At 38.3% G+C, this 119,781-nt stretch overlaps 1 protein-coding gene and 3 long non-coding RNA genes across 6 annotated transcripts in view; 3 read left to right on the plus strand and 1 right to left on the minus strand.

Moving 5' to 3' along the window:
* Positions 18,042–82,860, plus strand: METTL15 (methyltransferase like 15; the record flags this gene model as incomplete). The annotated part of the gene is made up of 6 exons (XM_021402005.1): positions 18,042–18,078; positions 18,219–18,259; positions 28,902–29,038; positions 70,482–70,673; positions 73,623–73,801; positions 81,859–82,860. Coding segments are annotated over 6 exons (1,032 nt in total), but the record flags the coding sequence as incomplete, so codon positions are not given.
* On the plus strand, positions 104,087–110,859 carry LOC110400892. The gene is made up of 4 exons (XR_002440139.1): positions 104,087–104,152; positions 106,006–106,083; positions 106,776–106,953; positions 110,513–110,859. It is a non-coding gene; the product is annotated as an uncharacterized LOC110400892 (long non-coding RNA).
* LOC110400882 overlaps positions 112,614–119,781 on the plus strand; it is a 233,778-nt gene continuing 226,610 nt past the window's right edge. For both annotated transcript variants that reach the window (XR_002440121.1, XR_002440122.1), the window contains exon 1: positions 112,614–112,803. This is a non-coding gene — a long non-coding RNA (uncharacterized LOC110400882). The remainder of the gene's footprint in view (positions 112,804–119,781) is intronic.
* Positions 116,653–119,739, minus strand: LOC110400893. Of its 2 annotated transcripts, none has more exons than XR_002440140.1 (3): positions 119,644–119,739; positions 119,103–119,171; positions 116,653–118,355 (listed from the first exon to the last, which is right to left on the minus strand). It is a non-coding gene; the product is annotated as an uncharacterized LOC110400893 (long non-coding RNA). The 2 variants fall into 2 exon arrangements; XR_002440141.1 differs by lacking the exon at positions 119,644–119,739 and adding an exon at positions 119,310–119,456.

Consider the following 119,781-nt stretch of genomic DNA (forward strand, 5'->3'; position numbering starts at 1 on the left):
ATGTACCTAAGTGTGATTTTTTTTTTTCCCCACAAATATGTTGAAATCTAACAAAAACAACTTTTTTGGAAAGTTTGGAAAGCAAAACTTTTTTTTGGAAACTATTTTGGAGGAAGTTGACTGGAGTATCATACGAGTATTACAAGAGACATATTAAACCAAGAGTGTGGGAAATGTCTGGCCTCAATATATATCATTTTTGTCCTCTGACTATATTATCTATATCAATCTGAGTATCAATATATTAGGAACTACAACTGTGCCGTTACGACTGACTTCATTACACAAAAAAACCTGTAGATCACTTGAGATGGATTAAATATACTTAAATGATTCTGTATCCATATGCGCGTGTAAAAGAATTTGAATAAATTGAATCAGGTTCAGTTGGGATACGTATAGAGAAAAGCAGCTCCTTGCATGAAGTTCATCCAGGTGATTACCTCCGTAAAAGCTGTCAGATAACCTGTGGAATAAATAGCTTCTCTAAGAGAGGTGATGCTTCATGCAATGTGCTTTGTCAAGAATTAGTATTGCAGTATTTTGCAATTCTAGGGTTTTTTTTTTTGTTACAGAGAATTACAGGCACGTTTTACATCTTGATTCTAAATGTGAGCGAAGTTTGAATCTGGGACTGAAGCTGTTGTTCGGTCTGAATCTGTTTTTCCCATCTGTAGGGTTTAAATAACACAGCAGAGGGTAACTAACTGTAACTAACTAATTCAATTTTTGTCACTCACAATTGTGGCATTGAGAGGTTTTCCAGGTTTCATCCGTTTTTTCTATATTCTTTGTAATCCTTATGTAAGGCACTCGAAGACCACAGATGCTGATGGTTGCTAGCTCTAAGTTTGTATAAAGCAAAATCACAGATTAAAAAACACCTGTTTTTAGCACAATTAGAAGGTTCACCTGCATTAGCAGTGTGGTTCTTTACTAAATTATCCACATTTGAGAAAATGCATTGGTTGTTCCTGCTTGGTTTGTTTGACATTAAGGGTACAAACCGGCTTTTTTTTCAGACTAAGCTAGAGGTTATGTTCTGGTGTTGCACCTTGCTCTCCAACTACTAACAAATACTCAGCCTAAAGAAGAAAAGTAGAACTGATCTGGAGTAGACTGCATTGGGATGTGTGTGTAGGATTTCAGACAAAAGAGTTGTTTGGCCCCTTAGGAATTTTCTGCTGGCCTGCTAAAGTAGGCATAGTCAGAGTACGCTGTGTGAATAAGCAGCTGTTTATTTCGTTTAGTTCTTGTACAAGGCCACAGGTCTTTATTTGATGTTCACTATTCAAACGCTGTTTTGAATGCCGAATTTTGTTTTGCATCATGAATCACGTCCTTACAGCATCTGAGTTACTCATGGATAGCTACTGCATTTATCTTCATTGATATGTTCATTCAAATTAATTACTGAGAATTTATCTTTACAGCTGACTTTAAGGTAACAGTATTACTACTGCTTTTTTTTAAAGGACTTAGTTACAGCTCCATCTGTATCAAAATTATGTACGAATCATTAGGTTCCCAAGCAGAAATGTCCTTTTTCCTTCTTTTTCCAAGAGCTAAAGAGGTTAACGTTTCAAATTCAGCATTTGGTTTATTGCTTTGGCGTGACATCCACTTAGAGTAGTGAGTGCATAGCATGTCTGGGAAGCAGATCTAGAGCTCGTGTGTTTGACAGCCAGGAGAAGAGTCAGTAATGGGACGTACCTGCATGGTATAGTGACTTCCTGAGCGGCATACAGGAACCGTGTGGCAGAGGTTCCAGTGCTCATCTGTAAACGGAGCGCATTTCTTACTTACGGTATCGGTATTGCCATTTTCAGTGTTGCTTAGCTTTTGAAAATGAAGCTCGGATTGAAGGAGTTGATTCCTACAGGGTTTCCTTGAAGAACCAGGCTGTCTAAGTTGTGACTGCACAAACAGGTGGGTTGCTGCTCCCCGTGCATCTTCATCTCCCGGCGTTCCTGACTGGCAAACCAGTTAAACAGTGGCGTGGCAGAAAGCATTGCAGCTTCTTCTTCTGTCTTACTTTCCTATGCTGTGCTGGTAAGTTAAATTGGCGTATGGATGTCAGCATTAATGCTGGGAGAAATGAACTAGAAACGGGGAGACCTGTGTATGAGAAATTAATGTAGAACTCCTTCCCCTTTCCTCCAAGGCTTAGAATCCTGTGAAACTATACCCTTAAAGCTCTTCAGTAGGTTGTTGTTCTGATTTAGCTTTTCTTCTTAATAGCAAGTATCTTGCTTGCTCTAAGCTGATACAGCTTGACAGGCTTCAGACTGCAGTGCGTTGCCTGATGGTGGCTGGTTGTACGTTCTGGCTTCCTTTCTTGCTCTTCAGGTTGTGCAGCCACGGAGCGAGCTGATACCAAAACTGCTGTTCTAATTGCAGTTGTTTTTCAGAGGAATGAGGAGCTGATACAACCTGTAACAATAGAGCCGATACAAAGATAGTGTCAAGAATGTACAGCTGCAGCTAAAGAGGATTGTGAACAGCCTGGTATTTTGGGAAACAGTGCTATGTTGGTCAGTCCAAGGCTTCTCAGCAAGTTGCATGTCTTGGTTCTGGACGCTTCTTATCCACTCTTCTCCAGCATGCACGAACTGATTGCTCCCTCTGTGTTGGCACTATCATAGTGTTATCTGAGAGAGGAAGAGAAGCTGCCTTTCCTGAGATTCTGTGCTTAGCTGCTCAGATGTCATAGCCCTAGTATTCAGAAAAAGCAACATCAGACAGGTCTTCTAAATCTAACTTAAGTTTCCGGAGGTTTACAAGAATAGGAATAGAATAGTCTTTCTCCCAGGATTATCTTTCCATTATTTTACCCTTTTTTTTATTCCAGAGCTGCAAAATATCAGTTCTGTTAAGTGCAATGGCAGAATTCCTGTCGGAGTTTTAAAATCTGAAGTAATCTGTATTTGTCTTCCCAGGGAAAGGGCTGAGAACTTCCTCTCACCTCCTCTCCCACCCCCCCACTGGTTTGAGAGCTTACTGCTGACATGGAAAAATTTCAGGCTCCATTTGTTAGAATTAGTTGGGACTTTCAGATGGCAGAAAACAGGATCTTTCAATGAAAAATGATGGATATTTTATTAATAATAATTAATGCTACCGGAGGAGCTTATAAAAAAGGCTAATTTAAAATCTTCTGCTTCAGCTTCCAACTATACAAAGCGTTACTTACATTGAGTGTTTTGAGCTGTTTATCCAAAATGGAATTATAACAATACTCCTGCAGTTCTTGCCTTGGCAAACCTATTGAACAGTTGTATCAGTATATACTTTGGCAATCTAAATTTAAAACAAGACTTTCTCTAAGAAGGTCAATGAAACTGCTTTTCTTTTGATCTTGCATCCTTGTGGATGCCTGGATAGTTCTTCTGTAAGAGAAGTTTTACTGGATGAGTCAGTGCACTGAGTCATAGGCAGCATGAAGCCTGTAGTGCTCTAGACTAACTAATTGGTAACGGTCTCAAATTTAATTAAAGCACAGTTGTCAGCTCTGTGTTACTGATTGACATCCTAGTGAAGTATTTTGTTTTTTGGCAACTTACATTAATATTTCTCTGTTGTTAAAATTTGTGTGGCTTAAGATCCTCTTAATGTTGAATAGATCTGCCGTTGCTGTTATCATCTCTGTGCTTCTTGAGTTTTATGGTGTTCACTTAGAATTTTTTCTCATTAGGTAACATTTTCAGTAATTATGCTCTTTATTGTGCTTGTGAATTTACACCTGTTTATAGAGTCTTCTGAGGATTTTTTCTTAAAGTTTTCTTCCTTAAGAACAGTCAAATTAGCACAGATAAATATTTTTTTCTCGCTGAAGTCTTCCTGAAATTTTGTTTTTGATGCAAAATTTAAAAAGTAATTTTGTGTTGATTTGTAGATTACATGTTCAGTTGTGATAGTTTTCACTTCTAATGTTCATCTTGTTATGCCTTGGTTTAATCTAACAGATGGCTTCTGTTTATCCTGGTGTGTGCTATCATCTCCAGGTGATGCTGGTGGTTTCCAGTGTCTTGGGGCACTGGGACAAAGGGAGTCTTTTTCCCTTCTTTCTTCAGTTTCTTTGTGTATGATTCTTTCTTTGTCTCCTCATGGAGCATCATGGGAAGAGCTGTGTTGGCAGGAAAGAGATGGTGTCTTGAAGCTGTATATGTTTCATTAAGGAAAAATGTTCAGGGTGTTAGGAGAAAAATCAGGACTTAATTGTATTTTTATTTTTTTATTCCATTCTTAATCACTTCCACTGTTTTTAAAAAAAAAGTCTGCTGGCTCTGTGCATGACTCCTGGTTTCCCCGGCTGAGAACTGAGGAAGGAAAACTGGAATGACTTGTAATGCTCTGTGCAACTGAATTTGTTACTTTTAAAGCCTTCGAGATAATGTTTCCATGTGCGATAAATACTGAAGCTCTGGATGATGAAGAAATTTATTTCCAGAGACCAAATGAGGAGGCAGAATATGTTCTGATTACTTACTAGTTCTTTTTATCTTGACCAATTTCTCCTCTGTTAATGTGTTTAGAGGAAAAGATGTATATAAACCAGAAGACTGTCAGAAACACATTGCTGATTCACATCAGAAGTACACCTGACCACCTGTGCAGTTGCTGCTGGTGCCCAACAGCAGGTGCCAATGGAAGTCTTACAGGAAAATGCGTTAGGAAATGCTTACTTGTCTACCCTGCACCTTTAAACTTCTGGTAGTAGCTTAAGGATGTCCTTGAGGGGGGGAAAAAGTAAGTAAAAGTTGAGGGTTGCATTCATCTTGCATGTATGCTTGACTGACATAGTCTTTTTTCCACGTTTGAGCTCTTAAAAAATGTGTTAAATTTTAGCCTTCTCTCTTAACGCGATACCCATAGTTCCAATATTTGCACGAAAAGCACTTTCTTTTATTTGTTCTAACTTGATGCCTGATAATATCATCAGGTTCCCTGAGCTCTTGTATTTTGAGATAAGTGAATCATACCATCTGCTCCAGCTGTATGAAAGCAATGTTAATAGCCCTTCACAGAAAATAGCTGGAAGCGTTGGTTGTTGTATTGGACCAGAGATGTGTGTCCTAAGGGACTCCTTTTCCTCATTTCCTGTCTTGTCCTCATCTAAGCACAGTTTCATGTGAAGCAGCAGTGACTGAAGGTTTTGTACTCTTTCCTGAAATGATCATAAAGCGAGCTCTGAAATTTGGTTTTTTTTTTGAGAGCGATTTTTGTTTCTATTTTATGAAATTCCCTCACATCATCTTTCTCTTAGGAATGTGAGGCTTACTCATAGAATCGTAGTTTCATCAGCTAGAATGCCCAAGTTCCTCTCCCGGTCTCTAGATGCATCTGGATTGCCCTCACCAAAGTGCAACCCCATTGTACTTGGCCTTGCTGAAGCTCATTCTTTTACATGGGCCCACTTTTCAAGTCCGTCCTTCCCCTGATGTCTCTTCCTCCTGTCGTATTGACTACACCACTCAGTGTAATCTGCAGACTTGTTGATGCTGCACTCAATCCTACTGTCTACATCATTGATAAAGATGTTTAAGAGCCCCTGTCCTAAGATGGACTCCAGGGGAACTATACTTGTCAGCAGCTTCCACCTGGACACAATCCTCTGGCTATGAACATTCAACCAATTCCTTATCCACTGAATAGCCCAGTCTTCAAATCCGTGTCTAATGGGAGTGATGTTTCCCCTTTTCCAGTCATCAGTGATTTTGCCTAACAGCCATGAGTTCTTGAATATTATGGGGGAGAGTGGCTTTTTGGCGAAGAATTACCTGCATCCGACTTCTTCCTTTTTTAAGAATTTCCTCTTGCGTTTGTTTGCTTTCTTTACCTTGATTTTTTTGTATCTAGTCCCATTCCTTCTGTAGCAATTCTTCTTGCTCCACTACTTGTACGCTTATTCTCTGTCCAAGTATCTACTGACTTGGTTTTGATTAAGTGTTAAAAACAAAGTATGTTTTTTTAATAGATTTATAAATGTATATTTTTATTCCACAAAGCTATTTGTTAAATTTGTCAGTTTGTGAAGATAGTCACATATTTTAAATATAGTCCAAATTGTTTATCCTAGAAACTCAGAGTAAAATTCATTGTCAGGCAAACTGCAGCATATTGGAAAACATCTTTTTGAATTTTTGAGAAACTCGGAAGATCTGAAGCAGAGCTTCTACCTCCTTATAGTCACTGAAGAGAATAAGCCTCTTCCGGAGGCACCCAATTTCTAAATGGAATTATATCGGGTAAGTCTTTCATTTAATCTAAACTTTTCTTGTTTCTTACAGAAGATTCGGGAGAAGTTTTCTGTTCTGAACTCTTGAAGCTTTGATTTTCAACTCAGTAATTTAGTAACTGTCATAACTAGTTTTGTACATTAATAGTGGCAGTAGCCTCTTCAGTGATGAAGTTGTGTGATGTTATGTTTGTAAATGGCTTCTTGAACATGTGCATTGCTGTTCATGCAACGTTGGCTGTATAGTTACAAGTGGCGATAGTATCCCATTCCTGTTTTCTACAAACAATTTTTTTCGTACAAATGTTCGTCTTTTTGTTTTTTAGTTCTTCAGACTTCTTTGGGCTAAGTTATTAGAATCATAGAAACATAGAATTAGCTAGGTTGGAAAAGACCTACAAGATCATCCAGTCCAACCATCCACCTACCACCACCAACCCCACTAAAACATGTCTCTCAACGCTGTATCTAAACGTTTCTTGAACACCTCCAGGGATGGTGACTCAACCACCTCCCTGGGCAGCCCATTCCGGCGCCTGACCGCTCTTTCAAAGAAGTAGTATTTCCTAATGTCCAGCCTAAATCTCCCCTGGCACAACTTGAGGCCATTCCCCTCATCCTGTCACTAGCTACAAGAGAGAAGAGGCCGACCAGCTCACTAGAACCTCCCTTCAGGTAGTTACAGAGGGCGATGAGGTCTCCCCTGCGCCTCCTCTTCTCCAGGCTGAACAACCCCAGCTCCCTCAGCCGCTCCTCATAAGGCCTGTGCTCCATTGCCCTCACTAGCTTCGTCGCCCTCCTCTGAACACGCTCCAGGGCCTCAATGTCTTTTTTGCAGTGAGGGGCCAAAAACTGGGCACAGGACTTGAGGTGGGGCCTCACCAGTGCTGAGCACAGAGGGAGAATGATTTCCCTACTCCTACTGGCAACAATGTTTCTGATACAAGCCAGGATGCCATTGGCATTCTTGGGCACCTGGGCTCCTCAGCCTGTCCAGATCTCTCTGTAGGGCCTCTCTACCCCCAGGCAGATTGACAATTCCTGCCAGCTTGGTGTCGCCTGCGAACTTACAGAGGGTGCTCTCAATGCCCTCATCCAGGTCATCAATAAAGACACTGAAGAGGACAGGTCCCAGCACTGACTCCCAGGGAACACCACTCGTGACGGATTGCCAGCTGGATTTCACTCCATTCACCACCACTCTCTGGGCCTGGCCCTCCGGGCACCCAGCACAGAGTGGACCTGTCCAAGCCACGGGCTGCCAGCTTCTCCAGGAGAATACTGTGGGAGACAGTGTCGAAGGCTTTGTGCAAGTCTAGGTAGACCACATCAACAGCCTTTCCCTCATCCACCAGGTGGGTCACTCGATCATAGAAGGAGATCAGGTTGGTCAAGCAGGACCTGCCCTTCACAAACCCATGCTGGCTGGGCCTGGTCCCCTGGTTGTCCTGCAAATGCTGCGTGGTCTCCCTCAGGACAATCTGCTCTGTAATCTTCCCTGGCACTGAGGTTAGGCTGACAGGCCTGTAGTTCCCCGGATCCTCCTTACGACCCTTCTTGTAGATTGCTGGTCAAAATCTGTCTATTCTAAACTGAAGAGGAAGGAATAAGATTTCTTACTTGTTAATGGGGTTTCTGCATCTCAGGACAAAAATCCAGAACATCGTAGCAGTAGTAGAAATTTCACTTTCTCTATGGAGAGGAATATAATTGAGAATATTTTCATATACTATTTGATAAATACATGCCTTTTTTTTAAGTGTGGAAGATGATGCTTCCTTCATAGCACAAGTAAATAATTAATGATGATAGTATCTATATTTTACCTTTATAATTTCATAAAGTATTTAAGTGAAGTATTTCTGGATTGTTTAATGCATGCATTGATGTATTCCACGTTAAAGCCAATGGCTTTGCCTTGCTATGGTTATCTTTTTCCTAAGTTGTACAAAAGTTCTTTCAGATTACGTAGTTCTTCTAGTCAGATTTAAAAAAAAAATAAATCATCAGATGACATCAGAAACACTAGTCTTGAAGTATTTGTTAATCTCTTGTCTGCTGGTAGAGAATAACTGGGGAATTAAGACGTAATTAAAGCAAATGTTATGCAAGAATTCTCTCTTGATGACCTGACCGTATTGAGTGGGCGCAAATAAGTGCTCAGAACGTGGTAGAGCTGGCATTTATAAAATCCAGAAGACGAAATTTAACACCTACTGAGGCATGAAACAAACAAGTAAGGTACCAATTTTTGAATAAATTCAGAGGCTGTAGTAATGTAACAAACAATTCAATAAGTAGACTTGGGAACACTCTCTTAGCCCAGTGATCTCTATGGCTTTTTAAAGAGCTCTCCTGACTGACTTTAAAATGTTGTTATTTTATTTCTCAGCGAGTCAGATTGTTTGCAGCAGGTAGTAATACTATATTAAATATTATAAGTGAAACAGTGGAATGCAAGGCACAAGCTATCAAAATCAACCATCCATTTATTCTAAAGGAGTATTAAGAACTTAGTAAAACAATGATTCTTATCCCAGTAAATGTATATCCACAATGTAATTTGAGAGGTTTGAGTTAAAAGTTACCATACCAAGCTATAATTTTTAATTGTTTATATGATACTTTTGATGAAATATCTTTTGGATAGAAGGATCGAAGTGATTGTAAGTGATGGTTTTGGTCAGACACGCTACATTGCTGTTCTATGAAGCTTCCAGGTTTAAACATCCAAACCGAGATGCCGGTCACCAGACACGTGTGAGAACACACCATCCCTGAATGTGTACGTATCTGTCATGCTTGAAAAATTATTTCCTCTCAAAATTGCTTCCATCCTGCAGCGAGGTTGTAGAATGAAAGAGAATGGTTGTGGATATGCTGAGTGGATTTAGCAAGTTGGAATACGTTAGTACACTGACTTTTTTTATAAGTAAATTCTCATTTGCTTAGCTTTTCTTGGCTCTGAGCAGCTGGGGACAGCTATAACCTTTATTTCTGAATGCAGAATGAGTTCTTGTGTGTGACTTCTAGGAAATAACTGATTGCCTCCAATCATGGGTTCGTGTTCTTCTGTTTGTGTCAATGAATGTGAAAACAGTGGGGTTGTTGTTGTTGTTTGTTTTTTCACTTCTGCAAGTATAGGAGTCTCCTCTGCAGTGCTAATGACATGTGACATTCGTGGAACATATTGTACTTATTCCTTGCTTTTAGAAGCAACCATCAAATCTTTCCTCAGAAAACGACTTCTTTTTGTCCGAGTTCAAATGTTAATGCTGGAAGAGCAGAAAGGCTAGAAATAACGTTCCTTTTCAAACAATTTTACTTGGTAAACGCCCTACAGTTTATTTATTGGTGATATTCCATAAATTCTTCAGCTGACAAGTTTTGATAGAAATGCTCGCCGATTCAATTCTGCGCTTTCAAAACCTGCATCTTACTCGTATTTTATTTTGGTGGTTGTTACCAGTTTTTTGTGGTTTTTTTCCTTTTTTCTTTGAGTTGTTAGTCACATCAACTCCTCCTCTCGTAACATGCTACTACAGGTAGTACTTGCCTCATAAACGGGGTCTTGTCAGGATGTGAGGTTCAGTATGCTGCCTCTTTTCTTTGTAGCTTTTGGCAAGAACTTGCGGTATTATCTGTTGAAATGTGATAGTATCTGTTGAAATGCAAGCAATTAGTTTAACAACTTTAATGTAGAATTCGGTTTGTTGCACTTAATGTGCGTTTATTCTTCTTGTAATTAACATCTGAAAGTCTTTGTTGAAAAAAGTAAAAGCAGTAACACAAAAACAGGTTTGCCTAGCTTAGTCATGACATTGCATGCTGTGATTTCTAGCATTGTGTGCTATCCTGAAGTACCTCAGTCATACAAGTGAGAATGCTTTTTGCATTACAAAGGAAGTGATGATTGTTCAGAACGCAAATTAAGGATGCACGTTATTTTTCAGTGACTGATGTCAACACTGCAAACACTTCAAGCATTTTCTGTGACGGTGGTTGCATGTTACCTGTTAAGTCTTTTATTCATCTTGAACTAGCTGCAGAGGTGCAGCAAGAGGTGGGAAGTTCCTGGTGTTTGATTATATGCTTTGAAGCATGCAGTAGGTGCCTTCTGTAATCAATGGATGATATGAAAACTATATTTATAGAAGGTTTTTAAGCTTGTTGTATTTGCCAATGGTGAATGGTAGGATTTTTCTCTGGGTCTCTATTGCGTTTTGATTGCTGTATTAATGAAGTAAAGAGTATTAAAGTAAATAATAAGTCATACTATTCTCACTAGGAATTTGAACTCATATTTGTGGTAGGAAATTAATCTGGTTTTAATTGCCCATGAGTCTGAAGTATGTTCCTTTTTGTAAAGCCGATCTCACATAAATATAAATCAGTAGCTGACTGTTCTTTAATTATGTATTACAGTATTGTACCTGCATACTAGATGAGAATGTGAGCATCTCAAGTTACGGTGTATTGAAGGTCATTAAATCTTCCCTGCTCTATGGAGTTTAGTAACACTACATTTCTAATTACTGAAAAATGCATGTTTGTGCTGCCTGTTTTAGAGCGGCTATGTTTAGCTTCAGAAAGACGCTCGCTCGCTTTGTAAGTAACTCCATAGGGATTTTGACAGTATGGAGATCAATTGTCGTAAAACAATTGCCAAAAAATTACGAAAGTATTTTTAGAAAACTGTCATTGCAAATAATTTTGAGACGTTCTAATGTAAAATCAAAAAGCGTACCATAATTACTCGAGAATATTTTTGGTATTTCAGGAATACATGGCTGAATTCTACCGTGATGCAAAAAATACCGTGCTAATATAATGAAGAAGATCACTGATATAACCTGCGTTCTCAGTGGCAGCCTGTTTTCTTCCCTCACCGCTTTCCACTTAACCTTTTGTTGCGGTTTAACCTGGTGGGTAGCTAAGCACCACACAGTCATTTGCTCACTCCCCCCCTTCCTAGTGGGATGGGGACAGAATAAAAAAAACAAAAACAAAATAGTACTCATGGGTTGAGATAGAACTATTCAGTAAGAGAGACAAAAACTATCATAGTTATGACTATATATATATGAATGTCTATAACAAGTGATGCACTAGGCTTATCGCTCTCCGACCGATGCCTAGCTAGCCCCCCAGCAAATGGAAGAGAGCCAGATGAAATCCTGCTCCCTTCAGAACACTCCTTCTGTATCACATTGTATGGTATGGAATATCCTTTTGGCTGGTTTAAGTCCACTGTTCCGCTTCCATTACCTCCCAGTTCCTTGTGCCCTTTGCTGAGAATGGCTTTGGCTCTGTCTAGCAATGTAGACATCTCTGTGTTATCAGCGTTGTTTTTCTCCTAGAACCGAAGTGTGGCATCATACCAAACACTCTGAAGAAAATAATTCCATCTCAGCTGAAACTAAGACACTTTTTCCCTCTTCAGCTAGGGGTTATTTATGCTAAAAATGCTGTAAAATTTGTAGAAAGGATGTTACGTTATGTTTGGGCCAAGAGACTTTCAGAACATATCTTTTATTTTCTTTAGGTTGTCAGTTGTAGTCTTAGGTGTACAAAACTTAATACTGTTTGGCAATGACTACAGTGGTAGATAGTACAGATAAACTACATCTGTGCTTTTGGTGCCATACTGCAAATAGTCCTATGATACAAAGTAGGAATTTGAGACAGCACAGTTTCTTTCTGAAATGCATCACAAGCAAGGCCAATGGTTCAGCTGATGGAATCTGCCTTCTGGTGATGTTTTAACTCTGCTCTCTACTCAGTATCTGTGACTTCTTCAAATCCAAGTAAATCTTCAAATAACTGAGACGTGGCGTGGTTGACCAACACATTAAAAAATGACATATGCAGAAGTAGTTCACTATCATGGCATACCAAAACCATAAAGTCATACCAGTGACCATGATACGGTCATACCAATGACCGTAAGTCACTCTATTAGCAGACATAATTAGTGTTCGGTGCAAAAATAGAGGGCATCAACTAATGTAGAGGGAGAGCAGAAATCGTTTGCTTATTAGGGCATGGTAGCCTACAGCACGCTTCTATTGCTAAAGACAGTCCATGGACAGTGCGTCCTCTACAGTGGTCTAGAACATCCCTTCTTATAGCCTTTAGTCTACCTCCTTCCAGTGCCTGAGGTGGACATTGTCAACTCAGTGTTCAGCAAATCTGTTATGGAAGCATAGTAGGTAGGTTCACATGAACTGGTTGCAATAAGGGTATGTATGTGTTGCACAGTTACTCAAAAACTGCTTCTAACGATGTGTTGGACTCATCAACCCAGCCATGTGCAAACATAAAGGCATCTCCGTGCTGTATTGTTCTGGTGTAGTACTGAACTGCAAGTATCACGTGCAGGAAGCAATAAGTCAGCAGCTATGGCCTATTCAGGCATGTTCCGATCCTAGCACTGGAGTAAAGATGCACGGGTTCCCTAACAACAAAAGGAAAGCGGGTGAAGCGTCGTGCTTGGTTGAACATGCCCCAGGCCCACAGTTCTTGAACACTGCTCATTTGAGAGAAAAGACGGGTAGCGCAGAGGAGCAGTGGACAGTGTTGTTGTTGTTAAGGTGCCTGTGGAGTAAGAAGTATGATGAATAGCTTGAGTTTGCTTGTCCAACTGTATAGTTTTTTTTACCAAAGGAAGAGAACTGGCTGTAGAGTACATAATGTTTCATTTGCAGGTCAGCTGAGCTTCACTATCCTGAGGACCAGAATTAATTGTGACTCATTGATTTCCTTCTCCCCAGTTCCACCGTGTGAGTATGTGTGCATTTTAAAAATTAAAAGCACCCTAAGGAATTTGGAATTTTGAGCAAATTAAATCTTTGGAAATTACAGAAAGAAAGGGTCGGGGTAACAGCACAAACCGTGTAGTCTTTCTGGAATGCCTGCCCTGACAAAGACTTGAATTTCATGACAACATTGTTCAGAGAGTTTCAATAGGCGTTGAATGTTTGCAGTTTAGCTGTTTACCTGACGCTGTAACATGCTGGATTTGCCTGTACAGGGAGTACATGGGATAAGGTGGTTCTGTTTTTTTTTTCTTATAAACTTGACAAATGCTGCGTAACTTTAGGTTTCTGCTTCTAGAAATTAAAGCCTTCACCTTTGGCTGTTGAGTTTTAGAAACCCATTTTGAATGTGCTCAGATACAACTTTGGAAGGATAAAATGAAATATTCGCTCAGAGAGGGAGAGAAGAGAATTTTAAGTTGATTCTTGCCAGAATTGTTCACAATGTTACTGCGTGAATAATGTTAAAAACCAATGGGAGATCATGCTGCTCGGATCGCCACTTTTTGACTTCCTCTTATAGAAAATATGTATTTGAAATGAGTTTGAAAAGGTAGAATTTGTTTTGAAATACCCTTTACTTAATCAGTGGGGAATGATATGTGAAATAATGCTTAATGACATAATGAAATAAGAGAAAATGTTCGCTGTCGTGCAGTTGCATCGGTAGGTGTGTGCAATTCATGGTTTCATATTTGAACTTCAACCAAAGGTGAATGAAGAAATGATTTATTTTTCAAGAGACCTTTATTTTCTTGAGAATACCATGGTGATATTTTGACATGAACTGAGGTATAGTACAACCAAATTGAGTATGTATTTATATTAAGCTATTTGAATATAATGGCAAAATCTAACAGAAGGTCTGTTACCAATAATTATTATTTATAGTGCTACGAAGCTACACAACTATTATCTAATGATAGGAGAACATCTGTGAGATTCCTACATGCTGCAAGTTTTCAAGCATGTTACTCCAAACAGAGTTGTAAATTGAGTCCAGCCATGAACTTGAGTTGACAGGAAAAAGACTCCATATGTCTTTCAGACGAAAAGTGATCTGCTTCCATTAGTCTCATTTAAATAGATTGTTTAGTTCAATAATAAGATGTTCTGAAGTCAGCACCAGCATTTTGGATTGTTTTGTGTAACTGAGCTGGTGTAAATGACTTTGCCCCCCACGCGTGACAGATAGACGTGCAGTGGCACTGCAAATAGTGTGTGTTTCTTTTTCTGTCTGTAAATTTAAATTTAAATAAGTTTTAAAAGACATATATGTCATTTTAATTTTTACCGAAATGTTTTCGCAAGAAGTTAAGAGAAGTAGTTGAATTAATTTGAGATTTTCTCTTATTTTTGTACATACTGATCATCATAACTTGTTCAGACATAATTGTAAGAATAAATTAAAATGCAAAACGATACCTGAAATAAACTCTGTAGGAAGAGATGTGAAGGAAGTTCTTTGTTGTCGCTGATAATCTTATACCTTAATAGTGCCTTTTAAATTATTCAAATTTGAAGTTTATCTTCTGGTATTTATTTCCTTTTTCTCGACTGCTGTTCACAACCTGTATTAAGAGAAGACAACCCTAAATTTCGTTTCTTTTGTATTATGTTAGTCATAGAAAAGATCTGTCAAAACCATTCTGACAGATGTTGACATCTTGCGTCAAAAGCAAAGGGTTGCGTGCACAGCAAAGGTTTTCCACATATACATCAAATAACATTTTTAAGGCTCTTGTTCGGTGTTCTTCTGTTTTTTACAGAAAATAATTTTAAAATTGTTTTAGAGAAAGGTCACAGCCCATACAGGAAAGAAGAGAATGTGATGATTGCCTGTTTAAGCATTAAGAAAGAAAACATTTACGAGATGTTTTTAGTGCTTTAAAGGTAGATGCTGTAAAAAGTGCATGTGTTGAGTACACGTATGATAAATGATTAGGGGAGATGTGTTTTCAGCAGTGTAGAAGAAAAAAAAATACGAAGGAGAATACAGAAATACTATGCCCGGCTTGCTTTTTGAATTAGAGCAGTCAGGATACCCAAGCAATGCTTTTAACATCGCTGTTTTTTGAAAACTGTCGTTGTGTGTAGTGCCATAATATGATTAGAAATCAGCAGTTTGTGGAAATACTTCCAGTAGACTTGAGCTGAATGTGCTTAGGCGGTGACCTGGAAAAAGAGGGTAGGAGAAATACACTGCGTATGTTCTCCCGGTAATGAACAGTTTCAGCAGCTACTAAGGTTCGGATCTGATACTGCTGTGAGGGGAGAAAAAACAACCAAACCATAAACTTTATCTTCTTCTAAAATGCCTTGTTCTACAGAACAGTGTTTTTCCCATTCCCGAATTTTCTTGTGAAAAGATGTGAATTTGAACATAATGTTGTCTCAGTATAGTTATATTTTCTGCTGGTTAAAAATCACATTCTGTAACAAGTATTTGGTTTTGGCAGTGGGGGAATGCTTCAGATTACATTGGTCCCAGAAATAGCGTAAGTGTTTTATGTGGAACTAACCTCTCGCCGTGTTAAAGGACTGGGGCCTGTTGATTTGTAGTGCTCCATGGTACGTGGTTGTTCAACTTCTGCTTGGTGAATTAATTCTTATTGTACTGTGTAGTATGTACGTACACATTGAAGTGTGTACGTCTTCATGAGAGAAGTATTAACTTCAGTTTTTGGACACGATGCAAATTAAGTAGGACAGAATAGATTATTTGTTTTTTATTGACTTAGATGGCTAGTTTTATCGTTACTGTAATAATTTTATGTAAAATTATTGAACTACATTTTTTCAGTTGTTTGTTGGTCTGTACGTAGCCATTTCTAGGAAGGGCAATCTGTGAAGGCTGTCTAACACTGATGTATATATTCTGTGCATAAAACTGAGCACTGACTGAGTGGGGAGGGAAAGTCATAGTATTTCTCTTTTCCTGTTATTATGCAATATGTTTCTGCGTGTTGCAACATGAGAAGTTTGTTTCAAATACGGTAGATTGTATGTATTTTCTGAAGGTGTTTTTGTTTGGGCAGTCGCCTTAGCTTTAAGGCACTTGGACGTACCCATAAATTCCTGGTTTTCTGAGGTGGGTGATAGTCACCTGCTGTAAAGCATCTGGATGACACAGAAATGAACTAGAATTCAAGGAAAACCTCTGCAGTTTACAGGTGCTTATTTTGCTATTGCATCTCAGTGAATGTATCAATAGGTGTTTAAAAAGGCCTGAATGAAGTACTTGTTCCATAATTCCAAAAGGTATTAGTTTTTAAAGCAAAAGAGCCTTTTCTCTCGTGTTCTGAAATATTGACCAGATACATTTTGGAATGGAAAACGTACGCCCATTCAGTGAAGCTTGGAACGATCTTCGTTTAGATTTCAGATGATTTGGAATGGGCTGAGCCATAAACATTTTTTTTTTCTCAACGGCTGTTACTTCTAGCTTGGAAGATCAGAATGGTTCTAAAATTATTATATTTGTTTCATTTAACAGTGCAGCTTTTTTTAAACAGTGCCTACTCCTGCTATTAGAAGTGTGTATACGTGTGTGTATTTATGCCTGAGCCTGCATTAGCTGTCCTGCTGCAGACAGGCCTCATGTTTTGACACCCAGAGATTCCCTTTTGCTCTCCGTGCATGCCAGGCTTGAGACTTGTGCTAATTCAGTTTAAGTAGAGGCTGGATGTTCAGTGAGCTGTCATTCAGGAAGTCCTCCTTCTAAAAGCAGTGTTAGCCACATCTTCTGCCAGAAGACCATCGAGGACCTTGCACCATCTCAGTCTGGAGTAGGACTTGCAGTGTATGATAGATCTCCATCCTTTTCCTCAGGATGATTAAGTTGCATTCTGTGCTGTGCTTCAGCAGAATCCTTACTTTCAGAGGCTTGTGAAGAAGTGCAGTCAAGTTTGGGTGTATTTTTTTCCTTCCTTCTAAGCATCATTTTTTAGATTTCTACTTCTGATTAATTTTCTTTCTATGTTTATTGCAACTGTAGGTTAAGTGAGATTGGTATCGACAAAGGTCGGGACTGAGAAGCAGTTTTCAATTTTGAGTTGAAATTTTTGAGGTGGATTTTGAGCTTTGTGGAAAGGAAGGGAAAAGAAGCTATTAAGGAACTGTCTTCCTTTTCCCACTGTGAACCTATGTGCCTTAACTATAGTCTCTGTGTTTTATATCCGCTCCAGCATTTACTCCAGAAATGTTTTTGTTAACATAGCTACATTAATTCATGGCTTTGCAGTAATTAGTTGTGAAAAATGTAACAAAAGCTTACAACTGATCAGCTATTACTGCTAGTGAAAGACACATCCTTGTAGAATGCCTTGTCGTCATTCTCCTCTTTAACTCAGTTTTCTACTTACATCTATATGAAGTAGTCCTTGTATCCTGAGAGTGTATTAAAGCTGTAAGCTGAGGTAAAATCAAGATGTCTGAACAAGAGGTCACATATATTTGTACTTCAATGTGCTTAGAGTTGATATCTGAAAAATAAAGCAGAGTGGAAAACGACTTGTGTTGTGACAATGAACAATTTCTATTGTGAATAACAAGGAAATTCAGACAACAAGAATTTTAGAGAGCATGACTCATCATAGAAACACTGGTAGAATGAAGAGGCAAAAATGTCTTGCAATGTGTTGATGGTATTGTTTATAATAATACTTTTCTTGGGATTTTTTTCCCCACGAAGTGGGTAGATACGAATAAAGAAGAGTAAGTGCTTACTTAGCTACCTACCAACAGAGCCTGGTAAGGCAATAATAAATCACATATTCACTGTCAGCAGTAACAAGCATCTCGGTTTAAAACGCGAGTTTGACCTTTTATGCGTTTACAAGAAAACGCTATCATTCATTTCAAATGTAGAAACTGTATTATTGTGGCAAATGCTGGCTTGTTATCCCACTCAGACAGATGGCCGAAGCCGAGCTGAGTGTTGTGACCCAGTGGTGAGTGGTTTGGAACACACTAGCCAACGGTGACCGCCTTATCGGACAGCTGTGTTGCTGTATTCTTCAGGTAACAGTTTCTTCTTGTGAACTTAGTTATTTTTCTCAGAATACTCAGTATCCAATATTTCAAGAAAAATTACTGTGATTTTGACATTTGATGTATCAACTGCCTGGAAGTCTGTCTTTATTTTGGTTTTCTTTCTTCAGCCAGTGAATGCCAGGCGTTTTCATTTCATCTGAGAAGTCAGGTGAGTAGCTAGGATGCTAGGTGGTTCTCTCTTTTCTTCATACTTCATTTCAAGTAAATCGGTCCTCTTGTATTTTTTTTTTGTGATATCTGCTTGTTTCAAGCCTGTAACAAGTGGAGAGGGTGTAATTTATTTTTGGAACAAATGAGTTAAGTGCTGAAAAGGTACTTAGTTGGTGATTGTTATTCTTCTGGAATATGGAGCGTGGCGAGTGATGGACTGTTTTGGCTAGGGCTGTGGTCCCAGCTGTGGCAGTAGGAATTGTCAATCTACTTCCCTTCTGTACCTCCCAAAGTAAACTTCTGTGATAGTAATTTATTGTCTGAAAAGCTCAGTTTTGAGTGGAAAGTCCTCCAGCAGACACATTTCACTGCTAAAATATTCATATGCAATATGGGCACAGTATTGGGAAAGTGTATATAGTTTCCAAGTTATTTTTTCTTTTGCTCGTACCTTGCTTTCGTTTTGTTTTCTGTTCTGAAAAGAATACCCTTGGCTTGGTTTTTTGCACATCAGGAATTGTATTCTTCCTGTTAAGTTAAAGAGTTGACTTAAGTAGGATTCTTTTCCCTTCTTTTGGATTACCATTAAGTAGCATTTTCCTTTTAGGACTGTCTCTGAACCATCCCTGGTGTGTGCCTTGCAAATGGCAAAGTGCAGTTGGTTCTGTGTTCCGTAGTGGTCATGCATTGTAATGCATGTGGTAGCAGCATGTCTTTCCATGCTTGGTTTGCTGTGCTGGATGACACGATAGCTTTCTTCATGCCTTCCAATCATGCTGTGTTTGACTTTTAAGAGCATTTAATTTGTGAAGAGGGCAGTACAGCAAACGTGCACTAAAGAGTACTGTGAAATGCTTAGCTCGGTACATTACCCTGCTGTATTTGAATGACTGCCACTTCAAGAAAAATTCCTTGAGACATCAAGGGAAAAATGCTAGTATGCTCCAAGAGTAGCATATACAAGAGAGGTGTAATAGTACAATTGCCACTTGTGCGAGTGTGTTGGTATTCAGAAAAAGCGCGAAACAGAGGGTTGAATGAAAGGCCTACATTTTCCTCAGAAGATTGATGTGAGATTGGTATTTTATTATCAGTGAACGTGATGTTAAGATGTTCAGGTGGAGGCAGAGAAGATGGTCCTAATCAGTAGAGGGTGGAAGAAAGGTGGATAAACAGGACTAGGGGTTAAAGGAAATAACCTTATGTGTGATCGTTCTTTTGGGAATAATGGGCTTCTTGCTTTTAGAAGAGATTTGCATTATCCGTTGGAAAACAATGGTGAAAAGACCTTATTTGTTCCAGCTAATGACAGCTGTTAGTATCATGCCTTGTCCATCAAGTGTGGGCAGGTTGAGACCAGGTTTGTCTGGGCTGAAAGGCGAATGATGGAAAGGAGAGAGGCCACTGATGGAGAACTCACACCCAGGATAGAAAGGTGCTTGGTGTAGTATTTCATGTACTATATTCCAAATTAATGTGTCTTGGATAATTTTGACTATTTGCTGAAGTCCTCTTTGAGATCGATGCAGGATTGCAAGAGGACAAAATGCTTTGTGAGAGATGAGCATCATCAAGAACTGCATGAAAGTATTGAGGTTAGTAGCAGGAAATAAAAATCGTAAGTTGAAAGGAACACGTGATTTTTTTAGAACACAGCAAAGCTCTTGCCTTTCAAAAACCAAGAAATCAGAAGTTACAAGCTTTCTCTGTAGTTCCAGTATTTTGCATATTTTTAAGCTAGTTCCAATTTATGACTGCCATATTTGAGTTTAAATTTCCTATTATTTTTCCAGTGTCATTTTGTTTTTGTCATACAGTTAAAGAAAAGTAATTGGTACCAGGTATAGTGGAGTAAATTTTCCTGGATGCAAGATGTAATCGTAAGCAGAATTGCAGATGACTTCAGTCATAGTGAAATGAAGTGCTTAGAAGACATTTATTAGGAGGTAACTTGTCAGTGCGAAGTGTTGCATTAAAAAAAATAATAAGGAAGATGAACTTTCTGTATTTGTGTAACTGCCTTAGAGCAAGCTAGTTGTAAAAATGAGGGCTGTGAAGTTTTTGTTTGGTGCTATCTCTATGTCATTGAAAAGCCGTATGGTTTCTAAAATGTACAGTCACAAACCGATTGTAAAATTCCCAAGGGGAACTCTGATGGGGCTATCATAACTTAACGTGGAATGGTGAGTCACTGCAGGAATTCATCTAAGAAATTTCCTGAATTTATATGACCACGAGGGTAAAATTGTAATTGATTAAAAACTACTAGACGACAGGGAGAGAGATGATGAAAAACGAAGCATCTTGCTTCTGTTTCTGGCATGAAAAATGAATGAAGAATACTTATTATACATTATCTCCTTCTATGATCGAGTGACCCACCTGGTGGATGAGGGAAAGGCTGTTGACGTGGTCTACCTAGACTTCAGCAAAGCCTTTGACACTGTCTCCCACAGTATTCTCGGAGGAGAAGCTGGCAGCCCGTGGCTTGGACAGGTCCACTCTTTGCAGGGTAAGGAGCTGGCTGGAGGGCCGGGCCCAGAGAGTGGTGGTGAATGGAGTTAAATCCAGCTGGCGACCGGTCACAAGTGGTGTTCCGCAGGGGTCAGTGCTGGGGCCTGTCCTCTTCAGTATCTTTACTGATGACCTGGATGAGGGCATTGAGAGCACCCTCTGTAAGTTTGCAGACGACACCAAGCTGGCAGGAAGTGTCGATCTGCCTGGGGGTGGCGAGGCCCTACAGAGAGATCTGGACAGGCTGGATCTCTGGGCCGAAGCCAACGGGATGAGGTTCAACAAGACCAAGTGCTGGGTCCTGCACTTTGGCCGCAGCAACTACAGGCTTGGGGCAGAGTGGCTGGAAGGTTGTGTGCAGGAAACAGACCTGGGGGTATTGGTTGATGCTCTGCTGAGCATGAGCCGGCAGTGTGCCCAGGAAGGCCAATGGCATCCTGGCTTGTATCAGAAACATTGTTGCCAGTAGGAGTAGGGAAATCATTCTCCATCTGTGCTCAGCACTGGTGAGGCCGCACCTCGAGTCCTGTGCCCAGTTTTGGGCCCCTCACTGCAAGAAAGACATTGAGGCCCTGGAGTGTGTTCAGAGGAGGGCGACGAAGCTGGTGAGGAGAATGGAGCACAGGCCTTATGAGGAGCGGCTGGGGGAGCTGGGATTGTTCAGCCTGGAGAAGAGGAGGCACAGGGGAGACCTTATCGCTCTCTATAACTACCTGAAGGGAGGTTGTAGTGAGCTGGTGGTCGGCCTCTTCTCTCTTGTAACTAGTGACAGGACGAGGGGAATGGCTTCAAGTTGCGCCAGGGGAGGTTTAGGCTGGACATTAGGAAATACTACTTCTTAGAAAGAGTGGTCAGACGCTGGAATGGGCTGTCCAGGGAGGTGGTTGAGTCACTGTCCCTGGAGGTGTTCAAGAAACATTTAGATCTAGCATTGAGAGACAATGGTTTAGTGGGGTTGTTAGTGGTAGGTGGACGGTTGGACTGGATGATTTTGTAGGTCTTCTCCAACCTAGCTAATTCTATGATTATACTGCTTTATGTATGTATCTAATATGAAATGGTGTGCTACAGAGAGTGACTTCAGATCTGGTCAGTGCTCCAAAGTAGTTGTGTTAGTAATAAAAACAATTCAATTGGCAATCTTGATGTGATTTCTTTTTTTAGGTTCTAGATGCAAAATGTTGCTAGATTATAAGGCATCTTTTTAGCTTCTAGCTTTCTAGTTTAGATGTATAAACCTCCCCTTTTCCAAGACAATCCGTAGAAGGTCTAGAAGGTCTTTTTTACCTTAACATTATGTCAAGATGTACTTAATTTAGCCGTAACCAGGTCAGCTCGGATGCCAAAAATGCTTTGTCCTAGTCCGTTAATGCTGGTGATGCATTGTTTAATCTAGTACTGTGTATTGAGTCCTGCAGTCACTTCCACTTGAATCAGAGCTGTATCCTCTTTTATGCTGTGGTCCCAGTTTAAAGATCATGTTACAGTTGTCAGCTGTTGCTTAAAGGTTCGGTTTTTTACTTCTCGTTTTTGTTTTTAAAGAAAGAGCAATATAATTTCTCCTGGCTAACAGGGAATGTCCTGATTGACTGGAGACTAGCAAATGTGATTCCCATCTTCAAGAAGGGCCGGGAAGATGCTCCTGGTAGCTACAGACTCACCAGTCTCACCTCGGTGCCAGGGAGGGTTATGGAACAGATAATCTCAGGATACATTGTGGATCAGTTAAAGGTCAACCAGGGGATCAGGCCCAGTCCACATGGGTTTGTGAATGGTAGATCCTGTTTGACAAACCTGATTTTGTTCTAAGACAAGGTGACCCGCTTAGCGGATGAAGGCAAGGCTGTTGATGTGATCTACCTGGACTTCAGTAAAACCTTTGACACTGTCCACAGCATCCTTGTGGAGAAGCTGGCTGCCCACGGTTTGGATGGGCATACGCCCTGCTGGGTGAAACACTGGCTGGATGGCCGGGCCCAGAGAGTTGTGGTCAGTGGAGTTAAATCCAGCTGGTGGCCAGTCACGAGCGGTGTCCCCCAGGGCTCGGTGCTGGGGCCTCTCCTATTCAACATCATGGTCCATGATCTTGATGAGGGGATTGGGTGCACCCTCAATAAGTCTGCAGATGACAGCAAGTTGGGAGGGAGTGTTGATCTGCCGGAGGGTAGAAAGGCACTACAGAAGGACCTGGACAGACTGCATCGATGGGCCGAGGTAAACTGTGTGAGTTTCAAGTGTCGGGTCCTGCACTTTGGTCACAACAACCCCAGGCAGCCCTGCAGGCTTGGGGAGGAGTGGCTGGAAAGCTGCCTGACAGAAAGGGACCTTGGTGTGCTGACAGTTGGCTGAATACGAGCCAGCAGCGTGCCCAGGTGGCCAAGAAGGCCAATGGCATCCTGGCTTGGTGCCTCAGTACAGAAAGGGCATGGAGGTGCTGGAGCAGGTCCAGCGAAGGGCAACAAGGCTTGTGAAGGGCTTGGAGAATATGCCCTACTAGGAGAGACTAAAGGAACTGGGGCTGTTTAATCTGGGGAAGAGGAGGATGAGGGGAGACCTCACTGCTCTCTTCAAATACCTGAAAGGTGATTGCAGTGAGAGCAGGGCTGGTCTCTTCTCAGTGGTGACAGGACAATGGGAAATGGCCTCAAGTTGTGCCAGGGCTGGTTTAGGTTGGAGATCATGGAAAAACTTCTTTCCAGAAAGGGTTGTTAAGCACTGGAACAGGCTCCCCAGGGAGGTGGTTGAGTCACCATCCCTGAATGTGTTTAAAAACCGTTTGGATGTGGTGATCGGGGACATGATTTAGTGGTGGGTTGTTAGAGCAGTATGGTTAGGCTGCGGTTGGACTTGATGATCTTGAAGGTCCTTTTCAACCTGAGCAATTCTATGATTCTATGATTCTAATCCTATGTTTATTCACAGTGAATCCTTGCATGTATTCTTAGCTGAAGCTTTTAAATGCTGTCACAATATTGAGAGCTTGTCACTTGCGTCATGGTACAGTGATTCTTATCTTCTCTCTTTTCTTCTCCTTTCCCCTGCCAGTAGTAATTTTTTGCTTCTGTATAAGATCTTCTCTATGGTTCATTAATATTCAACATGTATAAGGGGTTTACCAAGCTTCAAGTTAATCAAATTTTAACTAAGTGAAAGCAGAGCACATGTTTGTGAGGAAAGGGTGAGATTGTTAAGCAGAGAAACAGCTAAGTATTCTTAACTGACATGAGCTGCAAGATCTTCAAAAATTATTTTTAGAGGGGAAAAATAGCAGCATTAAAAGCAGCATTTGAATCTTGCATGAATAACTAAATTGTCTGGATATATACTTGCCAAAAAAACATATCTCTACCTTCATGTGCTCTGATATTCCAAGTTGATAAACAACAGATATAGTGAGACGTGTTAGGGAGAGAAAAGGCACAAAGGCTCAAATCTGTGCAATACATCCTAGAGTACACCAAAGAACAATTCAGTGTTTGGAAAAGGAAGAGGTAATAAGCAAGTTGATAAGCCCATCAGTGGAAAAAGGATGTGTTCTGGAACTTCACATTACTTGTAACTTTGTTCCAGACTTGTTACAGAATACCTGAATAGCTGCTTATTTCTAGTACTTCCGATGCCTTCCTTGACTCTTGGTAATATCAGAAGTCCCCTTCAGTAAAGGCAATGCTTAGGTTTTTAAAAACTCAAGTGGTAAATTTCTAGCTTATGATATCAAATAAGAGCATTTAGTTGTGGTTTTTTTGTTTATTGTTTAAAAAAAAACAACAACAACCAAAAAACAAGCCAGATGATATTACTCGTTGATTTTTCCAAGAGGAATTATGACATAAATTAGGTTGTTTTTAATGCACTCCAAAATGACACTGTAGACTGTTGTGACCACATATTTTAAGTTGCATAAACTCATGCAAGAGATTTGCATGCAGTACGCAAGGTGATTTTAATGGTTATAGTTTAGTACAGTGCAGAAAACCCACAACAAATGGACTCCTCCTTTGAGAAGGAGAGGCTCCCTGAAGCTGATGGATAGCGATTAAGAAATGTTTTTGGTAGTTTGACTTGGATGTGTGTAAATATTTTCAAAACGTAGCTGAATTCTTCTCTGTAGTTGTGTTGTTTTTAATCATAGAATCATAGAATTAGCTAGGTTGGAAAAGAGCTACAAGATCACCTAGTCCAACCATCCACTTACCACCAATAACCCCACTAAACCATGTCTCTCAACGCTAGATCTAAACATTTCTTGAGCGTTCTCTCAACGCTAGATCTAAACGTTTCTTAATCCCATGCATTTTTTCTTTTTCACTTCTGTGAATGCCTGGGGGTAAGGCATGGGGTAAGATGATGGGATCATTTATGTAGTAGGGGGATTACATCCCCGGTCCCTGCTGTTTTGCTCAAAAGGTGTGATGCTATTGCTCTTGCTTCACCAAGAGAGGCGTCTTGCATGCTGCTGGCATTTTTTAGTGCACAAAGACTTTGGAAAGTGAGCATACAATGGCAACTGTAATCCTTAGTCACAAATGAGGAGGCAGAATCAGGTTAAGGCTTCATTATGCTAAACCGGATCTTGCTTGATGAGGTTTCTTTTGACAGCTTCTTCGGGTGCTTCTGGAAGGGAAAAGGACTTGTTAGAGTTCAGAGTTTTTGTGTGAATCTCAAGTCTGGCCTCAACCGCCGGACTGTAAAGTCTGCGTAGTAAAGCTTTAAGGGCTATTTAGTTGTAGTCATTAGCTGCATTAATTCTGAGAAATCAAATCAAATGCCAGTATTTTACAATTGCCTTTTAAGAAGGCAAATATTTGCTCTCCTATCTTTGTGTTAACAGTCCCGAAGAAAACATGCAGTACTATACAGTATCGATGGGGAATAAAATAAGAAATTCAGGTGTTTTAGATTATTTTGTCTGAGTTCTTGTGATCTGATTTTTTTCCAAGTCCAGCTGACTAGAATAAGGTAGTAGTATTTCAATGGTCTGTAAACTTCTATTTTTTTCTGATAACTTTTTATCACAGCTGCTGATGCAATTTAATAGTGGTTGTTAGTTTCATAAATAGTCAGTTTTATTGTTATGAGATTTCTATAAAGATCAAGGGATTTCCTTAAAGCTTTTTATTCCAGAAGCAGTTCTTGGAAAACATAAATAAAAGTTTGTGCGTTTTTTCATACTGGTCTTCATTGCCTTTGAATTTCTCATTTTATTTTAAGGAACTTTGTGGTTGAATCTCCTTTTAAGAGGGTACAAAATTTCCCTTAAAAGGTACTTTGGAATGTGTGATTAAAAAAAAAAACATTGTGAAGATGAATTCTGTGTAATTTAATTTTCTTCATGAGTAGTTTTTAGAAAGTGTTTCATGTCCAAAAATAATTTGAGGTGAAAAAAAGGTCCGTAATTTATATTGGAGGAAATGGAGAACCTGTTGTAGTTTAGTTTAGCGTGCATGAAGTGTAATTCCTGCCCCAACCCTGGCAGCAGAGGTCAGTTAAGTCAACTGAGTGGAGAGAGTTGTGAGAATTCAGAGATGTAGAAATCGGGAAAGGTACTTTTTTTAGTCTCGTATCTGCATGGATTAAAATACGCTGGTATTAAACAATAACCTTCTTTGCCCCTAAACTTTGGTATGTTTTTCCTAGGCTATAGAACTATAGATACTTTCTTAGTTATTTGAAAAGCAATTGTATTCAAAATGGAAGCATAGTCGTGCAACCTCTGAAAGTGAAGAGGCAGCTATTTCTTGTCAACAAAGTAGCTCTTGACTTGTAAGCAGTTCAGTACTGCTGTTGTCAGCCTGAAGGAGTAAAGCCTGCGTGGGGCAGCTTCTGAAAACAGAACTGCTGCTTTATAGATCCAAAAGACAAAACACCGTTAAATTTTATCTCTCTTGCTTGTATTTCTCACTTTAGCAGGATTCATTGGCCCGGCTTGCCTTGCTCCAAGGTGGCTGACCATGTCCCAGCTTTCTGTTTCCTGGAAGAGCATCGGGAGCAAAGCTGCCTGGTCAGCCTGGTGGTCAAATGGACTCTACCTGCAGAAACCTCTCTGGAGCGGAGTCTGCAAAAGATGTAGAGCAGTCTTCCTTCTTTGCAAGCAGATGATTTTCCTCAGGTGTCCTCTTTGGTGAACGTGGCTGAGTTAGCCAGCCCTTTGAAGTTAGCTTATCTCTGCGTGAGGTTTGGTAGTAAGAGAGAGAAAGTCTTTTGTTGCTGGCTTTTTTTTTTTCTGGTGAAGTTTTGATGGTGGGAATATGAAATGTGCATTCCTGTCTGGGACCTTCGAGTTATGAGAGTCTTGTTCCAGGAATTGCATTGTTCAGTTTTCCTCAGTTTGTGCTGAATTTGTACCTGTGTCTGGTTTAGTCTGAGAGAATTCAGAGTTCCTTGAGTGTGCTTTCAAATTTAGTCCAGAAGTCTGTGTCTGGAATTACTGACAATTTTCTAGTTTTCATTTGTATACTGAAAACAAAATGAATGTGATATATGTGTGGGGTAGTAGATATTCCTCAGAAGCACAGAAATTGACATTGTTTATCAGAAGATGCAACTTAAGCCCTCAGAGTAAGTCACATCTGACAACTGAAAAGTGGTTGCAGTTAAGGCAGGTATCCCCTACTATTCTGTATTTAGCTAATGGATTACCTTGGTAACTGAAAAACGTACCCTTGTCCTCACAAACTGAGCCTGAAATCAGTGGTACTATCTTCAAAACTTAAATTTTCTGCAGTACTTAAGTTAGTCCCAGTCAGAATATATGTTCCTGTGCTGCCAACAAACCTTGATCTGTGGTGTAAAACTATGATATTGTCTTTTTTTAACACGATACATAAATCCATCAGCCTTCCTTTTATATAATCTTACAAAGCAGATGGTACTGATTGCTTCATATAGCCCTACGTCTTATATATCTTCGTATGGCTCGATATGAACAAGTTGAACGAAGCGGTGAAGCAAGTAGCTTTCCTCTACGTTCAGAATGAACCTGTGATTGACTGTACCAAACGATTGTTCTTGTATGGATAGGGGGTCCAAACCCACCCAAAAGTTTATTCTGAAGTGATTGCATATTTTGCGTGGAACTGCTAGTATCATAGAATCACCAAGGTTGGAGAAGACCTCCAATACCATCCAGTCCAACTCTCTACCAATCACCAATATTTCCCCATAAACCATGTCCCTAAGTACAACATCTAAATGTTTCTAGAACACCTCCAGGGATGGTGACTCAGTCACCTGCCTGGGCAGCCATTACCAGGTCTCCATTTTAGGCCCATTTCTCTTTAATGTTTTCATCAGTGACTTGGATTCAGGACTTGAAGGTATACTGAGTTTGCAGACTGCGCTAATCTGGGAGGAGCTGTTGATTCCTTCGGGGGAATCCCTTGCAGAGGGATTTCAGCAAATTGGGGGCTGAGCAATTGCCAACCATGGGGAGTTTAACGAGAGCAAGTGCCAGGTTCTGCACATGGGATGGGATAAACATTGGATACGTATGCAGACTGGAAGAAAAGAGGCCGGTGAGCAGCTCCACAGAAAGGGATCTCGTAGTTCTGACTGACAGCAAGTTGAATGTGAGCCAGCCAAAAGGGCCAACTGTATGGCCCCACCTTGAGCACTGGGTGCGGGTTTGGTGCCACAATAAAAGAAGGACGTAAAACTATGAGAGAGCACCCAGAGGAGGGCTACAAAGATGGTGAGGGGCCTGTAGGGCAAGACGTAGGAGGGATGGCTGAGGGCCCTACATCTGTTGCTCCCAGAGCGGAGGAGCTGAGGGGAGCCCTCATGGCGGCTGCAGCTCCTCACAGGGAGCGGAGGGCAGCGCTGAGCTCTGCTCTCTGGTGGCAGCAGCAGGACCTGAGGGAACGGCATGGAGCTGTGTCGGGGGATGGTCCTGTGGGGGTTAGGAAAAGGTTCTGCACCAGAGGGCAGTGTGGGCATGGCACTGATCTGCTGGAGTTCAAGGAGTGTTTAGACAGCGCTCTGACGTACGGTTTGGGCTTGGGTGCTCCTGTGTGGATGGAGCCAGGGGTTGGACTCGATGGTCTTCGTGGGTCCCTTTCAACTCAGGAAATTGTGTGTTTCTGTTACGGTTCTGTTATGAGGTAATGGTGTTCTCTTTTGTATTTCAGTGTTTCCTTGATATGACTTTTGGGGCCGGAGGTCATACTACAGCTCTTCTTGAGAAAGCCAGCGATATTACGATATATGCACTAGACAGGGACCCCGCAGCTCATAAAATAGCTCTGCAGCTTTCGGAATCTTACCCGTAAGTTGTCTTTTCCTGACTTAAATATGGTTGGTACTGTCGTACTGCCTACACAACTTTAAGTTTTCATAGTTTTTATATATAGTTCGTAATGCCTTTATGTAGGCATTACGTTGTGTACAGTATATACCTAATTAAGGAGGAGATCCAGTTCAATTCATTTGTGAATGTGTGCATGCAAGTCCTTCTGAGGTTTTTGGAGTAAACTGCATATTTTGTCCTCCGATAATTTTAATTTTGTTTCTAGTAGCCAGTTACAAAGTTTATATTTCAATAAGAATTCATGTGCTCTGCTTCCTTTGAGATGACCCTCATAGCAGAATCATGCTAAAGTAATTACTTCGTGATAAATATTTCACAAAAAAATGGGATCGTATACCTTGAAATAATGTAATTTAAGTACAGATCACTGAATATTTTTTTAATAAAATATATTGCAATTCAGTATTATGTCTGTCTTATCGACTTTCAGATACTACTGAACAATTGAATAAGCCGCTGTTTCCTTGTAAAGATTATTTAGCTCATGCTTCAATTTTCCTGTTAAGTAGTACTGAATTTGTGAAATGAAGAGAGGCTAAATGCTAACTTTTAAGGTTTTTTTTAATTAAACAAAGGTCTCGTTTCTTTATTTTATTCAAGAAACAGCTGAATGCATGGGTATATTCATGTACAAGTATGCAGTGTGTAGAGATGAATGTACTTTTCACAAAGTGCCATGTCTTGTTTACATTTCACCAATAAATGAAAATATGCGGATAGAAAACTAAATGATACAGAAAAATTGAAATGTAAGATTAGGGAAAGTAGTAAGGAGCGGACGTTTACTGTCATGCTGAAAATGTAACAGTATTTATTTCAAAAGAACTTGTCCATAAGGAAAAGGAAATCTTTCCAATATGAAGAGAAATGATAGAAGTGGGTAAAAAACTTGGTTGTTAATCATATCTGCCCATATAGAAAGGAGTTCTAAGCAATACTATTGAAGCAATGCAGCAGGTATTCCTCACCTTTTCTGAAAGAGGCTGGTTGGACTGTGCGTTCCTTTCTTCCTGTGTGTTTGTCAGAGGTCAGAGGAGGAATTCGAAGATGTGACAAGCATAGCTGGTTTTCTAGCAATCTTGCTTTATAAACTTCTAAATATATTTCCCCAAACATTCAATTGTTTGCGGGCTTAAATGATGTGCGGTGTGTACTTAAAAATTTCTGGAATTCTTCATTCAACTGTTACTTTTCTGTTATGGCAAAATGCTGGTTTTGACAGAATAGCGTGGAGATTACACGCAAGGAAGAGTCTTTTTTCTGTTAAACGAAGCCTGCAACTAATTTCTACCAGACATCATAGGAGTTGAAAAGCCTTCTCTAATCAGGCTCCTTTTTTGTTTTGTCACAGAAAAAAAAAAGTCTGGATTAAAGCTTATTTTCTGTCTAAGAGTTTTCAGAAACATCTACGCTACACAACATCATATAATATTAAACAGTCCTCTGACTCAGTATATTCTTATAAGTATCCTGTGCAGACTTGGTGAGAAGGAAGTTTATTTTACAGATTAAGATATTTTACAAGCGCTGGATATTGTTCTGCCGGTGATTGACATTGTTCACTCTCTATTTTCAAGATGAGCTCTGTTCAGTATATTGCTGCAGCTGACATAATTTGCTGTGGTATTATAATTAAGTAGTTGTTTGAGTTCCTGCTTGTTGTTTTGTAAACTCATATCAACCCGGTCGCTCGGACTCCAGGCATAAAGTTATCCACCTTCCAAAATGCGAGTTATCCTTAGAAGGAAGTGGACTCTAAAGTGAATGTTCAACTGTTGTTGAGGTCTTAATGACTGAAAGAAGACTCCATGACACTTGAATGTGTGATGAGACTGGGCTGTATTCTTACATGTTTTCCGTCACCTTTCGTCTTTCCCACTGGAGAGAACAGGTGGGTGGTATTTACAGAATGTAAATACATCTTTCTTATGGTAGTTAATGTTGACAAATAAATTAGCCCTCTTAAAATAAAGAAGGTTCCTATCTGGAATATGTTCTTTATATAAATTTGCTTTCCCTGGGACGTCAGCTGTGCAATGATTTAAAAGGGAATAGGAGGAGTAATAAGTATATTATAAACAAATAAAAGTTTGCCAGGGTCTGCCTACGGATAGGTTGGAAGCATGTTACAAGATTCAGCGCTTTGATAAATCAATTTTCTTTTGTTATACATTAAAAGAAGGTTGAATTTTTTTAAATTATTTATTTTCTATTCTATATTTTAAATTATGCATTTTATATATTTTATTGATAAAATTCTTTTAAGGGGATTAATTGAAATGTGTGTTGGTAGCGGTGACCAGAGAATTCATCCAGCTGAAATCTTTATCTGTTCAGGTTTACTGTCAATTAATATAGTTCCCTCGTTTGGTTCACCGGGCAGGCACAGAAATAGCTTTGCTATCAGAAAAATGGTAATAGCAGCATGCAGCTGCAAGCTGAGGGAAACGTAGGGCTGTCCCTTTTGTAAGCAGCGCAGGCATAGGTGTAACAGAAGACCTGCAATGCAGAAGTATAAACTTGTACATTGTTTATCTAATTTGGGGTTGTTTTTAAGCTCTGTTTAATGTCGCTGTTTTGGGAGAGGTTTTTTGACTTACTGAAGTGCTTCAATTTCTTGGGAGATGATAGCACAAGAGGAGAAAAAAAAGGCCGTTATGCAACTGTAACTGGTAAAATCAGATTTTCACGATGTCTGAAATGGAATGCATTGGACAAATCGAAAGTCATACATCAACTGAATTTTCTGTTGCCATTTTCTTTGTACTTAAACCGGAATATCATACTTGTTTCATCATTTAATTGAGGATGTTAGTATATTCCAGCATATTAACTACATGATGGGTCTTTAGTCTTGTAGCTTTTGCAATAATGCATCCTACCATAAAAAAAAAAATTAATTATAAATATTCCGAGTTAATTGCTGTTACTAACTCTGGCTAGGCAATGTCACAAATCTTAGTAAAATCACGTAGTTTCAACTGTTACTCTTTGCATTTCAGCTTTGTAAATATCCTGTATCTTCTGTCATTCAGTTACAAGATTATTAAACCTCAAACTGCAGAAATGCGCCCAAAGATACGGTTGGAAGACGTAACTATTGCTAAATTAGGGGATTTTTCTAATTCATAACTAATAAATGAAGTCCCCCTTGTACTTTGCTGAAAGGTAGCTGAAGTAAGTCACAGAATGAGAACACTGGAAAAATATATTTGATGTTTGTGTTTTAAATGCGTCTCAGCTTCTTGGTAGTGATTTTGTCAGAATTAGAATCCAAAGAGGGTAGATTTCCCACTGCAATAGTCGCATTCATTTACCTTCTCTGTTTATTATTTTCATTTTTTTTTAAGGCCTGTAGTGCTGCTTTAATAAGGAGAAAATGGGTCAGGGCCTGTTAGATATTCAGTGTGTGGGTGGGAATCCTTTGACGTTCTTTCTGGGGAAGCCTCTAACTTGGGATTTGCTGCCGAGAATCCAGGAGAACAAGATAAAATTTAGTTGGTAGCAATATATATTACAAGTAAACCCTTTCACAGCCACTGAAAGAGAGAAGATAGAGAGGTGGCTGGAATCTAGCAATTAACCCATATCGTTGCAAGCTTTGAAGTATGAGCAACGTACGCAGAGGAGACAATATGCCCCAAACGTGGAGACAAATCATATACAATTCCGTGTATAATTAAGCTATAATATATTTTACTGTAGTTCTGAAGTAATTTTGATGTGCTTGTGCTTCTGGGTTTTACTTTCATTGTTTCACTAAGTTTACAGATCAGGCACGATAGAATCATCAACTCTATTTTCTATGTTGTGGGCAAAACAGAATATGTTAAGTTCTCGGGGAAACAGAACTTTTATTTGCAATAAATTTAAGTACTCTCAACTTACAGCTGATTCTCTAATATACCCTTGCTCTTGTCATTACGCATTATTTTTATAGACTATTTCACTTTTGACCGTAGCGCCAGTTATGCAGGAAAGTACAATTAACAGTTTGTAAGCGAGGCATCTTTATTATAGTTATGCTATAACGATGTATAAGCAAAATAATTAGTTATCAGTAGCTTTAATTCTTTCTGAAGAATTGTCCATGTATGTCAACATCTGGCTGTCTCAAAGCAATAGAGATAAATCAGTTGTCTTAACTAAGAGATGGAAAATGCCACCGAGAGAGCTAGAAAACCCTTCATATTTGAATAGTGCTTTTCTGCCATTTAGCTTGTTCCCTAAAACGTTTGTTTGGATAACAAAACTATATACGTTTCCTTATAGAAGCGTAATGAACCAAAATTCAGTCTCTTACTGCTGAAGCTGCCCAGGTTTCAGAATGACTGGAAACCTCTATTTGCTTTCATGTCTATAATCTGATCGTTCAGTGCATTGTGTTCTTGGCTTACAATTGGGCCCAGTTCAAAGGTACCTTGCAGCGTGAATGTTTTGAAGCAGTCTAATTTTAGAAGTAGTTCTTTATTCTCTTTTTATTCTTTGAATTGTTTTATACCTTGTTTCTTTAGGGCTTTCTTAAAACCGTGTCAGTTTCAGTGTCAGTCGTCCAATTACAGGTATTTTTCTACCGGTGTCACATCACTGCAGGTAAATCTGCAGTGTGTCCACTCCTTAATTTTTCTTTCCTCCCAGACATCATGATTGTGTTTTAAATCATTGTATGGTCTGCAGAATCTTTACCAAGTACAAACAACGGTCTGATCATTCAGGTAGTCCGGAAAGTGTTCTATTGCATTAGTACTGTGGTGATAGATAAACTCCTTCTCTGAAGCGCTAGTGGAAAAATAATGTTACTGCAAATCTTGCACCCGGAACTGGACAGTGGTATTGTCTTGTACCATGGTAGAAATAAAACAAAACTAATATAAGGAGCCAGCTGAGCTAAAATAGAGGAATCCTGCTTTTTGAGAGAAAAAACAGTTTTCCCTCTTCCTGTGAATATTCTCTATAATTGAGCAAAGGAGGAAAACAGGTTGCCCGACTGAAAGGGAAATTTCTTGTCGTGAAGAGAGTTCTTTCTTTTTCCCCTCTTGGTGCTACTGATTAGTTAATGTGCCTGTTCTCCAATCTGTTCATTGTAAGCTTAACAAGGACAGTGTCGCTTTATTTTTGGGTGCACAATGCCCAGTAGTAAGTGATAATGAAAAAGAGAAGTGGGGAACTCTTTTCCTGGCAGCTTTGGCGTATAGAAATTCATCTTGGGGAGATTTTTTTATGACTGTTTCCATAAGAAGCACGTAGTCTAGATTTTAAATGTTCATTACTATTTATGTGTGTGTTTCTGGTTTCTGTGCTCAGCGCCAAGTTCTTATATAACTGACAGTGTTAACTCTAGCCATGGTAGACGCTACTGAATTGTTTTCTTAATTTACCCAACATTCCTATGGTAATTTTCTAAATTGTTATTGCAGTCATATACTCACGGTGAACAACAATATATCTCTGCCAAGCAATTGTGAAAGACAAGTTTATTGTCTTCATTAGGGATCTTAGATCAGGGAGCTGAAATGGAGTGACTAATGCAATGCAATGATAAGACCAATTCATTAATATGTTGTTGGTTATTTCCTGGCTAAATCAAGAGATAATGGGAACAAATGCCGATTCTTCTTCACCAAGGCTATGTTCTTAATCAGTCTCTCAGTAGAATAACTTTTTGTTTGCTGCGAGTATAAAGAGTTTGTAGAACTTGTAACTATTTATATCTGAAACTGTATATTAAAACAATAGCATGAATGTAAACGTACACCGAGCAACTTAAAGGGCTTGTGTGCCTGCACCACTGTCCCCAGTTACCATCACCTGTTGTTACGAGTACCTGCTGAGAAACACAAGCAAAAAGATGGGAAATCCAAATTATACTGTAAAAACATACCATAGAAAATATGTACAATATAAAACGTAGTATATTTACCTCGAGGGGAACAAAGGTGTGTTAAATGTGTTTTTGTAGAGCCGAAGTGCAGTGTAGAGCGCAGAAGGACTTCTTCTCACGCTGCAGCACAGACAGCTCAAAGAAGAGGCAGGGCTGGGGAATCCTCAGCCACGCTCAGCTTGTTTACACATTGTTGACTGGCTCAAGAAAAAAAAGCCAATTGGTTTGAGAGACTCATGTAAGTATGTGTAAGAAAGAATCTATCTGTTTATTTTGTGTAGTGACATTAAAAAAAAGATGAAAAACCTTTTTGTCTGTGCTGGTTTAGCAGGTAAGATGATGCCAACGTATGGCTTGCAAAGATGGAATGAGATGGATGCAAGCGTTTATCTAAATATCTTAATATCTTCACCCTGCAATTTCAGTAATGTCTTTATCTTGCTCACTTGGAAGTGTATTTATCCGTAGCCTTTAAGAAACAAAGATACTACTTTACTGTTTTTATGGAGGGCATAGAGATCCTAAGGGAAAACAAGTTTGTTTTAGACTAGGCAAATGCAGTTGAGGGAACTTCAGATGCTTGTTTTTCTGGAACGTGTTCTTGTCCAGCAGGCTGTATTAAGCATACTTTTTATTGTGACTCCTTGGCTAGATTCAGCTTCCAGCATGTTTATCTTTCTCCTCAGAAGAGGTACGTATGAACTGACATGTTGCAACTTAAGTGGTTGCACATGAGACAATGTGTGCTGCCGCTACATCCATATGGGAAAATCCAAATGAGATCCTAAACTATGTTGTTATAATTTTTATTTATTTATTCTACGTGCCCATGTTGTTGATGTGGGTCTTCAGACAGGGACTTAGTTGCAATAGAAGGAGTTGTTAACTATTTTATGTATGGGAAGCCGGAAAACAGCTCTTCCTTATGTAGTTAATGAGTCCAGGAAAGACTGCACTTAAAATTGACTGAAATGGGTTTACATGTATGTTTGGGAGGCTGGAACATAGCTTTTTATGCCCAAGGTGTAGGATGTTAAGGATTGATGAATGTACCAACATCTCGTATCTCTATCACAGAATTCTTTTAGCAGTGGATCATCCCAGAATTTTATTACTGAATGACAAGGAGAAGCTCTCTATCTCCTGCATTTAAACACTATACATTTATCAAAATTGCTTCAGAGCTCCAGTTTTTCTGCCTCAGTTGCAACCAAATACTGTCCTGATCTGACTCCCAGCTAACTTGCAAGATCTGTCTAGCTCCTGCATTGAGGTGGGATGGCTACAGGCCATTTCCAACATTAGTAGCTGAGTTTAAATTTCATACACTGGTTATATAAAAGGTAGGTCCTCATTCGCACTGTTTACATCTTAAAGGAATAAGGCATCTTAAAAAAAAAACAGCTATTCGCAAATGCTATATAAAATGGCACTAGTTTTGAGGCCTGTAGTTCTGTTGATGTTGCAGAATGTAAGCTCCAGTGGAAACAGAAATGTTTGGAGAACGCTTGGATAATGTTCAATCTATTGCAATTCATTCTATTTACTAGATTGTTTTAAGCTTTTTTCTTGTAAAATATGTTTATTTCTTTTAGGTGGGCAAAACTATCTGATGATTATATTATTATGATTCTCGTAGTCTTATAGTAAATTTGGAATTCTGTCTTTCATACATAATATCTGATGTGCCAGTGCTAGACATGGTGATTTCCAGTCACATAAGTGAGGACGGCCCCTTTATATCTTCCTGATTTAGGAAAAACAAGTTCATGCCACTATTTAATCTGAGTAGTCTTGGGAGAAACAGAATCTTTGTTTTAATTCGGTAGGAAGATCTTGGGAAAGATGTTGGGCAATTTGAAGCTCCAAAAAACGTTTCTAACTATCAAGTTTAAAAGAATGAACTGCTTTATTCAACTGCTTTACTCACATGTGTTTTTCTATTAGTGTTATCGAATCATTTTACATTTCAGTATTAAGCAGAAATTACAGTTCTGTGAATAACTGATATTTATCAATGTGGATTTCAGTTTTGATTTAGGCAATTTCTCCAACAATGTCACAATCATTTCCATTGGAAGATTTCTTAAGAAGTCATCTAATCCCACCTCCTTCTTCAAGTTAGCTATACGAAGAATTTTTAGACTGTAAATTGCAATCTAATATGGGTGGGTCTATTTCTCTCTACTTCTAAGGCATAATAGGATTTCAAAATACATTCACTTTCTGATCCCATTGTGCTATGGTATTGTAATAGTAAAATAAAAAATTTCTTACCAAAATTCTCAAGTAGGCAGTAGTAAGTATTTGAAAGAGATTGTATCCCATATGGCAGTGTTTTATCTTGATTTATGTTGTTTACAGAATTTAAATTAAAACTGAGAGTTGCTTCATACTGTCATCTCCCTCAGAGCTCTTGCTAATGGATTCACATCCGAAATGTACAGGAAGGGTTTGGGTTTCAGCGATTCATTCGTGATCTTTCTTTATCGCTTTTCATACTCTCTGTTCTTGATACTGCTAGGTCATGGCAGTCAACATGAACATCTGCAGATGAACATGATTCATGGTAAACATATTTAGACAGTGCAAGCATAGGCCAAGCAGCCTTTACTTCTCGCCTTAGGAACTACAGCTTTTTGACCGCAAATAGCAATCAAGAAACCAAGAAACATACTGCTGAATGTCAGTTTTCTTGCGTCGCGGTTTCTCTTTGGTGTTTCTAGGAATAATACGAAATTCTAACTGCTCCTTCAGAGGGCAAGGGTCTTTATTTCGTAAGTTAGGAGGGATAAGGCTCTTGTGGGGGGGAAAAAAAATACATAAAGAGAGGGAAGTATTAGTTAAGGACACAGAGCTGGGTGTGGGTGGTGTGAGTTTATTTCCACTACAAAAAATCCAGATGTTTATTTTTTAAAGATATTAAATGTATCAGATAGCTTGACTTCATATGAAGTACAATGCCACGTGTTAGTTTAGACAGCAATCGTTTCAGACATCCATTATATTGTTCCTCTTAATTCATTTATATCAGCGTGATTTAAAATTGCTCAGAACATTTTTAAAGTTTAATGCTACTGCTTTCACATACAGAGTGTTTCTGAGGACACTTCTGCACAGCTTAGTTTGAGTTGTAGTTTTTCCTGAAAGCAACAAATGTCTTTCCCTCCCCCCCTCCGACTTTTTTTAAATAAAGTAAATCATTATGATGCTGAAATATATTTTGAGCTTGCATGGTCCATAAAGAAGACACTGACTTTTCCATTAAAGCAGTTTTCCATCTTCTTGGTTTTGATCAGAAGGTTTCTTACTGATGTTAGAAGATATAGCATATTTTTATATTACTTTTGTAACGAGTGCATGTAAAACATTTTGTTTCTTTAACAAAATTCTAATTTTTAATTAGAAATTCTGATTTTCAATTTTGACATTTTATATAAAAAACATACTGAAAAGTATTTTAATAGACATTTAAAGCATTTTATTTAAACAATTCTGTATTAGTCATGCTTTCTTTAGAGTAGCAAGCCAGTTTGGTGCTTATTAAGATATTTTCTCACAAAGAAAACTGATGGGATAAGTATTCTGTTAGTTTTTAATTAAAGTAATTATTTTGATAGCAGCAAAAGAGAGAGAGGAAGGGAATTGAACATAGTGTCTGATCTGAAGTTTTGTGCACCTGGTAGCTAGTTGTCTACAGGTCTTTTTATCACATTGAGAGGATGATATCTTCATATTTATCAGCAGCAGTACGTTAGCTTGCTAATTGTCGAGAGCTGTATAATTTGTTTGGGTTTATTCCTATTTATAATAGGAAGACTTGAAGCACTCTCTACAAAACAAGAAAATGAACTGTATGGAAAAACACAAAACTATATGTCGTTGGTATACAGTTCATAATTTTTTTAGTGTAGAAGATAGCAGCATTTTCTTACGAAGCTGGAGATAATATGAATGTATGGACAAAATGGCACTTGCCACCTATTAATCGCTCTTGCCTTTCTCTTAGTATTTAAGCTAAACGTGTCACTTATTACATAACAACAGCAAAAAATCCGATAGTCTGAGATTCAGGATTTTATTTCTTCACATTTAAGAAAAAGGAAAACATAACTAAATGAAAATATTTAATATACTTTTGTATCAGTATTGAGCTTTGCAGTTAACAAAGTGTGAAGTATATGTGGGAAGTTATCAGGAGTTGGAATTATTTCTCCGATTGAGTCATTGTGCTTCAAAAACTATTATTCTTACTAGGATCATGTGTATATGTGACATGGACTGTAAAAATGAATTACTTCTGAGATTGACTACGTAATTCCATTTTTTTCTTGCCATAATAATAAACATCATTTGCATTTTAATTTGATTGTAGCCTTTGTGACTCAGCTGTACCAAGTGTTGTGCGGAATATTCAAGGGCCTGAAAGTAAAATCAGATATTTAATTGGTTGCTTTGTATTTGGTTGCCATAGAAGGTACAGCAACTTAGCTTGATCAAGCAGTAAAGATTTGGATGAAGAGATTTCAGAGAATTTCTGTTAAAAACCTTGGAGAAGCAAACATAAGATGAATGGAAGTTACCTGTGGCTTTGTCACTGCTGTACGTTGCAAGTGTTTGAGACCAATGTTGACTGGTAAATGGCCTTAACTCTTGGTGCACAGGGATTTCTCAAAAATACCAAAAATGTCATGTCTCAACAGCAAAGCAACTTGTCTTATTAGTATTGTTTACTACACAGTATTCCATTGACCGTGAGAAGTTGGAGGTTTCTGAAATGTAGATTTTTAAACTCGAGTTCAGGAAAAGAGAACTAAATTCTTTCTGATAATTAGCCATTCATCTTTAAGGGGATCACTGCTCTCCTGCTTCCACCTTCACTTGGTTTGAAGCAGCCTGGGGAGGGAAAGAAGAGAATAAGAAGCACTCCCTTTCCCTAAAACAGGAGAGAACGTTTTTTTGCCTTTGTCAAATGAAGTGGATCTTAGCACTTGAGATGCACAATATTAAGAAATGATCTTCTGTAGCTTTGAACAATGTTTAATCCAAAAACTAATAATATACAAAATTATACTAGTACCTTTAAACCTTCTGGGGAAAAAAAGTATTGCAACAGGTTGGGATGTGTAATCTGTTACTTTTTCAACTAGTAAGACCAAAAAGATGTGTTCTGTCAGTTTGTGAAACTTTGCGCTTCAGGAAAATGCAGTTCCGTTAGAGGGAATTGAGGAAGCATCAAGGATGCAGGCTCTGAGAGTATAAAGGGCAACTTCTTAAGACTGCATTTAGACAACCCTTTTAGATTTCCCTTTTCTAACCTATATCTGAACTAGATTCCCTTCTCACGTGGGTCAGGGCTTACCCATCTTAGTGGCCTTTGGGCTCTGTCCTATTTTTCTCTTTCATTTAGGAGCGTAGTACCATACTCTGTATTCCAGATGTGGCCTACATAAGTATTGAGTAGGGAGAGGGAAATAATTGTTTCCTGTAGCCTGCCTATACGGCCCAGTGTGAAGTTAGTTGTTAATTTTACAAGGATTCGCCTCTTATCCATGTTTATATTGCTGTCTACCAAAGCCCTTGGTCATCTTCTGAAGAGTTGCCACCTGAGCAGTCATTCTTCAAACCTGGAATGTATGGTACTAGTGCACGGGGTTTTTCCTTCCAAAGTGTGGGACTTCACATTTGTCTTTGACCAAGCTATTCCCCTGGTGGATCAGGCACGGCTTTCCCTCTAGCAGGAAGTTGTTTTTTCCAGACTTCTGCATGCAACTCGCATGTTGTTCTGTTCTACCAGTAGCCTTTGAATCCTGCTTTTTGTCTATATGTCCAGTTTGTGCTGTTCAGGTTTTCTTTAGGAAAAAGAATCAAATGTTTTATTAAAATCTGAGTAAATCTACTTCTTATCTGTTATTTGTTGGAGAGGAAAAGTGAAACTTAGAGCTAGCTATGGTACAATTACCTCAAAGGGTAATGTTCTTTGTCTATAAGATTAATGCTTTCATTACACTATTTTATTTTTTGTTTATTATGAGCTTTCCTTTTTTCAGTGTTTTAGTTGTATAGGTACCAATGAGAGGGCTAGAGCTCTTCTCCTGTGGTGAAAAGTCCATAGTTGAGATAGTTTAGCTTGGAGAAGAGAAGGCTCTGGGGAGACCTCATTGGAATCTTCCAGTGCTTGAAAGGAGCTAACAAGCCGGAGGGGGACCGGCTTTTTACGCTCGTAGATAGCGACAGGACAAGGAGGAATGGATTTAAGCTGGAAGAGGGGAGTTTTGGGTTAGATATTGGGACGAATTTCTTCACTCAGAGGGTGGTGAGATGCTGGCACGGGCTGCCCAGGGAGGCTGTGGATGCCCCATCTCTGAAGGCTTTCAAGGCCAGGCTGGATGGGTGATCTAGTGGCTGGCAACCCTCCATGTGGCACGGGAGTTGGAACTTGAATGATCTTTGAGGTCCCTTCCAGCCCAAGTCTTTATATGATTTTATGATTCAGTGATCTGTTATGCCTTAAAAAGCCTGATCAGGAGTGTTTTGCCTTCAATAAAGCTATGTTGGCTTCTCTTACAATGTTCCTCACACACCTGGAAATGGTTTCCGGGAGGACTTGCTGTATAATTTCCTCAGGGACGGGCCGCTCTGCAGTTCTCTGGACAATCCTTCGTGATTTTTTAATTATTTTTTCCAATCATCAGTGACCTGATCACCACAATCTCTTCAAGCTGATAGAGCAGCTTTGTCATATCCATCAGCCAGCTCTCAGTAGTTTCAAATATGTGTCATCTGATCCCTTATCCTTGCACATGTCCAGAGGCTCTCTGTATGACCATCTCGCTTGACCTTTCTGTTGCGCTGTGTTAGCACCTTTCCTTCCTAGTCCTTCGAACAGATTTTTCTGGTAAATACTTGCGAAGTTTTTTACTGCTTCAGCCTTTTCAGTGACATTTATTACTTGATCAACTCTGCCTTTTTCCAGACATCCTCTGCAACCTTCTAAGTTTCAACTTCAGCTAAACTTAGGCATTCCTAATTCCAGCTTAGTGCAATTCAGCTCACGATTCCTATGCTTATACTCCTTCTTGTAGCTTGTCTGACCGCCCCCCCCCCCCTCTTTGGCTAGACTAGCCTGCTCCTTTGGCTGAGGAGACCCTTCCAATGGACGCACTCTCCTGAATGTCATATCTTCAAAAGCTATTGCCGAGGGTAAACACTGTAACCTCCTTAGCATCAATTTCTAGAACGATTTATTAAGATTAATTTAAGCCAACTGTGTCTTTGCTTTAATACAACACTGAGTCTTATACTTTTTATAGTTGACGTTGGACTATGAAATCTTTTTCTTTTGGTAATTTTGTTTTTAAGTCCTGTGTGAAAGTGAAAATGTAATTGAATGACAGCTTGGTATTTTATTTCTTTACTACCTAATGTAAGATTCAGGGAGAAAGAATTATGGTTCGGTATTCGGTGCTTCTTGGTAAACGTTACTGTACTGGGAAGTAAAGCTCCTCACTCAAAGTAGCATGCGGTTTTGGAAAGCTTGCTGTAGAAGTAAGAGCGGACTGGATATTGAAGTATTACATGTAGGCTTATGTGATTTAAAGAAAAGTAAAGTAGCCCTTGATTGGTTTAGGTCATAACCTTAGTCAACAATATTCAGGGAGTGAGGGAGGCAGTTAAAGCTTGTTTCTTTTTTGGGTTGTAGATTTAAAAAAAACTGTAAGATATTTTGTTTGTTTTGTTGCAGTGCTCAAATCAGTCACAATGTGGATTAGATTTAACGTGTCTCTAAAAATGCTTTGGTCAAACTCTTAGAATACTTTAAGCTTGAATGACAGTTTCAATAGAGTTTTATATGAAAAAATGTGCACCCTTTAACTAGAACCAGAATGTTCTCAGCGTTTTTGTTTTCTGACGTCTTTCTATCTCGTAATCAACTTTAAGAGGTACTGCAGGTGGCTTGAAGGTAGAGTGAGTTAACGATTAATAAGGATTTACGCAGCTTTTTGCGTCACTTTTTATTTCCAAATCATTTGCTAACAAGTCACCTAAGGGCTTAAAATCGACCAGGACAATAAACAGCAGGAGCCTGTAGTGCAATTGATGCTGATGAACAAAGAAATAAATTATAGAAGTCAAAATAAGTATAATTTTATTGGTTGCACTTAATACAACAAAAATTTGTTTTATTCTAAGGGATACAAAGAACCACTCTGAATAATGATTTTTCAGTTGTAATTTTATGTAGATCCTAGCCTTTCCTCTTTATATTTAATGCAGTGATTACTCAATTTATCAAATGTTGCCGTATAGCTTTTTCGGAAGCCCATTCACTGAAGTGAATACCAGATATCATTTTTTTCCAGTTTTTTTTTCCTGTTACAAGTGTTTTTGGAGGTTGTCATTAGAGCAGGAAGGCAGCGTATCTTCAAATATTGCAAGAACTAGAAGTGCAACAATGCAGCCGTTTCCCTGGCCGTACTGAATGTTTCTCTCTGAAGAGAGTATAATTTCTTGTATTTTTCTTCATTCCTTTTAAACTGCAGGATCCATGTGAATAAGTTTAATTTCCATAAGCCTTTTAACTAGTGATACCTAAAGCTATCTGAACGGGCAAAATTTGCTGAACATAAACCAGTGGAATTTATTTTTGTTCTTTTTAATTCCCCCTCCTCCCGGACAATACTTTAGCTCTACGTAGGCAATTGTTTTTGACAAATCTTCTTTTACTGCGGTATTTTATAATGGTAATACTTATGTAATTTGATTATAAATCTTGATTTTTGCAGTTGGTGCTAAGTTTTCTCCCATGCTTCTCCAGCCTCTTACACTGCTTGAGTTTTTTCTGCTGGATGTTTAGATGTGGAGTAGGTGACTTGTAAGCCTCTCACCAGCCTCCTACGAGGGCATGATTTTGTGTGTGCTGAGCCTTCGTTAACAGATCTGCAAGGTATTTGGATTTCCTTTGCTTTGGGAAACGTACGTAATGATATGAATGTCTCAATAGCCTTGAGCTAAATGCTGGATAACCTGCAGGTCAAAATGATGACTGTTGTTATTCCTAAAAGAGGTTGAAGATGATGTGATTTGGTTGCACTTCTATCTGGACATGCGTATCCAGGTACTGATTGATCTTAACGATCCTTGAAGGCCGCGTGCTTACTGCAAGTCTGCGTGATTGAAATGCCCAACTGGTAGGAATTTTGGCTTTGTTTGCATTTAGGAGAAGAAAAGTAGTTGAAACCATAGTAGTTAGATGTCCTCTGATTGCAATCATTCTTTTAGTAAAATTGCTCTTGGGGCTTAAATGGCAGGTGCATAAATTGTTAATGTGATGCGTGTTGTGCAGTATACTAAACAAACTGGAAATGTATATTGAAGTTTGCATGCTACGTGTAGTATTGAAATGACTTTGTGAGCGCAGTTTGTTACGATTTCTTACCATCTTCCAAATATATCCTGATCATACATGATGTGATTCTCTATTAAAAATATATTTCAAATTTTCAATATGTTGAATGATTAGCTTTGCTGCTAGGTGAATGCATAGCAAAGTAAAGCTACGTTCTTCTGGCATCGTGCGCAAATGCTCAGTACAGTTGGGAGTATAAGGAGTTCTTGTTTCTTAGCTAGACTGGCTCACTCTCTTTCGGTGTAGAATCAGCATCAGCTTTAGTTACAAGGTTTGTTCTGTTCTTTTTTTATTCTGTGGCTCGTCACTGTAAAATGAATGTTTTCCACACTTCACCAGCTTTCATTGGTGAGATGTCTTTATTCCTCACAGATAAACTTGCGCAGTAGAGTATTTGTTGCGTTCCACATTTTATTGGAAATAGGAAAAGGTGAATATTGGGCTTACTAGTGTGCGTTTATGTGGATTCAGTATTCCTGGATGAATTCACACTAGAATCTGTCACTTCGGCAGGAGTGAAATTATACCTTTATTTGGTTATTGCGCAGAAGAACAGTAATGTTGTCAATCATGGGTTTTGTTCAAGAGTCTTATAGATTCAACAAATCAAGAGAATATTTCCTTACTTTTCCATTGCTCTTGAAGAGAAGAAACCATTCCTTTCACACACCCAGCATTCACATTAGCAGACTCAAATCATAATCATAAAGTCTACACTTGTACGGCAGGTCTGTTGATGGGAAAATAACTGCAAGACGCTTAAATTTGCCACTTAGAAATGCAACAGCTAGACGTCACCTCTCGTGGAAATTTTGATGTGTTACTTTATTGGATTCAGTGAAGCGACGCATTATTTTATCATGCTAAGATAAGAGGTATAACAGATTTCCAACAACACAAGATTACCATGCAGAAAAATGATTTTTATGTTAAATTCATTAATGAAGATCGTCCTTTATTGCCTGAGTACTTAATCTGTCTTATGAATCTAGCCACTTAATTTTTTCATCTGAATCTGACGCTAACGTTCCTCAGTTTTTTTTAAACTCAATTTCTTGTTCAGGTTGTCCATTCTATCTGGATAAGCTATGAAAGCAATGCTAGGGCAGAGTGCTAAATGTTTGTTTCTTTACCGAGTTCTGGTCCCTCCTCTCGTTTGCACTGTAAAGAATTGCTCATTGTTCTCGTTATGTTGGCATTTAGAATGATGAAGCAGAAAACCGTTCCTTATTTTGTTTTTCCTAGTATTCCTTAACTTTAAAATCCCTTTGCGTAGTCTACTTTCATTTCAGACTGTTCTGCAGACACAGTGGGAAAAGGTCATAAATTCTGTACTTGGAAAAATAATTACCGTGTAACAATTTAATTAAGACTGTAATGTTATTTTGGCTCTGAGGATCACCTAAAGACCTTCCTAAAAAATAATGACATGAAAACGTGGAATGTGTTGCCTTGGATAGATGTGAATTTAGAGTCTTTGTTAATACTAAAACAATCCTTTTGAACATCTCATATCGTGTTTTATTGCCCCTGTCTCAATAAATATGTTTCCAATGAGGAAGCAAGAGATCAGTCAGTTACCCTTCAGACTTCGTGCTGCCTTCCCTGTATCCTGCTTATAACCTATCAGACATCCTTTCCTTCTCTTTATACAATAGCTCCTGCTGCTATACAAACATGTGAGGAAATTTCTGTGATGCTGACATTAGAAGGGGAATAAAAAACTAAGGAAACTTAAGAAAGAGCATATTCACTTCTATGGGCTATTGATGGTCATCATCAAACCTCAATTATTACAGAAATGTGGGTTATACTTAATATCTTTACTTTTTTGGCATCTGGGAGTAGTGTATACAAATAAGGTTTTTCATAATTCACCCTGATAGTAGTGTCTCTAAAATATGTACAGTTTTTTTTCTAATAATGTATGCTCTGCATTCTGTTTGGCTTTAAAGACTAGAGATGAGAATACGTTTAAAATTAAATGTTTACATTGATAATTTTCTGACGTATTGAGAACTTGATCAGTATTTTCCTAAAGGATATTTTCTTTTACCACAGGGAAGTATTAGAAAATTCAGGGGAGTTCTTGATGCGGGGTGTGTTTTTCATAATGCAACCTTTGTCTTAAAGCTCGTGATATAAGGTAGTGAAATGTTCATGTCTTATTACTAAAAGGAGTGATAATTTGTTTCCTACTTAGGGAAAATTCTCTCAGATGTAATAATAAAAAACAGTAATAACATAATTCTGGAGTGTTGCAGGTTTTGAGAACAAAATAAAAACCAAGAACCCCCAGACACATAACTCTGAAAGCAACGAGAAGCGCTCAAAATAGATAGGTGACGTGTTTATTTCTTTTTGAAAGTTACATGACTGGCTCTCATGATGTTGACTTAAATTCTGGGTTACGCCAAGAATGAGAAAGGAAATGATGGGAGGAATACCACCCATCCGCAGGAACTGTAACTACTAATTATAGTTAGAAGTTTCATTGACCTGGGACAATACACTTCACTAAGTGAAAGAAGTACATCTGCGTTAGAATCACGTATAATGCAGAAAACCAGCAAAAGTCTGGAAATTGTCTGCGAAATCTTGTTACCTCCCACAGACAGCACTGAGAGGATTTTCTTATTTAAGATATTAGAAATAAACCTGTCTTATTTCTAGAAGTTTATATACTGAACAGAACGCAGGCTACTTGCGTAAGGTCTTTGCTTGAACTCAGACCGAAGCGGAGCAGCTTAGAGGGGGGCTGTCTCTTTGTTCGAGACGTTCGCATTCTGTCAACTTTTATATGTTTATTTCTGTTTATATTCTGATTTGTGAAGTCACTTCAAGTTTTAAGATGCGTTTTCATTTTCAGTCATAATATTAGTCTTACATGAATGAGTGAAGGAGTGTCCGTAGTTGTTAAACGCTTTCTTTGGCTCTTGTTAGAAAGCACCTGGGGAGTGCTGAAAGCATTGATAGAAATCGGCAACTCTTGAGCACTGCAAGTAATGCAAGCGTGACTTCCTTGCTTGGCTGTGTCAGGTGATGGCAATAGGGCATCACACAGTGGCATAAAAGATGCACACACACGGGCAGTGGAAGAATATGTACCATGCAGGGCTGCCACCCGCTCTTGCCTACTGGTGCCCGTGTGCTTGGCCAGAGCTCTCTTTCGTCCGCTGTCACTGCTGGTAGTTGTTTAATGGCTTTTAACCAGTTGATTTAGAAGTGTCATTCGTAGCGACAAGATCTTTGCCACTTCTGCCATATAAGAAAGGGATTTAAACTTGTATTTCCCTGGCGAAAAGACAAAAGGTAGAAATCTCAGTGTAGCAGAAGATTAAAGATACTGACAGAAATGGGGACGCGGCCAAGGCAGCAAAAGTGCATTACTTCACCATTGCCCCTGGCAAGCAATATCTTAGATGTCTGTGTCACCAGTCTGGCTGTTTGTTCTTCACAAAAGCCCGTGGCTGAAACACACTTGTACTCTCTTGGGATGAATTTTGTTTAGCCAGCTTAGACAGGTGCACCAGCTGACTTTATAGCAACAAACCAACAAAAAATAGTAGGACCTCAGTGTTTTTTACCTCATTTTGGTGTAAAAGAAAAAAAAAAAAACACAATTTTGGACAATAGTATAAATGTAATGGTTATTCTGCACTGTCAGGAAAGAATGTTAGAAATTAGCTTGCACTGAAATTTAGATTATAAAATAGTGACCTTTATTTGCAAGATTAACAGCTGCCCTATCTTTACAGTGGAAATGTAGTGTTTATAGTCCATTGTACTTGGAAAGGACACTTGTTGTTTTTCATTCATTTTCTCTTAAGCATTTAACGCTACTCACTGGAGGGGAAAAACTTTTATTGGAAAATTAGGGCTGTTTTGCATCTGAAAAAAGTGTTTGCTATATATAAACAGGGTATAATTTACTATTTAAAAGGCGCTTGCAGACAGTTTTTGCTCTCAGTAGCTTTCTTCCATTCGGGCTCAAGTACAGAAATTAGACAACATAGTGAAAACGTTCTAGTATACGTAGTAAGCTATTTTTTCCCACCCCTGGGGTGCTCATGAGAATATGTAGCGATTCCCTTTGGCAAGATTTTTACAGGTTACTTTTTTCCAGATTGGTTCTAACTGTCCTAGTGTTTTTCTTTTTGAAAAGAGCAGGAGTTAAATGCTAACACGGTTATAATTTTTTTTATTAACTGTCATCTAAATTCATGTTTAAATGATTGCATATGCCGAGTTTGAAGTTCAGTTTCTTAACCCCTACAAAAGATTGGTTGTCAAATATTTCTGAAGTCTAATAGGAGGAACAGCAGAAGTATTGAGTACCTGAAGTACCAAGTGGCATGGAAAGAGAAGTAGCATAGAATAGCTTTTCCTTTACATTATATGTTATTCGGGCACACGTGCGTGATGGACAGACTCAGGACAAAAAAGCAAACTTCACTGAGGCTACAAATGAACAGATTAATTTTGGCTGCTTCTTTTGGAGCAACGTCTTGAGAAATTTTTCTTTAACCGTGAACAAACACTTTCATGTACATTAGCAGACAAACAAAGCATGGCGCAAATATTTAAAATACTGGGCTCACATTCTGATCTCTGAAATGGCAGTAATGTGCGATCTCCCAGGAACGCTTAAAGGGTACTCAAGACAAATGATTTGAGATGAACAAACTTGTTCTTAAAATGAGGGAGACTTATTAGTAACTACATCAACTGTTTGTGTGTTCTGCCAGAAAGGAACTGGGGAGACGAGCACGTAAGTGGAATTTCTTCTTGATGACCATCTTGCCTGTTCATTTGAATGGGACTGTGGACTAACTCCCAACATCTGTGAGGATGAATGGCAGAAAAATCTTTTCCACTGTAAGTTTAGGTGCGACTGGGGAAGATCACACAATCTCCTACCTCCAGTTTAAGGCTTCTAGAAGCCACAACTGAACCACGTACACAAGAGGGACACCGTGGTCATCAGAGGTTTATAATACGACCAAATGAGGAAGACTCCATGCAGTGACCGTTAAAAAGACATCTCCAGAGACCGATTTCAGGATGATGCAAAGACCCCCTAGTAGTATTCCACATATCATGCGTATTCCAGTGGCAGGCAGGAGGTTTTAATTGCTGGACGGCTTTTACCTCCTCCCAGATATTCAGTGTAGTTGTATCTCACGCTGTTGCCACACATCTAGTCCTGGCTCCAGAGCTGTGTGCTGCTAGATGTGCACGATTAGATGATCCGAAAGTTTCTGGCAAAATGACAGATTATTTCTAACTTGATTTTTGAACACGATAAGACCTCTTTCGTGAAAGTCCCTCGGAGCATTTCAGCTATCCTGAAATGGATAGTGTTATCATTTATGGTTATATTTTGTCAGGATGGTATGATCAGTCTTAGATTTAGAAAGGAAAATACGAGTCAGGTTTAATACTGGGATCCCAGTAGAAGTCTGGGGAGCCCTCTCAGGTCGGTCTTTCTGTCTTTGGTCTTGTATGTTACCTTACAAGCGTGGTCCATTCCCTTCCGTGCGAACACAACCGTAGATTGCAAATTCAAACTTCTGTTTGTTCAATTCTTAAGCTCTAGGCATTCAGCGTAGTCTCGTCTGTGGTGGCTGCATGACTGAACCTATAAACCATTAGTTATATGAACATGGCCCATGTTTTTTATCTTTTGCAAAATTAAATGTGAAGAGGGTATTTTATTAAGTAGTTGTTCTATGGGAAGCAAGGCGAAGAAAAGCCACTTGCTACTTAATGTGGTTATTAGAGACGGAATACAAGGTTCTGTTGTAGTGGGAGTTTTTACAACTTGAGTTTTACTGGACCGTCTTTGGCTAAAGTACTTTAAGTGTTTAAAAAATGTCACTTTCACTTGAAATTGCTTGCTCTGGTTTTGGCCACACGTTTGAGGAATGCAAGAGAAATAATATCTGCCTTGTTTTGCCCTCTTATGTTGAAGTAAGAAGATATTATGAGACAGAAAATACTATTTTTATATTATCTATCACCTCTGTTAACATTTTATTAGACATAAATCATATAGTTTCGGGTTGCATAGTGACAATATGGTTCACCATGTATTCTATTTTTATAACTTTATTTAAAACTGACATGTAACTTGCAGTACCTGAAACCCCAAGTGAGCCAGTTATTGGAGTGTAACAAAGTTTTGACGTCAGAACTGCTATTTATTCCACTGGCAACCATTAGCAATGCATTACCCTTTGGCACTCGTGTTTTCAGAAACATGGTTAAATTTTTATGACTGGTTCTGGCCAATTAGGAGTCTTTCCTGATATAGAAATAAAGGAAGAGATCTTTTTTATATCTTACCAAATGTAGCTTTCTAAAAACAACAGCATAAAAATATGAATTGCTGCTTTCAGAGTTCACAAAACATACTATTGAGCCACACTTGAGATTGACTGCTTGCTGTATGCGTGTGTTTCACAGTCAGGGGTTAAGCTAGGCTGCCTTGTCAAATGCGTGAGCCTTTATTAGAATTTAATGCAATTACAGCTGAGTCATGCTTGCAGGTCCTTCTGGCAGCTTCAGCAGGATGTGAAAGTGGCCAAAGACTTAAGGAAGAGGGAATTAAGGAGATGCAGGGGGTATGGAATAAAATTGGGAGTGGGGGGCCAAAACGCACCTTGTTGAGAAATTGGGGTTTGTTGCTGGTTGTTTACCCAAAAATTCAAAGTTCAGCAACAGTAGACTTCAGGGTGCTTGCATGCACTGTATCCAGAGTGTCACGGCTCTCCTAGAAAATCATTATAGGATCTGATCCTATTCCTAGTTGGTTGTTAGCATCGCTCTCTGTGTTCAGGAAACGGGAAATGCCATTGTGTACAAACAGAACCGACGACAGACAATTTTACCTTCTGTGTCATTTTCGGACATCTCCTGGGGCTTGGCAATATGTGCTGTGTGTTCATGCGTGAAGCTGAAGTCACCTGTTATGAAACAGCTGTTTGTATGTGCCGCTTTACTGGCGGACTCCAAGTTTGTACATTTTGAAGGGAACACTCTTTATAGAAGAAATTCCAGTTGCGCTTCATTAATAATTTTCTATTCTTTAGATCAGTAGTGAAAATATTGTCAGCTTTTGTTGTAAGTTCCATGTAAAAAATACTTTCCTGAAGGCCAACTTAAAAGGCCAGTTTTAATATATTGTATAAATGCTCACGGTTGCAAACAAAAGTTCTGTAGCTTCAGCAGTCACACCCCAGTTTTCCAAGTGAGTAGAAGCTGCATGATCTTCAAGTGTCAGGCGTTTGCATTTTCTACCTGTAATATGTGTTATAATACCTGTAATATTGTTGTCTTCAGGCAACTTTGAGTGAACAGCCCCATTATGAGCACCTCTGTGGGGAAAAAAAAAAGAGAATTTTCTGTATTCTGCTTAGAGTTCCTACTTGGACCGCACGCAGAGCTGCTGAATGCAGTATCCGGATGGGTGTCTCGGGCAGTCTGAGTGCAGGCAGTGTGTCAGGGGCTCTGCTCTCTTGTATCAATCTGTTTTAGTGACCTTATTAAGTTAATGGAGACAAACCACATAGTGGCTGAGAAAATCACTGAAACATACGGGGTAGAAAAAAGCAGTTGCGAGGACTGAAAAGAAGTGTTTCTTTGCCCAAGGGACTGAGAGGAAAGGGTGCTTAAGAGGTGGAGGGATTTGGAGGCCATTAACACAGAAAGGAGAAAAGCTACGCTTGATTCTGCAAGAGAAGGCAAAGGCAAGCAGCAGGAGACGAGTCCAGTTACTTTGCAGAAGGCAAGCAGGCAATTACTGAGGTGGAATTTGTTGTTTTTTTCCCGAGCAACAGTATAAAACAGACATCGTCTGCCAGAAAATGAGCTGCTTAGTTGAGTACTCCTGTGTTTGCTTCTGTCTGATTGGTCCCTCTGAACTCTATCCACGCTTTGAATGGAAACCATGAAAGAACATGGTCAGTTTCCTGTATAATCCTCTCAGGTTTTTTTCTTGGATGAAACTTTGTGGTGGCCAGGTCACTTGTTTGTGCATGTATGCTTCACGAGAGAGGTTGTTAAGGCTGTCTTCGTTGGAAGACGCTCGTTTTGAAGCCTTTTGATAGTTTGTTACTTCTGTACAGATAGCTAACAATAAGTGCAAGCACAGAGCTTTTTAAGAGATTTTCAGCATTAGTCTGCTCTAAAAAGAAAAGGAAAAAAGAGTCCACGAGGATAAACAGAACTACTAATGGCAATCCCAGCGTTGCTATGTAGCAAGTTTTACTTCAGTTATCTTTTTTTACAAGGTAGAAAACGGCTTTAAATCTCCAACTTAAGAATTAAACTGTAATGTTAATGCAGGTTTAAAATTACAACTAAATGCCCTTTTCTGAGTGCTAGTAATTAAAAATGTGAAAATGATTTTTGGAACTGTCACTTTTGGAAATCTATGTAGCGATCGCAGAATTTCTCTTGATACTTCGTGTAGATTCAGAGACAAGATTGTCTGTTTGAAAACTGCCGGTGAATCAGGAAATTAGAGCAACGTTTTCAAAGGTCTTGATGTAATATTGACTAACGTTCAAAAAGAATTCATGTTTAGACTGTTACAACCTCCTAAATTGAGAGATCTGCCAGGTGGATATCCCTGAAAAAAGCTTCTCTATGCAGAAATTGCCCTTAGGTTTGGCGTGTACTTGTGTAAAGCCTAAAACAAGTATGTTGCTTGCTCAGATTCTGTTATTGTACAGGTAGCAGTTGCACGGTTTCTCTACACTTTTAATTTCTTTCTTTTCTCAGCATTCCATTCCCAGGAGACATCAGGTACGTGTGTCACAGTTGCTAGACTTCTTGGATGAATCTGCTAGGGAATATTCATGATTTTCAGTATGCCACGTTAAATGAACACCTCTAATTTAGTCACAATATATTCCTTGTATCGTCACAGAAATGAACAAAGTATGTAACAAGAATAGTCAGGGTCCACAAGTGAATTTCAGATATGTTTTTTGTTAACATGCAGTTTCATCATGTACTGGGTTGACTACAGGATCTAGGTACACAAGTGATTATTTGAAGTCTCATTAATGAGACATTGTAGTGGAAGCTTCCTGTGAAGAACTGAGTCGTATCTGCAGTTCAGTGTTTCAGGCCTCAAACTTCAATTGCAGTTTGGGAAAACTGTGGTAGAAGAGCAATTAGCTTCAGCTGTTGGTCTTCGTTTGTGCAGAATTGCGAAACTGTGATTTCATGTCACTTAAATAGAACATGTGTGTACTGAATAGAATGATGTTTAATTTGGTCTCTGCTGAAGTAACGGAAAAGAAGTATGGCACATAGCTATTTGATTTATACCTCGGTAAATAAGAAATAAAATCAAGAAAAGTGTCCTCAAAAAGTACTACTTTCCCCTAGAAAATAGGGAAGGCTTTTAAAATAAGCTTTCCTGTGATGAGCGCCCATCCAAAGTTAGGGAACGTGGCATTTAAGTGGATTGCTCTGAAAGTAATGCCTTATATTTATTTCCATGGAAACTGCAACAGATACAAAGAACACAACAACACTATTTGATAGCACAAAGTCTCAGCTAGAAGACACGATTTCATAGCATAGTCACCGTCACCAGCTGTGCATTGTTGCTGGAGATGAACAAGAGCCTGCATGCTGCACTTGAAAAATAAATAAATAAAATAAAATAAAAATTCACCAGTGGAATTCATCTGTTGTCACTATCGCTGCTGCTGAAATGCACCAGCAACTGCCTTGCTGTGCTCACTTGCTCTGTTTAGTCTCCAGAGATGTTCAGCAAACATTGATGAATGTCAGTGGGTGCCTTTTTTTCCACGTGGAGGAATTCAGTGACACCCCTTTGCTTCATCCGTACTTCCATGTCGGATACCATTCTATCATACTGCCCCTCTGCTGCCATCTGTCACGTGGCAACAAAATATAATGGAAGGTTCAGCCTCTACTGCCATGCCATTTACGTCTGCCTCTGACATCTTGAGCCAGCATGATAAAATAGCAGGCATTACTTTCAGAGCATCCCTCGTATAATGTTTGGAGAATACCTGTTGAATACTACTGATACTTCTTGGAGAAGCCATGGGGAAGAATAAGATGAGAGCAGGAAAGTCAGGAATATAAGGATGAGCGGAAAAAAGAGTAATACAGCAATCAAAGGATAAAAAGCAAGTCTAGAAGACAACTGTGTGCAAGGTTTGCCGAGAAAAATGCAGTGTCATAAGGATACTGAAAGTCCGAGTGTGTTGAATAATTCATGACTGAAGGGAGTAGGACATTTTTAGGAGGAGTAATATAAAATTAATGGAAAAGATATAAATGTGGAACATGACAGGCAAAATGGCAAAGAACCAGAGTTAAATATTGATTGACCATTCAGCATCAGTAGCTAAAATTTTGTGGGTAAGTAGGGGATAGCCAAGAAGATGCTTTAGGGAGACCGCAGGGTATGTCTTCAGGCTATCTAGTTCTGGATGGAAATATTGAGTGAAAGATAAACTTGTTATTTAGAGAGAGAGAAAAAAAAAGATAGTTGTTTGCATGATTGTGCATTTCTATCTTGCTCTACAACAGAAAATGTGCTCTCTCCTGCAGTTATCATGGAAAGTACTATAGCTTTACATATCTTTGTCCAATTCAGCATGAAATCAATTGGTGAAAACTCCTCTCTGAACACACAATTCACTTCAGCCCTGGCTCTTCTGCACAGTCCGGAATCTCCTGCAAATGAGCCACCTCTCTGCTTTTGTGTTACTCAGTATTTTTTTTTTGTGGGCCGCTTTTGTGTCCAACTTTGAGCTGAAGTTTTCCATTTCTCATTTCATATGGGAAGTAGTTACCTATGTCTGATTCCGTTAAAGATTTTCATGCCACCATTTTCATTTACAGGAACTAGGGTAACACTTCCCATTTTATTTGACCAGCCACGATTTTCTGAAAAAAATCCTATGGCACTCTGTGCTTTGGGAGGGAAACAAGGATGTTTCAAATCTTGTGATAATTGCTTGGTTCTCAGGAAGCAGATTTGTGATAGGTATTTAATTAACACTCACAAAAATATGGGTTCTATATGTAACAACTATTTCAAGATGGAATCCAAAGTAATAGTTATCTCACGTTTCTCGTAACATTTCTGAGTTGGTTTTGTATATTTATTTTACATAAATGCAGTCTACTAAAGCAGCTGAGAATGAGTTGGGGTTCACGATACTGAAGGCGGGAGAGTCTAATAAGACCTATTGGACTTGAGCAGAATATTTTCTGTATTTTCAAAATCCAGTTTATCAACACAAAATATCACTTTATTAGTATGTAACAGAATAGGCTGCATGATCTCTACCTTTTAGAAGTCGTACTTGGGACAGTCTTGACTACAGGGATAGAAGGTAAGGGCACAGTGGGGTCTGTTTTGCCCATATATTAGTTCAGAGGGACAAGTCTGGAGTAAATTAAAAAAAAAAAAAAGGAACCCCCGGATGCAGTCTCAGAAGTATCAGGAAGTAAGACTAAAAGAGAACGAATGAGATGGTGGAGGAAAAATTGGATCAGCCACATTCAGATGTTCCCAATTTTAAATTTAAATGCAGGTTTCCTGAGCAAACAGACAATTTAATGAAATTTAACCCTGAGTGATTTCCAGAACTAAATTTGGAGGAAATAAACTGTGAATGTTAAGACATAGGTTTCAAACAATGACAAGACACTACCTAGTTGATTTTCTTAATCAAAAACAAAATCAGATATATTGATGGAATTCCTTAAATATGTTTTTCTTCCCTGTTTTTGGAAAGTTTATTAAAATAATAGGAATTGTGTAAATAACCTGTCCAGTGTGATTTCTGGGTTTCACACGTAAAGAATTTATCCTAATGTCTAGTTCATGGTTGCTTTTCTGCCAATTTAGCCAAACACTCCTTGGCTTGCTCTCACTTGGCATCCAGAATGACTGAATTCTGCCATCTTTTTAACAGCTTCTTACAGAGATAACCATCCTGATCCCCTCCAGCTTTCTTTTATCTTTTTTTCTTTTTAAGAAAAAACGAAACACAACATTGAGCGTTTCCATATGAGTCATTATTTCTAACCACCATTGTGTTGATCTCTGGATCTTTTTCCGTTTGTTGGCTATGTTTTGTTTTATAGCACACTATCTGTAACTTGTCCAAATACTTCAGGTGAGACCTAATTAGTTTTGTGTAGCATGGAATAATTGACTCGTAATTTTGTTTATCTGACTTCTGCTCATTATAATGTGAAATATTTCCTTTTATTTCCTAGCAGCGTTACATTCTAATATAGGATATTTCGTTGGATAATGAAATTCTCAATTTTTTTTCCCCAGGATTATGCTAATTTTGTTATATATGTATTTTTCAGCTCAGAGCCACTTGGAACCTCTAAAAGATAATAAATAGATAAATTACTGTTTCATAATTATAATAGTCACTTGTCTCAGGCCAAGGATTGGTGCCTGTAAAATCCTGTTGGGTTATCATCCCATCCAGTTTGGCTACAGAATGTTTCTAGTGGCTGGTTTGATGTTTTTTCAGCTGTGCAGAAGTTCAGTTTGTAACTTCCTAGTTTGGTATATTGTTCAGTTGAATAGTCAATGCATAGCGCTATGTGTGTTCCATACAGTCCACGCATTTTGTTAAAAAAAGTGAAAAAATTCTCTTAATGAAAATACAGACTATGTGAGGCTTTCTCTAGTAAAATTCCTATATAAATAGCCTTTTTATTTATTTTTTGTTGTTGTTGTTCTTACATTTTGGTTCTCCAGTAATACTTCAAGGAAGTGCTGAAGATGTACTTTTTCTCATCTCCTTTTTCTTTTTTTCTTTTTGATGCGTTTTGGAAAGTGAGCCAGGTACTACCTGGAAACGTGAGTCTCTATCATGGTGGAATCTTTGTTCATGTGATTTTCCAGATATGTGTTCAAAAGACGTGTAAGCCTTGTCTGCATTAGCATGTAGTGTGAATAGAGCAGGATTGGAGGTGCTTTCAAGCTGACATCTGTACTTTGTTCATTTTGCGTTCTTTACTGGCAAACGCTCTCATCCCTAGAACTGAATGCCCCTTAGCACTCAGAACACTTCAAGCACTCATCTTTATGTTTGGATTCTTTGGACAGGAATGCAAATAATGTGCTCCAAAACCTAAGTGCAGTAAGTGAAGGTGATCAGATGATGGTCTAAAAGGATCATTTCTCTCCTGTCGAAAAAACTGGTGTACAACTGTCAGACACATGTGAGCCTGATAAGGGCTCTTAGTGTACCAGCTTCCTGTCTATGAGAGAAATCTGGTTCAGGTCCCTGAGATCAGCAGAAGTCTTCCTATTTCATTCAGAAGACCATCTATCACAAAAAAATGGTCAGTTAAAATAGCATAAGGAAGATGCATACTTGTTGAAATATGTACTAATCGCGCGGCATATTGTTCTGCTGTTCACTTAACTTTGGAGAAGATCTCAGTATTCATCTGCGTGATCCACAAAGAGGTGGTATCAGCTAAACAAGCAACAAAGATACGTTGAGAAGGCTCCAAAGACTTCTTGACTTAAATTAAGACATTGTCTTAATTTGCTTTCCTAGATCCTCTATATAACAAATGATATAAAATAATTGTAAAATAACGAAATGTACGTATGTGTTGCCTCCCCATTTAGTGGAACTTTCTGACCAGACAGCATTTTCCGTAACATGGTGATAATGATCTGTGTTTCAACTAACTTGTTGGTTTTATGAACTAACACAATATGATGTCGGAAGTCCTTTATGTAGGGAAGTCAGTCCGTACACGTGAGTACTGAATATTTGGCCTTGCAGAGGAAGTTCATTGGGCAGCAGTTTTTGTGGGCTTTTTTAAGACAGAATAGCTCCAGGATTGCCTCAGGACTACTTTTTAAAATCAAATCCAAGTGTGTGCTTCGTAACAAATGTAATGTCCATACTATAAATGTAACACAAAAGTCATTGATGTTGCAGAACACGTGTGGTAGAGATGGAATTTACTATGCCTAGTTCATAACTGTGTTTTGCAGAGTAAAATCAGAGCTACGGTTGTCCTAATGTTAAGGCATTCTACTTGATGATTCTATTGAATTTTGTTTAATTTTATATTTAATTATTGGAAATACTTTGTCATTTAAGTTTCTTTTGTAGAAGTTTTTCAAATTAAGTTATACTCAGTGTTATGGTATGCAACCTCAGGGAAGAGTATACTCTAGGCAACGTGTTAAATTACTGAAATGAAATAGTAAGGCATTTCTTCGGCATTTCCCAAGGGAGATTTGAAACTTTACTAGAGCACATTGTAGGAACACCAGTGGAGCCACCTAGTGTCTTTTGAGGATTGTAACGGATTCTCAATGGTTTTTCCCATGACCAAGATTAATTCACTTTATTTTTTAAAGATATTTTTTCCCTTGAAGTGCAGGTATTTGTATTTATATTGGTGTCAACAGTTCATCGTCTGATCAGGAACATGAATATATTTGTATAGTAAAAAAATAAACTTTTTCTAATGGGATTTATTCTCCTTGATAGCAAATTTTCAGCTAAAAGAGTATTGTAACAAATGGATAACAATGAAACTCCACTTACTGACGCTCCCAAAGATAAGCCATGTAAGTGAAAAATCAGTTATTTTGAGAATACACAAAAATACAAGTTGTAAAACCTTGTACAGTTTGATTCTTAATATTTTCATGTCCCCGGGTAACGATGAGCAATTATTTCATATCTTGCCAAGAATCCAACATCAAAAATTGAGTCTTGTTTTAGTACACAGATATAGGAAAAGAACCAGCCTGAAATACATATGTAAATGATTCAGGACTAGTTTTATGAGCTGCGTATGTGACAAAGTAGACCCAACTGTTAGTGTTCCAGAGGATGTGTCAAACTACACTTATAATATAATTGGAATAAAAATACTAAGAATTCATGGTATTAATTTTATCTTTAAATTTCTGAAGAAAAAATATTCCCAAAACAGGGTCAGTGATCTGTAGTGTTCTTGAGGACTTAAATAATTTAAATTCCTTTACCATCTTTATCAGCAATGTGCGCTAAAGCTTTTCACCTGCCTGAAGGGCTGCCGTGTAGCTGGAGTCCTTGAGAGTTTCTGGGACGTGAGTTAAAAGGCAGGAAATTCTCATTAGGTATAAGGGGGTAAAGATTGCTGTAAGGGTGGTACTACTGGAGCAAGTTGCCCGGTGAGGGTGTGGAATTTTCACCTTTGGAGGTGTTCAAGGTTCAGCTGACTGTGGCCCTGAACAATCCCATCCGATCAAACCTGCTTTGAGCGTGAAACCGGACTACATGACCTCTGGAGGTCTCTTCTGACAAATTGTACTGAGATTCTATGACTCCAGAAAACAGTTCTCCATAACAGTCTGAACATCTGTTGTATGAAAGGCGTTCTTACGTAATTCCGGTTTTGTAAAGCTTCAGTTTAAACAAATGCCTAAATGGACTGTACTCGTTTTCTGAAGCCTGCCAAGATCACGTTACTGTGTATTATCTAGCAGTCAAAGGGCATTCAATTTCACATGGAAATTACCTATACTTAACCTGTACAATCTTAGTCTCTAATAAAACTAGAAATACAAAAGAAAATTCACCAACTGGGGAATCAGTAACTGCATGAAACACATGGGAAATACTCATAAACGTGGAGAAAGTATAGCGTACAAAATATCAAGCCATCAAACTGTAGGTTGAATTGTTCTACATAGATCAGCTGGTCCTCCTGTATTCTGATAAGAAAGAAATATAGAAGAACCACTAGATTAAGGCGATTTTGGTTTGGTGCTTTTTTGTTTTGTTTTGGGTGTTGGTTTTCCTGCTGGTTTTGAGCACGGCAGAATTTTTCTTTTATATCACATTAAGTTAATGCTTTTAAAATATTGTTTTGCTCTCTGTGAAGAAGTAGATACAGATCTTTTCTTTCAGTAATGGTCAAAAGGGGGTGACTCGGGATCCGAATCATTCTTTTGTAGCAAGAAAAGGCTTTGGGAGTTGCTTTCTCTTCTGAATTTAAAAAAAAAAAAAAAAGCTGTAAATCATTTTATTTGAAAGCAACGTCTTTAGGAATTTGATATTGGAAAATAGAAGTTTCCAGTCAGTATCTATGGTACGTTTGGTTCAAAAATCTCCGGTTATCACTTTGAGAAAAATAGAAAAGGATGAACTTTGAACAATGGAGAATTACAATAACTGTTGAAATATAAATGTACTGTAAGTGACTCCTAGATCACTGAATCCAATCGCTTGGTATTACAAACCACTGCATAATTTAATCTCCTCCACTGTGCTCTATCTCAAAAAGTAATTAGGAGTTCTATATGCGGTGCTTCAGCTATTCTAGAATCTAATTTTTCATGATGTGAAACTTTTTTGAAGTTTCCGGTTATAGTAGTTGCTTAATTTCATTTTAGTTAAATAAAATTAACTAACAGTTGATTAATGTCTATTAGTTCCTTTCTCTTCCTGGCACTTAAAATACTCATTAGAGAATATTAACATCTATTCTTGGCTTTCTTTTTTGTATGCAAAACAAGTCTAGTGGTTTTGTTTATTTTTTTTAGTTTCATCTCATAATAATAGCTCTTATTCATTCTAGTCATCCTATCAGAGTTTTTCTGTGCCAATTCCACTTTGAGTTGTTCTCTTTTAAGTAAGGCTTCCACGTTAGCATTCAGTATTCAGGATGAAGTCTTACGGCGAATTCTTTCCTATTTCAAGATAATTTTGACTTGTACATCTTTGTTTTCTTTTTATGGTTATGTTCACACTACTGTTTACTGTTCATTTTATGGTCAAATGCAACTTCATGCTCCTTTTCCTCGTGGTCATGAGCAGGTGACAAGCTTCCAGCTCATACAGATTCTCTTTTCTGTCACTTTGGGACATAGTTTTGCATGTTATGCTGTTCAACTCATTACATTTTTCTCTGGTCATTTCTTTATGAACTTAGTCATCCTTTACTGGGGTAGTTACAAACTATTTAACTAGGTTTATGTATCCTTTTATAGGTTCATAGAAACTTATATTAAAATAGTTATTTGGTTATGCATTTTTAAGGATCGTGTTTCACAATACTCTAAATTTGTATATGCAACAGCTTCTGATAGCCTTGCCATTGCATTGTTACGTTTCCACATTGGTTCTTCCCTACTGTACCTTTTTAACTTGAGGTGTAAATGTTGACTGCTTGAAAAAATCAGACTTCGTTGATTGTATGACTGTTTAGTTACATTTTTACACTTCAACTCTGGTTATTTTTAGATTGATGAGTATGCATTTTTTTAAATTAAATTTAGTGAGACTTTTTTTACAAAGTCTTTCATACATGGCAGGAGAGAATTAGAATGTAACATAGAATTGCCTTTGAGATTCCATGTGGATGCTAACCAAATATTGTCTTTGGAACACGAGAGTTAAAGCTCCTAAACAAGCCAGTTTTATTGTTATGATTGTGTTCTTCATCTGAATTTTTTCAAGTGGAAGAAGGTTGAAGTTGCTGGGCGGGATTTACGAATGCAAACGTGCTTTTAGATGAGATTGCTTGGATAAGAATTACAAGTAGGAAGAAAAAAGTTATTTGTTTCATGTGTAATAAATTCTTGATGCCAAATTTGCTTATTTTTAGCGTTCTAAGGTTTAAACTTCTGTGTCAAACAGAGAAATAGTTTGCCAAAGGAAATAAAAAATTTTGTAGGGCTTTATCAGCCCCCTCCAATACTGTCAGCTGCTGAATAATTAAGAAAAACATAAAAAGCTTCTGTGGCTCAGATTGCTTTTCCATTCATTATGTCATAGTACTACCACTGAGTCTCAAGATCTAGACTCATATTTTGTTAGCAAGGCAAAGGCTATGCAAATATATTCCAAGTATCGGTAGCAGCAGGTCTGTCAAAGCAACAGTTATGCACAATCTTTAGCAAGCTCTCTGTGACTAGAGCACTTTAGAATGCCAGAATTTATGATGTGGAAAAGCACTGTGTAAATTTGCTTTGCTAGCTAACTGAAATCTAACAATAGTTACATTGATGATTTGGTTTTGTAGGGAGGATGAAGAGGTATGCTGTATGTCTGTGTTTTTATAGCAGTCTCACAAAATGTAAATCGAGTTGTAATAGGAGTCATTTTAAAGCAATTGACTGCACGGGCGTAGGGAGGAGTAGCCTTTTTGACAGTTCATTGCATGTCAGTTTTTAAATCATCAGTATACGTTCTACTAACAGAGTTGGTTTTATGTGCAGATAACTGTCAGAAAACAAAACTTTTTGTTCAACTAATAAATGAATACTCTTGGAAGTTGGATAGCCTTATTCTTATCTTACAAACTGACTATGCCACTAATATGAATAGCTCTTATATTTCTAATGCCTGCTGATGTACATCTGGATTTCTTTCCGTGTTCTGCAGGATTTGGGCGGAATTTTGGAGTTAAATAAACTTTTCTTCTTTCTAAGGCTAGCGGCAAAATTTGTTTGGCTTCAGTGAAGCAGTGTTGTGTCTTTAATGAAAGTATGAATTTTTATATGGGTTTTGGGAGGGATGGACAGGAGAGTTTTATAAAAATATCTTCTAAAAATACTAGTATGGGAAGAATGAGGAAATAATGCCTAAGATTGTAATGCTTTGCTACCTTTTTTTAACAGTCAAAAACATTCTAAAATGTAGAACTGAATAATGAAATGAATGTTATCCCTTAGAAAGTGATTGCGTAAACTGCCAGTAGAAGACAAACAAAACTTCTTGAAGTAATTATTAAAGTAATAGTAGTTATCAACAGATACAAGTCAGATTTGTTGATTTACATAATATGTACATGTTGAATCTGATTGACTGATTGTTGGCTATGGAAATTACTGTGTTAAGTCTTTGCTTGTTTCAGAATTATGCCATATCCTGGCCACTTTTGCTTGAATGAAAGTAGAACCACAATGGTTGTACTTGTGGAAAGAAAGCATCCTGAACTGCCATAGCCGGGCATGCTTGTATCAGTGGAGACCATACACGCAAACCAAACCATACTGTTGTGGTTTGTCCAGTTTGTTTTTTTTTCTTGAATAATTCCTCTAATTCTTCTAATGTCTTTGATTTCTCTAGTCATGGAAACTGAGCATTTTTGGAACCGTTTCAGCCACGTGATTCACTGTTTTGCCCAGCCAGTGGTTTCAGTCTTTATGTTCATGTTCTGTTTTTTTCTTCATTTGTGCTGCACTGTGTTCTGGGGTTGTTACATCAGGTGAATAGGCGAGGGGATGAAAACCAGTACAAAGAGCACCAGCCATATAAAGGAGACTTATCAGCTTTAAAGCTAAACTTAGTGTTAATATAGCTGAGAGTCACAGTATTTGCTAGATCCAGAATTATTATACAGGTGTTCAACTGCTCTTATACTGTGTCCACTGAACCTTGTAAAACTGGACTGCCCATTTGCTGTGAATGGTAACCTAACACATACTGCAAAATAAAATCCCTAGACAGTGCAGTGTAACATCAGAAGAAGATTTATGATTTTTGTAATGGATGGTATTGTTTTCTTTGAACTGACAGGTCCCGCAAGTGAAAGACAAATCATTCCAATGACTTACTTTCCTTGGCACATCTGAAAGATGACAGCGAATTACATATTTTACATGTATTATATAATACATGTGATGTGCAAAACAAAATGTTACTCATTATATAACAAAGGTTTTAACTCTCTCTAGCTGCAAATAGCATGAAACCGTATAATTTGCTCCTGTTACTCAGCAAAACTTTGTGTTACTTAAGAAATGTAAAAAGAACATTTTCTCAAATATTAGTGAGGCGTGTAATTTTAAAGTTTACCCTTATAATCATTTGCCTTATTGTATTACTCTTAAATTTTCTCAGAAAGAAATTCCCTCCTTAATCTGTAACGTAGCCAAAGAGGAACTTTCAAGAAAGACAGGGAACTTCTGGATAGAGTCCAGTAGAGGGCTGCAAAGTTGATCAGGATCCTGGAACATCTTCTGTTTTGAGGAAAGGCAGAGAAACGTTGGATGGGCCCAGGCTCTTATCAACAGTACTCAGCGACAGGGCAAGGGTCCGTAGGCAGAAACTAGAACACAGAAAGTTCCGTCTGAACTTGAGGAAGAACTTCTTGACTTTGAAGGTGACAGAGCACTGGAACAGGCTGCCGGAGGGACTCTGGAGTCTCCTTCTCTGAAGATATTAAAAACCCACCTGGACGTTTTCCTCTGTAACCTACCGTAGGGAACCTGTTTTAGTGGGTGGTTGGGCTTGATCTCCAGAAGTCCCTTCTAACTCATACAATTCTGTGATGAGTGGCTCATAAAAGATAACAATATCTTAAGATTTCTGATATATTCCGTGGAAATCAGAGTTGATACATGTGCTTTAGATTAAATATTTTCCTTTAATTAAAACTGTGCTTATAGCTTCAATATCAAGCAGTACTTTTCACTGAAAATTTGTTACTGGACACAATAAAGGAATGGATGCATTATGTAAAGGTAGAAATGAGCGATCAGCTTTCAGGCATCCTGAAATTCCTTACGGATGTGTCTGTGAGGACGTTCTACCCAGTTTTCGGTGCTTGGATTATATGAGAAGTGGGGAATCAAGGAAGCCTCCTTGTATGGAATCGGTTGGCTGAATAAGGTGAGGAAATTTTGTTGCAAGCTCCAGGAGGATGATTAAAGCAGGAAATAGCAAGTTTCATAATGGATTGAGTAGGAGGCTGTGTTACAGAGATGGAAGGACAATTGATGAGGAGAGGAAGGGAAGTGTAATCATCCTTGGTAAACTAGTTTTGACAATGTAAGATGTTGAGTGTTCTACAGGTTAATGGGAAATGGGGTTTTCTTGTTTGCTTTCTTTGTAATGTCTTCAGGTTATGCAGAAAAAAGTATTTAACTTCTAGAATGTATGCATCCCTTTTAATTTTCCCAATCTGTATGTGGGAACGCTTGGTACTTAAATGTTCACCAACTCCTGAATACTTAACATGATCTTAACACGCAGGATAAAATTGTGATTTCTTAAATTTGAAAATAGGAACTTTTCTGTGGGGAACTGCTTTTCATGTATACTTCTCCCCATTTTCAGGTCCTTGTTAACCGGCATCTGTGATATGGTTATTTGGTTTTGTGATACTGTAGTACAAAACTTAACCTAGACTGATCTGTTTGCTCTCAAACAGAGGTATGGGTTTTTTCCACAATATACAATCGCATGTACAGAGGAGAGTTGCACTGAGGCTGAGTAATGTTCATAACAATTTCTACAATTCCAGGGATTTACAAGTGGTATGCTTCCTCTTCTAGGTGTTTCTGGCCCAGAGCAGCAGTGAGTGGAAGTGGCAGCTGTCTGACAGCTGTTGGGTGACCTAGGTGAAGTGAGTCAGTGCTATCACACCAGGCCTGTACCAGTATCTTCATTACAGCTGGTACTAATTGGCACCCCTTCTGGCAGTCTCAGTGGAGTTACTGAATCAAAACAAAGCATCAGTCTGGTCCCCTGGTTTGGTGGCTTCGGCAAGAGTTAGCTGAAAAACTTTTTCAGTTCTCTCAAAGGAACCATTTACTCTGGTTGAGTAGAAGGTAGTTTTCATTACTGGCAAGGGATTGTCACTTCCTGACATTGTACCTGTTCATACAGAGAATTTGTAAGAGTAGCAATGGTGAAAGCATCAAGAGCAACTATTGTAATATGCACGTAAAAATACTGAAGTGCTGTGAAAGCATAACAATAGCTTTCTGTGAAATTACTTGTGATTGATGTCACAGCAACCCCTGTGACAAATCAGAGAAACAAGGTAAGGGAAAAGATTTTCTCTGTTTATTTTGTAGGTGTTACATTCATGCTTTACTATCATTTTTCTGTGTGCATCCCTCTCAGCTGAGTGAAATAGAAGTGAAATATTTTTATGAAGCGTTACAAAATATCAGACATTAACTGCAAGCAGAAGAGCCTGAAATGCATTAGACTTGGAATTCTTCTCTCTTTCTTATTTGGCTCTTTCATATAATTGAGAAGTATGGATCCAGTGCTGTCTGTCAGAAATACTGTACTTCATGTCGTAGTATAATATAATTAAATACTGTGTTTTGACCTGAATTGAGAGGTCTTGATCCTGAGGTCATGTCTTATTTTTCAACGACTGCGGACGGTACAAGAAGTCTGAAAGCCCTTGAGGTTGTTGTACAATAAAATCTATTAGGGTACCAAGAACTTACGTAGCAGCTGGAATAACTTTATTATTTTTGAAATTGACTTAGATTGTCCATGTGTACCCAGTGTTCCTTCATATTCCTGGGGAATACTTTTTTACTTGGAGAATGTCAAAATTAATGAAGTGGGAGTGTGCACGTTGAATATTTTGAGAAGTTAGAAGTTGCTCGATAGCAACAGTTGGAAATTGGCCAAAACTTAACATGCTGTTGCAAAAAAAAAAAAAAAGCAAGCCAAATGGAAGCTAAAAATGTGATGAGTATCGTCTGATTTTGCATCCTCACATCGTTGTCTTGTTGTCTTTTCTATCTAAGTACATCCAAGTCAGTGTTTAACCTTTGACATCTTGTTTCTCAGTTTGTTTGTAGGTTTGGGCTACAAGCTATTCATAGTGGTTTTATGCTAAAATAGTCTGAGTATGTAGAGTGGTGTTCAAGTACCAAGTTGAAACATTTTTCTCTTAAGCAAGAGACAGCTGGTTTTAGTTAGGCTATGAACTTCCAGGATCACCTGAAACGCACAAAACATTCTCTGTGAACCCTTGTAGTCTTCGCAGCCTTTTTTCGGTATCCCTAAGACCACCTGCAGCCTTCCTCACCTCGTTCAGTCTTGGTCTATAATGTTTTGATATGCTCTTTCTTCTCATGCTTCTGAACTACGAAACTGACTCTCTTATTTCTTATTTAGAGTTGTTCCCTACTTCATCTTTCCTGTTTTTTACCAGTAAGCACTATTTTTTTTTTTGCAATATGTTAAGATAGGAGGGGATAAATGGACAGATTTTCAAACTAGGTAAGTATGGTCATGGAACATAAATCCACTAATACACAAACTAAATATCAGATCATTGAAAAAGAAAGTGTAAAGAATTTCCATATTCCTGGGAAGATCCAGTGGCTTATGACTGTAGGAAATACTCCTTTTTAGAGTAGTGTACAGGGTTCTTATTGTTTGCTTTTTTGAGGCTATTTTATAGCAATGTAAACAAAAATCTGAAGGCAGAAGGAATTGAGGGAAAATGAAACATTTTATGAAGAAAATCATGTGCATGGCATACCATTAGAATTTGGACAGAGGCATGAAGAACAGTAGACAAGGAAAGAGTATGTTTTAATAAATGCTTCTAAGTGCTTTGTGAAACATTTTTTCTTAAGTAAACGTCATACTCATCATCTAATGCATACGTATCCAACCTGCTAGTTCTATGTTTTTCTTACCCTCTTTTTAAATAAAAAAAATAAAAATATAAAAATAAAACAAGTTTTGTTACTTGTACACATTAAATGTATTAGATTTTTTATATGCGACCCAAGACAACTTCTCTTAACTCACTGCGACCCAGGCAAGCCTAAAGACTGGGACATCCATGTTCTAATAGATTAGTACTTGTCTGCGTTATCATCATCGTTACTGTTCTGTGGAAAAAAAAAGGAGATATCTGTATTTGTTTCTCTAAGGTAATAAATGATTGCTCATAATTATGTATTTGGTTTGATTAATTGAAATATTTTGAGATAAACAAGATGCTTCAACTTGTTTCTTCTGATTCACAAATAAGCAATTTGAAGAGCTGATGGTTTTAATCTAGTTATTGTAATCTCATGAAATGCGTCTACTTTTAGTCAATATTTATATTCACCAAGACACCTGAATGCACTATTGGTAAAATGGGTTATATACAAAGGCTGTAGTTTCTCACAGCTGAAAGGCTGACATCAAAATGTCCATCTAATTCTTTTTTGATCTTTATTTGTGGACTCCAGAACACCTTCCATCTGAAGCATCCATCTCCGAACAGTAAATTTCACCTTACATAAAATATATGTTTATTTACCTTTTCTCAATCACAAAGGTTTAACAAAAACAGTTTCTTTAAAGAAACGTAATAAAATTTCTAGCAAGATGTAAATATACTTCAAAATGATTTTTCAGAATGATTGCTAGCACAATACAGTGCTGTTTCATAGCCGCCAACGTGGGCTTACTGTTGAAGGAACTAGACAATGGTAACTCATAATTTTTTCATATTTCATTTGTTTTCATCTCCTGCATATAGAATTGTAAAGTTCATTCATTTACACAAGTTCTGAAGTTAGAAACACTGCTGGGTTGGACAAAGTGGTGCGGAGTTTCAAGAAAATTCCTTTTATATTGAAGGGAAATGTACTCTCAAAGCTATAATTATTTAGCTAAAGTAAATGTGTTAAGTTGACCATTGTGCTTCTCGGTAAGTCAGTTCTCATTAAGCTGAATAGTTGTATTTAATTATACACTGGACAGTGCTCAATTCAGAAGTGCTTATGTGTGAACATGATATCCTTCATGAAATCTGTTCGCTCAAGGTATTTCCCAGTTTTTGAGCTATGTTAAGTAAGTAGATTCATTCTGCTCTAATGAGGATACCATTATATACCTAAATGTTCTTCCGTATGGTTATGTCTTCATAGCATCTTCCTTTTAATGAAGCATTTTCTCTCTTCTTCTTTCCCCTCGTAGCATTTTCTCACTCCAATTGGTAGGGTACAGAAAATTGTTCTGATTCCTTAATGTTCATGATCTCTTTTAAAATTGTGGTCTCTGGATTCAACTACTCAGGCATAATGCCAGTTGTGTTGATGTTAAACTGACCTGAAAGATGGATTAGACTTCAGCTCATGTTTCGAAAAAGTTATGTTTCAGTTGGTTTGGTTTTTTTTTCCCCCAAAATGTCTGCAACGTTGACTTATCAAAAAACATACAAGCAGTGTTCTTTTGTAGCAAGGGCTTCTGCTCTCCATCTACTCACTGCTGCCCGTGTTAACTTAGACAATGATGTGAGTTAACTTGACTGTATTATAGTAATATGAGACTGAGGAGCACTTATCCAGCCTGTATCAGAACTCTGATGTGGAGGCAGTGGTTTCTTTTTTGGTGCAGAAATGTATTGTTTGCTGTTTTTTTGGTTTGATTGTTTGCAGGTACTGATTAAAAGATTAAAAATTTGCGGGTACAGCAGCACAGTGGTTAAAGTTTTCAATTTTTTCTTAAATTTTAACAATAAGCAAATAAGTGATTTGCTTGTGGGTGACCTTTATAGGTAGACGAGAATCTAATATGCATATTTAGATGCCAAGAAAGAGCTGGGCATCTCAGAGATGGTCTTTTCCCTTACCGTACCACTTTTGCTCTCCAGTGGAGAAATATTAAGCAAGCACCACCGTAAAGCAAGAAAAGAGAATATGAAACACAAAAAAGCATATGAAACTCCATTCTCCACGCTGTTTAGGTGCCTAAATCAAAACAACTCTGTGATCTTTTATTTGCTTGTGATCTAGTGCATCTTATTTTGCCCAATTATTTTTGAATTGATAACTACCATAAAAACTAGTGTTTGTCCAATGGCGAGAGTTAGGGACTTTTTCCTGACAGAAGAGTTTTAACCACAAGACTGGGCCATCATATTCCACATCGCCTGCTTTTCTCTAGGTCTGAGAACCATTCATTTTTTTCTGCACTTCAGCATCCCATAACTAAGAGTTGTGCCCAGAGTAAGGAATACTGTGGTGATCCGAGAATTCCCATTGGATGTGAAAGATGACTCTGAGTTCATCCATGTTGAAAAATGAAATTTTATCAGGTTTCTCATTTGTTGTGAGCGTATTGGGTGCTTTGAGATTAATCAGGAAGGAAGTAAAGACAAGCTAAATAACCACTGATGAGTGAGTAGGATCAGTTTTGCATGCTGGCATGCGTAAAGTACCTAAGCTGTTACTTTGGGAATACCACTATTGCTTCGGAGACAAATGAGAATTACTAATTCATTCTATATGAGGTGGAAACGCTGCACTGTTAATAATGAGGGTTTTATTTGTGAATTTCTTACAGGAAACAGATTAAAGCTCTTCTAGGACAGTTTAGCCAGTCAGAGGCTTTGTTAATCTCATCAGGAGTTGAGCCTGGAACTCTAGATGGAGTTCTCCTGGATGCTGGATGTTCCTCTATGCAATTTGATACACCTGAAAGAGGTTTTTCCCTGCAGAAGGATGGACCTTTGGACATGAGGATGGATAGTGACAGGTACCCGTTAATAAAATATTTATCCTTGGAACTCAAAAACTGTGTGCTCAGTAGCACTGTGTATTTTATTTCCTTTTAAACTGAAGAATTCACATAATAAAACCACACCTAATTTTGCTCAAATATACTGTCTATCTTTAGCTACAAACCTTCTTTTAATTCTTAATAATTAGAATCCTGGCTATGTTCTTTTCTTTCTTAAAACAGGAGGAATGTTACAGTGATATGTAATTAATCCAGTAACATTTGTCTTAACTACAGCATTAAAACCTTACTTTTGTGGTGTGCGTGGTATACGGTTGCAGGGACAGGTTTTACAGTGAGGCTTAAAGATTCTGATAATATCATGGAAAATAAAAGAAGATGCCAAATATGGTTATGTTGACAGGACACTGACTTACTCAAAGCTTTGAGATGTATTTCCAAGGTCTTTTCTTGTAGTGCATCCCACAAGAAGGAAAGGAGGCTTTTGTAGAATTACAGAATTGTAGTAGTTGGAATGGTCTTGTGGAGATGGAGTCCAACCCTCTGCTAAAGCAGGTTCCCTACAGTAGGTTTCACAGGAAAGCGTCCGTGTGGGTTTTCAGTATCCCCTGAGAAGGAGACTCCACAGCCTCTTTGGACAGCCTGTTCTAGTGCTCTGTCACCCTCAAAGTCAAGAAGTTCTTTCTCACGTTCAGATGGAACTTCCTGCATTTCAGTTTCTGCCCATTGCCCCTTGTCCTGTTGTCGGTCACCACCAAATAGAGCCTCGACCCTTCCTTTTGTCTCCCACTCTGTAGATATTTATAATCATTGATAAGATCCTAAGATCCCCTCTCAGTCTGGGAACAGTCCCAGGTCTCCCAGCCTTTCCTCATAGGTGCCAGGCCCATAATTATCTTCGCAGCCCTCCAGTAGTTCCCTCTCTTTCTTGAAACGGGGAGCCCAGAACTCGGACGCAGTACTCCGGGTATGACCTCACCAAGGCAGAGAGGGAAGATAACCTTCCTGCTGGCCCATGCTATTTTATTTAAAAAACAAAACAGAAAAAGACCAGATTTTATTAGATTAAAAAATTAGTTGGAATTTCTATTTCCTTTCATTTGGAAGCGAGTAGGAAAGGCAATTTGTTTTTCCTTTCTTTCCTTAAAAGGAGAAGCTACTCTGCCCTTCTCTGTTCGGTAATTGTCTAGTCTTGGTTTCAGCCAACTTGTTGGCTGGCTGCATTCAGCAAGGTCTGTACAGTCTGTATGGTCCCTAGGAAGCTTTGTTTGTTTGTTTTAACTATGAGGCCTGTTTCTCTGTTATTTCTGCAGTTTCTCGGACTGCTTGATCTGCAGGCTCACAATTCATTACCGCATACCCTCTCCTTTTTTTTTGCCCCACTTACTGTTCATGGAACGGTCACTTGACCACATTCAGTTGCTCCCTCCTTTCTACAATGGCCACCTGACCCATTTACTTCTCTGTAAAAGAAATGTTAACATAAGTCCAGAAAAATAAATATCCTATCAGTGATATCCAGCAGCTAAAATCATAGGTAGCAAAGTTGCTTTTAACATACTAGCCTATCGTTATGCTATTGCACTTTCCTCAGCAATCACGCTAGTTCTGTTTTGTATAGTGCAGGAGATACATCAGGCTTATTTAATTGTTAAGTTAACAATTACTAAATGAATCACCTATATTTAAAATGTTCATTCAGGAGCATGAAATTACACTTACACAGCAGTTTTCATCTTCAAACGACCTAATGTATTCCTGTAGCGTTGTGCTTTTTATGTGAAAATGACAAAGATCTGTGTCGCATAGATGATGGCAGTAATTGCGTAATGTATTACTACTAGGAGAATGAAGATTTGTTTGCCTCGTGTTTTTATGAACGTATAGTCTTAACAAATGTAATTTGATCTTTCATTGTTCACATAGAGCCTATGGGAAATCTCCGTTTCTAAGCAATTGTTCCATCACATTAATGTTAAGACTTGACACAGCAAATTTCTTGATGCTGCCTTTTTCTATATTTGTGTAAAAATCTCACGTGATCCTACTGGGATTCAGTCCTGTGATTTCGAGGGCCTGAACTTCAGACTTGTATTTGCATCGTGCGGATGCATGTGTGTAACAGTATATAAGAACAAAGGCTACCTGTGGCATAACAAAAGCCTTCCACTACAGTTGTTGCTATGATACACCTTGCTTCTGATATCCAAGTTTTGTTATCTTTTTTTTAAGATTCTGCTCGAGAGTAATGAATGCCTGAAAAATATTCAGCATGCTAGTATCTTCGTAGGGGAGAATTTCAGTAGTTTGCATGTTTCCCTCATGTTAGTTAATCCTTAGATGATGATTGATTAATACTTCCAACTGTTTCAATAGTAAAGTGGCACAGATCAAAAATAAATACGTATGTATGACTTATACACTTTCAATTGTAAAAATTCATTTGGAACATTGGGTCATTTGTATTCTCTCAAAAACGATATCTGGATATAAATTTTTATGCCTCTTAATGAGAAGTAAAGTTAAATTATTTTCTTAAGCGATTGTGGAGACGTGAAAGAAAAGATCCTTGAGATCAGTTAGGAATAAAAAACAATGTATATTGCAAGGTAACTAAAATGAACCTATAAGGGGCAAGTTTATATTCTGAAGCTGTCAAAACAGGAACTGTCAGACAGCATTTCCAGTTTAACGTGATACTGAAATATATTTATCCTTGTCAACTCATTAGGCATAGTTTACGATAATACTTGGAAGTTTCATCTGTTTTAATTGATAGTAAGGAACAAACTCCACTTAAAGTAGCAAGAAGTACATATTCATAGGCTTGCTGCCTCTTACTTGAAAACCTCAAAGGCACTTGTATGCAGTGTGTGTGTTTGACTTTGTCTCAAAGCTGTGAAGCTTCACCTCTTGTCAATGAAAACTGACGTCAGTGAACTAATTGGCTCCTCTTGTGCGTAGGTACCCTGACATGCCCACTGCTGCTGATGTTGTGAATGCTTTAGATCAACAGGCACTTGCGTCCATCCTGAGAACATACGGGGAGGAGAAGCACGCCAAGAAAATCGCTTCAGCCATCGTTCAGGCACGCAGCATATATCCCATCACCAGAACTCAGCAGCTTGCAAGCATTGTTGCAGGTACCCTCATTAATTCTTCACAGTGGCTGAGAGAGAAAAAAATATTAATCCCCAAAGTCCCAGAGGGATCTATTTGTACTTGAAATCATGCAGGATCTGATCCTGCCTATTCTGCTCTGATGTCAGTTCTGTTTTTTTTTTCCCCGTAAGCTCTCACTTGTTATACTGTATTTTGCCGATCAGTTTAATAATAGATTTTACATGAAGTGATTTATCATTTTGCCTACCAAGTTGAAACACAGAATGACAGCAGCCTAGGGAATTTTTTGTCCCAGCAATTGATAAGCATTCAAACATCAGATACGTCATATGCATCTCTTAGTTTTAAATTTCTACATTTTAATACTTTGAAGGGAAGTACCATGGCGGTTTCCAGTTATGAATGAAATTAGATTTGTTCTCTCTGCTTAAAGAACGGCGAAGTAAAAAGTTAAGCAATACGTAGCTTGCTTCATCTTGTGAATGCCAACTAGAGCAGCCTGAAGCACCTATTGAAACGCTTCATCTTACCTGCTCTTAACTGTAAACAACATGAACAAAATGTAGTTAGGCAGCAGCTGTGCTCGCATTGAAAACCTTCACGGTTGTGTTCTTGAGTCAAATTTTCCAAGGAAAAATGTAAGATACAAATACTGTGCCTTAACATTCTAATTTGTGCTGTTGGGATTTTTTTTCTTTTTATTTAACCAAAAAGTGAAAATTACTGAGTCTTGTTACTAACAGCAATAAATTGCCGACAACTGAGTATAGAACTTTAAAATGGTTATCCATATTTAAGGTTTGGTAGTGAATAGTGTTACATGTTCTACCTGTATTCTGAAGGCTTGAAAAAATAGCGAGATGGATTAAGAACAGGTTGAACGGCAGGGATCAGAGTATTGTGATCAACAGCACTAAGTCTGATTGGTGGACTGTAGCTAGTGGTGTCACCCAGGGATCTATACTGGGGCCGGTCTCGTTCACCTTATTCATCAGTGACCTGGATGAAGGTACAGAGCGCACCCTCACTGAGTTTGCTGATGATACCAAATTGGGTGGACTGGCAGATACACCAGAGGACTACACTTGCATTCGAAGAGACCTCAGAGAAATGGGCAGTGAAAAACACTGTGAAGTTCAACAAGGTCAAGTTCAGGGTCCTGCAAATAGGAAGGAATAACTGAATGCACACCAGTACAGTCTGGGGGCTGACCTGCTGGAAAGCAGCCCTGCGGAGAAGGACCTGAGTGTCCTGGTGGACAGTGGGCAGGCCATGAGCCAGCAGTGTGGCTAAGAAGGCCAGTGGTATCCTGGGGTGCATTAGAAGAGTAGTGTGCCAGCAGGCTGAGATGATCCTCCTCCTCCTCAACTCTGCCCTGGTGAGGCCACATTTCGAGTACTGTCTCCAGGTCTGGGCTCCCCAGTTCAAGCAAGACAGGGAACTGCTGGAGGGCTACAAAGAAAGCCGGGGACCTGTAGCATCACGCTTACGAGGAAAGGCTGAGAGAGCTGGGCTTGTTCAGCCTGGAGAAGTCTGGAGAGGGGATCTTATTAATGTGTAAATAAATTTTAAGGGAGTGTACCGAGGGAGGGACCAGTCTGTTTTCTGTGGTGCCTGGCAACAGGCACTAATTGAAACACAGGAAGTTCTATCTGCACATGAGAAAAACTTCTTGACTGTGAGGGTGACGGAGCACTGGAACAAGCTGCCCAGGGAAGTTGTGGAGTCTCCTTCTCTGGAGATATTCAAGACCTGCCTCGATGTGATCCTAGGCGAGGTACTCTAGGTGATTCTTCTTGAAGCAGGGGGGCTCGACTCGATCTGAGGTGGTCCCTTCCAATCTCAACCGTTCCGTGATTCTGCAATCCCTTCGTGTTTAATGGATTGCACGTGACTTGTCACCCAATGGTCACTTTCTGTCTAGATGGCAGAGTTTTTCTCACGTTAAACTCTAATATAATTTGAAGAGCAACTTAATATGTGAATCAGGAAGGCATTTTATAATATGCATGCCAAGGAAAATTAATCCAGCGTTTATCTGGCAAGACAGTAAATATGCGTTTTGTACTTTTTGTGGAGTATGTAAGTAGTTAAAACAATTTTAGATCCTCTACGTTTGTCCCTGTTTGGGTAGAAATTTTTTCTCCAGCAAAGGAGATCAAGGGCAAATCCTTACTAGTTTTTGAACTGATTATACATTAAGAAAATTTCTGGTAAGTTTAACTGCTCAGTTTATAATCAGAACGTGTTCTTCTGCGAAATGATATCCATGAAGTTATTGAGGTAAACAAGAACTAAAGGACCAGCACAACTCAGAAACCTTGACTAGTTAAGGATTTAAGCAGATTAAGCTCTATGACCTATTACTTAAATGTCAAATCGTTAAAAAACAAAACAAAACAAAAAAAACCCCACAAGTTGTTATCATAATAAAATCTTGTGGTTTAAATTTTCCAGATTCTATCAGAGCACAATTTTCTTTCCAGAACAGGAACATTTTTTGCCTGGCTAAGAAGGCGGAATGCAAGCAAAAAATTCAGTCAGTGAGGCTGGATATTCCTATCCATCTCTTTGTTGATTTGATATCTGGTAATTCACGTGGAGTCCCTACTTCTTTAATGTTGTTATTAGTATGACTTCAGATTTTCTAAAACTCCAAATTTCTATGTTAAGTTCCAGCTGATAAGTGAATCCTAGTGAATTCAAACTAGATTTGGACTAGACTGAAACTGGAAAAGGCAAGTGCTAGTCTTCTAGTCTACCTGGGAAACACAAAATAAGAAAAGAACTAGAGGATATATTGCTGTTATTAATTGATTGGGAGATAAATTTGAAGGGTATAATTGAAAAAAAAAAAACAAAAAAAAAACCACCCACCTCCACAACAGTGACGTGACAATCAGAGATTTCTAAAGTTTATATTGGCAAGAGATATAATGTTAAGGTACAGCTTAAAAAAAAAATTACAAATAGATTTGTATGTCAAGTTTGCCTACAATAGCTTGAGGCTAGCCCAGGTATCAACACATTTCTTACAGTCTTCTGTTGCAATTCAAGAAAACAGGTCCTTCTAACTCTTGGCGTAGAGCCTGGAAGTCGTCTTTCTACGTACTATGCCACTGTGTAAGATCCTACCAATAAAAAGAAGAAAATGGTACTTCTAAAAGCTTTTGATCGCTTTAAATAAGGAAATCTCTGAGTAATCTATGCAGTCTGGAGATTACATAGGGGGGAAAAAGGAGGAATTGTTAGTTTCTTCTCACTGATGTGAACGCCATCTCTTTCTCCAGCAGTTTAACTCTGTTTACAATTTTCACACAGATGTTTGTGACAAGGAACAGAGGTTCTTAACTGAACATCTGTAAATAGATGTGTGGAAATTAACTAAGAAACATTTGTAATGGGTGTTGCTGAAGCTTTCTGAGTTCTGTTTTGAAACTGTAAAATTAACTGGATGTGCAGGAAAACTGGTTAGAAATTACAAAATTGTTTAGACTGTAATTTAAAGTGCTTTTTCTATACTACTCTCACTTTTTGTTTCTAGTGAGTAATATCATGTGTTATCTTTTTGTTTGTTTTCACAAGTGGTATTTTTCTTAATGACATTTAGATATGCGATCTATTATCATGTCGTTTTGAGATTATGTAGTCCTTTGGACTTAACTTGAAAGGAGCTAATGGTGAGATATTAAAGAAGCCTGAACGGTTTAAGAAACTTTACTAGGTAAAGCCAGTCTCATTCAGATTGGTCCACATTTATAGACTTGATCAGTTTGGAATTTATAATGTTGCTGGAATTTTAGAAGAGTGTGAATTAACATTGTACTGAGGGAGCCTAGACAAAAGGACATTAGTTGCGTCACAGAAACTTATTAAATGCAATTCTAATTCAACAGACGAATTCCTGCAAACAGGTGCACAATCTGAATTAATTTTTAAACTCTCCCACACTCATGCACTCTGGGGACTGTGATAGTTCATATTGACAGGCACAGCACGTTGCTAATTTCGTTCACAAGCTTAAGAATTTCAATACATTTTAACTTGTGAATCTATTACATTTTTGAAAGTGTAAGTAGCATCAGGGCATCCCAAAACTAAAAATGATAATTTCTCTCACTGGGATTTCAAACCGGTTATCTAGCCTGAAGCGTAGTGTTTTTGTGAATGAAATTCATTTTGTGGGCTTCCCATACAGTTCTTATATATGTGTTTTTGTACATTGTACAAAAGGAAGGATTTTCTTTCAGTGTCATGCTAATTGGAGGGGGCTGGGTGAGAGATTTTTGCCTCAGCAGACAATACAGGTAGATACCAGAGGACTAAGAGTGGGGTAGAAAAAAATTCTCTCCTGGCACATAGATCATATCTGCTGTTTTAATAAAAGAGATGAAGGACCGTACATCGGACAGAAATCGCTACCACAAATTATATTTATTAGTTGATAGCCATCTCTAACGACAAACCAATAAGCCATTGCACTTTAAGATGTTTTGGTTTTAGTTAGTGTTTCTGGTTGCATAAGACTACTCAGTGGCTATATTTCTTCACTGGTTTCCTGAATTTGTATTCTGTACCATTATTTATGTCCAACTCTGCTGTTTGCACAAGTTAATCTGAGGCTTGTAATGTTTTAATAGACTGGCAGAATATATTAGGGTTTTAATTTCTTTATTTCTCTTCGGGGGTTCTCATAAATCTGCATTGCAAGGATTCACTTGTCAAATTTACCTCCTAGTTTATGGATATTTTGATACAAAGTTAATTGTCATAGACTGTTGAAGGAAGGCATTGCAGTCAACCATATTAGACAATTATAGACAGTTGAACTAATTTGGACAATTACAGATAATAGAAATAACCTCTCTAAGATGTATTAGTGTCCTAGTCATGCTTTTAAGCTGAATATTTTGTCAGTTTATTTTATCAGTATTTCAATTACAAAATTCCAAAAATCTGACCAGAGACTAGCATATATGTTTTACAAAATAATTCTGAATAGATCTTTATATCATCTTGTTCGTTCACAAAAGTAGAAGATATTTTGATGACATAGAACCTAAAACTTTGAGTATTTCACTAAAATTCCAGTGAGATTGGCTGTGGAAACCTAAGTGAAAGATCTCATTCTAGGCTTCCAATCAATGAGCACCGTCAGTTTTGTACTAAATTTTCATCCTGTACTCTTGGGGGTTGACTTCATTTTTATCTGCAATACTTTTGGAATCTAGAATGCGCTTAGAATATCCGAAATAGATTATTCACACACAGAAAGGCAGCAGTATTTTTTAGAGAATATTTAGGCTGCTAAAATAGTTAGGCTTTTAAAATACAACAGTGAAAAATTCTCTGGATCTGCTTTGAGAGGTGAACGCCAGCTATGGATAGTACCAGCTCAAAATTGAAGGCGTAAAACTGATGCTATTGACGTCACAGCTGTAAATTTTTCAGCGAGTGGCAAGAGAAAGAAGATTCTGTATAAAATGGGTGGAATGGTACAGGTGGAGTTGAGGGGAAGAAAAAGCATGGTGCTTTCTAAGCCACTAGCTTGTTAGGAGGAAATACTTTGTATGGAAACTGTGCTTTTTCATTCAAGTTGCGGCTGTTTTCAGTAGAGTGATCGTAGGCTTGGTTTTGGAAGTCTGGAGAGAAGTACGAGCTGTTTTCAATTTTTTTTTTTAAATGTAGGCTTGGAAGAAGAAAGAAATAGACTGTTGCGTGATGTAATTTTCAAATCCATTTCGTAGTCAAGAGCCCATTACTTCTGCAGTTGAATTCAAAAGATGCCCAAGTATCTGACGTGTAGGTTTTAAATTCTGTTGAAGAAAGTTTCTACTCTGACTGAAACCTAAGACAGGTCTTACAGAGAATGCAAAGCCACGTATGTTTAGTCATTTAGTAAATGCTACTGAAATGTGTGTCCTGATTATTTTTTGAGTATATTATATGCTGATTTTAAACCCTGCAATTTCATTTAATAACTACTCGAGGGTTTTGAGCAAAATCCTTGTATTTGTAGCTATTAGTTGCCCATTTAAAAAAATTGTTAATTTTCCTCAGTACGCGACATCTTTATGTTGTGCGTAAAGAGACATTTTTCTTCACACGTAAATGGCAATCAGTGGCTGTTCGAAGCATTCAGTTTTCCAATCAGAGCTTGTTTTTAGGTATATAAAAAATATGGAAACAGATGTTGTGCCAGGTCCTACAGGCTTGGTGTGTCAATTGGTTTCTTAGGGCATCTCACCGTCTGAGTTCTCATTTTGCACAAGCCCTTTCTTTTAAGCTATTTGACTCCTGAAATTAGAGTAAGTATTCCTTTTATGATTTATAGAAAGTACAGAGTACGGTAGTCTAGAAGAGATAAATGATACTAGCTAGCAAGTATAACTTCTTCTAGAGTCTGTCAGTGATAGGGGAGCCAAGTTCCCAGAGATTACATATTTTAAATCTGCTTTATCTGGACTGTGGAGCAGAGTTTAAAGCCACACATCCCTGAGTTGTGGAGTGTGTTGAGATAAGTGGATCCCATAGCCGCTTCTTGTCTTGAAGGGTTCCGTCAGCTGCAACAGGAGCAGGGATGGTGTTTTTTTTTTCAGTTAATTCAGGCATTCTTGTCTCTGGGGTCAGAGGAGGTAGGGAGTGTAGCTGTGAGAACTGTGTATGCAGAAACACATCTTGGATGCATCACATACATTATAATGACTTTGTTGATAATGATTGAGATTTCAAATCTCATTACTGACTTCTCCCTTTGCTGAATAGTGATGATCATTTGCTTTTGTGATGCTGCACATTTGTTTCCTGATGTAAGTAGAGTCTTTCTTTTAAAACTCTGAAGAAATACAGTATTTTGTGCCAGCATACTTGTGCAAATATAGAAATATTATATTTCTATTAAATTTTCTTCAATCACTTTTCTGAATGTGAATGTAGTCGGTTTGTTTCACAGGCACCACGCTCATTTCTTTTCTCCATTATGCAGAATATCAATTACTTGGTTATTTGGTTATGAACTGCAATTACTTCAAATCCATTTCTTTATTATTTTGTAGTTTAGTACTGGAATGGAATTAAGGCTTTTTTAATACTTACTGGATATATTGTCTTATCTCTAATGGACCCTCTTCTTTGGAAAAATAATTTCCATTTATGTGCTGCTACGACTTCTGCATTTACTTACATAATAGTTTATAAGTTTACGCAGGTTTCACAGATCTCGTAGGCTCTTGTACTTTTTTTTTACTTGGATCCATCAAGTCTCCAGTCCTTTGCTATGTGCTACGATAATTAAGGTTCAAGCCTAAAATACATCAAATAAGGCTATGTTAGAGTTTCTGTCAAATGTTCAGTCTCTAAAGAGACTTGAGTAACTCATAAGAGCTCTGGGGAAGGTCAGGAACAGAGTTCATAGGGTTTAGTGCCACCAGTGTCACTTAAGCTAGCGATTTTTCTTCCAAATAACTCATACCTTGGCACATTTTGCTGTGTCAAAAATCAGCAATGTTTGTTACACTTTCTAAATTTCTTAAGGTACTTTTATGAACGTTTGAAGGAACGCTGGTTTAGTGGTCAAGAATTTTTATCTCCAAACCGGGATGTCTCTTTTAAACTTTAAGTAATTCACTGAAAATACCACTAGGTAAACATTATCTTCATTTTATCTCTACGTGGTAATAAATGTATTATAAACTAGAAGACAACAGTTAAAAATTAGCATCCATCTTTTTTTTTTAACTCATCTTAAAAGCATAAAATGAACTGTCACAAACAACTAATGAATTGATATTGACTACGCTGAGTTGTAAGACATAGGATTTATCTAGCTATCTTCATTTTTTGCCTATTTTGGTTTCAGCTATCATATCAGTTGTAGGAAAACCTGCAAGCCAGCTCAGAATAATAGGGTTTACTTTCAGGAAAGAAGATAATTATGTATTTAAAAGAAGGAAGCTCACTCAGGGTTCTGTGGTAAGTATGCACTCCTTTAAAGTCATGGTGCATAAGTGGATTAATGCCAGAATAGCAGTCTAGAAATAACAAAATAGTAACACATGCCTTTTCAAATGTATGACAGGTGCTTTTCCAGCATCAGCGTTGTATGCACGAAAAGACCTGCTTCAGAGACCGACGCACGTTGCTACCAAAACTTTCCAAGGCCTGCGGATATTTGTAAACGATGAGCTTCATGAACTCCTTATAGGGCTGAAGACAGCTGAGAAGTTCCTAAAACCAGGAGGTCGTCTTGTAGCCCTCTCTTTTCATTCTCTAGAAGATCGTATCATCAAACGTTTTCTTCATGGCATAGACATGGGAGAAAAGTACAATCTTGGCTCAAGGCAGAAGATAAGACAGGCTCTGAAAAATTGCTCCAAAGAAGAAGATACACAAGAAATTCCCCATGGAAAATCCAACTCAAAGTGGACTTTTATACAGAAAAAAGTTCTCACACCCCAGGCCAAGGATATTCTAACAAACCCAAGAGCGAGGTCGGCCAAGCTAAGAGCTGCTGTTAAACTCTGAAATAAAAATGAATCGTTATATAATTGTGTGATTTCCTACAATTTCATTTTTGGGAGGACTAACTGGACAGATATTATCAAACAGGAAAATAAAATGGAAAAGACTGTTAGAAAACATTTTTTCCATCATTGTGCTTCTTTTTGATTAGGGTGTAAAGTAGAACATCAAAAGGTAAAGTAATAAAATAAGTAAAATAAATTATGTGAGTGGGTGTTACTGATTATACGTAACGTGTATCTCTTTAAAAAGGACAAGAACGAAAGCTTTTGTAAAACAGTTTTAATACATTTAAAATATTTCCTTTATACTCAGCTCAGACTCTGACATTGCCAGCCTAAGTTCAGTTGCTGATTGAGACGGACACATTTTTATGGCTGTTGATGTCACACAACAGAGTCAACTGACTGTTTTAGTCTAGTGTGTGTTTTTAAACTAGCCTAAGAATTCAAGATATAAAAATATTCTTGATATAAATCTGTGTGTTGATTTGCTGAATGAACATGTGTATGACAGTAGTTTGACCTTAAATAAATTGATATCATACCCTTATGCCTAATCCAGGAATTTATTAATGATTTCTTACCTCTATTAATAAGAAAATATTTACGTATGTGTGATAGCCTGGTTGTTTAATGTTCATTGATTTTAAATAATGAATGGGTCTTGAGAAAAAAGGTACTTCAGAAGGCCTCTGTGTTGCGCTTGGACATCGTAAGCAGTGAGCAAACACTAGGACGATTTGTAGTAGATCATCTGAAGTTATTCCTGTAATCCTAACTTCCGTGCGTGGATGCAGTAAAAGTTTTATGTGTTGACGGAATTATTAACCCATCAAACAGCGTATTGTGGGTCTTCCAAAGTATTCTCCTTTGCAAGTGATGTTTTATTAAGAGTTGTTTTAGGTAAGCAGTGACTTGTATTTTGTAAGTGGACTACTAACACCCGTTTCCCACTTGGGTAGCATACTAGCTAGTAAAACGGGTAATATATTTTTCAAGAAGTGAAAATGCATTGGATTTAGCTGTAGGTTTGTATTTTATTGTATAAGATGGTTCTTGTTGCTATTTTTGCATGTTAATAATGATTACATAATAGCATGAATTTTAACTTATTTGACCTCTGACTCATCTTTTCAGGAGCAAAAAGTCCTTATTTGAATATTTGAATAATAAAATCTGCAGCAGGATTTCATTTGCAATGAACCTGGAGACTGGCAGAGAGAATAAGAAAATGCAATTTTTGATTTTGAGCTAAATGACTACTAGCTTTCAGGAGAATGCTGGATCATTCCAGACTTGACTTTCATCAAGCATCCTTCCCATGTTGATTACTTCACTGGAGGTATTAGGGTTATATTGACACAAACAAGTTGAAATTTAGATAAACCACCTATAACATACTGTTCATTGAAATACTTGAATATTGATTAATTCTTTGGTAAAGCTAGGTCACGGTAAGATAGATTAGTGATCTGGAATACCGATTGAATGATGATGGGTGCTTCTGAAATTTCAATATTTTTCACTACTTTCATTATATGTATTATTAAATATTAAATACAGCATTCCACTTCAAATATTATTTACTGTTGACATCTTAGAGACAACAGACGTTACTGTAAATAGACATTTTTTCACACAAACATTAAATATAAATGGTGAAGTTATTTTTAGATTCCATATTGAAATGTACTCCAGTTGTAGGCTGGAAAAATTGTATTTCTGCTATAGGCTTAGAAGAGTTACAGTGCAGTGCTATGTGCTGTTCAGGAACACGCGTCAGGACAAGACCAGCCAGTTGCTGTATGTATATGAATCCTAGAAACTACATGAAGACAGAAAATTCTTTAAGCTTAAGACTATGCTTAAAAAAATCTCATTTTTCCCATCTAATTTCAAAGACACAGACTCTCATGATAGTTAAGCCGCTGAATACCTGTTGTTGTGAATATTCTCCTTCTTACTCCTAGAAGAGTAAGAGGCTACCTTTTGTGAAGGTTGCAATGTCTTTCAGGTTGGAGTTGCGCAATCATGGAAATGCATCAGTTACTGAGCTCGTATCTGAGAGGACTAGAGAACTGGTTTCATTCTTCTCAGGATCTCGTCACTTTCAGCCTCAAACTTTTGATATGGAGAGTCCTTGAATTTTAATTTCTGCGTGCCAGAAAAAACAATTTTCTTTTTTTCCTCTGAAAAACTTCTGGTTACATTTAGTCACCGTATTCCGGTATTTTCAAGGCTTGTTTCTGTTTTGTTGGTAAAGTTATATTACTGGAAGGATATTAACTCCTTGTTTTTTTTTTTTCCCGGATGCTTGTGTACATAGTATATGTTGAACTTTCCTAATGTGGTATGTCGGTCATGCCATACAAGTAAATTTTACTGTTTTAGTTGTTTTTTTTAACATAATCACAGTATTTATGAAGGAGATGATATCTGCTGGAAAATTAGTCTCACTGAAAATGAAATCATGCTGATACAAATCTATTCAATTTCTAAAAAAAAAAAATTGCCATTAAACCTAAGCAATATTCGGTTTAAAAGGGCAAAACGCATATATCAAAAACAAGGAAACAAACGACTGTAGCCTGTGTTGACAAAGAATGTGGCAATACTGCATGGTACTGTACATAGTGGGAAGGGCGAAAATGGCCGGTATGTTCAATACTTGTAGCACATCAAGTTCTATCAAGTAATATCGAGTAGTGATAATGGAAAGATGGCGCTGTTGACAAGGAACATACATGTGCAGAGCACGTTGCCAGAATACGTCTTTTCTTGTTAGTACTTCACAAGAATTTGGGAAAAAATTAAAAAGATCAAAAGTCAGCACTTGAGACTGTTCTTATGCATTGTAAATGTACTTTATTGTGAAAAGTATTTTAAAAACCTGATTCAATTCGTTAGTCCAATAGAATGCGAAGAGTTTATAAATCAGAAGGTAAGAGAGATTATCATTTTCAGTGTTTCAGAACATGAAGGGTTAATCATATTGTTTTCAAGTAATATAAGGAAGTAATATCTTTTTTCTTAAATGTGTCTCACAGGGGAGTAATTTCTCAGTATTTTCATACTCGCATCCACTGAGATTGGTACTTGACTAGGAAAAATGTGTGTCAGAAATGTTAACTTTTGTATGCATCTGTTGTGGTATTTGTCAGACAGACGTTTGGAAGAGAGGGGGTCTTAATCTACTGTGAATGGAAAAAATAGTTATTTCCGTATACACTATTAGCAAATGGCTATCCTGCAAATAGCAAGTGTTGAATAAGGCTTTGCATGCTGATTTCTGGAGTAACATTTCTGTTGTTATTAACGATTCATGCAGTAATTCGCTGCAGTGCTACTCTTTATATTGGAAAAGACAGGATATTAATTGGAGAGTTCGTACTCCAAGGAGTGTCACAGCACCGTGAGGAAGGAAGTGTGAGGATGTATGGCCTGAGGAAAGGGGAGGCGTGCAGAGGCGGGACGGTTGCAACAAGCAGTCCTAGTTGTGGATTGTTGGTGACTTTATTTGATTAATTTAAATTATCTTAGTCTTAACTCATTATTTAGAGAAGCTCTGTACAAAAGTACTTGTGAAAAATGAGAAGAACTTGAAGAAGCAGAGAAATGATGAAACCCATAAGCTAATTTGTTGCTGTCTGTTCTACCTAACATCTTTAGCAGAAGTATTAAAGGGTTCCAACCTGCTTCTCTCATGCCCCCAAAATCTCTCCAGAAAGGGCTGTTTTCACAGGATCACAAATCCTGTTTGATGGGCTATGGGTTTCTGTCTTAATATCCATGCATGTATTGTTTTCATGTGGCAGTTGTTGAGAAGCAATTAGTATGCTGTCGTAAGTCTTTCAGAATTACGAGCAAAGACAGAGGCCTTTTTACACCTGACGTATAGCGCAATTAAAGCAGGATTTTTGGGGATGAATTAAAACTGCAGTGCTCTAATGAATGTTACAAAAAAATTAAATGTAGAACTTGTTCTAAAAGTAGAACAAGGTCTGCCCTTCCTCTCCTCACAGACATTGTGGAAGATAGAAGCCAAAACATTTAATCAAAATGTAAGAAGTAAGCTGTAAAGTTGAACACCTTAGAGGAAGAAAAATTCACTTTGTGGTGATGTTGAGTAAGTTAACTTGAAATTTTTAATAAAAATTCATGCACATGTATGCAATATTCTGTGCAATATTAGTATGCAATATTAGTGGTGAGATAGCTCAGTGTCTCTACATGGATGCATGGTTTCTAGCGCGTGAAAAGACACATATGCTTTTAAAACCAGCACTGTATATTCTTACCTTTGTGTCCTTTGTGGTTAGAATTGTGTCTACCTGTGAATCCAGTGTAAGCTTATCTCAGGATAAATGAGAGGGAAAGGCTTTTCTTTTTTCAGAAAAGTCTTAACGCCTGTCAATCCAACTTTATTAAACATCGTATTTAATGCTTCTTGACATTGTTTGCTGATGACATACTGTGTTTTCCAATACTTCTTTCACATCACCAGAAGAGAAACATAAATATTTGTTCATGCGAAGCCTGAGCTAAAAAAAAACAAACAAAAAAGCGAATGATTGGTGAAATTTCTTACTGTACTCACGTAGCTATGTTTATAAGAAATGAAATGTTTTCACAATATCTTATTCTTTAGGAAAATTATATTTTTGCTAGTGCTTTTAAAGCCTAATTTGATTGGTTGTAGTGTTCAGTCAAAATCAAGCTGGAGATACGATTAAATTTACAACGTTTGCGAATTTAAACTTGACGCTTTGTTTATAGCTGTCTCTTTAAAGAGTAAAACTGGAGATACAGCTCCCTCTGTCTGCCCTGGGAATACCTATGCTTTGTTCTTTTTGTAGTGCACCTGCAAATGATCAGAGTAACAGCACGTTCAACATGGGGATACAAGGCAAAAAGATGCGCAGAACTTTTTTTCTTTAACGGGTCAGTGGTTGTTCCCAATTACGCTAACTGCAGTTTTTAAATAACAAAGGCTGTCAAAGGGTGAATTCAAAAGGCAGAAAAACAAACTTATTCTCGAATATATATTATTGTGAGAAGAAAATGTATATATGAATAAAAATTCTCAATATTCGTTAGCTCCCATACAATTTCTACAGAAATTGGCAGCAGTGGCAAATATATCTCATTTTTGTTGACGTTAATTTAAAAAGATTTCTCTGCTGGTGGAAAAATCTGCATAAAATGTAAAAGTTTAGGAGATAGGACAGATACTGAAATGAAAATAAATTCGCTACATAAATCACATCTTAGAATTCATATATGACATAATAACTGAGTGAAAACTTAGGCGTTATCGTATTCCATTGTTATTTGTTTACATGTCACGTCAGCTTGAGTCTCTGGATGTGAATCTGGCAAAGAAAATGTTTCTGAAGAAATGAATCTGCTTTTCAGGTTTAGGTGGTTTGTGGTTCGTATTTGCACTGAATGCATAGTAGAGCTCAGAGTAAATGACTACTATGTTTATGATGTTATTAGCATCTTACATTAGCTGCAATTATACTAAGAAGGATAACAAAGTTATATCACAAGTCAGTAACTATAAAAATAACCGCAAGAAACCAAATAATATTGAAGTATGGTGCTAAACTTGTGTGCCAAAGTGTGTGAAATGCTTAATAATAACTCAGTCACCAACAACTTAGGCTAGAAAAGCTTCTTTTTTAATTCAAACTATATATTATGCCCGTTTCTACACACCCTTCTTGTAACTTGTATATTATTCTCCCTTTAATCAAATTAATTTGCTGCTTAACCAAATCTCTCATATACTTTACAAAGAACTAAAAGGTAAGTATTGACCGCCCTGGCTGATAAGTATTTGAAAACGAAGATATCATAACTGTTTCATACAGTGCAAAATGTATATTCTCAAGAGTAATGACGCAGGCGTTTCTGTTAATGCATGCACAATCTGGCAGCCTAATCTTGCAACCTTTACTTATGAGAATAGTTTTATTAAAGGTACAGGTTATTTCTAAATGTCCCATTTCCTGAAGTTGTAAAAGGAATGGGAGTTGAAATCTTGGGGTAGGCAATGAGAGATGACAGAGTGTGGAGATGAATCCAGCACTCTAGAAGTTGTGCTTCTTTGGAAGCTGAAAAGGCTCGGTGCTCTACCAAATAGGGTCTGCCGAATATGAATTGGTTCACCTGCACTTCCATATCAAATCATAGAATCATAGAATTGCTCAGGTTGGAAAGGACCTTCAAGATCATCAAGTCCAACCGCAACCTAACCATACTACTCTAACAACCCACTGCTAAATGCCGTTTTGTCACGCTGCCCCTCTGCCGCCATCTATCAAATGGCAACAACACTTAATGGAATATTGGTTGGAAGGTTCAACCTCTACTGCCATAACAAGATCTGCCTCTGCCATTGTGGGCCAACGTCGCAATATAAGAGGCATTACTTTTGGAGCAGTCGACGTACATGAGGTTTTTCTGTGTCTGTGGTAAAAAGCAGGAGGTGACAGAAGTATTATTTGAGAGGGAGGAGGATTACATCCGTGCTTCTGCTGCCTCTATTAAAGGTAATAGAAAATTTACTGATTCAAAAACATTGGATTAAGACCTATACCCATGCTGTAGTTACCGTTCTTAACCAGTCTATTAAAAGCTAACAGGTGATGAAAAAATATATATCAGTAGATTGAGTGGCTTGGCAAATACCATGTTCTATACCTATACTGCACTTAATAACATTCTAAAACTAATGTAATTAAGATGATTAAGGATGTGTCACAATAGTTTTCACACCAGGACCCTGCCAATTTTTCTTGTGTAGGTAATCTAACTGATACTGGATGGCACCATCTGCACCTGGGTGGAAAACATACTGTACCTGATATGGCATGGTGATTGATGCCTAGATTAAAATCCTAGCCTTCCCTAAAATGTTGAAATATTTTACTTTTTAGAGCAATAACATTCACTAATGCTTTATTAATGGAACTCCAATTATTAGGAAAATGACTTATTACAAGCAGATCATTTGGCTATTTTCTGGTTGCAGCTTGGATTCAGTAATTTGTGTGTGTGTGTTGGTTTTCCAACACCATGCAAGCCACATACTGTTCTTCTAAAATTCAGTGACACTGTCCTGGAACCAGCAGCACTCAACATTTCTGAGACCAAGAAATGGTTAATTTGATTACAGTCAACATTAGATATAAATCAATCCCAATGGGGTTAAATTCCTACACGAATACTACATTTTCCAATAGGTCTGTAATTGAGCCGCGTATTTCAAACTCTTCTCCAGTTTAGCCACTTCCATTGGTGAATATTTTTTCAGCCTATCCAAGTCCTAGTTTAATTTTCAGGAATCTGCTCCATCTGAAAAATTTTAAAAAATAAGAGTATTTAGTTTTCTTGAAAAAAAAAAAAAGGGTTGATAGATTGATTCCTTTCTTTAAATATATCGTTGTACTAAGAAAACATTGTTTCTCTCTTTTTGTTTTCTAGGTTTTATCTTTGATGAGGAAATATAGATCTAATCACTTCTGTCATAATTTCTCCTTTGAGGTAACTTATTTTTTGTATGAGGAGCTGGTATTAAGGTTGGCTACTGAACACAGCTATTGACTGTTGTGCTTCCTCTAACATAGCATATCGCATTAGATGTCCTGATTTCCAATCATGTCCTGTAGATTTCAGAATAATCGGCACTTCTTTCAGCTTATTTTCCTCTTACTTTACAAACGAGGCTGTAAAATACCTATGCTCAAGTTAGGTTTTCTTCTCTAGAAGTGAAATCCACAACAGTAGTTTTATTTCTTTTTGCATATAAAAATTAAGAAATGTTTCCGCGTTCGAGTCACCACATCAGAGTAAGTGTTGACAGCACTTACTACTTCTGTCACTAACGGTGTTCCATTTTTTCCCTTGGGCTTGAGAGTCTCAGCTTTCCTGAAACATTGAAGTCAATTTCCAAACTCATAGCTGTGGGGAAGACCATGTGAGCTGGGGTTCTGTATCTTTTCTATAAGCAAGTATGATAAGTTAATGAAATGATTTTTTAAGGATCACCTTATCGTTCCTTGAGCCTTAATTCCTATTTTTGAAAATTTGGGTTTGATCACGGTAGAGATTTAAAAAAAATAATGATATTTGGGAATTCCTGTTTTATCAGGAATTTGGCTATGTTCAGCTCTGGTCCTTTTCTTCCCTCCTCTCCGTTTCACAGAATCAGAGAATTGTAGGGATTAGAAGGGAGCTTTAGAGATCATCGACTCCAGTCCCACTGCTAAAGTAGATTCCCTACAGTAGGCTGCACAGGAAAGCATCCAGACGGGTCTCGAATATCTCCAGAGAAGGAGACTCCACAACCTCTGTGGGCAGCCTGTTGGTTCTGTCACTCTGACAGTGAAGAAGTTCTTTCTTATGTATAGACGGAACTTTCTGTGTTCCAGTTTCTGCCCATTGTCCCTTGTCCTGCTGTTGCTTGGCACTGAAAATAATCCGCCTCCGTTGACTTGACTCCTGTACTTTAGATGTTTATAAACAGTGATGAGATCCCCTCTCAGTCTTCTCTTCTTCAGGCAGAACAGTCCCAGGTCTCTCAGCCTTTAATCATATGGGAGATGCTTCAGGCCCCAGTCATCTTTGTGGCCTTCTGCTGGACCCTTTCTAAGAGATCCCTGTCTTTTTTGAACTGGGGCTAGAACTGGTCACTGCATTCCAGCAGTGGCCTCACCAGGGCAGAGTAGAGGGGGAGAATCACGACCCTCAACCTGCTAGCCACACTCTTCTTAATGCTCCCCGGAATACCATCGGCCTTTTTGGCCACAAGGGCACATTCATGGCCAACCTGTTATGCACCAGGACACCCAGGTCCTTCTCTGCAGAGCTCCTCTCTTGCAGATCAGCCTCTAACCTGTAGTGATGTGTGATGTTATTTCTCCCCAAGTGTAGGACTCTACACCTGGACTTGTTGAACCTCATAATGTTCTTCTCTGCTCAACTCAGCAGTCTGCCCAGGTCTCTCTGAATGGCATCACAGCCTTCTATTGTGTTATCAGCAAACTTGCTGAGGGTGGACTCTCTCCCATCATCCGGGTTGCTGAAGATGCTTAACCAGACCGGACCCAGCGCTGACCCCTGGGGAACACCACTAGTTACAGGTCTCCGCTAGACTCTGTGCCACTGATCACAACCTTCTGTTGTGTTTCAAAGGAAAGGTTCTAATTTCAGTCATCGCCCTTTTGTGAGAAAGCTGCCACGTGATCTTTCTTTTTCAGGCCACAGGAAATGCCAGTCACGCAGGACTCGCTAATAGATCCAAATCTGTAGATACAGAAGCAGAACAAACCTTACATAAGTATTTGGAAACAGTATAATGTGAATTCTCTATTTCCTTAAATTGTGAGTACATGCATAAACTTTTTTTCTCAGCACCAAGTTTGAGGTTAAAGATGCTTTGTCTTCATAGATTTAAAAGGTAAACTTTCAGGACCCCCTAAAACAATTCTGGGTGATGAAGTAATAGGACATTTGAATACAACTGCGTCTGATTTGACTAAATCTGCAAGGATTGTTCAGTGATATTGAAACTGAGGAATACCTCTAGCAGTGCACAGCGTAATTGGTTATTGTGTAATTTAAAGTTGCCTTGGGCGTGATAAAGATTGAGGTTATTGGTGGAGAATCATTTTATCGTTCTCAAGGAGAAGAATAGTGCACATGGCTGCTTTTGGGCAGGTTACATTTGAGGGGTGGTGTTATATCATCTACGGTGGGGAGAACTGTTTGATTGCAAAGACATCTCAGGAATATCATTTCAGGAACATCACTTTCGCTGATTAAATTCTACATCGAATTTAAATTGCCTGAGTCATGTCTCCATTTTTTCCTCAAATTATGCTACACAGGTGGGCAGTTAGCAAGTCTGACCCAATGTTAAATCCAGTAGCCTGAAAAGTTCTAAGGCTTTAAAGCATCATTGTGAGAAAACTTGAGAGGCATTAGAACGTGTGATTAGTCCCCAGTTTGCTAGTGGAGGTTGCCTTTAATGATTATTATTGTCTCTATTAGTGTTCAGCACAGCTACTATTGCTTTTCTGAAGCCCGGTGGGGAAATGGGTAAAAGGGAATTGCGGTTTACTGGTTGCCTTTCCAGTGCATGTTGTACCAGCATTTTGGGGCAGGAGCGTAAAAATGTCATTTTGCTTTGCTTCGGAAAAATGCTTAGATAACATACACAGGTGTGAAGTGTTGTCAGATGCCTGAATGTTGCAGGAAAAGATCAGGATTTGCATCAAGAGAATTGGCCCCTTGCTGTCATTTCTCTTTGAATAAAGACTTAGCTTTAAATGCAGACTGTAATCACTTAAGATGTTTTTAATAACTAGTATAATTAAATCTGCGTGGATGGCGTATTAGTCCTGGAAATGAAAGCAGGTCAGTTAAACAAGAACTGTTAATCCTCATTGAACAAAATACATTGGCTTTACGGTGTGTTACGAGGAGTGTTGCATTTGGGACAAAATAACCATGTCCGTCATGCTATCCTTTTCTTGACTCCGTAGCAGCTATATATATGATATTCTCCTTAATGCCATTTTAACTGACTTACAACCATGTTAAAGTACCATTAAATCCTAACTCATCTTCCATCTTTAACTGCTTTCTTTCCAATGTCTGCGATTATCAGCTCTTTATAACAATTTTTTACACTATCCGTCTCTTCAGAGTTATTTAAAATAGTTTGTGATGAGCAGCAGTGGAACGCACAAGCGGTAGTGAATTTATTTAAAAAAAAAAGTTGACGTGTACAATTTTGGCAGATAGCTAGTAGGCTTTTTTCATCTAGGGAAATAAAGACTGTTAGAATCCAGAACTCTTTAATGGGGAATGGCAAAATAACCAATCTCCAGCAGCATGCCAACAACCATTTGTCGTTTCTTCTGAGTTTAATCTACGGGAGGATTCATCTTCTGTGGCAGATGTCTGTAAATACACAAATCTATTGATCCAGGGCTCATTTTCTGCAGAAATGTAGCTGGTAAGGATGTTTACTTCTCCTCCGTGCTGAATGTAAAACACGTTACCTTATCTATCTAGAGAGGAAAAATCAAAAAGAAATTTAAGGGTATTTTTTTTTTGATGTGTTATTGCATAGCAGAGGTTAATAGGCTGGGAATGTTAGATTTCTTTATTACCCTTGATTCTTTCCTATCATCTACACTCATCAATAAATAAATAAGTTAATTAAAAAGCTGTTTCCAAGGGACAAAGTACAGATCACTAAGATGTAGCAACACTTCTGGCAAGGATTTAGCCTCTGGCTTAAAAGATGCACAGGGTTATGGATGGTTGAAAGCTTCAATAGCTTTTACTTTTAGAATGAGCTGCACAAACTGCAATAGTTAATGAATGGTACAGCGTCCCACCAGAAGCTGTTTGGCCAGAACAGGTAAGATGAAAATCCTAGTTACAGAAATGCCCCAAATTTCATTTGCGCATTTAATAATAGTAATAACATTTTGGAAATGTTCCAAATAATTAGGATATATATAAAATTATTCAGAATCTAATTAAACGCACATAGGAAATTCTTTCTGATGTTCAACTAGGAGCTTCTGAAGTGTGAGAATGTGTGCCTGCATGCAGAAATGAGCATATTACTTAATATTTTCATACATAATTAAAAATATTTTACTTACCATGCACAGTTATGTTTTCATGACCTCTCCTTTCTGTGTTGCAAGCTCCCTGTGACTGCACTGCTCACCCAAAGGTTCTTCTCTACTCTTCTCGTTTGCCACCACAAATGTCCTTTGCTGATGCTGCTGCTGGGGGAGCTGCTGTTCTGAAACACAGAAGAGTATTCTGAGCTTTCCCTGACCTGTGTCAAGCTGCTGTGCAAACAGGTATACTTGTGCTTAAATGCTCCTTATAGGAGGCTGATGCGGACTGTCTTCTGTTTTTGGGGCGTAAGTTGTCAGAGAGCCTGAATAATGCAAAAGGGGAGTCGTGCATTATGTTCAGAAGCAGCTGGCACTTGCAGACCTCCAGCTCTGATAGAATCAGCGGGCACAAAAATTGTGGTGCAAGGCAAGGCCAAGTGAGCAGGCGAGATGGGGCACCAGCCTCCTTCTGTGTCCTCGCCCAGTTCTGCTCTTTTGCTTGTAAACCGTGAGGCAAACTGGTGGGTATTTTGTTTGTTGTTCCTCATTTATCAGTAAGGGAACAGATAGAAGGCTCTGTCGCAGTCAACATAGGTTTTTCAAAGGGACTTGTGGGAAAGTACTAATTTCTCTCTCTCTTAACAAATTGTAAATGAAGTTAAGTGTTTTCCTGACATCTCTCAGTGCACTTTCATTATATCCAGTGCTGTTTACAGCCAGAGGGGCAGATCTGTAGGTGCTCATGTTCAAGTGCCGTCCAACACTGTGGGTTGGTTTAATGAAATAAAACTTCTTGTCTCTATGTGGCTCGCTGCAGCAATTCTTACTAAATACAAAAATGCGTTTTGTGAACGATACATTAGGAAAGGAAATAATATCCATTTTTTATCAAGCTCTGCTTACCAAAGAATTAAAAAGGCTCAAAAGCTTAAACTTATTTTAAATCTCTTTGGATTGTTTCTGTTGGGCGTTCGGTTGATCACTCAGGATGTTTAAGCCCATGTAATAAATGAATGTCAGCTAATGTGAACAGCCATGGAGAGAAGCTGCTGTTTTTCTTCCACAGGAGTCAACACGTACTCGTTGATAAGAGAGAGTAATTTTGCCTACTTCATTTCTTAAAAAAAAAAAAAAAATCAAAGAATAAAAATGAAGCAGTAGCAGCCACGGAAGACAAAGAGTGGGTGATTGGTTCCTATTATTTTCCTTTTTAATATGAACATGAGCCCTACAGTTTTATGAATCAGTTTAATAATTTCCTTCCATTTAATCTAAGTGACTGTTTTGGGAAAGATTTCTTTCCTTGAAGATTAGTTCATGAGTGGGTTTAATATGTTCTTGCAAAAATATACTATTGCTTTCTCTTATAATCTTGGCAGAGGACAAAACACATTTCATTAATTACATCTTACTTTCTTTAAGCTTTTCCAAGACTTAAAAATAACAGTGTTATCACCTGTTTCAACAGTCTGTTTCCTGTAAAGCTCGAGGTATCTCCATTTAAATGAATTAAGTCTGTATTTAAAAATAGAGTTGCGGTTTCCCTGCCTATATAAATGTGTCCCATTAGTAACAATCCACCTGCCACAGGTTTTTCTAGTACATTACAATGAAGCTCATAGTCTTATCAGAAGGGAAGCAGTTCTCGTTTCAAGGAAATACCTACTAAAAAGCAAACCATTCCTCGAAGCGGTACAGTTTATTCCAGAACTGGAGTTAGCAGAAAAACTATGTGCCTCATCTGTGCTGCGCTGTAAACAGATTACTTGACATTTCAAAAGACTTGACACGGAAACATGGTATTGCAGCATCATGAAGTTGCTGTTACGTTGCATACGGCTTAACATGAAAGCAGGCTTAGTGCTAACTGGACTGCTGTGGCCAGAGAATAGGATGCTACCCAGGCAGGGCTCTGGGCTTGGTTCCCAGGTCATATCCTGCGGCCTTGCTGGCTCGCAGCAAGTCAATTAAACTAGGATGTTCTAGAATGGATGCTAGAACTTAAGTGCCTAAATCCGTATTTCGTCAGTTTTCTTGGCATTGCAGAGATGCTTAACACCAAAACTTCGACTAAACTGAAACAGCAAATACAGTACTTTTAAATTCCCTTGCCTTCCAGTGTTAGTTTAGGGAGGAGGAGGTGGTTTATGCTGTGCTTCATCTTTTTAATTAAATGCTAGCCATAGTTTTTAGTCACTTATGACAGGAAAAAGTAGATCATAAATATGTTTAGATTTATATATTTATACATATTTACGAATACGTAAAATCATCTGAATAATGCGCATATAGAAAAATGATGAAATGAAGCCTTTATGAGCGTAGCTGAAACACAGTTTCTGCTGCAAAACTGTCCTTGCACGGTCTCAAAATGGGATCGTAGCTCTAGCTTGGTCTTTATTAGCGTTCTACTTTGTCTATAAAATAAAGCATTCGCCGCATTTCTAATAAAATTCTGGTTTATGTGAGTGTTAAATACCTTCTGTTGGGTGAAGTATCAATTAAGCAGTGAATTACAAACTCATGTAATTTGTTTGAAATGGTGCTAATTACCACTGTAAGGTCTTTATTGATGTTGAGATCTTTAGATGTAGACTGAAAGGGTAAACACCTCACGTTACAAAGATCAGCTTTCACACGGTAGTGTCTTTCAGCTGCTTACCAAGAGCTGAAGTATTTCTTCTCAACTTATGTCTTTTCCCGATCTAAATCCTATCCCCCTCTGCTCCTCAGGTTACTGAAATAATGTACAGCTTATTGGAAACTACCTTGCTCCTAGTGAGAATGTTACGCCTTGTCAAAATGATGCCTGTTGGAAAACAAAGCATTTTCACTCAAAGTGTTGAAGGAAATAAAATAGTTTGTGTGTTGGAAAGCAAGCAAATCTTTTTTGGGTATTAAGTAGCAGCAAAGAAAATTCTATTGTTCTTTATCCCAAAATGAAAATTTAAAAAAAAAAAAACAAGTTCAATTTTTCTATAATAATTTTTTAAAATTTGGAGGCTAAGGCAGTCTTTCAATTTGCAGAGGTATTAATGGCAATTAAAAAAAGCACTACAATGGTAAATATCTCCTATGGCTACAAATTTGCTTGCAGTGAAAGTCTTATACTGTTGTAGGGCTCTGGATGAGATTTATACTCATTTACCTCAGCACAAAGTTTATATAGCCATACTGTTTTAACAGCCTTGTGTAGAGGCAAAGATGTCGGTATACATATGCATGTATTTTCTCTCTGTACACACACACACACACACATACACACACGCGCGCACACAAGGAAATCATGCTCCATTAATCAGCGTAACCATCCTTATGCTCTTTGGGAAAATAAAGCCTTTTGCTTCAATGGGAGGAAGCCACGCTGATGAGGGCTGATCTGTTCCTTCACCAGGGTGCCTGCATAAATACAACCGTCTTATCCCTAACATTTATCACACATTTTCCAAGTATATTTTCTTGTTCTGTATCTCACCAAAATCAAGTCCCACTGACTTAGGCTCCTAGCTATACAATGTTCCCAGCAGAAGAGGCATAATGTATACCTGAAAAAGTGGGTACAAAAGTAAGGTTTAATGGCGTAAGAGCTACTTCTGTAGGTTCAGATACCAGGTTGTAAACTATCAAATGTGAAAAGCAATAGTGGGTTTTACTTACTGATCTGTTTGTTACAATACTGTCTTGCAACTGTCCACATCTGATAATTAAGTTGTTTGACTAATGAGTGACCACTGCAAAGACCTGCTATATTTAACTATAAATATCTGAATCATGGAAAGAGCAAGACGGAGAGGAATTTTGGATGATTTAAAAGGGGGGAAACTGAATAAATAGATCAAATAAATAAAAGCGAACTTAGTGGGAAACTATAGTATATGTTGCAAAGTGTATACGGAGGTGGCTCTGCCAGGTTTTTTAAAACTAGACTGGAAGAAATGACAACTTCCATGTAAAAGATTACTTTGTACTGGCAGGGGAATGGATTGAATGAAGTCCATTTCTCATTTTTACTTGATTGTGTGGGAGCTACTTGATTAAGTTTTTCGTCTGATATACGTGAAATTGGAAAGAGATGGGAAATGTCGGTAGAATCACACGCTGTTCCCCTTCTCTCTCCTGTCCTTCTCTGGCAGCTATGGTATCCCGTTTTCTTACTCAGAATGCCAATATTTCCCATCTATGTCAAATTTAGAACAGCTGTGATGTCAGTACTTCTGTTGCTGTGTTACGTGACCGCTGTATGAACAGGGATGTATATAAGCAGGTGAACTCCTGCAGCTAAAATGACAGTTGAGATGGAAAATGAAGTTTCTAAGCTCTGTTTACTTTGTGAGCGACCCTTAAAATATATTTATGTTATCTCTCTGAGGACGCTTTAGTTAATATAGTTCTATTGTTGTAGCATATAAACTACAGCATAAGTAACAAAGGAGTGCGTAGTTGTTTTTTGAATTATCTTCTGCAATACAGGTAACTCATATTTACATGTGAGCGATGCTGCTGGGAGACTTTCTGGGCTGCAGTACATCGCCAAAGAAAAGTCCCATGCTCTTCTCTCAAAAGCCCCCGCTTCTTTCGGACCCGCAGAGAACTGTTTGTCCACAGCGCTGCTGCTGAGGAGTGTGTTGAGTCACACATCAAAAATGCAGGCTGTCCTCTCTGGGCTGAGTAGGCTCCTATCAATTTTTCTTTTCTCCTGTATTACCTAATGATACACCAACTCTTTTCACAAAGCGTGCGTGACTCAAGGCTTCGCCGTACTGCTGCCCCTGAACTATTCTTCTCTTTCTGAATCACAGCTCGGAGGCTTGGAAGGGATTTATTAGTGGAGACGCTTGTAAAGATCAAATTCTAAGGTACTTGTAATATAAGGTTCAGTTCTTAAAATGGCAGTTTTGTTTAAACAACTCTGTTATTAATGCACTGAAAATTTCATCTGGAAAGCTCTAGGGGTTCTGCTTTAAAAAATGCCAAAGTGCAAAGTTTCTGTTGAGTTGCTTGGAACGACAAGATATATTTGAGAACTGTATGGGATCTTTTACTCTTCTCAATTTTTATGAGTCCAGAAGCACTATGTAATCAGCCTTCTAATCCTGACTTCTCGGCGTTTCTAATGAGAAACGATGTGTTGAAGCAAAGTAAAGGAAGAACCTGATTTCCAAAAATGTATTTAATTTACAGAAGTTGAAAAAATAGTGGGAATTAAACGCCCTGAGAATCCCTGCATGCTCTTACCTCCGTTTTTAGGTGCTTCAATAGCAGACTCTTTTCTGGCATATTGCTACCTTTTGTTTTTGTTCTATCAGTAAGTAAATTTAGAAGGTGATTTCACGTGAATCACTGAGACTTCAAATAAGAGAAATAGAACTTGTATCAGCCTGTGCTCCTCTAATGTTACAAACAATTTTCCTGTAGGTTCTTGTCCTAGAAAGATAGTTTTCATAGCTTGACATTGTTTCACGTAAGGAAAGAGAGAGACAAAGGGAAGGAAAGCAACAGTGATCTAAAAGATGAAGTACTTTGGGGTAGATAGAGCTACTGTATTTTAGACTGGATCTTAAAGGCCGAATTTTCCAGGTTTTTCCGCCTGTCTTAGTGACGAGACCATCTCTGTAGCAACTGGGCTTTGATGTCTGAAGGATGAGCACGTGAGCAGACTATAGATTGGAAGGAAGAATCTATCTGAGTTCTGTCCCAGTGCTGAGGCTCTGCATGGCCTATCTAGAGGCGATCACCTCACCTAGCAAGAGTGAGGTAGCCAAGTATGCAGGGACTATCATCCTCCGGGTGATGGAGAAAAGGAATTCAGTCATGGCTACTGAGATCAAACAGTCAGAAAGGAGAATAGGAGGAGAAAGGTATGGAAAGGCTGATAATCGTCTGCCCTTTTTGTATCGACTTTTGTGTGAACAACTGCACTGTACGTTGCTGTGGCGGTTATTCCACGGGATAGCCTGTCCCTCCTGGGATGCTAAAATATCCAGACTGCAGTAGCTTTCAATCTGTATGTACCCAGGAGGCTAAGAGCTCTTGGTTGATTTATGTTGCTCATATGCAGTAAAGTACATTAGTAGTGTATGATGGTATTTTCAGAGCGCGGATCTTGTCAGATTTTGGGGACTTTGAATTGCCTTAAATTACTGGGACGCAAACATTCCTAAAACCCCAGAGATTAACCAGCCACGGAATAAAAATTAGCTCAGATACACATCTAAGCCTCCTTTAATTTTAGTCTAAGCTTCTGTGGAATTGTTTTGTTATTTTTGGAACGTGAGACTTATCTTTAAAAAATAAATAAATTGGGACTTGGACAAAAATTCATTTGGCTAAATTTGAAACTCTCCAGATCGACTGAAATCTGAAATCCATCGTGAAGGCTTAAAAAAAAAAAAAAAAAAGTTTATTTAAGTCAATTGTATTTCTAAAGGTTATATGCCTTTATTTTTTTCTTTAAAAAAATGTGTTCTCTGTTACACGTAAGTTAAGGAAAGGAGGGCAGAAAATTCAGCACGGTTTCTGACAGATTCAGTCACAGTAGCATGCAGGACTATGCCTGGAGTAGAGAAGCCCTTTCACGGGAAGACTTATTCATGGGGGGATGACTAAGTGCACAGTAAGATGCACAGACATGTAATATTACACTAGAAGAGAATATTCTACTTTAAATTCACCCCTTCAGTCAGAACTAAAGGCATGCAGTCACTCAAAAGGCTGTGCTAGCACATGAGAAAATTGAACCAACCATTCAGGAATTCTCCAGCCCTAGGCAAGACTGAATCTAGGTAATTTCTTCACAAACACATACCTCATATGCCCAGAGAGGCTGGAACAATGATGACTGGCTTTTCCAAAACCAAATTTACCTGTTTCTGGGTACACCAAGAGTGGTGCCGGCACGGATTCAGCATTGCTGTCTTGCTGGCTGTGCTAGAACCTCATAACTCTGAAAATAAAAAGAATGTTCAAAGTCTAGCTCATCTGAAATCTCCTTCATGTTTCTTGAATTTTACTCATTACATCACCCCAGTGCTTTTGTGCTTTGTGGCATTATGCAGTTCTGAAGGCAGAAGAACTGTGCTGACCTCTGAGTGCTGTATACCTTTAGTCTGCTTCGATGCTCCTGAAAGCCTGGCTTTCTGTAGGCTCGACAATGCCATGTAGTGGACAAATGCTGCAGCTTGTGTCCTTGTCTGAAACCCTTTGCTATGCTCCTCTTCAGATACGTTCACATAGAAAAAAATGATTTCATGCTTATCTTTGCTGTCTTCCTCAGGTCAAAGGCTTTTTCTACCACATTCGGGGCTTCTCAACTCATTGTTTATTTCCTGTTCAAGTTACAACCAGTTTCATGTTCTGACACAGCATTCTGCTGCACACGTCCACATTTGTGCGTCTGGTAGTGCTGCCAAGTGTTCTTTGTGTACTTTAAAGTCTATACCTTTTTAGAAACTTTTACCTCATCTATTAGTATTAGGCTGTTAAACTATACTTTCATAATGATTTGTTTTTCTGTTATTTTGCATCGTGGTACAGCTAGTTACTATTTCTGACATCAACCATTCTTAAAGTGTTGTTTTTCTCTTCTTAAATTAGGAAATCTGTTTGTAATAGCTCATTGTTCAACCTTAATATTTGTTTTTGTATTTTCTTCAAAAATTCAGGAATAAGGTTGCCATGTGGTAAAGGCATTGGATTGTTGCTCTGGAGAACTGAGCTCCTGTTCACACGAAATTTTTCAATTCCATATTTTTTTCATCTGAAGAAATTATTTGATCTCTCTCCATCTTCTTTTGTAGCCTGTAGAACTGAGATTAGGATTCCCACCTCTCTGTTAAATCTGCTCGTAGAATGAGGAAAAAGTATCCATGGTCTCTCAGTACCAGAGCTAGGAATTACTTGGGGAATGTTAGATGCTAGGTTGAAGCAAAGGGAAGGAACGATCCTTTTAACCATACTGATCTCTGTGCTGATAAACACTCTGAAGTATGTGTGAACCTTCCGCTCCATGCAGTCATGCTGGCATTGGCAGGCAGGCAACTTGTAGTCATTAGCAATGGAAGATGCATATGAAATGAAGAGCCTAAGTGCTAGTAAATATGGAACATCTCATTATATTTTTAGTTATTTTTAGTGTTAGCCCAAAATAGAGAGAATCTCTTGAAAAGTATTTAGTATTTATTCTGCCGTTGGCCTGAAGTGAGTATGTACCTCATGGCTGGCTTCTGAATTGAGCACTTTTCCTTCACGCAATCCGGAGAAGCAAAAATACACAGTTGTCAACAACAAGGCATGAAAGCACTATGAAAACATTATCCTAAGTGTAAACATACTCGTGTTTAAGTTCTCCCTAGAAATTCATTCCAGGTGTGGAAAATGTAGCTTTTCATAGTTAATCTGTAAAATGTGCGCATTTTACCGTGGGGCTTCCTTTCCTGTTTGCTTTTGGTTATTAGTCTTAGAACAAGCTGTGCCTAGGTGTTAGGTCTCCTTGCAAAAATTTACCTTATCCAAGGTGGCATTTCATTTATACTGGTACTGGCAAGCAAACGCATACTGTTCTGAAAGAATTCATCAAATAGGGACATGTTAGTTTACAGGTTTAATCCATATGATATTTATTGGCAGTCATACAGGCAATGACAGGCAGCCAACACACTATTCAGTAGACTTTTCCACCCATCTGTTTATCCATCTGTTACTTGAAAAATAGATTGCTTTTTTTTCCCCCAAAAAAAAGCATTGTTTCAGGAGGCCAGTGAGATAAAGATACACTGATGTGCAGAGTTCACCGTAACAGGTCTATCTGAAACACCCTGCAGTATCTTGAAATGAAAGAAGTGATGTGCCCCTGGTCCCCAACACCTATAAGCATGCTACTGTAGATCGCTAGAATAAACTCAAAATGAACAAGTTGGACATCTTATTTTGTGGGTGGGAGGTAACAGAAGATGGCTTTTTGGCTGTGTTCTGGAGTTATACGTTGCAGAGCACACGCTGGCTTGTTGAGATCGGAATGCTCTGAAAAAAAAAAGGGTAATCTGATCTTTAATCAGAATGCAATTTTAACCTGTGCACTGTGTTGACATAGTAAGAACACTTCCAAAAGAGAATCAAGTTATTAAATTTCAATCAGGTGCTTAAAAACGTCATTAATATTATGTAAGTTGTTTTTACACTATGGATTTCTGAAGCTTATGCTTCTAATTATTGCCATCTTTTTGTCTTAAAATGTGTTTTTGCTCAGGAACGAAAATCGTAAATATACTTTTGAGGGAAAAGGGTTTTTTTAAATGTAAATAGAATGTTTTAAAATATAAATAATTTTAAAAAAACCACAATAATTCTTCAAGCTTGTTAACTTCACATAGGTACAGCTACAAACAGCCACGCACCAAAGATATTACTGGAATCACAAAACTGAAGAAAAGTAGTTATGCAGTTTCTAATGGGCGTCCGTCCTTAAATCTACATATTTTGTTAATTTATGTGTAAAATATATGCCAAAATGGTGAAATTTCAGAAACAGAAGAAATTTCAGCTGTCTGCTGTGTTGTAATTGTGCTGATAAAAGAAGTTTGCTTTGTTGCGAAGTTACGATGTCCCCCGTTGTGGCAAGCGCGATGAAATGTGCATTGTAGTATTTAATTTGTGGTTCATGGATTGACCGATTCACGCCATTCACCCTGGAAATGCCTTAGTGGCGGATCTGATCCAATTTGTTTTTGCAACATGGTAGTCAAGAAATGGAATCAATGATAACGTTTGGCAAAATTTTCTGCCGGGAGATCTGCTTTCATTTTGGTAACATTTTTAGCCTAAGAAATGTGTAAACTGCTAAAGATATTACTAAATAATTTCCAGAATATTAAGTGATAGGGCCTCGTGCCTAAAAATGCAAAGCCCAAGAAACTCTGGTGGATATTTCCCGTGATTCAAAGACAGTTACAAATGGCTTACTCGAGAATGCTGGAGCACATGAGATGTTCTCTTCTCCAGTGTTACTGTGCTGTCCCCCCTACAGAGGGAGTGGAAGGAACCTGTTCCTTCCATTTAAGCATGTTTACCTGTCAACATAGAGAAGAGCCAGAGAATAATGGCGGGGGGAGTGCTAATTATTTTTCTTCTGGTTTTTCAGCGTGTCTTTCTATTTGGAGTCGAAAGGTTTCAGCAGCTGAAAAATGAAGATGACAGCTAAGTAAGGACATTGTTGTTATTATTTGCCCAGCAGGCAAGGAACTTAAAAGCGTGACTTTTTTCTTCAATGTAATTTATTTGAAAGCGTTAAAAATAATTTACCAAATTGGATCAATTTTTAGTATTTCCTAAGGGAGTTTATTCGCAGATTTCACAATTATATATAATCTCATTAGAAGGCTAAAGTAGTTTAGGATTTTCCCCTGACTCTTACCAGTAGGATTACTTGTAGCTCATTGCACAATGGGATGCTCAGTGAAGAGAGAACTTGAAAAAGAGTTTTTAATCTGAAAAATGCATCCTATCTTCTATGACAAAGGACCAATAGTATAAAAGAAAAATAGGAAGCAAGTGTAAGACAAAATAACTTTTGTTCTTCTGTGGGCTAGGCATGCTACTGAAAAACCCCACGTAACATAATTTACGAAGGGGCCATTATGAAGATAGTGCTCATTTTCCTTGAAAGGAATCAGTAAATTCATAATTTTAACATTTTATAATCCCATGCCTTACAAAAATGCTTTGAGGGTATTAAAAATGATGTACAACGTGGTATGAAAATAATGAAGTGTACAAATGTGGAAAGCTTTTGGGAGAATCTTCAAGGAAAGACTTTCCTGGCATACATTTAAGTTTGTAAGCTAGTTTAATTAACGTAAGGAAACAATTTGCATGTTTTACTCCTGAGAAAGAAAACCCTAGGGAAGAACAATATGAACGCATACGGTAGATGATCTAAACTCACGTGGGAATTTACATTAATTTTCTGTGCTATTTCCCCATGCTGACGCTCTTGGTTTGCAATGCATGCCAAGTAACTTAACCCACCTGAAAGAGACTGTGTCTGTCTCATCGGTCAATTAGGCCCAAAAGGTTCAAAAATCTCATGCTTACTCTGCACCACGGGGGATTAAAGAGTAATTTACATGGACTTGCTCTGTAAATTGATATTCTACATTCTAGACAACAAGCCCTTGTTATTTCCACCTTTGTGAGGATTTCTTCATGCCTAGAAGTTACTCAAAGAAGGGTGTAAGCAGGGAAGCATAATGCACTTGGTGGTACTTCGATGTTCTATGAAATACGACGGTATACCTCAATCGCTGCGTAGCAGAGAGAACACCAGATGTGTTTGCTCTTGTTGAGGACTCCTTCTTTGAATGCTGTTATAGTTTGACTTTAAAGAAGTGTGTGCGTCTGTTCTATTTCATGCATGAGTAGTGCTCATCAACTGTTCCAAGGCTTAGAAAGCTCCAGCAGATATCCTACAGTCGGATCTACCTTAGCTCGTTACAGGCTGCTGCGTGTCTACTAATTACCGTTACAGCATGTCACGTAATTTTCTGACCTTGAAATGATGTGTCCACTGCACTGATTTCTAGTGGTAACTCGAAAAGTGGACTCACACTTCACTGTTCATTCTTCTATGAACGTAGCAACTTAAGGATTAGCGCAGAGAAAGACAGAGGCAGCGCTTGATAGCAAGGAGACCGCTGTAAGCAGAAAAGGGAAGCTAGAAGTAGTTTAAAGAAAATAAAAGCAAAATAAGAGCTTTCAGATATTTTGTCTGGAAGCTGGATTCCTTCACCTGTTGTGCAGCAGCTACCCAAGTAATTTACCCAAGTAATTTACCCAAGTGTTACCCAAACAAAAGTGCTTTCAACAATTCTCCCTTTTTTCTTCATGTACCCGTAGCACAGGTGAAAGCCTAGATTATAGGCTAGAAGAGATAAAAAGTTGGCAGTTAGTTGAAAAATTGCATAGATACTTGAAGGAAATCTTGTAACAAGCCTTCTGACCTGTACAATTTAGCAGATTCCAGTGTACTTTCCCATGCTTTTGCTCCTTCCCCAGGTACAGTGGATATTGAAGAAAACTGAAGAGCATTATTTGTGAAGTAAGGCATTGCTCAACGCGTGAAAAATGGCCCAGGTCTGTGTTACTTCTTTATATTACTTCAGCTCCTGTACTCAAGAATACAATTGTATTCTTAGAACAAACTTTTATTTGAATTTGAGATGATACTTTTCTCCTAGCTTCATGGACAAACTCTTATTTTTAACACATTGCCTGTCTAATAGCACTTAACTGTACTTTTTTTTCTTTTCTATGTTCAATGCTTTCTCGGGATTTTCATTAGCTCTTTTCTACCCTTTCTTTTCCTCTTACTGACTGTAGAAAAATTTGAAATTAACAGTCTTCCCGTAGCTGAATTCTCTCCCACCTTCTTCATTGTGGTCTGTGACCACAAAAGTGAATTACTGTACCAGCGTGTATCGCTATTCACGTTTTAATATGCCTTTCCTGGAAATCTATCTCCTTACATATGCACTTACAGGAAAATTCCCGTAAGATCTGAACATGCAAAACTGCTTTTAGTGTACCTGTATCTGCAACTACTGGTCCAGAAAGAAGTTCTTCCAACGCTTTCTTGCAGAAAATTTAAAAATCTGAATCCTAATAAGCATGCAATTCCAATTCAGCTTGCTCCTCAGCTGTTTGAAGCACCTACAAACTGAGGAGAAAGCAATTTTCTTGGCCATATTTTTAAGATATCAGCAAGACAGTGAGATTTAGCCCCTCTGAGGACAAATAACAAAATGTTGATTTTATGCTTTGTTCAGGTATTATTCAGAGTCCGAGATAAATTCTCATGTCTCTGAAAAACACTCATCATCATCCTCGTACGGAGTTTAAACGCTTTGACCTCTTTGCGCTCTACGCTGGTAAACGTGACGGAGCAGAAAGTGGTATATTCTCAACAGCCTCTTCTAACAGCTGTCCAGGAAGGATGATGGAGGGGTAAGTGATGCCCGTTGCCTAGCAGATCCACTCTGCTATATGTCCTGCAAGACCTGCTTTTCTGCGTAGGCTGTCCACACAGTTGCAGGCATCATGATTCCTCTTCTTTTTCTCTTGGTTTGTGTTTTGTATCTTCACCTATTGATTTCGTTGGTGTATATATTGATATATACGTATACATATATTGCAATAGCTTTAAAAAGTACTTTTTAAGGCTGAATAGTGCTTCAAATGTGTGTAATTCTTCTTGTTGGATGGAGTCACAGAGATTGTCTAGCACTGAGTAGCAGCTGGGCTGTTGCTTCTTATGGGGATTTGCTGCCATCATGCTGCCCAAGATTGGCATCTGCATAGGACCCTACCACATCAGGTCCATGATGTTCCGTGGGCTGAAATCTGAGTAAATTGAGAGATGAGTCTTACAGCCAGTAAGATATTTTTCATAACCCTGGGGTAATACTCCAAACTTTCACTGAAAAGTATAGAATAAAATATAATGAGAGTCAAAAGCAAACGTCAGAGAAGTTCAAGCACAGAGGCTTTTAAAAGTCCAGGAAACAGTCTTTCAGCTTTTCTCATGGTTACTTTTCATCAGCCAACACCTGGATTTCACTTAGCCCTAAGCCTCTCTGATATTAACAGTTGGCCTTTGCCATTTAGTTGTTCATTTATTCCACCTGCTGTCTAAGAAAAATGCATACAAACCTTTATCTTATATATCAGTCTGAAGGGAATTTCAGGAGGGTGTCGGTAAAATTCAAGGAATCCAGATTTGTGTTCGGAAATAATTATACTGTCACTGAAAGGTGAGTAGTTTACCAACTGCCAGAAGAATTACTGTTTAGGATTTAAATGTGGCCGTTTCTACTTCTCTTCAGCGGTGGTAGCTTTGAGTTAAATGGGCTAAGAGATACAAAACTATTTCCTTACTGTGCAGACCTGCCTTAGAGCATTTTCAAAGCTATTTTTTCTGCTCATGGTGACATACTGGGAGAAGTCTTTGCATATAGACTACCGTTGAACGAAATTTTTTGAGACAGATCTGATCTGCAAGGTTACACGGGTACCAATTAATCATACAAATAGGTTCAGTCACTGCATGTATCTCTGGCTTCACACGCATTCCAGGAGAGTGGGACAGCAGTAAAAGCAGGTCTACAGCCATCCCTGGGATGAGGTACCTTTCCCCTACCCCACCCCTGGAAAGAAATTGCCTTGGCTTTTTCTACCGCCGTGAGGTCTGACAATCTCATGTCCAGTTTTCTTAATTCTAAACAGTTGGTAAGTGTTTTTCCTCTGGAATAATTTTATCCTTGAAAATAATACGGTATTTGGAATTATTTCTTTACTTGTCTCTGATCGTGCTGTTGGTAGTTGAATTAGAAGGGTAGAAGAAAAAACAATTGTATTTATTTTTGTCAGCTGGCTTGTTGGCTGCTTATTAGATGAAGAGAGGAAAGAAAGGTGCTATGGAACAGAGATTTCAACTTCATTGTGGCAGAAACGCATCCGCTTAAAGTCATGATGATTCATTGTTTGTAGAAGATCTATTTTTAGCTGGCCTGAATTATATGGAGATTAAAGAGAATCATTAGCATAAAATTCCCCTTGATGCTTCTGCAGTTGGTATAATACAGAAGACTTTGATAAGATTTCTTCAGCCTAGATAACTTTGGTGAATCCCTAAGTGTGCGCAAAAGGCTGATTGGTAACCACACAGAAGCTTTTGTGGGTCAGTGATCTATTCCTCTGAGCACAGTGCCACTTTTCATACCGAATGCATTCCAAAATAAAGCTTTTTAAAATTGAAGTGTCAGAAGAAAGGGAGAGATGCAGAGGAGGAAGGGTACGTTTACAGCTGTGGAGAGAACACGGATATCTTCAGGAAAAGCATCGGCGCTGGGTTTTGCTGTTTGTTCTGATGCAGGATGAATGCTTCTTTCACTTCGTTGCATCCATCCAGACCGTTATTTCCTGTCGCATAAAAATGCATGCAGCTCGTGGGACTGCTACGTGGTGTAGAGCGCAGCAGTGAGGATGATGAGCAGCTAACTTCAGTCAGGGATGAGTAATTGTGTGAGCATTGCTCTTTGTGTATCAGCACACCATGGCAACCCGACTCTAAAGGCATCTGTTACAATACCTCGGTCGTTGCAACAAGTGACGGAGGTGGAAGAATATGTAATTGTTACAAAGCACTTTTAAACAGTGCAGCGCACACATCACTATGTATTATATTCATGTAATGATCAACAGTGTTTGACATCCTGAGACTAAACATCTTTGGGAAGGGAGGCCAAAAAGTGCTAACATTGTGTTTTAGGGAAAAGTAACAGCAAACATAAGAAATTATGTATAAAAACATGAACAAATGAGCTCTGTATTGAACTAGACATCTGCAAACCAACATTATATTTGTTCCCTTAATACAGTGAAATCTAATTTCTCAGTACGTGTTATTGTGAATTCGGCCAATCAGCTTACCTGTTAAGTTAAATCAAGGTGACAACAGCTACTCTACAAACATCATTTCTGAAACATCCTTATCCTTTTGTCCTGATAAGACTCACTGCTTCTTCAGGTCCTTACATAAAATACATTTTCTGGTAGAGGACAGGAATAACAATAAAAGAGAAATCAAACACGCGTCGGGAAGAATGTCGGGACATAAGCAATTGTTTTTTAAGAGAAGATTTTATGTGAGTTATCATTACAAAGAGCTGAGATTCATTGGAAATTTATGCATGTGAAGAGAATACCTGGAGAAAGAATAAATCCATTGCAGTAATTCTCACTGTTTCTGGAGAGACTGCTAACATGTCTTTTCACATTATGCAAAACCAGCAAACAAAATTATGGGTCATAGCTTTAAGAAGAGTTGTTTGTAATATCCGTTAGAGCAAAATGTCACAACGTGTAGTCTTCTGGAAAAAGCAAATAGGTCATTAAATCTCAGATGAATGAACCACGTTTTCAAACTGCTGTGGCTTTCTGTCTGCTGCAGCGCTTGTTGACTGTGGCTGTGATTACGTGAAGACAGTCAGACAACAGGTTTCAGTGGGACTAAAATTGGCCCCACAATAACAGAATGAAGGGCTGCTTTGAAGACCACTCCACGCAAAGAAAGAGACCTACCAGCTGCAAAACAGGTGTAACCCACCAGGGACAGGCACATGTGAACTCAGGGCACCTTGCTTGGATTACAGCAGAAGGAAAAATGAAACAGTAAAAGGTAGAAGAGCTGATTCAGAGCAGCAAACTCTTGACTTTTTATTAGGGCTTTTATAAATAAGACTGCGATTAGGCTGCACACTGGGATAATGGAGATTGCATATGTTGAACTTGTAACATATGGGCCTCAGATGGGCGCCTGCCTGCTCGATGCGTGAAAAAATCTCATTGGTTCTAGGATATGACTTTTCATAATCTGCATATATCTTTTATGTAACTAGGTAGTGAAAGGAGCTCACGCTGTTATCAAACTCAAGGAGCTGGGGGGGGGTTGACATTCAGTCCCCAGTGACTCCATTGTGAAATCCAACGCTCTTGGTCTTTTTAGCGAACTTGGAACTGCTGAAACAACCTGCCCTGCTATATTAGCTCAGAGAATAGCACACCGCTGCCAACAGCAAAACTGAAGTTATTTCAGATCTTTCATCATTTCTAGACTCAGGAGAAAATTTTAAAAGAAGGTAATGTTTGTCCTTTATATTTGTTTATTGCTACGCTAATGAAAGGAGAGAGTATTACATGTAACCTTTTGTAAGAGAGAGGAAAAGAAAAATAAAAGCTTTTATCTGAGCCTCAAATACTTAGTGTATATCTAGCATTGCACTAAATAGGATTTTATGGTTTCTAGGAAGTGCCAAGTTGTAATTCCTATCCAGCAGTAACAGGGAATATTTCCCAGCACTGAATCTTGATTGCCTCCATTGTTTCCTGTTAGAATAGTTCTCGCCTCTTCTGTTCGGCCCGGTCAGAGTTTTCCCTGATAGTTTCTTGGACATAAGAGTATCTGGTTTGAGCAAGGATTCACTCCCAGCTGACATTTTTCGAAAAAGATAATTTCATTTGGTAAGTGCGGAAAGACCCGTGGCGATGAGGATAGACAATAAGCTCTAGTAATAGTTAGTTTAGCTAGTTGTGGAAAACTCATGGAAGATATTTTTAAGTGGACTTCTATGCTCTCAGCAGTTCCCAGGATTGGGCAGTTTTCTTCCGATAGGAAGCACAACTCTTAAATCTTGGCTAAAACTGATACCATTTAGAATGTATAGAGTTACAGAATTTTACAGACCATGGCATAGAAAAAAATCCTAAGATTAACATACTGAAATATAGTTGTATTCAACAGGGAGAAAGGATAAGTAATAGGAAGACAGAAATGAGAAAATTGATACTTTTAGCTTTTAAAGAATAAGCTGCTAAGGTTTGATGTGGCATTAACTTGAACATTGTGGGAGCCACTGAAAAAATCACAGCAAGATGCTTCTTCTGGGGAGACCTTTATGGTAAAAAGTTCTGAGATTAAGTAGTGTTTTGTAAGGTTGTGTCGGCATGACACATGAAGGCAAATACCGCTCGTTCTTGGTAGACTGAAATGTGGATGGTTCCACTGTTGACATGAGCTGCCTGTGGCAGAAGATTAAAGTATGAGTTCAGTTCTTTACTGAAGTAATTGGTTAAATAAATATGAGATGGTATATGTGATTAGCTTCCCAGAATCTCCCAGGGTAACTGCATTGAGATGTAAATGCATAGCATACATTGGTGGTGTCCCAAGAAAACATCGAACTGTCATCACTGAGCAAAAGTAGATTACCACTGTACTGAGATAGACAGATATGACTACAAACTTATGGTAGATATCTTCTTGCAAGTGAGAGGGGGCTCCGCTTCTGAAACTGTTGTTAGGACAGACATTTTAGAATGTCATAAATAAAATGGTTAATATTTCAGTCATCGTATTTCATTCATTCACAAGATTTTAGTCTGCTTTTGAAGAATTTGCAGGATTGCTGCTCTCTAGAGTTCGGCACGTTTCACATGACATACTAAGTGCTTCTTTGCAGCATCATGTGGAATCCCTTCCTAGTTTTAGTTAGTTAAAAATATACTAAAATCCTCAGATTTCTTTTGTTCAGCACTTTCCATAGCTATGTTTTTAAAAAGCAAATAATAATCTGGCTGATGTTTTTAAAATCAGTCTGTAGAAGGTGATGTGAATATGACATTGGCCCTACATGCGTAAGAAGGGATGAGTGGAGCAGGAACCTGGCTGAATGCTATGCTAAAAAGAAAACAGCTCATTCTTTGCGTAAAAAGGGGAAAAAAAAAAAGACTGAACTACTTTGACACTAGCGTTATCTGAATTATTTTTCTGAATGATGTAACACTGAGCTCATGAGAGTCAGATCAAATCCAGATGAAGAGCAGAGGCAAGAGTCCAGCTGAGAGTTTTGCTATTCACTGATTCATAAGAAAAATGTTGATAAAATAAGAATCTTCTGAAGTCTAGGCGAGGTAAAACAATTTGAATTGAGGCAGCGATTAAAATAAATATTTCTGCCTATTAAAGCCTGTTGCTGATAACAACAGAAGTTTAGTAACAGAAACATTTGTAAATGTATATTTCATTGTTTACTTACATATTTTAATGAGGAAGCTACTTATTTCTTGTATATCGCTGTCGCTGTGACTCACTTTGTTCTGTCTTAATTGTTTATTAGGCAGTCGACAATCAGCTAGCAGCTGGGAACAAAGTCACGAAGTTCCAAGGGACCTGTTGATACCATCTGAAGTCGAAGATCAAGTTGTTGCTGACTTCAGTAGATAATGAATCCTAAAATGGTAAGGGGGACACCGATGTTTTTATCTCTGCTTTGCTTAAAAGTCATTCTTTCTCAGTGCTTCAGCTGTAAATTACTGCATGATACTTTACTAATATTTCAGAACATGTTCTATCGTTTTGCGTTCTATTTGCATGTACCTGGGCTAAATAATTTTTTTCAGTCTGATTTAAAAACCTGGAGAGAATAATTGCAGTAAATCCAAACTATTGGAGCTACAGTGGGTACATTCACTTGTCAGTTGATTCACATATAATTTTGCCCACAAAGTTTTAGTCCGAAACTAGAAGAGGGTCTTTTTATAATCCTCTGTACAGATATAGTTGTCCTTCTCTTTTCACCACAGAAGACTTGTTCAAATGAAAGCTGTCAGAAAAGAAATTTTAACTTCACAGATGCTAGATCCAATAGCGTACTTGCACAAGGCACTGAATTACATATATTCATAGCTGGGGATGTGCAAAAAGCCATAGAACTAGGACACTGCATGCGCAGAAAGAAAAAGCTGTAGGGGTCACTCAGCCTGGTACTTAAGACTTAAAATTAGAAGAAATTCGTGTTACTTCCTGGTATTCTTGCCGAAAAAAGCAGCAGTAAATCTTTTTTATGCACAATTATAAGAAATTTGCTCATGCTCCCCGGCACAGCGCTAAACCAGCATTACAGTTTGAGCAATGTCCTGTACTCTGGTACTTACGTTGCGGCCAGCTCAAAGAAAATGAAGACTCTGTGTAGGAACGTACTGTGTGTTAAAGATAAGATTTGGAGAATGGAGACGCTCCGTTTATCCTTCCTCCTTCACCAGGGACACAGAGCAATCTTCTGCTGCACGGTCCTCCTAGCAGCTGCCATAATCACCTCATGGGTCCAGTGAGTGAACATGCAGTTCTCTTCTTCTTTCCAGGTGTTTCTAGAAGCATTCTCACTATGCCTAATGGTAGCTTGGCGAGACAGAGGCATATTACCTGTGTATGTTACTTTTCAAAGATCAGTCTTTAAACTAAAGTAGTCATAAAGGCCCATTAGGAATTCCCTTCCAGACAGCAGCGTTGACAGTGAATTGATTCTGTATCTTTTTTGCCAAGGGAAGAGGCAAGTAACCTGTGCGTGTCCCACAGAAGCATGTGCAGCAGTGGCAGATCTTGTCAAGGTTAGCCAGCGTCTTAAATCTGTCGCAGCTCTGAAGGTGCTGTGAAAGACTTTGCTGAACTGGCCTCATTTTACAGGACTGAGCTGGCTTTGTCAACCTCACACAATCTCCAAGCTTCACATTGAGTTTTTAATGACTGTAAGATGTCACAATTCTTGTTGATTGTATAATCATGTCCAAGCAGTGGCTTCTGCAGTACGGTGCGCGCTGGTGCCAAGCAGCGGTTTACGGGTAAGCCAACAATAGTTGGCTTTCCAGTTTGTGTTTTCCATCAGCTTGACTTTGTTGATTTATTTAGTTTTTCAGTCTTAGAAATGATTGATCTAATGATAACAGACATAAGTAAAGCTTACTTACACGAAGATATAGCATGAAGACATGGATACAAGCCAAGTGTGTAGTGTAATGTTTGTGTATAATGTATTTATTGGATAAAAACAATAAGGTAATTTTCTTAAAGCAACTATGAGAGGGAAATCTCTAGCTCTTATGTTAATGCAAAAATTCTATAATGATGGGAATTGGGGTCAGATTATAATTATTAATTAAGGTAGTTGGCACTGCAGATACGTCTAGCACATTCCTAGACGCTGAATGGAAGTTTCTTTCGTAGCAGATTTATTTCACAGGCTAATGTTGCGTATGAGTGTCGTGGAATTACACAATTAATTATACTTAATTAAGAATAATGTGAGGCTACCTAAATGGTTCTGTGATAATTTGCCCAGAAGATGACTGAAGATTTCTTTGGGCATTTCCAGGTGTCAGCTTTTGGAAATGGGTGATTTTGTTGTCGTTCATTTACAGAAAAACTGTGGTCTTTCGTCTCGATCTGAAACAGTTCCTCCACACTTACTATGACAGTATTGTGAGATATCTCTACACCTTTGCCTATTTAAATTTTAGGGATGTTAATATACTTTGATGCAGCTGATTTACATTTTTGGTCATTTGATACAGGTCTATCAGTTTTCTAAAACAGCAAATTAGTATTTATAAAGCACTATTTGTCTGCAAACCTTTTGATTTGAAGACAAGGACTTTCTTGAGTGGCAAGATCAAAGCTGCATTGAAATGGTGTTGTCTGTGTGTTATTTTTAAAATACCTGTGTAAGTAAAGGAAGCATGCAGACCATGTTCTGCTGGTAAAAGCTTTGCGAAATGTCGTTCTGTCAAATTTTAAACTCTCTGAATTCTATTTTATGACAGTGATAAACAAATATTGTGATCACAGACTCGTAGGGATTGGAAGGGACCTCTAGAAATCATTGAGCCCAACCCCTATTGATGATGGTCGTGACGAGTACCAGTACATTGCTTCCTGGTTGCAGAGAAGTAATAGCCTGTTGTAAAGATATCCAGATATGTTCGGAAGATTGTTCTTTTCTCTCAGAGCTTTTCTGCATAGTCTGCATGTGTGTCTGCAGTACCGTAAGGCAGCCGGAGGGGTAGAATGTATCACTTCTCCATACATCAGAAGCTGTGAAACATTTGGAAATTTCAGCGTAATTCTTTGCTCACTATTGACTCTAAAGTAGGTGCATATATGTGTGTTATTTTGCTTAAAGCAACAAAAATGTTTCAGGGAATGTCAAATTCTGGTGCAAAGCACTGGCCATCTCCTTCTGTGTCTGATGATTTCAAACCTCATCAAGTGAACACTGGTTATTTGATGTTTCCTGTATGTTGGTAGTTAGCCCAGTTTTTCTTGCCCTAGGAGTTATTATTTCTTCAACCGTCGCATTTACCTTTCCACCAGAGATTAAAGAGTTCCTGATTTCACCTTCACTGTAGTATTATTCAGGTACTTGTATTCTTTCTTCAGTAAATTCTTGGTGTGCACACCATTAAAGGCAATTAATGATCCCTGTCTGTTATCTGTGCATATGGCAAATCATGCTGGGCTGCTGTTCCAATTTCTAATTTGGTTATACAGCTTGAAGTCTATTAGGGATACAAGCGGTACCATTAAGTAACACATTCATTTCAAACTGTGTAATTAACTGCATTTTTTTTCTGTTTGGTTGTTGGGCAGCACGGAGTATCTGAAAGCCGTTAAACTCTTTCTATGACAAGGTATACAAGTTTCTTTCTGAATGTATTCTGAGGACAAATCTATTAAGTTTTTCTGCCTACTCACATTCTGGCTTTGCATATTTCTGCTTTTTTTTTTTTCAAGCCAGAAACAAACCTACAACTTCTACATAATAAACTTCTGCAGACTTAAGTGCTGCAATTTTAATGGACTTACAAGTTCATGCATGCTTTTTTAGCTCACTGTTAAGCCAAAAATGCAGTCTTTAGCAGGTCTGCATTCCAGTTTGGGTCCTTTCTTTCTCACAACAAATCTCTTCTTACTCGAGTTTAGTTCTATGTACACCTGTTACTACTAGTCCCTTAAAATGATTGCAGCCAAGAACACAGATCAAGATGAAATCCCGTCTACTGCGTTTTATATCAGTAGTAAAAGGATACTGTGTGTCTGAAATCCAAGGTATCAGAAGAATTATTTGAGAAGATGGTGATGAAGTAATGATAGACCACTGGAACAGGAGGATAGCTTTTTGGTTTTTGTGTGCTTTTTTTTTTTAAAAAAAAAAAAAAGGTAAATATTGGCATTTTTGCTCTGATTTGATTTTATTCATATCCTATCTTGTTGTTTTGTTTTTTTTTTCAGGGCAATGTAACAAAAGATATAGAGTTCGTAGGCAAAAACAAAGCAAGAAAAGTGAAATAAGTATTTCCTCCCATGAGGGAGAGCAGTGCGGTCAATGAACCAGCAGCGTCCTGTGCTTCTGCCACCTGCCTGACTGTCATTAGGTGACTGTAGTAGCTTCAGAGTAGGACTTAGTGGTGAGGGAGGACATGAAAAAGGCTAAGGGCTGCTAGTTTTTTTTGTAGGGAGGGTGTTCCTGGTGGTAAGTGAGGAAGAAGGTACACGGATGCCTGAGGGAAAGCAGATCAGGAGCTAGCAGAACCTGGTACCACTGGGAAAATAGAGGTCAGCTGCCTTGTGAACACTGGAGAAGAGCTGATTCCCAGAGCAAAGGATTGATGACAAAGCTGTCGATTCCTGTGGCTTTGCAACAAATCATACAGGCTGTATAGTGAAACACTGCTTGTTCTTGCCTGGTCTGGCTGAAAGTACAGACATGAATGCCTGTGTCTTTTTCACATCTGAGAATCAATTTTTGGAAGATATTTTGCAAATATGGGTATTATATTTGTTTTCACGTTCAGAGATTAACTGCTGCTTGTAACAGCTGATGGTCACTCGCACACATGTGTCCATGGAGAGACTGAGAAGAGAACCGGTGCCTCTTGGTGCCACTTTGCTGCCTTCTGTTCAGGTGACTTGGCTCTGACTGTTCAGCAGTAACTCAGTTCCTGCTCTCCTCCACGCTCCTCCTTCATAAGTTCAGAAGTTTAAAAATTATATCAGCTTCATTTTTCTTTGCCCTATCACCTGGATTTCATCAGAAACTGAAACAGCCCACTTCTGTGCAGATTTTCATTTTCCTTCACCAGTATTAGCATATGTATTATGTTCGATTATGGGTGTATTAATTTGTAGAAGCACAGGACTAGCAGTAAGGACTTCCATATACCTCAAAATTGATGTTTTCATTCTAAAAATGTAGTCTTGAAAAATGAGCAAATGAGACAGCACAAGGCAAACATGTAACATGCTTAAGAGCGGGTATGGGCATGTTTTTCATTTGTCATCCCCGGTTCTCTATTTTATGCTGTACTAAATGACCGTAGGCTATCTCTGTCACTAAATTCTTAGTTAAGGACTAGTCTGTGCCTAGAGGTAAGATTTTGGAGTGTGACAGCGCATATGGTGGTAAGAAGTACATGAGATAAATATTTAAAAAGATTTTGATACCTGATCTCATGTTCAGCCTTTTTTTCCTATGTGCCAAATGAAGAATTACAGATGAATTTCATCAGCAGCTAGAGACTGAAACATGCTCAGTGTAGAAAGCGCATTGCAATTTCTTACAGTGAGCATTTTGAGCATCCGAGTGAGCATGTGCAGGAAGTAAATGAGGAAAGTAGGAGAGAGATCACAGTCTCTCAAAATAAATGTCAGCTTCAAAGGATATTGACTCCTTAAAAATAGATGAAAATTGTTTCCCTAGCTTTATAGTATATGCTTATAATTTTCCTTTCTTCATGATCTTATTCTTGGAAATCTGAGTTGGTTTTGCTTTCTGTTTGTACATTGATGTCTGAAGAAGCATGTATTGAAGAGCTTAGGGTCCAGGCTGAACCTAAATTTTGTTTGTAAGAGAAACCATTGTAGTGAAAAAGCTTGGCACCAGCTGTGGTTGAAGCTGTATTCTGCTGGAGTGCATAAGGATTCGTATCCTCATCCGTACCTCCTTGCTTCTTTAAAGCTGTAGATATTTGAATGAAAGAGGAGATAGATACAAGGTTAAGTAAGTCTTAGTGTTGGAAGGAACAGTCATGAAAATCGCTCTATTTTTACATCTGGCTCACTAATGCTGAAATTGCATAAGTTTCTGAAAATGTATTTTGTAGATCCACAATTTAGTGTGTCTGTTCAGGATTAAATATCATTTTTTTCTGCCCCCAGAATATATAGTTCGTTACCTTGATGGCTCTTAAATGTCTAGTATACTCTAAACACGAAGTGCTAAGATAATGTTAAAAAAAAAGTGATTTTTATCAGTGTTAATGTTAGTTTTTTATCTTATGTACAGCTGGATGCAATCACAGCATCAGTTCCGGAGATTAAACATCCTGACAATACGTATAAGAAAAAACGGTCAGATTAATTTCTTTATTGAACTGAGTTGATTCAGAGTAAGGAATGGAAACCATCTGATGTATTTTACAGATCAAAGCTGATTCTACATTGCCACACATGCACTTGAGTAGGCGCGTCTGTGTGACAGCTAAATTATAGGAGTGCTTTACACACACATTATCTTGTCACAACACAAGAACATCCCACTGTGCTAAAATACCTCTTCCAGAAGAAACATGTAATTTACCTATAGTGCTGGGAAAGGTGCTGAGCAATTTCTCTCTTTTTACATCTTGTTTATTTCCACCTTCTACAGGCATGAGACAAGAGTGAAAGTTTTAAATAGATTTGAAAACTATTAGTTTTATTTTACCTGTTATATTTGTCGCTTTACCCTCTGTTTGCCTCCTGTCTATTTAACGAAATGTGTTGGTAGCTGTGCCTGCGGTTGGAAGGAAGACAGTGATTTCAGCTTAGGGTTTAGTTTCTTATTTAAAGGTGCTGATGATAGGGATTTTTGCCATTTAGGTGTTAGGGTGAATACAACAATATTTGTCAAAGCATATTTAAGATGGGGGACCTAGATTTGCAGCAAGGTGACAACTGTAACTGGACTTGTTTGTGCCAGAGCGCTTTGTTTTGTTTTCATCCTGTTAAAATGAGAAAGGGCAACAGCAGTATTAGAATTTCTCTCATGGACCAAACACCTTCCCTGTCTTGTGGTGCTTATCCCAGGCTTCAGGTCCTGGAAACCACCACTCCCTGAAAAAGGAAAAAAAAAAAAAAAAAAGATTAAATAAGATCTCTCCTCTACAAATGCACAATATATGCGTAAATACACAAAAATTAAAAAACAAAAACCAAAACAAAAAGAACATTAAAAAAAAAAAAAATGAGCCATGAGCACAAGTCACCTGCTCCACCTGCCAGGTGGCGTGCAGAGCCAGGGCAGATGCTGGGCGCCATCTTAGGGGCCTTGCCGCCGGGCGCCATCTTAGGGGCCTTGCCGCCGGGCGCCATCTTAGGGGCCTTGCCGCCGGGCGCCATCTTAG

This window comes from Numida meleagris, chromosome 6 (assembly GCF_002078875.1).
Source record: "Numida meleagris isolate 19003 breed g44 Domestic line chromosome 6, NumMel1.0, whole genome shotgun sequence".
NCBI classification, from domain to species: domain Eukaryota; kingdom Metazoa; phylum Chordata; class Aves; order Galliformes; family Numididae; genus Numida; species Numida meleagris.